This window comes from Dermochelys coriacea, chromosome 4 (genome assembly GCF_009764565.3).
Source record: "Dermochelys coriacea isolate rDerCor1 chromosome 4, rDerCor1.pri.v4, whole genome shotgun sequence".
NCBI classification, from domain to species: Eukaryota; Metazoa; Chordata; order Testudines; family Dermochelyidae; genus Dermochelys; species Dermochelys coriacea.
In genome coordinates, this window is record NC_050071.1 from 21537466 (window position 1) to 21667746 (window position 130281).

General features: G+C 44.0%; 1 protein-coding gene across 1 annotated transcript; it reads right to left on the minus strand.

Moving 5' to 3' along the window:
- Positions 1 to 2600: 2600 nt before the first annotated feature.
- GPRIN3 (GPRIN family member 3) lies at positions 2601 to 79243 on the minus strand. Its single transcript, XM_038398072.2, has 2 exons — positions 78994 to 79243; positions 2601 to 5571 (listed from the first exon to the last, which is right to left on the minus strand). Exon 2 carries the CDS (start codon positions 5458 to 5460, stop codon positions 3019 to 3021), a length of 2442 nt encoding a protein of 813 aa, XP_038254000.1. The 5' UTR covers positions 5461 to 5571; positions 78994 to 79243; the 3' UTR covers positions 2601 to 3018.
- Positions 79244 to 130281: the final 51038 nt, after the last annotated feature.

A 130281-nucleotide genomic window follows, 5' to 3' on the forward strand; every position in this document is an offset into this window, starting at 1 on the left:
CTCATTTGGAATGATCCTGCAACTCCGCCTCACCAAACTTCTCAAAAGTTATGTGGTCATCCTGAACGTCTGTAATACACAAGACTATTACCCTGTGATCATTTATACATAGAGGGTCAGATCGTTAAGCTAGTGCAAATCGGCAAAGTTCCATTGACTTCAATAGAGCCACTCCAATTTACACCAGTGGAGTATTTGGGCCCTGAAGTTTGTTATCCTGCACGATTTCAGTATATGCATTTACATGACGTTAAATAGGTTGTTGTACACGTACATATAGATCATTGTGTTGCATTAGTTACTCTGCACATCACAGTGTAAGTACATGTATGACATGAATTACACTGCACTATCATAAGAGCAGAGTTGTTACCTTGAGTCACCATTGTATTTCGGATAGTAGCCCCGTATTTTGTGAAAAGTACTTGCTACCTTTGAGTTTTGGTATTCAATTCACTAAGGTCTTGGTTCTGCACTGGTTTGCCACTGCTTACGATGGGTGCGGGATCAGGCCACAACAGTGGTATAAATCATACATTCATAAACAGAATGGGAGTTTTGCTTGAACAGGACTGCAGCACTGGGCCCAGTTCCAGATTTTAGTTACAGTCTGTTCTACCTTGAACCATAGCAGAGGATGACTAGAAACATTCCTATCTAGTTCCAATAATGCTGCATGCACAGTATATTGTGTCTGTATATATTAAACTAGACACACCTGTTTGAAAGAAACATGGGGCCAAAGCCTTAGAGGGTGTAAGACTGGCGTACATCCATTAACTTGGATGAAGTTATGCCAGTTTCCACCTGCTGTGAATCTGGCTCATGAAGATTGGAGCTGAAATAATTCCAAATGAATACTTTACTCAATTAATTTAGCCTCCAATGGTATATCTACACTGCAGTTAAAAACCTGCAGCTGACCTGTGCCTGCTGATTCAGTCCCACGGGGCTCGGGCTAAGGCACTCTTTAATAGCAGTGTAGATGTTTGGGCTTGGGCTGGAGCCCGGGCTCCAGGACTTGGTGAGTTGGGAGAGTCCCAGAGCTTGAGCTGCAGCCTGAGCCCAAACATCGACACTGTCATTAAACAGCCCCTTAGCCCAAGCCAGTTGGTATGGGCCAACCGCAGTTGTCTAAGTGCACTGTAGACATGCAGCAAGTAGATCAGAATTTTCTCAGGTTTATTCAAATTGTGTGAATTTGTTCTATAGTTATCTCTTTACTTTATTAACTGGTTGCTAACAGTTTGCTGTGAATATTTATTTGGGGCTGTGATGGCTAATTGGGGTTCTTCTCTCTGACCAGTTGAGCAGCACTTTTAGGATCAAGAGGAAGTGTCTGAAAACGCTACTGAGGCTTTGACTCTCTCAAGGACAGGTAACAGTTTAGGGAGAGGTAAGAGGTAAGCGGGAATACTTGGGGAATTTTAGATTAATTTTTTAAACTTTTTTTGTCCTGGATCTCTCAGAGGCCTTGCTGGAGGCATTGTTCTTATACAAGTTAGACCTCGGTAAAATGTACTACCTGGGTGAAGATTTTAAATATATTTTTTTCTCATCGCTACTATAAAAAGTAATGCATGACTGTGCTTGGTCCTACTTGCCAAGGTGCAGTCAGACCTGCATGGCTGGCTGATTTAACTCCTTCCATACCTCGCTTAGTTGCGTCTGTTGGAACCCTTTCCCCTGCAGTGACAAGCCATGTCCAACTGCATATAAAATTTACTACTTCCGAGTACTCATGAATATAATTTTAAGGTTTGTTACTTACGAGCACTTAGGTGTTCAATCTTGGAATTCATTTTCCATGAGCATCTGTGTAAAACTCAACTGCATTAATGTTTAGTGCAACACAATTAAATTACTTGGAATCTGCAAGTTCATGGCTAAGGACCCAATGCTGCAAGCCCTCCACAGGAGGAGCTCCCATAGATTTGCAGGACTGGGCAATAATTTATCTGTACGTTTGTGGCTAATTCTTCAAGCTCTCCCAGTTTGGAATTCCTACCAATTTGCAGGCTTGAGAGACAATATGGGCTCAAGTCAGTTTTTACATGTTCTGAATCTGAGCTAGATCTCTCCCCCTGGAGTTTGGAACAAAGATTTACCATCACACAAAAAGGTGACTTGCCGTCAGATGCAAGTAATTGTAAGTAGAGAATCTCACATGTTTCAGTGGATGCTAGAATGATTTGAGAGCTCATATTTGATTTGCTCAGCACTCTTCTCTTTGGAAAGAGTATGCCTGAAAGCTCTTTTCTTTTAAAACAAACAAAATTCTAAAAGGACTACAGAGCATTTCTCATAATTACTTCTCTACTTCTGAATTTTAATGACTAGCTCTAGTGATTCCCCTCATCAACAGTTATATTTTTTATTAGTTAATGCTGGGATTTCCTAAGAAGCCTAATGGTGCTAGGAAACCAAATGTTGTTATATTTCAAGGGGAGATGAGCACTTACCTACTTTGGTGTCCTTTGAAAATTCCCCTTTTCTATGTTACTACTGAAAGCTTTTAACCCCTTATTCCTTTTATGCACTTAACTCAATGCAGATTTTTTTAAAAGGAATTTGTATTTGTTAGTATTGGAGAGTATGTGTGTGTTTACAGCTATTTAAGGTTAGTTTAATTAAAAAGAACAATCACCACCACACCTTATGCTAGTCCTTGTGAAACAACAAAAAAAAAATCACTTTTTAGAAACACTTATACGATTCTTCTCTCTGCCTCATGTCTAGTCAGGAGATCCCATTCTCACTCCAGTCAGTTGGCAATTTAAAATTGTGCTTTTGCAAAGTGCCTCGTTTTTCATTTGACGGTAGACTGGGTGAGGGTCTACTATGGAAATAACAAAGGGGCGATACCTCATCAAGGGACAATGTAGTGACTATTCTTAAAATTTCCGGTAAGAATTTCCACGGTCACCGCATTATAATCCCAGATAATACAACTGAGCAGTGGGGTTTATTTCCACCTTTGGGGAGAGGGGGTTGTACGTGTGGACACACAAACCCCTATCAGTCTAACACAGAAGAAGGAGCAGGTCGGACACAGCAGTTAGGTCGCCTAAAGTTCTGCAGCATGGACTGGAACACATTATGCTGCCTCCCTTTAAGTTTCTTATTTGAAGATGTATCCGAGGAAATCGATTTCCGGTTCTGGGCGCTTTGTGCCTTGATCAGTTTCTCATGTTCTCGTATTTGTCTTTGTAAGTGATTTTGGATAGCGATCCCCAGTGACTCTGGGTCTAGTGAAGCACCATATACCTCCCATGTCATGCCTTGTTCATCCCACACAACATCTCTGACGTGCTTGGATTGCTGCACCTGTACTTTGGCCTCCGTGGCCACAGTGGGCTTTTTCTTCTTTTCCCCAAGGTGTGGCAGTAGTGGAGCAGAGGCAGGAACAGCTGTTGGTTCCTTCCTGGTTTCACTGGCCTTGCTAATTTGACATGGTGGAGCTGTTGGGGTCTCCAGCCTATGGGTGTCGTGGGTAGAATACATATTCAACTCAGGTGTCAATCCAGCTTGCAGACTCAGGCTGCTGGACTTCTTTGCCTGATTAGTTTCTTCCAACATCTTATCCTGCTCCATTTTAACCGTGCGTGGTGCATATACCTTCACAGAGCTAGCAGCAGCTCCAGTGCTGGTGTTAACTCCTCCTTTAGCTTCACGCAACAATAACTTTTCTTCCTTCTTTGGTTTTCTCTCGGTTTTGACATTAAGCGGACTGATTCGCACTTCATCAACACGTGGGAACTGCAGAGGCTTGCTATCAGTGCTGCTACCAGCTGCGCTGCACAGGGTCTCTGTCTGCTCAGTTCCATGGGGTACACTACCGTGTCCGTGTCCAGGTGACTGGTTACTTTCTGAATCACTGACTTGGTGCAGAAAGTTGTTGCTTGTTTCAGGGACAGCTGTAAATGGAGACGGGCGGGGTTCACCATCTCCAGACTGCTTAGGTGCTGCAGGTTGATTACTGGTGTTAACCGTAATCTGGCACACAGATTTTGCCTTCAGTAAGACTGCAGCATCTGATGGCAGTGAAGGAATGTCTGTGCTGTCTCTGGCCAAGCAGGCTACTTGGGTTTCTGCCCTATCAGCCGGTGTTCCTTGGGTGTTCCCGGCTCCTTGTTGGCATGGACAGACAGGTGTTATGCTACCTGCCAGCACTGGACAGATGGTGTCAGGAGCGTCTCCTTGATGCTTTTGCAGTTGGGCAGGCTGAGCTTCCAGTGCATCTATCGCAGCTGTCAGAGAGTACCCTTCTGGCATGATACCAGGACACCAGGCTGGCTTTTGGAGTGATGCAAAGTTGTCAACAAGTTCTGATGGGTTCTGTCCACCACCACTCTGATAAATGACGTGCAACTGCTCCTTTGCCTCTGAAGGAGGATTCCCCTTGAGGAATGCAGCAAGGATACTTGGGCTGGTGGAAGCAGATTTGCTCTCCATACTGGCCACTGCCTGAACCTCAGCATCATGCCATGTCTTGATTACTGCCTCCCGAGTTAAAGATGTGCTCTCAGGCTGGACTGTCATTGTACCTACTTCTCTGAACTTGGAGAGCTGGGGCAGCACTGGTCCTATTTTCTCCATCTCTGCCTCGCACAAGGGCTGTGTCCCCTCAAGGCCGGATTGTGGCAAAGCCTTATTGGTCTGCGCAAGAGCAGTCCTAAAAGTGGGACAGGATTTCACATCATTTGCATCCTTTATCTCTGCTTCTGAATAAACCTGCGGCCTGATTCCCAGATCAGGAATAGCTTCAAAGTCCCTCACTGCAGTGGCTGCCAGAGAGAAGCCAGGGTCAGTTATTTCCACTGCTTTTTCTTTCTCCATGTCTATTCTTTGCAGGGTATTTGCCTGAGAAGAATGGTGACAGGACTCACTACCCTTGATAGTGTTGTCTAGGGATGGATAATTTAACTCCTGAAGTTCCACTGGATTATTCATCCCACAGACCTTCACTGCACAGTCATCAACTTGTGCCAGTGACCTTATCCTTGATAGGTTGCTTTGTATAAGCTGGTTGGAATTGTGGGTAGCTGGCATCATATCTGTTGCATGTCCAGCTGCAGAGGTTTTTGCTACAACCTGTGCTTGCACTGTGGCGTCACGGCTGCCCGTTTGCTCCGAGTTACTGGACGACTTGGTACATGCAGGAGGCACTTCTTCAGCTTGGCTGAAGAACTCAGGCAAAAACATGTCTGGCCTGCTAGTATCATCCCCATAGAGGTGCTCATCCCTTTGGATATCGGAAACTACAGTACAGTTCAGATCAAACAAGCAAACTCCAGCAGATTCAGCCTTGGTGTAAGAAATGCCATTACTGCTCCTCTCTATGCTTGCTTGTTTGTTCTGGTGCTTAGTGGATTGCGGATCTCCCAGGCAATCTCTCTCTTCAGAAGCAGCAACCAACAAAAGTTTGGCAGACCTCAGAGGATCTGGTACTGTCCCCATGGAACTTCTTTGAGCTGTAGCTTGCAGTCAGTTTCTTCCAGCAATACTCTTGCAGAGCAATGTTTGTATCAAGGGGAATGTGGTCAGGAACAACTTTCCCTTAGAGCCAATCTGTTAAAGAAGGAAACACAGCGTTAAGAGCAATTGGATTTAAGCAGGGAAAATACTTTTTAATATTTAAGGGAGATGTTCAAAGGCACAAAGGGCTGTCAGGCGCTTGACTCACACTGAGTCAATGGGAGTTGGGCTCCTAATTCCCCTTTGGGCCTTGGCATATCTCCAAGTAATTTTTCACTTGCAGAATAAAAAATATTTGAATTTCAAATATTTTTCATACGATTATTTCCAAAGGTAGGATCGAGAAGCAGAGGTAGCCATTAGCCACAAATGCATCAAAATCTGCCCTGGTTGTTGACTATTTTACGGAAAAGATGATCAATATATCAGAAAAGAATAAGAATGTTGTGCACTCATTTAGTCATGTGATTGACCTGGCACTTAAAGCTATTAAAAAAAAAAAACAAAGGGAAGTGGGATCTGGGTGGATGCTTTGTGGAAAATATTCTGCAGTCAGAATTCAATAAATAACGTTAAGTAATGCAAAGCTAGAGATACAATAACCTGCAGAAAGGAAGTTTGATCCCATGGTGAGGGGGCTAGCCTGGGACACAGGAAATCCAGGTTCAAATTCCTGTTATGCACCACGCTTCCCATGTAACCCTGAGCAAGTCACTAAGTCTCTCTGTGTGCCTTGGTTCCTCATCTGTAAAATGGGGTTAATACTTATCTAACTTCACCAACATGTGGAGGACCAATACACTAAAGATTGTGAGGTGCTTTATATTGCAATAGAAAGGTCTCTGTGTCAAGTTTCTAGTAACTTCAGACATAGGCGCTGGAGCACCCACGGGGAAAAATTGGTGGGTGCTCTGCACCCACCGGCAGCTCCCCACCCCACCCCAGCTCACCTGTGCCTCCACCTCCTCCGCGAGCGCATCCGCTTTTCCCCCCTCCCTCCCAGTGCTTGCCGCCACAAAACAGGCAAGCACTAGGAGGGAGCGGGGCAGAGGGGGAATGCAGCATGCTCAGGGGAGACGGCAGGGCAGGAGCAGGGAGGGGGCGGAGTTTGGGTGGGGACTTTGGGGGAAAGGGTTGGAATGGGGATGGAGCTTGGGGCACGAGCACCCACAGACGCCATAAGAAATTGGCGCCTATGCCTCTTGAAGAGTGGCCATTTGTCAGGTGAAACACAGCTAAACTCAGTACGACCACAGAACAGGAGATCAAGAAGAATACCCTTTCCAGATGAAACAGCAGGGGGGAATTTTAAACAGAGGGAGCAGAATTATCTGAACCTCAGGGTAACTCATTTTGAACTCGGAATACATTTTAAAATGTGCTTTTAGAGTGGGATTCTCAAAAGAGCTCAGCGTTGGTCAAACTTTGCTCTCACTGAATTCATTGGTAACATTCCTATTGACGACAATGGAAACAGAGCTAGAGTAGCACTTGGGAAAATCCCTGCCTTGTTCCTTTACGTTGTAGGTTGTCTGCGTCTCCCAGAAGGCTTTCATTTCAAAGCCTCTCCCACATCTCCAGTGACAGTGGAGTGCTAGGCTGGGACTCAGGAGACTGGATTCTATATTTCCATCTCTGCCACTGGCCTGCTAGGTGACCTTGGGCAAGTCATATCACCACTCTGGGACTCAATTTTGCCATCTGTAAAGTGGGGAAACTGATACTGATGCCAGCAATGCCCTTTCAACAAAAAGTCTCATTCTCCCCTCATTGTATACCAGACTTGCGTTAGTGAAACTCTGCCACTGACTTCAGTAAAACTCCCCCTGAGATGCAGTGCATTGAGAGTGAGAGGAGAAGCAGGCCCCAGGGGTTTAATGAAAACAAAATCAAAATGAATACAATAAACCTAGTTTTGCACACAGGAAAACATGGTGACGCATTACAAATTCATTAACTTGATGTTCTCCAGATACTCATAATTTATAGTTTTAACTCTGTATCTCTAATCTGGCATGCCTTTGGGCTCTACCCAACCAAAAATGTCCAGGGCTAAGCCAGCCCTAAAATACCATGGATATTGGTCCCACCAGCTATTGAACTTCTTAACAGGAATCTTGCTGCGGAAGCCCATACAAATTCACAAACCAAATTGTTCCAAGTACAACTTCTGATGAGCTGAGCAGGAAGTGGGGAGTTTATATAAAATAAGCCACAAAAACCTTGCGTGAGGCCACAAGTCTAATTTCTCAGTTGATGTAAAGCCAGTAGCCATCACTGTGCACACAATGAAAGTTCTCAGCTTTAGACAGCAGTAATCATCCTTCGTGGCTGTGCACTTGGGAATGGGCAGGTTTGGCGGCTCCTGTTCCAATTTTCTGTTTCCCTCCTCCTTCCCCTTCCAAATATGATCAATATCAAGGGAGTCAGTGGCAGATAAAACCGACATCCACACAGTCCCTGATCTCATGATGGTTGCAGGGGATCTCCAAAACTTTTGTAAAAATTTACATCTCATGACAATAAGTTTCAGCATAAATGTCAGATGCAGGTCCGTGTGGGCAACATGGAAATTCCAGGTTTATCTGCATGCAATATTCCCTGGCTGACCTCAGGAATAGATTTGTATGAGACAGAAAGAGCACAGCAAAACTACAACCCAGGACTTTTTACAGCTCTTCTCCAGCTGAGCAGGTGAAGAACCCGCCCTCATATTACACTGATGAGGGCTGGGAGAACTCCCTAGTATTGCTAAAGGGGAGTCCCCCTGGTGGTGTTCAATGCCTTGATTGCTACAGAGAGTATGAGAATCTGGCTAGGAGAGTTAGAGACTCTGGAGAGCAGGATAGTGCTCCCCAGGTCTATCAACTGGTCTATTAAGCAAGCAAATGTACTTGCCAGCTCCTCTCGCAGACCCAGTGAAAATTAACGAAGAAAAGGCTGGATTTAAGCAGTCCTCCCTCATGATTTGATCATTAGCACCTCAGACAGGCTTCACCCATTGGGCTTGATTCTCCTTTGACACTAGAGTAAATGGAGTCTCAACAGAATAAAGCTGGTGCAGTCAGATCAGAATCAGGACCACTCCTTTCTGCTCGTTAGAGATTTTGTTAGGTGACTTGCTGGTGGAAGGAAGGAAAGAGAGAGAAAACTCATTCAGTGACAGGTAATGCTCAGATGCATAATTTTTGGGGCATGGCATGTTATTGAAAACTAACCTGCTGAGATTCAGATCCCTACTTTTTAAGCCTGCCTACTGGAGGCGCTGGGGCCGAGAGGGCCATTCTTTTAGGAACAGCTTTATCCCACACCTTCTTGGGAAAAATTGAGCAAGTCTTTCTCTTTAGGGATAATATGGCATAGACTCATAGCCTTGAAAGCCAGAAGGGACCATCACGATCATCTAGTCTGACCTCATGTACATTTTGTCTATTCCAAAGGAGTTACACTTGGATGTAATATCTCATTTTTTTTGACAAAGGGCTTCAAAAATGTCCCCATCACCTACCAGCTGAAGCAATAAAACTTCTCACTAGTGAGACACGATCCCACAGCCATGGCTTTCAAAAGTTAGGATAAATTATTTTTTAAAATTCATATAGTATCTAAAAATGGCAACCAGATATATTACATATACTCCGTTGTTCTTTCACATCAGGACACGTGCTAGGTCACTTGAGTGGAGCACAAGCCCTGAAATAGGAATCCAGAGAAGAGAAGTGGATGATCAGGGATTGATAAGGAGTTTCCTGTCCCCTGTGTTGTGGAGAGAATAATCTGGTCCCTGGTGTGTTCATATGACTGAATTATTCACTTATTTTTCCCAAATAATTTTGTGAGGGTTTAGTCCATCCTGCCAAATGCTACTAGCAATTCACACTTCTGCTGGCACTGATCGTAAAATGGCCATAGAGACTGCCCGTGAGCGAATGAGGGATGAACCACACATATGCAGATGCGTATTTCTGGACACTAAAAAGTAAACTCTGTAGAATATTACATAAAATAAAATGTTGGCAGCTTGTATAAATATTTTTGCTTGTTGGGTATAACTCACTTGTAGCTCTTCTGCAGACTTCCACGTGAATTTGAGCTCTTTCCTAACTTGTATAAATATTTCTCATCTCCTAACCCTTATGCATTTGCCTACTGGATGTTCACATACACACACTAGAGGAAACTTGGCAGTAGGATCAGTTTGGTCCACCCCTGTTTTGATGGGTATGTTTGTCTCATCCCTATATTCAAATCTTTGAAAAAGAGTGAACTTCGCAAAATCAATCACTTGTAGAGAAGCAAAATCTGCATGTTGCCAAGAAAGCAGCTTCAAATAAGCTTCTTCATGCCAAGGCAGGTCTATAAGGTTATTTATAATTGGCTTTGTCTGGCCCTCCCATAAGTGTCTTCAGCTACAACCTCCCTTCAAAAAGGTGAGATTCCTTCCTTTCTTTGAAAACATCAAAGAAATTGCTTCTGAATGAAGCATATAAGCAAATTCCCAGGGATCTGCAAAAGTGAAGGGCAAATGCATTAGCACCTATAGAAAATGGCATTGGAAAGTTGTTTTTATTCTATTCATTCAAATGACCTGTCAAGTCGTGATCACTAAAACTATACTCCACTGCCTATCCAAGGGATAGCCACACTGCAGAGGGACAAGATCCTGTCCTCAGTTACCCCCAGCACGCCTTGACGACTTCAGTGGGGTAAGAGGACTTAACACAGATGTTTCACTTAACCTCAGAACATTAAATTACATTTAAATTAGGCTCAGGTTGTGGAGACTCTATTCATGTTTGTGAGCACCTGTTCATGGGAAGTCCATGAGAATACTCCTGCGAGGAAGTGCCCCCGAAATGAGTGATGGCTCCACAATCTGGCCCTTTTCTAATAGGCAAGGTTGTTGAACAGTACCTTACCCCTAAAGTAGCTCTGCTGACATCTGTGGAACTAGTGGAGGAGTAAGTGAGGTACAGAAGCAGAATCTGGCCCTCTGCAATCTGTCCAACAGGCTGCTCTCCACCTATCGTGATAAAGGCTGTACAGAAACACTGACATTCGTCACAGCGTACCCGGAGTGATGATCACTTTGCTGCTTCAGCTGTATATGGCAGGCAAGGGTATTATTTCCATCTACAGTACAACACTATCTTTTCTGTTTCTGGGCACTCAAGAGCAGAATGGAAGATCTTGAAGGGGAGCCACAATCGTCTGTTAGAATGACAACAGATATCAATGAACTAATTTATAAGGAACGGCTAATTAAAACAATGGGGAAAAACTGACTCTGCTATCACCAAATGGGAACTATTCTGCTATCTAATTTAGGCAAGGGTCAAATTCTCCACTCAGGGTATGTCTATACTGTGATAAATGACACAGCTGCGGCTGGTCCAGGTCAGCGGACTCAGGCTCATGACTTTATACTGCGGGGCTATAAAATTGCACTGCAGACATTCGGACTGGGGCTGGAGCCCAGGCTCCGAGACCCTGACCCTTGTGGGGTCTCAGAGCCCAGGCTCCAACCTGAACCTGTCTACATTGCAATTTTTAGCCCCATAGCCCAAGTCCTGCAAGCCCATGTCATCTGACCTGGGCTCTGAGACTCAGCACTGCGGGTTTTTTATTGCAGAGTCGACATACTCTCAGTGACTCTGGTGAAACCCCACTGAAGCCAATGGGCATGCACAAGTGTAAACGAAAGCAGAATTTGAACCAAGCTATTTATATTGTCAGAGAACAACAAACCAATGGGAACTATAGTATGACAGTTCAAAATCAGAAGCCTATAGAAACTTTATGTAAAGGAGACCAAATGAACTGACTACAGCATTTGGAAGTTATCTTTGTTACTGCTTGCAAGCACATGTTGATCCTGGGCTCCTTGAATAAACTATGCATAGACTGTCCAACGGGCACTGCAGTAAAAAATTCACACGAACAAATAAAATCTATGGCAGGCAAAAAGCCACTGGAGAAAATATGAAAATAAAACCCAATATTAGGAAGGAAAACATGCCAAGACAAACCAAAATCTCTGTGGAATTGCTCAGGTGAAATGTGTTCAGTGTTTGACCTGGAGAAATCATCTGAAACTTAATTTTATGAGGAAGAGGTGTTAGTGTCACCATAAAGATGAGGAGTACTTGCGGCACCTTAGAGACTAACAAATTTATTTGAGCACAAGCTTTCGTGAGCTACAGCTCACTTCATCGGATGCATTCAGTGAACTAAAGATGGAAAGCAGTTCCCAGTAATAATCATGGATTTTCAACACCAATTTTTGAAAGCCTGCCAGAGTCCATACATGGCTTGTATAGGCAGACAGAATCCCTGTGTGGTTTGCACGTCTAAGGCATTTCCCAGGCAAACAACTTTGTTAACTTGAAGTCAAGGTGGAAAGAATCTACCACTTATTTCAGCATATCCCCCTTTTAAAACAATGTTATAGTTTCCTCTATTGTCAAAAAAAAATCCTGCAAATGTTAAAAAAGCCTGAGAGTTGCAAGCTAAAGCTCTACTTTACAAATAATCCGAAAACATGTGGAAGTATGCCAATAATTAGTTAACACTGTCAGTAGTGCCAAATCCCAAGGTTCAAAAGTCATGAGTCAGGCCTCCAAAAAATAATGAAATTGACTTAAAAGTCACAAGATTTTTTATTTGCTGTCTGTTTTTTGAGTCTTTAGGGTTCACATTTTCAAGCCTTGCTCTGTAAACATGAGGGTTAGAAACTTTTCAAATGAAAGCTGAGAGTCTGATCTCATCACAGGGCTCCAGGAGCTGGGGCTTTAAGATAAAGCACAAAATATAACAAGAATCACAATGAAATTGCAAGAGCTGACAACACTGTGACAACATGTACTCTGCCCCAGTAGCAACATCAGCCTGAGAATTGCAAGCTAAAGCTCTACCTCTGGGCTTTTAATTTTGGAGAAGACATGGATGTTCTACAGTTTGCTGTGGAGTACTGAAAATGTGAATCACAGAGCACCAGTTTTGAAATTTAGCTTCATACATACATGTCTCTGATACCAAGACTGTTATTTCCCCTTCAGTCTTCCAAGGGAGTGCTGTAATTTCTTGGTCTTGGCATAAGAGGGTTTGTTTGTTTTTTTTTCTCCAGGGACATCTATTAATAGGTTGTAGTTTATTTTCTCATGGTATCTGAGGGACCTAGATCTGTCATTATGAATGAGAGACTGAGAGAAGTAGAGACAAATGACAGATGAGAAAGTGAAATAGTTTGAAAGGAATTATCTTAACTCGAGACACTCACATATCATCCTGCCTGGTTTGGGATACATAGTTGAAAGAAAGGAATTAAGATGCTCAAAGTAAGATACCATCCTATGCTACCATCATGTGAAGGTGATGGATGATATTATGGGGTGCACCTGGATTCCCTATGTTTCATGTGCTTTGTAGGGAAAGTGGGTATAGCTTTCCAAAAAGCCACATCTCTCACTTAGCAGGCTCCAGTCCAAAAGCAAAGCCAAACTGTAAGCAAGAATTATTTAAAACTCCATTCCCTTATGCACATGGGAACACAACTGTTACTAGTGCTGATATGTAGACATTACTCCTTGAAGGGACAATGTGCACTGGCAGGATGGGCTGGTGACACATCACTGGGACTTATTTGTAATATGTCATACTGATTTTGTAGCTACAGTACAGGTCTGTTGGAACCCTTATGCATCGAGATGTGTGCCATTTGTTGTTCAGGTTTGCTTTCGTGAGTGCAGGGGAATTGTGTCTGAGACAAATTGGTCTCTGAAAGAGTTACGAGTCCATTACAGACATGATCTCTGTTTCTTTTGCTGTGCTGCTGACATTTCTGATGATAATCAGAGTCTGCATTTCCAAAACCAGGGAGAACACCGTTTCAAAGCTGACAGAGGCATGCACAGATTTGATATGTTAGAACACGGCACCAACAATTTCTGTAAGAATTTACATGAAACCCATGTGACTGTCTGTTGGTTGCTTCTGATTAACAATGGAGATCAAAGGTTATCCATTAGGCTGCAGTTCAGAAAATTTTACATGTAAACTTAACCAATCCTTGCACAGAATTTATTGGCTCACCCTTGATCATGAGGACTAATACTGAAAAAATTGTTTTACTCAGCCCAGGTGAGAGGATGGGTAGAATATTGCAAGGTTGCTCTCCTGGGAGTGAAGTACAATGCATCCGATGAAGTGAGCTGTAGCTCACGAAAGCTTATGCTCTAATAAATTTGTTAGTCTCTAAGGTGCCACAAGTATTCCAATCCCATTCTCCACTCAGCTATGCTCATTCTGTCTGTCTGATTGTTTACTGTATTATCTCCTGCCTTACCCTAGTCATAATGGTACAATAAAGCTGGGAGGGACCACTGGAGCACCTACTCTGACTGCCTGTATATCAAAGGCCACCAGCCCCACCCAGTGCCCGCACACTAAATCCAACAACCAAAATTAGATCAAAAAATTACAGCCCACAAGACACTAGGCCATTCTTTGCCACGGACAGAGAACAGGATGGACCAAGGTGAACCACTGCCTAAAGTTCTCCACAATGGCAGGGAAGTGATTCAGTAAGATATACCCCGAGAATCCAAGTCTTCCAGGGACCATGAGTATGTACTCGGGTTACTAGCCCATGGTGAAGCCTGTGCCACCATGTCTACACTGCTATGGTCATCCATGCGACCTCGATTAAAACGAACACAGGTGTGCCTACCCATGCTACAATCACCCTTTCACTTTGCAATGTAGACATACCCTTAGGCTTAGTCCTAAGCAGGAAGCAATAAGGAGCCATACTGCCACAGGAGTAGTTTGGGTGACTGTTCTTCAGGGAGCTCTCCCATGTGCAGGGAAAGAGCAGAGGCTGTACCATCTTTCCCCTGTTCGTATGGATCAGATGATACAGAGCAATACTGAAGCATTTTTTCTCATGAGTGCTTTCCCCGCCCCGGAATTTCGATACTACAGATCGTGGATAATTAGCCGATTCTTTTCTAGCCTTTATTATAGACCACGTTATTTTTTGCAAACAGGGAAAAATATTTCAGCATCATTTGTTAAATGTATTAAAAGGGCTTGTATGTAGCACAGGACAAAGACAGGCTACATCCCGAACCCTTCTGAGTTTGGAAAAATAATGCTGTTCAGAGTTTAGAGCATGCTTTCTGTGTACCGTAAAAACTTGCTTTTAGCTAGAAGAGGGTTAAATCTGAGATCTATACAATTCTAATGGTCAGGCGATACAGTAACCGTTACAAAAGGAGATTATGATGATCAGAGGTGAGCACTGCGATCAGAGGAAATGTGTATGTCCTGCCTATTGTTGCTCTCTAGAGACCAGATCCTCATCCGGTGTAAATTGGGATAGCTCCATGGAGGTTAATGGAGGTCTGCCAAGTTACTCCGAGGATCTGGCCCAATAATTTGTAATGTACGAAAGAACCATCCTCACCAAATAAAACCCAACCTCCCGCCCACAAACATCCAGACAGCTGCAGCGGCACAGGAGCTAGCAAATAGAGCTCTAAACAGGGGAGTTTGAGTGGGAGTTCTGTTGGAGGAGAAGGTAGTTGTACTTGGTTTTGTATTTTTAGTATTTGTGTGTGTAGGGGCTTTGTGCTGGGAGAGCAGCTGAGCCCTGATCAGGGGGTGGGGCTTCTGACTAGAGGTCCTATAAAGGTAGCCAGCCAGTCAGGCAGCGGCACAGACAGCTGCAGCGGCACTGGAGCTAGCAAACAGAGCTGTAAACAGGCGAGTTTGTATTGTGGTGCTTGTTTGGGGTTTGCTTTTGCTGGGGGGGGTAGTCTTTTTGGTGTGGCTTGTGTTTCCCAGATTAACAGGACTTAGGTGGGAAGGCGATGACAGATACGGAGGCAGCTGTGGGAGTGACTCCTGTAGTGGAAGACACATTGAGGATGACTGGATGTGGAAGCTGTGGTATGTACATGATCCTGGAGAGGGGACCTGGTAAGAGTTTTTTCTGCATGAAATGTCGTCTGATAGAGCTGATGGAGGAAAAGATCCGAGGTTTGGAGATGCAGGTGGAAAGTCTCGTTGAGTTTAGGAAGGGGTTTGAGCAGATGATGGAGCAAAGATATGAGGTATCTGAAGGGAAAAGCTCAGACTCACGGATGGAAGCAGGGCTGGGGAATTTTGAGGGGAGACTGGGTGAGGAAAGTGGTCAGTGGAAGCATGTGACTAAAAGAACCAGGCAGAGGAAAAGACGGGCTAGTGAAGGAGAAATAGAGCTTAGGAATAGGCTTGCAGAGTTGGAAAATGAAGAAGGGGCTCAGCAAGTACTTGTTGAAGGTGGAAAGGTAAGGAAGAAGAGAAGAGAGGCTAGTCCTATAGGAAAAGGGGGAGAGTCAAGGGAGACTACACCAAATATGAGCCCCAGGAGGATACAGGATGGGTTGAAGAAGATTATAAGGGAAAATAGGAATGGAAAGAACTTGCAGCCAGAGGGAACAGGGGAGAGACTGGAGAATAGCACCATCACCAGGAAAAGGCAGGTCTATGTAATCGGGGACTCTTTATTGAGAAGAATAGACAGGCCTGTAACTAGAGCTGATCCAGAGAATAGAAGGGTTTGCTGTCTTCCGGGTGCTAAGATACGGGATGTAGACCTGAGGTTAAAAAGGATCCTAAAGGGAGCGGGAAAGAATCCCCTAATTATCCTTCATGAGGGAACAAATGATACAGCTAGATTCTCGCTGGAAAGTATTAAGGGAGACTGTTAGGCTGGGGAAGACGCTTAAGGAAATTGAGGCTCAGATGATCTTTAGCGGGATCCTTCCTGTTCCTAGAGAAGGGCAACAAAGGTGTGACAAGATCATGACTGTCAACAGATGGCTTAGGCAGTGGTGCTATAAGGAGGGCTTTGGGATCTATGGCCACTAGGAGGCATTCACAGACAGAGGACAGTTCTCTCGGGATGGACTTCATCTGAGTAGGGAAGGAAATAGACTTCTAGGATGGAGGTTGGCACAACTGATAAAGAGAGGTTTAAACTAGGAATTAAGGGGAGATGTTCAGGAAATCTCCACGCCAGATTTTAGCATTGAGAGGGAAGAAGACGAAGTAAGAAAGGATACAGCTGTGGGTAGGAGTATGTATATAAGGAGCGAGGGCAGTGTGGATACTAGTCTAATAGGTTATACTAGCTGTAGAATGACTGTGCCTAATAGGGTACAAAATGTGAGCGAGGCCAAAAAGCAAAAATTAAGATGTTTGTACACCAATGCGAGGAGTCTAGGCAACAAAATGGAGGAACTAGAGCTACTGGTACAGGAAGTGAAAACAGATATTACAGGGATAACAGAAAAATGGGGGAATAGTAGTCATGACTGGACTACAGGTATTGAAGGGTATGTGCTGTTTAGGAAAGACAGAAACAAAGGTAAAGGTGGTGGAGTAGCATTGTATATCAATGATGAGGTAGAATGTAAAGAAATAAGAAGCGACACAATGGATAAGAGAGAGTCCGTCTGGGCAAAAATTACGTTGGGGAAGAAAACTAGTAAAGCCTCTCTTACGATAGTGCTTGGGGTGTGCTATATTCCTCCGGGATCTAATTTGGATATGGATAGAGCCCTTTTTAATGTCTTTAATAAAGTAAATACTAATGGAAACTGCGTGATCATGGGAGACTTTAACTTCCCAGATATAGACTGGAGGACCAGTGCTAGTAATAATAATAGGGCTCAGATTTTCCTAGATGCGATAGCTGATGGATTCCTTCATCAAGTAGTTGCTGAACCGACTAGAGGGGATGCTATTTTAGATTTAATATTGGTGGGTAGCGAGGACCCCATAGAAGAAATGGTTGTAGGGGACAATCTTGGTTCAAGTGATCATGAGCTAATTCAGTTCAAACTAAATGGAAGGATTAACAAAAATAAATCTGCAACTAGGGTTTTTGATTTCAAAAGGGCTGACTTTCAAAAAGGAAATTAGTTAGGGAAGTGGATTGGACTGAAGAACTTATGGATCTAAAGGTAGAGGAGGCCTGGGATTACTTTAAATCAAAGCTGCAGAAGCTATCGGAAACCTGTATCCCAAGAAAGGGGAAAAAATTCATAGGCAGGAGTTGTAGACCAAGCTGGATGAGCAAGCATCTTAGAGAGGTGATTAAGAAGAAGCAGAAAGCATACAGGGAGTGGAAGATGGGAGAGATCAGCAAGGAAAGCTACCTAATTGAGGTCAGAACATGTAGGGATAAAGTGAGACAGGCTAAAAGTCGAGTCGAGTTGGACCTTGCAAAGGGAATTAAAACCAATAGTAAAAGGTTCTATAGCCATATAAATAAGAAGAAAACTAAGAAAGAAGAAGTAGGGCCACTTAACACTGAGGATGGAGTGGAGGTTAAAGATAATCTAGGCATGGCCCAATATCTAAACAAATACTTTGTCTCAGTCTTTAATAAGGCTAAAGAGGATCTTAGGGATAATGGTAGCATGACAAATGGGAATGAGGGATATGGAGGTAGATATTACCATATCGGAGGTAGAAGCGAAACTGAAACAGCTTAATGGGACTAAATCGGGGGCCCCAGATAATCTTCATCCAAGAATATTAAAGGAATTGGCACCTGAAATTGCAAGCCTATTAGCAAGAATTTTTAATGAATCTGTAAACTCAGGAATAGTACCGAATGATTGGAGAATTGCTAATATAGTTCCTATTTTTAAGAAAGGAAAAAAGAGTGATCCGGGTAACTACAGGCCAGTTAGTTTGACATCTGTAGTATGCAAGGTCCTGGAAAAAATTTTGAAGGAGAAATTAGTTAAGGACATTGAAGTCAATGGTAAATGGGACAAAATACAACATGGTTTTACAAAAGGTAGATCGTGCCAAACCAACCTAATCTCCTTTTTTGACAAAGGAGCAGTTTTTTAGATAAAGGAAATGCAGTGGATCTAATTTACCTAGATTTCAGTAAGGCATTTGATACCGTGCCACATGGGGAATTATTAGTTAAATTGGAGAAGATGGGGATCAATATGAACATCAAAAGGTGGATAAGGAATTGGTTAAAGGGGAGACTGCAACGGGTCCTACTGAAAGGCGAACTGTCAGGTTGGAGGGAGGTTACCAGTGGAGTTCCTCAGGGATCGGTTTTGCGACCAATCTTATTTAATCTTTTTATTACGGACCTTGGCACAAAAAGTGGGAGTGTGCTAATAAAGTTTGCAGATGATACAAAGCTGGGAGGTATTCCCAATTCAGAGAAGGATTGGGATATTATACAGGAGGATCTGTATGACCTTGTAAACTGGAGTAATAGTAATAGGATGAAATTTAATAGTGAGAAGTATAAGGTTATGCATTTAGAGGTTAATAATAAGAATTTTAGTTATAAGTTGGGAACGCATCAATTAGAAGTAACGGAAGAGGAGAAGGACCTTGGAGTATTGGTTGATCATAGGATGACTATGAGTTGCCAATGTGATATGGCTGTGAAAAAAGCTAATGCGGTTTTGGGATGCATCAGGAGAGGCATTTCCAGTCGGGATAAGGAGGTTTTAGTACCGTTATACAAGGCACTGGTGAGACCTCACCTAGGATACTGTGTGCAGTTCTGGTCTCCCATGTTTAAAAAGGATGAATTCAAACTGGAGCAGGTACAGAGAAGGCCTACTAGGATGATCCGAGGAATGGAAAACTTGTCTTATGAAAGGAGACTTAAGGAGTTTGGCTTGTTTAGCCTAACTAAAAGAAGGTTGAGGGGAGATACGATTGCTCTCTATAAATATATCAGAGGGATAAATACAGGAGAGGGAGAGGAATTATTTCAGCTCAGCACCATGTGGACACAAGAACAAATGGGTATAAACTGGCCACCAGGAAGTTTAGACTTGAAATCAGATGAAGGTTTTTAACCATCAGAGGAGTGAAGTTTTGGAATAGCCTTCCAAGGGAAGCAGTGGGGGCAAAAGATCTATCTGGTTTTAAGATTCTACTTGATAAGTTTATGGAGGAGATGGTATGATGGGATAATGGGATTTTGGTAAGTAATTGATCTTTAAATATTCAGGGTAAATATTACTAATCCCCTGAGATGAGATATTAGATGGATGGGATCTGAGTTACCCAGGAAAGAATTTTCTGTAGTGTCTGGCTGGTGAATCTTGCCCATATGCTCAGGTTTTAGCTGATCGCCATATTTGGGGTCGGGAAGGAATTTTCCTCCAGGGCAGATTGGAGAGGCTCTGGAGGTTTTTCGCCTTCCTCTGTAGCATGGGGCATGGTTGACTTGAGGGAGGCTTCTCTGCTCCTTGAAGTTTTGAACCATGATTTAAGGACTTCAATAGCTCAGACATGGGTGAGGTTTTCCTAGGAGTGGGTGGGTGAGATTCTGTGGCCTGCACTGTGCAGGAGGTCGGACTAGATGATCAGAATGGTCCCTTCTGACCTTAGTATCTATCAATCTATAAAAAAAAAATCCAACTAAAAACAACAACAAAAACGAAACACGGAACACCGGTCTAGCACTGCAAGTGCCTTTGACATAAATTACAAAAAGCCCCATCAACAGCCTACCTCACAAAACCTCTCTCATGCTCCTCCTTCCCCAAAGTCTGAAAAAAGAGATGCACTTTGTAGCATCTCACAATTTGCTGATGCCACTGTCATGACAGGATACTCATACGTGATAAAGGAGAGGAAAGGAACAGGTTATGAACCTCAGAGGAACAACTGGGGACAATTGCTACAGAAAAATGTCAGCTTGTACTCATGCTTTTTTTGTAATGGTAGTTAGCAGGTGAAAAAATAGAAACCAGGGCAAAATGCTGGGAACAAAGCATGTGATAACACAGTACTCCGATTTTGACTGAAAGGGAGCAGCTACCAATCACTCTGAAGGAATTTTTTTCTAGAGTAGCTTTAGCTTTAGTGGAAGAAACATGTTTTTGTGACAGCTGAGTCCTCTCCCTGATTCCCACTGCCCAGCGAGACCTTAATTCTGTAACATGCTGAGCACTCTAGCCCCAAACCATGCTTAACTTTAATGCATGGGTTAGTCCCTTTGAAGTCTATTCCCCTATTTCCTCAGGCTCTATCCTGTACCCCACTACACCCTCTTGTAGCTATACCCCATTTCCACATGCCTGCTTTTTACATTCCTCTGTACCCACATCCCATTCCTCCCCCCCCAGCCATAGTGCTCGCCACCTTCCTCTGGACCCCTCAACTATGTATATTAATAATAAGACAGCCAAAACTTGACAGATTTTAGCCAGAAGCCAATTTAAAATAATTTTCTATTAAAAAATCTATTACACAAAACCAAAACAAAAACACACCATAAAAGATTCAAACATACAAAAACTAACATGAAATTTCACATAAAAAAAACACATGAATTTATGCCCCTCCAGCCCATTTCAGAACACAACCTGAATTACACAGCTGCGACCAGCAGCTCTCTAATACACACACATTATGAAATTGTGTCTATGTGTATAAATATAATGGGAGAAAACTCACTTTATTCTGCCATCCTCAGTGCTAATGAAAGAAAGGTTTAAGTGATCCCTGGAATATGCTATGGGCCTGATCGAAAGAACAGTGAAATGAACAGAAAGACATTCTGTAACTGATTAACCCTCGTAGGCCAGATGCAATACAACTTCGTTTATTTCAAATTCCAACTTTTCCACAGTTGTAGCAGTTCCTACAGACCATATGCTGAGTGCTCAGAGTTTGTTTAGGTGTTAGCTACCCTAGCTGCTGTACTATGGCCTCCTGCTGCAAAATGCGTAGTGTTTCCTGTGTGTCATTAAGTGGCCTTGATCCCATTGAATTCCATGGGCATTTAAGGTGCTCAGCACCCCACAGGAGTGCTCAACAGTTTAGGGATTGAGCCCTTGAATGTAGAGCTATTAAATACATGACATTGAGCAAAAGGACTAGTTTACACAGGTTTGTACTGCTATGGCTATATCGGTTTAGAAATCGATACCGACAAAACAGTACAACCCCTAGTCGGGAGGCAGTAATACCTGTACAATCAGTATGGATATAAGCACCTTTATATCTGTATAACTGCATTCACATTAGAGGGTTGTACCTCTTTAACTAGATCAGTTCCTAAATTGATATAGTCATAGAAGTTCAAAAACTATGTGCAAGACAGTGGCCAGTACCAGATGCTTCAGAAGGAATGAACAGAACAGGGCAATTGATTGAGTGATCCATCCACGGTCATCCAACCTCACCTTCTGGCAGTCAGAGATTGATGGACATCCAGAGCATGACACTACATGCCTGACCATCTTGGCTAATAGCCATTGATGGACCTAACCTCCATGAATGTATCTAACTTTTCTGAACCCAGTTATACTTTGGCCTTCACAACATCCCCTGGCAAAGAGTTCCACTGGTTTGACTGTACATTGTGTGTAGAAGTACTTCCTTATGTTTGTCTTAAATCTGTGTATTAATTTCATTGGGTGACCCCTGGTTCTTGTGTTATGAGAAGGGGTAAATACCACTTCCATATTCACTTTCTCCACATGATTCACGATTTTATATATCTTGATCATATCCCCTATTAGTGATCTCTTTTCTAACCTGAACGGTCCCAGTTTTTCAAATCTCTCCTCATATGAAAGCTGTTGCATACCCCTAATCATTTGTTGCCCTTTTCTGTACCTTTTCCAATTCTAATATATCATTTTTGATTTGGGGTGACCAAAACTGGATACAGTATTCAGAGTGTGGGTGTTCCAAGGCTTTACATAATGGCATTATGATATTTTCTGTCTTATTATCTCTCTTTCCTAACGGTTCCTAACATTGTTAGCTTTTTTGACTGCCATTGCACATTGAGAGGATATTTTCAGAGAACTATCCACAATGACTCTAAGATCCTTTTCTTGAGTGGCAACAGCTAATTTAGACCCCGTCATTTTGTATGTATAGTTGGGATTATATCTTCCAATGTGCATTACTTTGCATTTATCAACACTGAATTTCATCTTCCATTTTGTTGCCCAGTCACTCCGTTTTGCAAGATCCCTTGGTAACTCTTCACAGTCAGCTTTGGACTCAACTATCTTGAGTAATTTTGTTTAATCTGAAAACTTTCCCACCTATTTACCCCCTTTCCAGAAGGGGTAAATGAAATCTTCTTAATTGATTGTAATTTAAAAGGAAGTGTAACTTCTGCCTTAAGACTGTATCTTCCAGCAAATTCCAGTCTGTTCACTGTGTGCTATACCAATTTTCCTTATGCCAGGGGAATACAAACAGCTTTTGCAGCTCTAGCTCATATTCTCACAGTCCTCCTGAGAACTTGCTTGTTATTCACCAATTCTCTGATATATACCCTTTGGGTGCAGGTAATTTGGGCCAAAGTTTACGCTTCGTTTTTTTTTTTTTTAAATACTCTGGCAGCCAGTATTATACCATAACAAATAAAATTCTCCATGGGTTAAAATCAGCTTCTCTTCACTTTGCTGCATCTGCTCATTCCGTGTTTAGTGTTGTTCCTTTAATTTATTTCAGAAGTTTTTATTATATTTGTTTTTTAATTGCACATAGTTGCTATGCATTGATTTTGGTACACAATCAAAATCTATTTTGGGGAACATAATTTATCGTTATTATTTCACAACATATGATACAGAATACTTGCACTTGATTACAGATGACTGCACCAGTCTCACACTCAGGTTTCTATGTATCAGGCTACAAACTTGTGCTCCATCTTGCAAAACAACCCACCTTTGCAGATCCTTATACCCAGGAAGTCTCCCCCATTGAAATCAATGGGATTCCATGTGCTGGTGAAGGTCCATGTCAGCAGACCCCTTTGCAGGATCGGGGCCTAAGGCTGTGAAATATTTGCAATGAAATCTGAAACCTGAAATTAGAGAAGTTTTTGTATTTCATTTTAAGTTTACAAAAAATGTTCTGATTTTACAGAAGTTTAACGTTTTCCTTTGAAAATATGGTCCATTTTCCATTCAAAACCTCTGCATTCCCTCATCTCTGTTTCACCCCCATGTGCTCCCATGCTGGCAGGAAGGAATGTCAGAAAATGCAATGCCTTGCTAGTAAAGCTCTGCCTATAGTCCCCCAAGTGGGCAAAGCTGTGACTTCTGCCTTTCAGTCAACAGGTCTTGACTGGAAAGCCTCATTCCTGATGCTCTCTGTCCAAGGTTACAGTGCTTGTTAAAACAACAATTCCTTTTGCAAGGTACTTAAAATTCCTTGCCAGAAAACAAGCTCATTACAGAACACTGCAAAAAGCTCAACAGTCATTTTCTTCCAAGGTGAAAGGAAAGGATGAATGGTTTACAAGTATGTAAAAATAGCCAAATCAAACAATGACTAGACAAACTGCCAGTCAACTACAACAGTTATATCAGCTAAGGTTACACTTACATTCGTATCATTGCCAGCCTAGCAGGGACATGATTGGTTGGCAAAACCCTATTTGGATTTCTTTTTATTGCACATTGTTACATTCATCCTTCTACTTATCTGCATGTTCTATTCAATTTAATAATTTCACATATGAGGTTTCTCAAAGGCAGCATGGGATCATTCTGTTTATGGCTGATTTCTGGGGTAGATATGGTTTTGAAGGAGCAAACATGTGCGCGCACAACAAGTCACCTATTATACAAGCAGTGACTGCACGGCCTCGTTCCCCCCCCCTTTTCTTTTAAAGATGAAAATGGTGATGAAATCTAAAAGCACCACCCCCACTTTTTTTAAAAAAAAATGCATGAAATTTGGCGCAGTTGAAAGGTGAGGACACTGAAAACTGACGTCCTATAGCTCCACAGAGCAGCTACAATAATAGCAAGTAGTCATACAAGTTTCTCCAACTTGTGCAACGACAATGTGCCTTAATCTGAATGCAGAGTGATCACCTCAGAGGTGAAATGACCGTACAAGTCTTGTTCTCTCTGCTAATGCCTTGCCAATTAGGATGGTGGCTTTTACGATGTGGGCACATGTCTACTGGGTTCTGGACTGAGACCAACACCACATTCCATATTGACGTGAGAAAGTAATTACTCTTCATCACTACTGATCAGGGCCGGATTTGAACTGATGCCCTAAAAGTTAAAAGGTGCCATCCATCTCTAAAACACTTTTCAGTTCTTAAATGTAAATTGCCAACATTTACATTTTTCCAATGGCATTTATTTAAAAAAAATTAAAAAAAAATTAAAAAAAATCCAATAGTGAGGCACAAGTAAAACACCCAACAAACTGTGGAGAAAGAAAAACAGAAATGATGGGAGCATCCTATTCAATTTGGACTATTTGCTACTGCACCAAAGAAAAGTACCATAGCAGCACCTGCCTGCCACTGTGTAACTCTAACCTGTAAGGAGATTCTGCCATTGGAAGAACCTACAGTAGGAGAAAAGTAGCTCATTTTTTAATCCTAAACTGGACCTAAGACTTGCCTATAGTCTTTGTTTTGAGGCCTGGTCTACACTACAAAACTAGGTCAATGTAAGCTGCCTTTTGTCGACCTGTTTGTGCATGTGTCTACACTTAAATTTGTCTCCCTCCAATGTACAGTTATGACAATGCAACACCACCACCTCCCCAAGCAATGCCAAGCCATGGATGCGTACTGAGGTCAATGCAGTGCGAGTGTAAACACTTCAGGACTTGCGTTGATGCGAACAGTCCTCCAGCAGATGACCCACAACCCCTGACACTGACCACTCCCGTCACAGTTGTGAACTCCTCTGCCTAGGGGTCACGGAGACCAGAAGTCCCCGCCACTCCCCCTTAAAACCTGTGAATATTTGAAATGCCTTTTCCTGATTGCCCAGCTTGGCAAGCACACCTACCAGCTCTCCGTTCTTGTGCACAACTGCCCAACTGACTATGCGGGCTACATGCTCCAGCCTGGAGTAGATAAGAGGTATTGGATTTCCTGGGCCCGTGGGGAGAAGAAGCTGGGAAAGCATAGCTATGAAATATTGACATCTGCAAGCAGACTGCATGGGGGATGCAGGCAAAGGTGTACAACAGGGACCAGCAGCAGTGCTGCATGAAAGTGAACTAACTGCGGCACAGAGGCCAACAGTCAATCTGGTGCCGAGCCGCAGACTTGCTGCTTTACAACAAGCTGTATGCCTAGTGGAGACCTCACCAGCACCACACGGACCACCAATGATATATCCAAGGAGCCCGAGACAGACCCCTGCCATGAACAGGCAAGAGGATGAGGAGGGGGACTTGCGACCAGGGGGTCCAGTTATGCCACGAGCCAGGACGTGGTTGAGACTCCACCGCAGTGAATCCCAGTGGTTGACCACCAGTGAACCTGATTCAAGGGAAGGAACCTTGGGTAAGCATATGAATGCACCTCCCATTACAATGTGTAAACGTACTGATGGCGCCTAACCCCAATATGAAGCTTTCACGGAGATACTCTGCTATCCTCTTCTGAAAATTTCTAGAGATGGCGGCCTTATTTCTTCCTCCATGGTAGGATATTTTCCGATGCCACTTGGCAATAACTTCAGCAGGCACCACTGCAGTACACGGGCTAGTAGCATGTGGGCCCGAGTGGCTTCGGGATGTCAGCAGCTGCTGTGCGCTCAGTACCTCAGTTACCCTCAGAATTGAGGTATCAGCTACAATCACCATCGCCTGTAGAAAATGGGGACAGTATTCAGTGCCATTTCCTTATACTCGTATTGTTTCATGCAACAAAATAGATCTCTTATTTCCCTTCAACCCCTGACGGGCCATATTCACCATGGCTAGGCCTGGAGAGCACTGCCATGTGCAGATGCTCTGAAGTGTCAATTACCATGCTTTGTTTAAAACTTCAGGGGAGCAAGGGAAAGGTGCTCTGAATCTTAGCATCCACTGTCCATTGTGACTAGACTGACAACGGTACCTCTGGGTTTTATCTGTAGCTGCTGCCATTGCAGGTTTGCGGGATGTCTCCCCCAACACCTGCGGAATGCCTAAGCCAGACAAGGAGGAGAGAAAAATGCAACTCGGGATGACATGTTCAGTGAGATCCTGGGAAGCAGTGCTGTATCAGACTTGAACAGAGGCCCTGGAGGGTGAATATATCCGACTGTAAGGAGAAGGAAAGAGCAGCTATGAGTCCCTAGCCCAAGAGCCCCTCTCCTTTTCCTGCTGGGAGATACACCAGGACATAATGGACCTTCTCCGGCGGCAAATACAGATCTTGCAAATTCTTATGGATCTAGAGGTTCAACAAGCATGGACTCGCCTCCCTTTGCAGTCAGTGGAGAACTCTGTTTTAGCATTCCCCCCTCCCCTTCCATGTGGCATCAGGGGCCGCACCCCTATCCCCCCATGCCGGGGGACAGTATGGACACAGCTTCACATACACTGACCTGAGAGCGCCACGGTTGCTGTATGTGTAGCCAAATAGACATGAATGCTCATTCCGTGTTTAGTATTGTTCCTTTCATTTATTTCAGAAGTTTTTAGTATATTTGTTTTTTAATTGCACATAGTTGCTATGCATTGATTTTGGTACACAATCAAAATCTATTTTGGGGAACGTAATTTATCGTTATTATTTCACAACATATGATACAGAATACTTGGCACCTACTGAAAGCACCCACTACGTATTACTGTGCAGGGCAACAGAACTAACTCACTGAAGGTTCTAAACCAAATGAGACAGTGTAAAGTTCTTCCTGCCTGCGAGGCCCCCTACTGTGCCGGTGGAAATGATACATGTCTGTTGCAATGATAAATGAATGCATAGTAGTTACCAAGCTATACATTCACCAGAGCATCTTTCACCCCAGAATGGCAACAAAGCTCTTGGTCCTGAACCAAAGCCAATGGGAGTCTTCTCATTCATTTCAGTGGGCTTTGGGTCGGGGCCTAACAATACGCAATGTGGCAGAGCCCTGTCTGATCCTGAAGGCAATAGCGAATCTACCACTGACTCCCAAAGAGGGAGCACTGTAGACAAGGGCACCCATGAAAATCCCTACCCTTACAAAACGTGCCATTGCATCTTCAGTATCCACACACAGCTGACAGGGTACTGGTTTCAAAGGTCTCCTCTGAAAGACCTTACACTGACTTTGCCCCCATGTCAGCCCTGAGAAAATGTAGGGGACTGAGGAAGACTTTGTTACGTCCTAGCTAGGGAATTTCCGCTTTCTCGAGCCAAGAGGTTACTGTAGGACACAGATAGTTACTGAAGGACACAGAAACACAGATAGTTACTGAAGGACACAGGAAAGCAGCTGGGACCGGTCCCCTCCTTTGAGAAGTACCTCATTCTATATTCATGAGCTGTTTTTGGGTAGAGCTTATTAACGCTGATTGTCTGCCCCTCTGTTGGACTCCGTCCCAGGCAGAGGTCCTGTGTGCTGTGTTCCCCGCCTCCGTGACTGCAACGCTTGGAGTCCCCATTGCGGGTGAGTCACTAATCTTCAGTAAAGCCAATAACTCACAGCTGTGTGTAAACCTAGTTTTTCCTCAGAGTACTCCTGCCAGGCATGTGGTGCTTTGAGCACCTTGGCCCACAACATTTGGCGCAGCGAGCAGGGTCCTCTGAGAAACGATGCCGCTTTGGCCAAAGGTAGGGGAAGTGGGGAAGCTGTTGCTGTCCCTATAGCGCATACCAGGATGGGCCCTGATGGAGCGCTGGAGGCCGGTAGCACGGATTATGGCCAGGTGGGCTGCTCCGGCGGATTGGCCGGAGTTTCAACAGGCTGCGGGGGTTACACCCGTACAGCTGGTAGAGGGGTTACGAGCGAACCAGCACTCTGGGGTGGAGAGGCGGGTGATGGAGGAGCTATGGTGGCTCCTGCTGACCGCCGTCCGGGCCCAGGACGAGGAGGTGCTCCGCTTACAGCGAGCACTGGAATGAAAGACTCAGGAATGCATGGCACAGGCGGAGGCCTGTGCCGTGGCTCAAGAAGTTGTCACCTCCCACGTGGAGCAAGCCCAGGAGCTGACATGAAGCTGCGAAGTGTTGGTTACCCGGGTAGCGAATTAAAGGCACCTCTGGCATGGGTGGCAGCCGGTAACCACTGCCCAGGTGCGTGCAGTGACCTCTGCCCCCTCCTGGGACCCCGAAACTCAGGATGGGAACATTTGGGGCTCCTCATCCTCGGACAAGGGGGAGGAGTCGTCCCCTGCCATAGCTCTGGCGCGCCTAGTCTGGGACAGACAGCTGCAGCGGCACAGGAGCTAGCAAACAGAGCTGTAAACAGGGGAATTTGAGTGGGAGTTTGTAAGGGGAGTTTGTATTGTGGTGCTTGTTTGGGGTTTGTTTTTGCTGTGGGGGGTGGTGTTTTGGTGTGGCTTGTGTTTCCCAGATTAACAGGACTTAGGTGGGAAGGCGACGAAAGATACGGAGGCAGCTGTGGGAGTGACTCCTGTAGTGAAAGACACATTGAGGATGACTGGATGTGGAAGCTGTGGTATGTACATGAACCTGGAGGGGGGACCTGGTAAGAGATTTTTCTGCATGAAATGTCGTCTGATAGAGCTGATGGAGGAAAAGATCCGAGGTTTGGAGATGCAGGTGGAAAGTCTCGTTGAGTTTAGGAAGGGGTTTGAGCAGATGATGGAGCAAAGATATGAGGTATCTGAAGGGAAAAGCTCAGACTCACGGATGGAAGCAGGGCTGGGGAATTTTGAGGGGAGACTGGGTGAGGAAAGTGGTCAGTGGAAGCATGTGACTAAAAGAACCAGGCAGAGGAAAAGACGGGCTAGTGAAGGAGAAATAGAGCTTAGGAATAGGTTTGCAGAGTTGGAAAATGAAGAAGGGGCTCAGCAGGTACTTGTTGAAGGTGGAAGGGTAAGGAAGAAGAGAAGAGAGGCTAGTCCTATAGGAAAAGGGGGAGAGTCAAGGGAGACTACACCAAATATGAGCCCCAGGAGGATACAGGATGGGTTGAAGAGGATTATAAGGGAAAATAAGAATGGAAAGAACTTGCAGCCAGAGGGAACAGGGGAGAGACTGGAGAATAGCACTGTCACCAGGAAAAGGCAGGTCTATGTGATCGGGGACTCTTTATTGAGAAGAACAGACAGGCTTGTAACTAGAGCTGATCCAGAGAATAGAAGGGTGTGCTGTCTTCTGGGTGCTAAGATACGGGATGTAGACCTGAGGTTGAAAAGGATCCTAAAGGGAGCGGGAAAGAATCCCCTAATTATCCTTCATGTGGGAACAAATGATTCGGCTAGATTCTCGCTGGAAAGTATTAAGGGAGACTATGCTAGGCTGGGGAAGACGCTTAAGGAAATTGAGGCTCAGGTGATCTTTAGCGGGATCCTTCCTGTTCCTAGAGAAGGGCAACAAAGGTGTGACAAGATCATGACTGTCAACAGATGGCTTAGGCAGTGGTGCTATAAGGAGGGCTTTGGGATGTATGGCCACTGGGAGACGTTCGCGGACAGAGGACAGTTCTCTCGGGATGGACTTCATCTAAGTAGGGAAGGAAATAGACTTCTAGGATGGAGGCTGGCACAACTGATAAAGAGAGCTTTAAACTAGGAATTAGGGGGAGATGGTTGAGAGATGTCCAGGTAATCTCCACACCAGATTTTAGCATTGAGAGGGAAGACGACGAAGTAAGAAAGGATACAGCCGTGGTTAGGAGAATGTATATAAGGAGCGAGGGCAGTGTGGATACTAGTCTAATAGGTTATACTGGCTGTGGAATGACTGTGCCTAATAGGGTACAAAATGTGAGCGAGGCCAAAAAGCAAAAATTAAGATGTTTGTACACCAATGCGAGGAGCCTAGGTAACAAAATGGAGGAACTAGAGCTACTGGTGCAGGAAGTGAAACCAGATATTATAGGGATAACAGAAACATGGTGGAATAGTAGTCATGACTGGACTACAGGTATTGAAGGGTATGTGCTGTTTAGGAAAGACAGAAACAAAGGTAAAGGTGGTGGAGTTGCATTGTATATCAATGATGAGGTAGAATGTAAAGAAATAAGAAGCGATGCAATGGATAAGACAGAGTCCGTCTGGGCAAAACTTACATTGGGGAAGAAAACTAGTAAAGCCTCTCCTACGATAGTGCTTGGGGTGTGCTATAGACCTCCGGGATCTAATTTGGATATGGATAGAGCCCTTTTTAATGTTTTTAATCAAGTAAATACTAATGGAAACTGCGTGATCATGGGAAACTTTAACTTCCCAGATATAGACTGGAGGACCTGTGCTAGTAATAATAATAGGGCTCAGATTTTCCTAGATGCGATAGCTGATGGATTCCTTCATCAAGTAGTTGCTGAACCGACTAGAGGGGATGCCATTTTAGATTTAATTTTGGTGAGTAGCGAGGACCTCATAGAAGAAATGGTTGTAGGGGACAATCTTGGCTCAAGTGATCATGAGCTAATTCAGTTCAAACTAAATGGAAGGATTAACAAAAATAAATCTGCAACTAGAGTTTTTGATTTCAAAAGGGCTGACTTTCAAAAATTAAGGAAATTAGTTAGGGAAGTGGATTGGACTGAAGAACTTATGGATCTAAAGGTAGAGGAGCACTGGGATTACTTTAAATCAAAGCTGCAGAAGCTATCGGAAACCTGTATCCCAAGAAAGGGGAAAAAATTCATAGGCAGGAGTTGTAGACCAAGCTGGATGAGCAAGCATCTTAGAGAGGCGATTAAGAAGAAGCAGAAAGCATACAGGGAGTGGAAGATGGGAGAGATCAGCAAGGAAAGCTACCTAATTGAGGTCAGAACATGTAGGGATAAAGTGAGACAGGCTAAAAGTCGAGTCGAGTTGGACCTTGCAAAGGGAATTAAAACCAATAGTAAAAGGTTCTATAGCCATATAAATAAGAAGAAAACTAAGAAAGAAGAAGTAGGGCCACTTAACACTGAGGATGGAGTGGAGGTTAAAGATAATCTAGGCATGGCCCAATATCTAAACAAATACTTTGCCTCAGTCTTTAATAAGGCTAAAGAGGATCTTAGGGATAATGGTGGCATGACAAATGGGAATGAGGGATATGGAGGTAGATATTACCATATCGGAGGTAGAAGCGAAACTGAAACAGCTTAATGGGACTAAATTGGGGCCCCAGATAATCTTCATCCAAGAATATTAAAGGAATTGGCACCTGAAATTGCAAGCCCATTAGCAAGAATTTTTAATGAATCTGTAAACTCAGGAGTAGTACCGAATGATTGGAGAATTGCTAATATAGTTCCTATTTTTAAGAAAGGAAAAAAAAGTGATCCGGGTAACTACAGGCCAGTTAGTTTGACATCTGTAGTATGCAAGGTCCTGGAAAAAATTTTGAAGGAGAAATTAGTTAAGGACATTGAAGTCAATGGTAAATGGGACAAAATACAACATGGTTTTACAAAAGGTAGATCGTGCCAAACCAACCTAACCTCCTTTTTTGAAAAAGGAGCAGATTTTTTAGATAAAGGAAATGCAGTGGATCTAAATTACCTAGATTTCAGTAAGGCATTTGATACCGTGCCACATGGGGAATTATTAGTTAAATTGGAGAAGATGGGGATCAATATGAACATCAAAAGGTGGATAAGGAATTGGTTAAAGGGGAGACTGCAACGGGTCCTACTGAAAGGCGAACTGTCAGGCTGGAGGGAGGTTACCAGTGGAATTCCTCAGGGATCAGTTTTGGGACCAATCTTATTTAATCTTTTTATTACTGACCCCGGCACAAAAAGTGGAAGTGTGCTAATAAAGTTTGCAGATGATACAAAGCTGGGAGGTATTGCCAATTCAGAGAAGGATCGGGATATTATACAGGAGGATCTGGATGACCTTGTAAACTGGAGTAATAGTAATAGGATGAACTTTAATAGTGAGAAGTGTAAGGTTATGCATTTAGGGATCAATAACAAGAATTTTAGTTATAAGTTGGGGACGCATCAATTAGAAGTAACGGAAGAGGAGAAGGACCTTGGAGTATTGGTTGATCATAGGATGACTATGAGCTGCCAATGTGATATGGCTGTGAAAAAAGCTAATGCGGTTTTGGGATGCATCAGGAGAGGCCTTTCCAGTCATACAAGGCACTGGTGAGACCTCACCTAGAATACTGTGTGCAGTTCTGGTCTCCCATGTTTAAAAAGGATGAATTCAAACTGGAGCAGGTACAGAGAAGGGCTACTAGGATGATCCGAAGAATGGAAAACTTATGAAAGGAGACTTAAGGAGCTTGGCTTGTTTAGCCTAACTAAAAGAAGGTTGAGGGGAGATATGATTGCTCTCTATAAATATATCAGAGGGAGAGGAATTATTTCAGCTCAGCACCAATGTGGACACAAGAACAAATGGGCATAAACTGGCCACCAGGAAGTTTAGACTTGAAATCAGACGAAGGTTTCTAACCATCAGAGGAGTGAAGTTTTGGAATAGCCTTCTAAAGGGAAGCAGTTGGGGCAAAAGATCTATCTGGTTTTAAGATTCTACTCGATAAGTTTATGGAGGAGATGGTATGATGGGATAATGGGATTTTGGTAAGTAATTGATCTTTAAATATTCAGGGTAAATAGGACTAATCCCCCGAGATGGGATATTAGATGGATGGGATCTGAGTTACTACAGAAAATTCTTTCCTGGGTATCTGGCTGGTGAATCTTGCCCATATACTCAGGGTTTAGCTGATTGCCATATTTGGGGTCGGGAAGGAATTTTCCTCCAGGGCAGATTGGAGAGGCCCTGGAGGTTTTTCGTCTTCCTCTGTAGCATGGAGCATGGGTGAGTTGAGGGAGGCTTCTCTGCTCCTTGAAGTCTTTAAACCATGATTTAAGGACTTCATTAGCTCAGACATAGGTGAGGTTTTTTGTAGGAGTGGGTGGGTGAGATTCTGTGGCCTGCGCTGTGCAGGAGGTCGGACTAGATGATCAGAGTGGTCCCTTCTGACCTCAGTACCTATGAATCTAAGGAGGTGCCCTACAACCAGAAGTCGTCCACATGTTTAAAACAAGGGAGTTGCAGGAAATTGTAAAGACGTTCCGACAGGAGCCAGGGGAGAGCATCCTGCAGCAGCTCATGAGGGACTGGGACAATGCAGGTAACACAGTTTTGTTGCTCTCTTATGAATTTCAACAGTTAGGGGTCCTATCACAAGACTCTCAGGTATGTGCACAATTGACAAACCTGCCAAACCTGCAGGCTGGGGGGCAAGACATCGAAAACCCCTTTGTACCGCTGGCTGGCGGTTGCAGTGGAGGCAGCCTACCCCTCGGTGCGGGAGTTGGAGGTACAGGCGCGCCCCTGGAAGACTGTTCCAGAAGGGGTGCAAGTCCTCCATCAATTGGGAATGGCCTGGGCTGTCTTCACGGGCGGGGAGAAGGGGCCAGACTATGTACCAGTGACAATCGATTAAAGCCACAGTGTTACACCTGGCCCCTGATGAGTTAAAACCTTCCCTCCTCGCGGTTGTCATGGCAGAGAATGGGTGCGTGGGAGACTTGGCAGCCACCCTTATGCAATTGGAAGCCACCATGGCGGGTGCTAGGCCAAGAGCCATACGGGCTGCGAAGGAGCAGCAAGGTAGGGGACAGGAGAAAGGGGAGTTGCGGGTGCCCCAGAAGATCTTGTGGCTAGATCTCTTGCAGGCTGGTGTCCCTCACGAGGAAATCAATGGAAAGCCGACGACGGACTTATACAAGTGGTGGATGCAGCTGCCCCCTACCAAACGTAGTGCCGGAGGAAAAGGGGAGAAGAGTGTGGAGCGAACCAAGCCTGCGGAGCCCTCTTCTCCGCCAGCCGAGTGGAAACTGCCATGCCCATACTGAGGACGTGGCAGGTCCTCCGTTCCGTGCGTTGCAGCGGCCACACACAGGAGGGAGGCGGGGGACCAACGCCCCTATGTACCCCTAGCGATTCACTGGCCGAGGGGAGGAGTCCAACACATGTTGGCGTTGATAGATACGGGCGCTGAGGTCACCATCTTGCACTCCATGCAGACCCAGGGCCGAGGCACTGTCGTTAAAGGCCTCGGAGGAGCGGAGACCCCGGCGTATGAGGTTACTGTCACTCTGACCCTGGGGAAGGCTCCCCCGTTCCGGGCCACTGTTTTGGTGGCCGCTATTGGAGAATACATACTGGGCATCAACATCCTGCGGGGTCGCTCTGTGGATACCCAGTACGGCCTCTTCGCATTCGGACATCTTCGGTACTTAAGTGCGCCTCGGGTACAGGAGGTACAGGCATTCACAATCCTATGGGGCTCCCCGTGGTGGGAGCCCGTGGTGTTGCCTCTCCCAACTGCTGTTGTATCTAAGTGACAATACTGCCTCCTTGGTGGAGAGGAGATTACCCAGACGATCAGCGCACTGTTAGAGGCCAAGATTATTCGGCCCACCTTAAGCCCGTACAATAGCCCCCTTTGGCCAGTGCGGAAAGTGGATGGGACTTGGTGTATGACGGTAGACTATTGCGAGTTGAACAGGGTCACCCCTCCGCTGACGGCGGTCGTGCCGGATATAGTGACCCTGATGGAGCACATCGCGGCAGCTGCCTTGCCCTGGCACGCCGTAATTGATCTCGTGAATGCCATCTTTTCTATTGCCATCGCCCCTGAGAGTCAGGAGCAGTTTGCCTTTTTGTGGCAGGCCCGCCAATATACTTTTCGTGTTCTGCCGCAGGACTGGAAGCACTCCCCAACTATTTGCCACTAGTTGGTGAGTGCCGACCTTGCCCAAATACGGCTGCCAGACGTGGCCCGTTGTTACCATTACATTGACAACGTGATGGTATCCGGCCCCTCCCGTGAACTGGTGGCGGATGCATTACACGCAGTCATTACTGGCTTGGAGGCGCGCGGATGGACTCTGAACCAGCAGAAAATACAGGGCCCCGCTCAGACAGTAGTCTATCTAGGTATTATGTGGGCGGGACCAGATCGGCAAATTCCTCGGAAGGTGCAACAAACAGTGCAGGGTTATCCCCCACCCCAAAACGAAGAAAGAGTTGCATGCTTTCCTTTTTCCACCAAATGCATCCGATGAAGTGAGCTGTAGCTCACGAAAGCTTATGCTCTAATAAATTTGTTAGTCTCTAAGGTGCCACAAGTACTCCTTTTCTTTATGCTTTCCTTGGTTTACTTGGCTTCTGGCGTGCCTTCATTCCTCATTTAGCCTTCCTCATGCGGCCTTTGCGGGCCTTGGTACGCAAGGCAGCACCCTGGCAATGGCAGCGGGGCCATCAAACTGCCTTTGACTTGTGTAAGGAGGCCCTGCTCACTCACGGTCAGCTCCACGCTCCCCAGCCTGGGGTCCCCTTCAAGCTCGAGGTCCCCATGGGGGCTATGGAAGCAGGTAGGGGCCCAGCAAAAGGAACTGATCGGGTTCTGGTCCCGTACACTGAAGGGGGCTGAACCCGGATACACTAGCCTGGAAAAGCGGATCCTGGCAGTGGTCTGGGCGTTGCAGGATACCAAACGCATAACACCCAGTCATCGTGCGCACGCCCATTCCCCTGGGGCACTGGATACGGGCGGAATCAGCCCAAACATAGACAGGGGTTGCACAGAGCGCAACCCACTTTAAGTAGAAGCATTACTTGCAATAGCACATGCTGCTGGGCCGGCCCTCCATTTCTACCCCACATGCCGTTACTGGGGGCCATCACGTTCGAGCATTGCCCTCTCACGGAAGAGCTGCCCCCAGTGGAGGATCCCGTGCCCGCCTCTCCAGTAGAGGTGGCCCCCTTGGTGGACCAACTGTCCACCGAGGAACAGGAATATGCATGGTTCACGGACGGGTCAGCCTCCTATATGGCGCAGGGAGCCAAGCAATGGCAGGCCATAGCCTATGCCCTCTATACAAATGTCATGGCAATGGCTTGGGGAACGGCCGGCTCCAGTCAGTGGGCTGAATTGCGGGCCGCCACCCTAGCAATCGAGGGCGCCCCACCACGGGTTTACCTTTATACAGACAGCTGGGTATTATACAAGGGCCTCCGGACCTGGATAACTGCGTGGGAGGCAAAGGTTTGGGAACTCGCAGGCTGGCCCCTGTGGGGAGCGGCGCTCTGGCAGCAACTCCTGCGCTATGCCCGACGGGCCCGTGGCCGTGCGACATGTAGACGCCCACACAAAGGCTAAAATGTCCAAGGCCCACTGGAATGCGGCAGCTGATGCCATGGCGCTGGGGGAGGTCTTGCAGCTGGCGGAACGGTACCATGTGAAGGGCGGCCACCGAGGAGCCCTAGCAACGCAAATCTTGGCCCTCAGCCAAGGCGCCTCCCTGTCCTTAGCAGCCTGTCAGACGGTTCGTGTCAGTTGTCTGGTTTGCTCCCGCTTGGCGCCCATTGCCCTCCCGGGACCAACCGGCAGAATTTCTCAGGCTACAGGTCCCTGTCAGGATTGGCAAGTGGACTATATTGGCCCCTTGCCTCAAGAGCGGCCCTGGCAGTATGCCTTTATGGCTGTGGATACATATACTGGCCTGCTCTTTGTATACCCCAGCGCCACCGCAGCCACAGCCACTACGTTGGCTGCGCTACAGCAACTGTGCTCCCGCTATGGAACTCCCCGCACTTTACAAAGCGGCCAGGGAACCCACTTTACGGCCCAGGCCATACATACCTGGGCCGCAGATGTAACAGTAGATTGGCATTACCACCTTCCATATACGCCTACAGGCGCTCAATAAGGCCGCTCGCTGAACGGACTCTCGAAGGATCAGATCCGTTGCCTCACTCCCACCCATATGACCCCGCGCAAGGCATAGTTACCTTTTACGCACCACGCCCTTATGCCCTGCAGCCCGGACAGGAGGTGAACCCCTGGTCAGCCCAGTCGCAGCTCCATTGTGAGTCACCATGCTTATTTTTCATCACACCATTGGTTTCAGGCTTACGATTTTATCCCCCATATTGGTTAAGTTCAGACTGCTTGTTGGGCGCCCTCTCTTGCACCAATGCTGCAACAGAGCCATTGCAATGGGAGTGAGAGGAGGCCCTGTGTAACCTGTTCCCCTTACCTCCCGTAGGTCTAGAAACCAGCGCCCCGAGCGAGACCGAGTGGCACGTATTGGCTAATGTGTGCTGGACGGTACTGCAGCAGGAATCGCAGGCTGCCATAGTCCTCACCACCGGGGAAGGATGGGCATACATACTCCCAGAAGGGGAAGACTACCCCCGCATGGTCTCGCTCTCCCATTTGTCGCGGCGCTCCTTATGAGAATCACCGCTGCAGGAGCTACCACCTCCTCCATGAATGCCTGGTTGGTGTTAGCCCAAAGTGCTGTTAATGTGACGTCGTTTTGCTTACCGCGTACGTATGCCGTGGGTGCTGTGATGGAGACCTTTTCATCAGCATCTGCACAGACCTGACCCTCGTCCAGCACTATTCCTTACTGAAGACAATTGATAAGACTATTACATATATGGATATGTATGCTTTGGGTCCCGACCAATATAATTTAGACGCATCTATGTATTCGTTTGCCAATGTAACTGTTGCCTTTTCTTGTATGTTTTGTAAATGCCAGGCCCGCTGTGGCAAATCACACCAATGTGGAGTTAATCTGTAATGAAAGCACTGAGGTTCCATTTGCATACGGGCATATGAAATTGCCCACAGGATGGTTTCTCTTATGTGGCAGGACCGCTTATTCTTTCATTCCAGCCAATAGTTCGGGGGCCCCTGCGCCCTTGGCCGTGTGGTCCCACTCATCTTTCCACATCCTTCACAAGTCTCTATCCACCACTGGAGAGACACCATTCCTCTTGACTCCACCTGTAAAACCGACGTGACCTTATTTTCCGAGGCCGAAGCTGCAAACCTTGCTTTTTCGTTGATAGGCATTCCTGGGTTGGTGGTGCATAATTATCATGTGGTGGAATACCTTGCGTGTGCTGTCGCGAAAGCTATCAACCTGACCTCTACAGTCCTCGCACTCCTTTCACACGAATTGGGCGAGGTACGCCAGGGAATGCTGCAAAATAGGCTAACTATTGATTATTTGCTGCTTAGACACAGCCACCCGTGCCAGGAGTTTGCTGGTATGTGTTGCTTCAGTGTAACGGATGCCAGGCCCTCCGTTGAAGCCGATTTACAACGACTCTGCCAACAACAAGGGGACGCCTGGCTTTGGTCCTGGCTCTCCACCTTACAGAATTGGGCTGCCCATCTTGTTCAAGGCCTGCTTATTGGCCTTATTTGCCTTCTTGGCTTATATTTTTGCTGCCTTTGTGGCCATGGCCTAGTCTCCCAGTGCTGTACGTGGTTTCCCCTTTGCACTGTATCCTCATGGTCCTTGACATCACTTGAGAAAGCGAGGGGAGGAGTGTAGAGGACTGCGGAAGACTTTGTTACGGCCTAACTAGGGAATTTCCTCTTTCTCGAGCCGAGAGATTACTGTAGGACATAGATAATTACTGAAGGACACAGAAACATAAATAGTTACTGAAGGACACAGGAAAGCAGCTGGGACCGGTCCCCCCCTTTGGGAAGTACCTAATTCTATATTCATGAGCTGTTTTTGGGTACTGCTTATTTATGCTGATTCTCTGTCCCAGGCAGAGCTCTGGTGTGCTGGGTTTCCCGCCTCCGTGACTGCAACGCTTGGAGTCCCCGTTGCGGGTGGGTCACTAACCTTCAGTAAAGCCAATAACTCACAGCTGTGTGTAAGCCTCGTTTTTCTCAGAGTACTCCTGCCAGGCCTATGGTGCTTCGAGCACCTTGGCCCAGAACAGAAAATAAGATGGGTGAAACTAACTGGTCAGATCCTTCTCTTTAACCAAAAAAAAAAAAACCAAAAAAGGGAATTGAATACTGTACCGGTAAAAGATGCTGGATTGGCAGCCCTGGGGACTGAAATCCTTTAGTTATCCAGAGAACAATTACACTATAGGCAGTGGCAGTGAAAATTCTCCCAACCTGCCCCATCCTTATGCCTCAATGCGTGGCTGGTGGGGCCATCCAGAGGGACTAGAAGATAGTTTTTTCTCTGTGCACATTCAATCCTTGGCCTCTCTGCTGATGAACACAGGTACTAATGATTGTGCCAGTCTGTTCTGTGAGCGTATGTACACTAGCAACTGGGCCTACAATTCATGACATATACTCCACCCAAAAGACATCAGATGGTAACGAACTTCAATCACCACCTGTAATGGATTTGGACCAGTGACCTAGGGCTAGAAGACTATATATCCCATTAACAACCTTCTGAACCATCCCCTCTCCTTCTGATTACTTTCTTCTTCTAATTATCTGTTTATTTAACAGTAATGTGTTTATTTTTTATACTAAATTTGCCCCTATTTTTTCCATCCTCAGTGAAGCGAGTATGATGATGGCTGACCGGGTCATGCTACAGTTTATTCAGGTCAATTCACTTGTGTATTAAATCAAAGCGATTGTAAATGTGCAAGTGTTTTGGATGCTTGCACTTCATAAAATTAATGGAAGGTTACTTGTTTTGTTTTAGCTTGTTTATTCCTGTCACAATGTAATAGCAAACATTTACATGGTAAATACCCTTGCTATTAAAATTACCCATTAAAGAAATCTGGTGAAATGCTAACGAAGGACTTAAGGACTTTAATGGAAAATGCTCATTTCACACCAAGTGGCCATTATGTATAAGGTCACAGTTCAAAAATCTAAGTGCCTTCCTCATGGATCATCATCAAAGGGAAAACCTAAGTGGGTAGAGAGATTGTCATCTTGTCTTCTGTGAGAAGAAGATATAAATATGGATTCAAAGAAGGATCCTTTATCTCTGAACTGTCTCGATTGTAACAGGACAGAATAACTGAATGAGAAGACAGAGATCCCCAGAGTTATTCTGGGTAGCCCTGAGAGACTTTTGGGAATCTGGTAGATTACTACACCTCTGCTACCATTTGATATTATAGACTGTAACTCACCTGTACATATATTTTACCTGCTTTAACCTCTCAATAACACTCATTCTTTTTTAGCTAATAAATCTTTAGTTACTTTACTATAGAACTGGCTGCCAGCACTGTCTTTTGTGCAAGGTCTGGAGTATCAGCTGATCCAGGGTAAGTGACTGGTCTCCTGGGACTGGGAGAAACCTGATGTGGTGTGATTTTGGGTTTTATCATCATAAAGTTCAGTTTGTCTGGGTGACTAGATAGACTGGAAAGTCTAAGGGAAATGGCTGTGACTCCATGCTAAGACTGGTATAGTGATCCAGGAGTTCACATTTGTTATTGGCTTCATGAAATCTAATAACAGAATATACCACCAGATTGTGATGCCTGCCCTGAGGTAAGCACTCGCAGTTGTGAGCCACTCCAGATCACGTGACAGTGAGTGAAGGCAGTGAATTGCCTCTTGCTTTGTGCAACATGTGTCTTAAATCTACTTATCATCTAAGCTTGGATGATCATGACATTCTTTTTATCACCTATCTGCTGATAAATTCTCAAAATAGCTACAGTTAATATAAATTTTTGAGCGCTGGCTACGACTTGGGAATTCACCTCTGTACAGACACAAAGTGAAACCAGGAGTACCTCAGTCACAGAGAAAACATTAAAAAATAGGCATGCCAAAAGAAGTTACTTCACTAAAATCACCCTCCCTCCTTCCCTGGACTATTGCATCACATCAAATTCTACTGCAATGGAAAAGGAGGCCCAAGTCTGACACTGCAATTGAAAGATATCTTGCTGTTTTCACGCCAACAAATAATGATACATTGATTATTGTACCAGCTCTGGGCCGATCCTCATCTGGAGTAAAATGGCATAGCACCATTGACTTCCATCAAGTGACACTGATCCTCCCCTCTCCCCCGCTGTGGCTTTGGCCCCATTTCTCTGTGTATAAAACAATGTCAAATACTGGGACCTTCCAGAAACAGTATACAGTTTTTACAGTGTAAAACGGTAGGTATAAATTCTCTCTCTCTCTCTCTCTCAGTTCTGGAATTCATGCCAGATATATTGCTTTTTTTAAAAATAGTGAATTAAGGCTCATAAGAGGTGAACTACTGGACTCCAGTAATTATCCACCAACAGGCACCAGCAATGTAATATTCCCCAGCACTGGCTAAACAGTGGGCCTCAATTCTAAACTGGCGGGACCACCCTTTAGGCATCACCTAAAAGTATTTCTCCTGGTAAAATATTTTTAGGAATACAAGTAGCATCAGTTGGGATGATAGCTTATGTGATGAGCACCCCAATCACCAATTTATTTTAGATGTTGAGTTACATTATTTGGCCAACATTACCCTGGATTGCATTTCAAACTGGTGACCTACAGATGAAAAGCTAAAAGAAAAGGAGTACTTGTGGCACCTTAGAGACTAACAAATTTATTAGAGCATAAGCTTTCGTGAGCTACAGCTCACTTCATCGGAATGCATTCCGATGAAGTGAGCTGTAGCTCACGAAAGCTTATGCTCTAATAAATTGTTAGTCTCTAAGGTGCCACAAGTACTCCTTTTCTTTTTGCGAATACAGACTAACACGGCTGCTACTCTGAAACAGATGAAAAGCTGTATACTATCATCAGTTCACTGAGCCAGCCACACAACTAGCCCATCTCCAGATGGATTCTCAAACTACCATGCAATTCTTTCAACCTCTGAGGGCCAAATGAGCCCCAAAATGTCCAAAAAGCGAGACTAATATGGCCTTAAAGTTGTATTTAGTTTGTCAGCTAACATCCAACAACTGCTTGTCAATCTAGACGACCCTGCCCCCCACTTTCAAGTAGTTTTAGCTATCTCCACTCAAACAGCTCTTCCACTTAGTCTGGAGTAAAATCTGGAGTAAAATGGCATAGCACCATTGACTTCCATCAAGTGACACTGATCCTCCCCTCTCCCCTGCTGTGGCTTTGGCCCCATTTCTCTGTGTATAAAACAATGTCAAATACTGGGACCTTCCAGAAACAGTATAGTTTTTACAGTGTAAAACAGTAGGTATAAATTCTCTCTCTCTCTCAGTTCTGGAATTCATGCCATCATGTGCCAGCAATGCCCCTCTGCCATGTACATTGGTCAAACTGGACAGACTCTACATAAAAGAATAAATGGACACAAATCAGACGTCAAGAATTATAACATTCAAAAACCAGTTGGAGAACACTTCAATCTCTCCGGTCACTCGATTACAGACCTGAGGGTGGCTATCCTTCAACAAAACAACTTCAAAAACAGACTCCAACGAGAGACTGCTGAATTGGAATTAATTTGCAAACTGGATACAATTAACTTAGGATTGAATAGAGACTGGGAATGGATGAGTCATTATACAAAGTAAAACTATTTCCCCATGTTATTTCTCCCCCCCACCCCACCCCCCACTGTTCCTCAGATGTTCTTGTTAACTGCTGGAAATAGCCTACCTTGCTTGTCACCATGAAAGGTTTTCCTCCTTCCCCCCTGCCCCCCTCGCTGCTGGTGATGGCTCATCTTAAGTGATCACTCTCCTTACAGTGTGTATGATAAAACCCATTGTTTTATGTTCTCTGTGTGTGTGTGTGTATATATATAAATCTCCCCACTGTATTTTCCACCAAATGCATCCGATGATGAAGTGAGCTGTAGCTCACGAAAGCTTATGCTCAAATAAATTTGTTAGTCTCTAAGGTGCCACAAGTACTCCTTTTCTTTCCACTTAGTCTGTAAATCTTAAGAGTGACCTGAGGTCATGCTGCATCTTGCCAGAAAACAGCTGAGAATAAGCAAGGTTGTGTGAAATTTCTTTTCCTTGTTTCCAAGTCTGCTGGAACAGAACCTAGCAGAGACTGAAAACAGACTATTCACAGCTTAGAGCTCAATTACTGGCCTCAAATGAAAAGCAGATGACATACAGACAAAATGTTTACCTGAGGCAGTGAGAAAAATATATTGCAACTATACAGCCATTATGAACAGCTAGATACTGTGATTTATTTTCATAGAGTAACCTCCTTGCAGACTATCACCAAATGCTTCACACGTCCCTTGCCAGTTACAGAGAAAAGGAAGAGTTTAAAATGAGGTTTAGAGAGGAGAAAACTCAGGGGCCCAAAGAGAGAACGGCAGCACCAAGTGACCGAATGATCCCTCACTCGGTCAGGATCAGGAAGGGGTTGGTAACACCGTTTCTTTTTACTGACGTGCTTTTTAAAATGGGCAACTTATTACCACAAAAGTCTGCCTGTTCCTAGAGAAGGGCAACAAAGGTGTGACAAGATTATGGACTATCAACAGATGGCTTAGGCAGTGGTGCTATAAGGAGGGCTTTGGGATGCATGGCCACTGGGAGGCATTCATGAACAGAGGACAGTTCTCTTGGGATGGACTTCATCTGAGTAAGGAAGGAAATAGACTTCTAGGATGGAGGCTGGCACAACTGATAAAGAGAGCTTTAAACTAGGAATTAGGGGGAGATGGTTGAGAGATGTCCAGGTAATCTCCAAGATGGTTTTTAGCATTGAGAGGGAAGAAAATGAAGTAAGAAAGGATACAGCCGTGGGTAGGAGAATGGACATAAAAAGGAAGGGCAGTGTGGATACCAGTCTAATAGGTTACACTGGCTGTAGAATGACCATGCCTAATCGTGTACAGAATGTGAGCGAGGCCAAACAGCAAAAATTAAGATGTTTGTACACCAATGCGAGGAGCCTAGGTAACAAAATGGAGGAACTAGAGCTACTAGTGCAGGAAGTGAAACCAGATAGTATATGGATAACAGAAACATGGTGGAATAATAGTCATGACTGGACTACAGGTATTGAAGGGTATGTGCTGTTTAGGAAAGATCGAAATAAAGGTAAAGGTGGTGGAGTAGCATTGTATATCAATGAGGAGGTAGAATGTAAAGAATAAGAAGCGATGGAATGCATAAGACAGAGTCCATTTGGGCAAAAGTTACATTGGGCAAGAAAATTACTAGAACCTCCCCTGTCATAGTGCTTGGGGTTGTATAGACCCTCGGGATCTAATTTGGATATGGATAGAGCCCTCTTTAATGTTTCTAATGAAGTAAATACTAATGGAAACTGTGTGATCATGGGAGACTTTAACTTTGAGTGCTAGTAATAATAATAGGGCTCAGATTTTCCTAGAATCGATAGCTGATGGATTCGTTATCAAGTAGTTGCTGAACCGACTAGAGGGGATGCCATTTTAGATTTGGTTTTGGTGACTAGTGAGGACCTCACAGAAGAAATGGTTGTAGGGGACAATCTTGGTTCAAGTGATCATGAGCCAATTCAGTTCAAACTGAATGGAAGGATTAACAAAAATAAATCTGCAACTAGGGTTTTTGATTTCAAAAGGGCTGACTTTCAAAAATTAAGGAAATCAGTTAGGGAAATGGATTGGACTGAAGAATTTATGGATCTAAAAGCAGAGGAGGCCTGGGATTACTTTAAATCAAAGCTGCAGAAGCTATCGGAAACCTGCATCCCAAGAAAGGGGAAAAAATTCATAGGCAGGAGTTGTAGACCAAGCATCTCAGAGAGGTGATTAAGAAAAAGCAGAAAGCATACAGGGAGTGTAAGATGGGAGGGATCAGCAAGGAAAGCTACCTTATTGAGGTCAGAACATGTAGGGATGAAGTGAGACAGGCTAAAAGTCGAGTAGAGTTGGACCTTGCAAAGGGAATTAAAACCAATAGTAAAAGGTTCTATAGCTGTATAAATAAGAACAAAACAAAGAAAGAAGAAGTGGGACTGCTAAACACTGAGGATGTAGTGGAGGTCAAGGATAATCTAGGCATGGCCCAATATCTAAACAAATACTTTGTCTCAGTCTTTAATGAAGCTAATGAGGATCTTGGGAATAATGGTAGCATGACAAATGGGAATGAGGATATGGAGGTAGATTTTACCACATCTGAGGTAGAAGCGAAACTGAAACAGCTTAATGGGACTAAATTGGGGCCCCAGATAATCTTCATCCAAGAATATTAAAGGAATTGGCACCTGAAATTGCAAGCCCATTAGCAAGAATTTTTAATGAATCTGTAAACTCAGGGGTTGTACCGTATGACTGGAGAATTGCTAACACAGTTCTTATTTTTAAGAAAGGGAAAAAAGTGATCCGGGTAACTACAGGCCTGTTAGTTTGACATCTGTAGTATGCAAGGTCTTGGAAAAAATTTTGAAGGAGAAAGTAGTTAAGGACATTGAGGTCAATGGTAAATGGGACAAAATACAACATGGTTTTACAAAAGATAGATTATGCCAAACCAACCTGATCTCTTTTTTTGAGAAAGTAACAGATTTTTTAGAGAAAGGAAACGCAGTGGATCTAATTTACCTAGATTTCAGTGAGGCGTTTGATATAGTGCCACATGGGGAATCATTAGTTAAATTGGAAAAGATGGGGATCAATATGAAAACTGAAAGGTGGATAAGGAAATGGTTAACAGGGAGACTACAGCGGGTCATACTGAAAGGTGAACGGTCAGGCTGGAAGAAGGTTACCAGTGGAGTTCCTCAGGGATCAGCTTTGGGACCAATCTTATTTAATCTTTTTATTACTGACCCCGGCACAAAAAGTGGGAGTGTGCTAATAAAGTTTGCGGATGATACAAAGCTGGGAGGTATTGCCAATTTAGAGAGAGACCGGGATATCATACAGGAAGATTTGGATGACCTTGTAAAGTGGAATAATAGTAATAAGATGAAATTTAATAGAGAGAAGTGTAAGGTCATGCATTTAGGGATTAACAACAAGAATTTTAGTTATAACCTGGGGACACATCAATTAGAAGTAACGGAGGAGGAGAAGAACCTCGAAGTATTGGTTGATCATAGGAGACTATGAGCCGCAATGTGATATGGCCGTGAAAAAAGCTAATGCGGTCTTGGGATGCCTCAGGTGAGGTATTTCCAGTAGAGATCAGGAGGTCTTAGTACTATTATACAAGGCACAGGTGAGACTTCCCCTGGAATAGTGCGTGCAGTTCTGGTCTCCCATGTTTAAGAAGGATGAATTCAAACTGGAGCAGGTACAGAGAAGGGCTACTAGGATGATCCAAGGAATGGAAGATCTGTCTTATGAAAGGAGACTCAAGGAGTTTGGCTTGTTTAGCATAACTAAAAGAAGGTTGAAGGGAGATATGATTGCTCTCTATAAATATATCAGAGGGATAAATACCAGAGAGGGAGAGGAATTATTTAAGCTCAGTACCAATGTGGACACAAGAACAAATGGATAGAAACTGGTCATCGGGAAGTTTAGACTTGAAATTAGACAAAGGTTTCTAACCATCAGAGGAGAAAAGTTTTGGAATAGCCTTACAAGGGAAGCAGTGGGGGCAGATGACCTATCGGACTTTAAGATTCTACTTGATAAGTTTATGGAGGAGATGGTATGATGGGATAACATGATTTTGGCAATTAATTGATCTTTGACTATTCATGGTAAATAGGCCCAATGGCCTGTGATGGGATAGGATCTGACTTACTACAGAGAATTCTTTCCTGGGTATCTGGCTGGTGAATCTTGCCCATATGCTCAGCGTTTAGCTGATCGCCATATTTGGGGTCGGGAAGGAATTTTCCTCCAGGGCAGATTAGAAGAGGCCCTGGAGGTTTTTCACCTTCCTCTGTAGTATGGGGCACAGGTCACTTGCTGGAGGCTTCTCTGCTCCTTGAAGTCTTTAAACCACGATTTGAGGACTTCAATACCTGAGACATGGGTGAGAGGTTTTTCGCAGGAGTGGATGGGTGAAATTGTGTGGCCTGCGTTGTGTAGGAGGTCAGATTAGATGATCAGAATGGTTCCTTCTGACCTTAATATCTATGAATCTAAGTCCAGTATACATACCGCCAAAATTTTCCCACCCAAGCCGCTAAAAGAAGGCTCGTGCATGTACATTCAGGCTCCTAAATCAAAGTGGTATTATTTTCAGAAGTGTCAAACTCACAAATCCCACTGAAACCAATGGAGTTTCTGGGTGCTCAGCACTTTTGAAAAATCAGGCCCTGTTATTACTATTTGTATTAGAATAGTGCCTATGGGCCCCAACCAAGATCTGGGCCCTGTTGTGCTGACACACACACACACACACACACACACACACACACACACACACACACACACACACACAGTTGCTGCTCACAGTCTAAGCATGCAAAGAGTGGGCAGTATTATGAAGCCTACTCTACAGAAAGGGAACCGAGACCCAGAGAGACCCAGTGACTTGCGCAATGTCACATAGGAAGCCTGTAAAGCAACCTGGAATTGAACTCAGATCTTCTGAATCCCAGTCCAGTACCTTAATAAGACCAACCTTCCTCTCATTTATGCCACTTTCTTAGGCGCCTAAATGTGGACATAGGAATCTGCATTTACGTATTCATTTTTTAAAACGTTTCCCATTTATGAAGATCTAGAGGGGTTTCCTGCAGCTGGATTGCTGCCATAAGGAGTGACTTGGATCAGTGCTGGGCCAGTCAACCAGCTGCCTTTGCAATGCTACAGGGTGGGTTGAAACTGAAGCTGAGAAAACAAATGGGTAGCTTACAGAGAAAGCTGCCACAGAGGGACTTACTGACCTGCTATTGACTCTCTTAAGAATGACAGTGCATGAAAGAAGCTACCCTCGTAACTGCACAAGCACTAGATGCCATTGACCAGGAACGATAGTTGGCCTGGGGGAAGTGCTTGCTGCTATTGCGGCTCTATAACAAGTCCCAACGGGGAGCAAGTAGTAAGCCGGCAGCCTGGAGAATGGCCCTATTTATGCTGCTGCACAACACTATCACCTCTTGGCTGCTGGATATAGGGAGGCAGGGGATCAAGAATGACAGTGTAACTGGAGAGATGATATCCAATGTTAACTAAACATCGGGTGTCATGACACTGAGATAGTGACCAGCCACGTGTATTTTTGGTACAGACAATGTTTAGTTTTTACAAGGTATGGACAGCCCAATGAATGTGTTTGGTTTCTAAATGGACTGTTTGTACATTCACAGACAGCTGGCAGGAGTGGAGGGAACAGAAAGGAGACCAAGAATGGATGAAGAATGTGAGCAGACACAGGGATAAGTGGCTCAGAAAGTTATGGCCCATTAATCCCAGGCTGGAGACCTGGAAAAAACTAGGAGGAACTTATTTATTATTATTTGTATTACTGTAACACCCAGGATCCCCAGCCATGGATCAGCATCCCATTGCACTAGGTGCTGAACAGAACAAAACAAAAAGATGGTCCTGTCCCAAAGCAGTTAGTTGTCACTAAGCTCAAGAGCCTGATTTGCGCTATCCCCAGGGTTCTTATCTACCCATTAATCAATAAAGATAATTTCTCTAACCCGAATCAAACTGGTCCCACGGAATCACTCTGCTCCCTGGTTTTCTAAAAATTGCAGATGTCAGGCTTGGGCGGCTGTGGGAAAACTCCTCGATTTACTGTACATTGAGTTACTGGGAAAACAAACATCTCTGTGAATACCAACAGGCTACGGAGGTGGCTAGAAAGAGTCAGCATTTAGCTAGCGTTGCAGATGGACAGGAATATCCCATGGCCCCATTTCAACCCTCTCACCCATTTCTCTTTCCCAGCAGAACATGTATCTGATTCTTTCCCCTGATAATTGTGGGGAATTTGCCCTCTAGTTTAAGGATCAGGTTGAGGCTGATAGAAATTCATTAGTTCTAATGTCTGCTCCATGGGGACTCACAGCCAAGCAAGGCATCTAGCTAAGTTCCATGGTTATCAGATATTCATTCTATTTCACAAAGTCAGAGCAGGAAACTTGTCCTGAAATGTTTGTTCCCTTGATCCCTGGAACACTATAATTCTCCAGTACTGGGCCAATGAACTCCGCCCCATTTATACTGTATATTTTGTACAAATTGCAAATGAATTTGTGGTTCGTAAGCAGGCAGGAGGGCAGCATGAAAACAAAGACAGCTGAAAGAGAAAGAGGGAGCAAAGAGGAAGAATGTAAACTATCCCCTTTGACACAAAAATGTGTTGGCCTTCTGGCCCTGGGCTTGAGTGCTCTTCCAGCATTTATTCCTCATCTGTCATTTACTCCATTTCCCTTGCCAGACTATTCTACAGCTTAATATATCTCAAGGTTAAGAGGCTTTTCATGATGTTCAGTATAAATGGACAATTTTTTTGTAATTTCAGCTCATTATTTTTTAATTATCCCATCTTGTACCCTCCAATCTTAGTCTTAACACCTTTCAAATATTTGTCACTGTTACCACCTCTGCAGTTGGGTGTCACACAGACAAGCGCTACATATTTTGCTCTTCAAACCTTTCTAGCATTACTCAGTCCTTCTGAGACCCAGATCATTGTTGTTTTTTTCCTTCTCTGAACTCCCTCTAATCTATCAGTATCTGTCTGGTAATGTGGTACCAGAACTGAACGCAATAATCCAGACGCAGCTGTACTCCTGCCATAGGGAAAGTGATTCTCTGTTCTGGGACATGGAAGACAAAAAGAAAAAGGAAGGAGATGTAACAGATAGAAGAGAAAAACAGGAAGAAAAAACTGAAGGAAGAGGGATCCCATCTCTGCAAAGCCTGCTCTCTTGTCAATCACAGACAGGAAATACTTTCTCAATAAGGACAGATTCAGTCATTGGCAACTGACAGGAGAAACCGATTAATTTGGCCTAAGGTAGGGAAGTCAAATTGAAAAAGGGAAGAATAAGTAAACAAATAAATAAATAAAATCAGTGCTGATAACGTATGTGGAGGACATGAAGATTGGCCAAAAGTTAAATAATAATGAGGACAGGGCAGTCATACAGAACTGTCTGGATTGCTTAAATAGGCTGGGCTCATTCAAACAAAATGCATTTTAATTACAGCCAAATACAAATGTATACACTTAGAACCAAAGAATGCAGGCCATACCTTCATAATGGGGGACTGTATCCTGGAAAGCAGTGACTCTGAAAAAAAGATTTAGGGCTCATAGTAAACAACTCAACACAAGCTCCCAGTATGATGTTGCTGCAAAAAGAGCTAATATGACATATAAACAGGGGAGCAATGAGGAGATTTCACCTGTGTACATGCCAGTGGTGAGACTTGTGTTGGAATACAATTATGGTGTCCAAATTTTTAAAAGAACATGGATAAAACTGAACAGAAAAAAGTCTTAACAATTATTTGAGGGTTGGGATGGGGGGAAGACTTGTAGTGGGACACTTAGAGCTCAACCTGTTTAGTTTATCAAAGAGAAGGTGACTTGACAACAACATACACATACCTTCCCAGGGAGAAAATATCAGGTACTAAAGGGTTCTTTAATTTAGAGGAGAAAGGTGTAATAAGAACCAGTGGCTGGAATCTGAAGCCACACAAATTCAAATTAGAAATATGCAAACATTAATAGTGAGGGTGACTAACCACTGGAACAAACTATCAAGAGCAGTGATGGATTCAAATCAAGACTACATGTTTTTCTGAAAGATGTACTTCAGTCAAACACAAATCATGGGGCTCAGTATGGGGTAACTGGTGAAATTCTATGGCTTGCATATACGGGAGGCCAGACCAGATGATCTAATGCTCCCCTCTGGCCTTAGAATCTGTGAAAAGGGGGAACAAGAGAGGGAACAGTAGCAAATTAATAGGACACTAAAATGTTCTCCCATTTTTCCCAAACTTTTCCAAAAGGAAACCAAAAGATCCCCACAAACCGGATATAGCCTCCATCAAATTGAGCTTCCCCCCCGATCTCCCCCTCCCAAGTCCTCTTTGGTAGCCTTGCCAGAGCAGAGTCAGCCAGGGGAAAAAAAAAGGACTTTTCACTGATTGGTTTTAATTCAAGATGTGGGCAGGAGAAGCTCGTTCAATAACTGGCCAGAAAAAAAATCCAGTGAGGCGACAGGAAAACTGCTCCCTGCAGCCAAATCAAGAGTGAGAAGAGGGCTAAAAGCCCATTCAACTTTCCTTCTCCAAGCCTTTTTCTTCTGTGGTGCTGTTTACACTTCATGAGATGATGTTGAGACAAACCATTGTTTGGAATACTTTGAGCTTGGAATGTCCATGCAACATCCTGAATCCATACACAACTACCATGCTTTACAAACACTGGCCATACCATTTTGTTGCAAAACATGGGATGAAGTCCTTAGTGCAGGTTCCACTAAACCAGTGCAGTCTACAATGTTTTCTCTGCAGTGTGGACAGAAAACAAAAGCAGCATAGCTACACTTATTCAGCTAGTCTTTTTAACGCCATCCCATAATATAGTGCTTTGCATTTGGAAGGTCTCAAAAATTTCTCTCAATGGTAATGGGATGGGTTCTTCAGGACACCCAGAATACATTGGTACAACCAAAGCTCTAGGATGTGCTAGATGCGAGCACCCCAAAAAGGTTCTATCAAAATCAGCATTTGTGCATGAACTCACTAAGGCACTGATCCTGGAAGCTGTGCTGGGTGGGCAGTTCCTTATGTACTTGGGGAGCCCCACTGAAGTCAATGAAGTCTGCCCCTGTGGAGTGAGTTGCAGGATCAGGGCATAAATTGTTGCAAAGTGTGATGGGATGTGTCAAGGCTGAATCCCCACTCTGTCACTCTAAGTGCAGAAGTAGGGGCCCACAAGGATTTTAAAAATTAATACTTGCCACTCAGAGCTTGCATTACACTCCCAAGGTTACAGCTTTTCTCGGACTTTGGCATGGTAAATGCTGCCACCACCCAAATGCAAAAAAAACCCCTTTGAACCCAGGAAGGAGCACTTGGGAGTTCATTCATGTGGGGGACCCTCAAGCCCTTTCACCCACTCCCAGAGAAGAGCTGGGGGGGGGGGGGGGGAGGAAATTAGGTGTGGTTACCAGCTAATCAAACAACATGCACAAACCTCTTAGGACACCAAAAATTCAATCCCGTTCTTAAAAAAAGGTAAATTTTATTAAAAACAAAAAGGAAAAAAATTACATCTGGAACTTTGGCTTTTTACTAGATCTTAAAAGGAACAATTACAGAAATTAAGCACCCAAAATAGCTTTCTGGGGAGTTCAGCTTAAAGGTTACAAGCAAACAAAAGCATCAGGAGTTAGCACAGAGAAGATTCACAAACCAAAATTAAAAACAAACCTGATTGTGTCTAACTAAACATTTCCTATCCAAAAAATTTCTTTACGTATGGAAGATGAATTTTCATACCTGGTTCAAGCCTTACACAGCATTGCTGCTCCGTCCCTGCAGCCCAGAGAACAACAGACAAAGGGAAAATTTCTTTTTCCATTTTAAAAAGTTCTACCTTCCCATTGGCTCTTTTGGTCAGGTGCCCACTCTTTTTCTTTTACCTGTGGGCTTGTTAACCCTTTACAGGTAAAGCAAGCAGAGAACAGGCCAAGAGGGATTTTACAGCTAACTGGCTGGCTGTCCATCAGAGGGAGCTACTTCCCCCTGCTTCATGTATCACAGGGTGTCTACCCAACACAGGTCGCAGAGGGTGGGCCAGGACTAGTTAGAAACAAAGCCCAGCTGGGGGAGAGCAGGTTTGTCTCCAAGAAGAGTTGGGCAAGTCTGGCTGGGGAGGAGACTCGGAGAAGAGAAAGTTGGAAGTGCCCATATATGCGCAGTCTCCCTCTCTCTCCACCGCCTGAAAAGAAGGCTGAGAGGAAGACAGACTTCTCCAGAGGCAAGGTGCAAGCCTGACTAAGATGGGGACACAGATGAGCTGAAGCCCACCAAAAACTCTGAGTAAGGGAAGGGGTGTGCTAGCCACTAGACTGCGGGACGGAGGTATGCCTCTGCTGAGGACTGCCCGCTGAGCCCAGGCTGAAGGTTTGTTTTGTATACATTTTTTGGTGGACTTTGCCAAAGGACTTTGGGGCCCAGGGAGAGGCTGGACTCTGTGAAGTGGTCAGTCAAGGGCCAGGAAACCCCTGCACCATAATAGGCCAAAAGAAGGTGGGGAAGGTGAGTCAAAAAGTGTTGCAATACCACATCCAGCCGGGGGGGTCCAGCAACTTGTCCACACAAGGCCAAATGATACAACAAGCTATATATCCAGTCAATGTCCCTACTACTGTTTAGACCATTATAGGGCCTAATCACATCAGCCACACTATCAGAGGCTCATTCACCTGCACATCTACAAATGTGATATATGCCATCATGTGCCAGCAATGCCCCTCTGCTATGTATGTTGGCCAAATTGGACAGTCTCTAGGTAAAAGAATAAATGGACACAAATCAGATGTCAAGAATTATAACATTCAAAAACCAGTCGGAGAACATTTCAGTCTCTCTGGTCACAAGATTACAGACCTAAAAGTGGCAATTCTTCAACAACAAAAAAACTTCAAAAACAGACTCCAATGAGAGACTGCTGAATTGGAATTAATTTGCAAACTGGACACCATTAAATTAGGCTTGAAATAAAGACTGGGAGTGGATGTGTCATTACACAAAGTAAAACTATTTCCCCATGTTTATCCCCCCCCACCCGCCGTTCCTCACACGTTCTTGTCAACTTTTAGAAATGGGCCACCTTGATTATCACTACAAAAAGGTTTTTCTTCTCTCCTGCTGGTAATAGCTCACCTTACCTCTCGTTACAGTGTGTATGGTAACACCCATTGTTTCATGTTCTCTGTGTATATAAAATCTTCCCACTGTATTTTCCACGGCATGCATCTGATGAAGTGAGCTGTAGCTCATGAAAGCTTATGCTCAAATAAATTTGTTAGTCTCTAAGGTGCCACAAGTACTCCTTTTCTTTTTACACTCTTCAGTGTTCATCTAGAACTTAGGCCTTGCTACTGCGCTATCCGTAGCTATATGGAGACATCTATGTCTCCCTGTAAATTCCAGGAACCTCTTTAGGATCATTTGGCTGTAGAAGAAGAGGATAGGGATTTAAAATGACATCCTACACACTAGATACAGTGTAGAGTCCAGCCAACCCATCAAATCATCTCTACCGCATCTGTCCTCCCTTCATTCTGAATCACTTACCTATATACAGCTGATTTTTGCCAGGACATTGCTGGTCGACTTCCTGTGTCAGGATTGTAGGAACCTACAGTGCTTTGAGAGTAGCAACCGTGTTAGTCTGTATTCGCAAAAAGAAAAGGAGTACTTGTGGCACCTTAGAGACTAACAAATTTATTTGAGCATAAGCACAGTGCTTTGGATACATATGTTAATATTTCTGTCTCTATACCTACGTTAACAGGCCAAATTTAACTATGAGCTAGTGCAACTCCATTGATTTCAGGAGGATTGCACCCTTTTATAACAGGCCAAATTTCACTCACTGAATTTATGCTAGGCAGTGTCTCGCTTGCTAGTTACTTTACTCAGCATAACCTGCTTTAAAATAATTGGGGTTGCCTGCTAATTGAACTCCTGTGGTCAAATAACTGGTGGCTAGAGAAATTGTTAAACAAAGCTTAGACCACTCACAATGACCACAACTAAGTTTAAAGACAATTACAGGAAATGTAAGGTAAAATGCTAAGTAGGTGAGATTCACTACTCATTGGAAGGTGGCAGATTGTCTTAGTGGGGAGCACATGATAACAGGGTTATCTTGGCATGTGAGTCCAGGATGCAGTTAATTACAGAAGGTAACTGATTCTTGTTATATGCTTGATTGTTAAAAATATGAAGAGAAATGCAATAGAAGATAATTGAATTGCCATTGCCTTGCTTGTTAGCTACTTAAAAATATTATTACCTCTGTCCCCCTTTCAGCTTTTTTTCCCTCCTGGGCAATTCTGATGTGTGGCTACAGTAGTCATGGTTTGGATTCTTTCCTTTCGTCTGCCTATTTGGGTTGGCTCTCAACAGTAACTTCTGCTCTCATTCTCACAAGCCTGATGTTACGGATCATGCAAATACCCACAAATATACGGTGTACAGGAACCCTGCTGAGGAAACCTTGGGTGCTACATCAAGACATCCAGTACATTTGTCTTGTTTTGGAGGACAAAGTGTGGGTGTACTTAATGGCCATTGCTTTGGCAAAGCAGCCTTCCTGCCTAGCTGGGAAGAGTACAGTTCTAAAATGAACCAATTTATAATAAAAAGACATTTTCCAGAGGATATTCCTCAGAGCCCACTTGAGTCGAATGCATATGACTCAGCAATTTCCCAGTATCATGCCAATGTGTATTTCTGATATTACCAGGCATTTTCTGTTTGGAATTTACTTCCAAAATGAACCATTTTACACAGGAATTTTTCAAGGGAAGGCTTCGCAGGCCTCTTCTTTTATGGCCTGAATGTACAATTTGACATCCTGATGACTACAGATGGTACAAAGCTGTACCACCACAATGGCTAGGATTGTGCCTCACATCCTTCTTATCCCCTTCAGAGTGATTTGCATCCATGGAGGCGATAGGGAAGGGAGGGGAAGGCGGGAACAGTTTTGATCCTCACCAGAGCAGAGATGATCACTGTCAGGCCTTCGTGTCTGGGATGCTCAAGGAGGAGGGGTAGAAGACTGCTTGTGCCCTCCCCTTCTTGTACATCTGCTAGGCCAGATGCAATCTGGCCCTTACCGTTTAATTCCTATGTGGAAAAGGGCAAGGATGGCTAAACCAATCAGATCAATCCCACTGAACCCCTATTTATGAAACCTTTCCATGGTCATCACCGATCCAACTTGTCCAACCCTCCTGCAGACTAAGGACCAGGTTTTGTTCTCAGTCCCAGTGGAGTCATCTCACTGCCTAGAGATGAATGAACCAGCATGGGTGAAACTAAAGGCTGAATTTAGTCCTAAAAACCATCTGTGCACGGAACAGGTGCCACAGGAGCAGTGCAGAGAAAAACTATCTCGCTGACGGGCCTCAATTCTGACCTGAAGCATTCAGCTCCAGAGGGTGGGACTCTTTCTGCCCATTCAATTCTTGGCTGAAACTGCTGATAACAAGAGTGCCAATTAGTGCCAGTTGTGCAAATGTGAGAGGCAGCATGATCCAACAGACTGGTAGCCAGAAGACCTGGATTATGCTATTCCCTGCTCTGCCACCGACTTCTTTGGTGACCTCAGGAAAGTCACAATCTCTCTGTGCCTTGATTTCACGATCTGTAAGAATGCTTTGAGATCTGTAGATTAGAAGTGCTAATTCTTCAGAGTCCAAGGCCAGAAGGGACCACTATGATTATCTAGTCTGACCTGTACAACCCAGAGCATAGAACTTACCCATAATAATTCCTAGAGCACATCCTTTAGAAAAATATCCAATCTTGATTTAAAAACTGTCAGACATGGACAATCCACCACAACTGACAGTAAATTGTTCCAATGGTTAATCACTCTCACCATTAAAAATTTACGCCATATTTCCAGTCTGAGTTTGTCTAGCTGCAGCTTCCAGCCATTTGATCATGTGTTATCTTTTTCTGCTAGACTGAAGAGACCATTATTAAATATTTGTTCCCCATGCAGATACTTACAGAATATAATCAAGTCACCCTTAACCTGCTCTTTGTGAAGCCAAATAGATTGAGCTCCTGAAGTCTATCACTATAAGGCAGGTTTTCTAATCCTTCAATCACTGTCATGGCTCTTCTTTGAAGCTTCTCCAATTTATAAACATCTTTCTTGAATTGTGGGCATCAGAACTGGAAACGGTATTCCAGCAGCAGATGCACCACTCCCAAATATAAAGGTAAAATAATCTCTCTGCTCATACTAGAGATTACCCTGTTTATGCATTCCAGGATCATATTAGCCTTTTTTAGTCAGTTTCACATTGGGAGCTCATGTGCAGCTGATTTTCTATCCCTTACCCCTCAGTATCTTTTTCACAGTCACTGCTTCCCAGGTTAGAGTGCCTCATCCTGCAAGTATTCTTTGTTCTTGTATGTATACATTTATCTATATTTAACCCCCCCTCCCCACACACACACACAGTGTTTACTTGTGCCCAGTTTACCAAGCAATTCAGATCACTCTGTATCAGTGATCTGGCATCTTCGCTATTTACTACTATCCCAATTTGTGTGTCATCTGCAAACTTTATCAGTGGTAATTTTATGTCTACTTCTAAATCACTGATAAAAATCTGAACTAGCGTAGGGCCAAGAACTGATCCCTGCAGGAACCCACGGAAAACAGACCTGCTCAATGACGATTCCCCAATTACATTTACTTTTTGAGACCTATTAGTTAGCCAGTTTTTAATCCATTTAATGAGCACCATATTAATTTTATAATATTCTAGGTTTTTAATCAAAATGACGCAGGATATCAAATCAAATGCTTTACAGAAGTATAGGAATATTACGTCAACTATTACCTTTATCAAGCAAATTTATAATCTCAACAACATAAAAAGATATCAAGTTATTTTGACAGGATCTGTTTTCCATAATCCCATGTTGATTTGCATTAAATTACATTACCCTCCTATAATTCTTTATTACTTGAGTCCCATACCAGCAGCTCCATTATCTTGCCCAGGATCAATGTCAGGGTGACAGGCCTATAATTACCTGGGTCATCCTGTTTAAAAGCTGGAGTAATTTTAGCTTTCTTCCAGTTTTCTGGAACAAGATTTATTGAAAAATCAGCATTAACAGTCCAGGGAGCTCCTCAACCAGCTCTTTTAAAAAAAACTCTTGGGTGCAACTTATCTGGACCTGCTGATTTGAAAATGTGTAACTTTCGTAGCTTCTGTTTCGAATCCTCCAGAGCTACTAATGGAATGGAAAAAGTGTTATCGCCATGTGATACTATTTCATCTTCCCACCACATCAAAACAGTAATAGTCATTGAACACTTCTGCATTTTTTTCTTGTAATCCTCAGGAACTAGATGCAGATCAGCAACTCAGTGAAGTGTAGTGAAACTGACCGACCATGATTACTCAGGGGAGCTTTAAAAATGGCGGTATTAGGGGGTAAAGCTTGGATGAAAATGTGGGTTTCTTCTAATCCTGTGCTGAATTTAAGCCCGTTCACTAATTATCAACCCTGTGGAATGAATTAGCATTTTGTTTTAACAATACTCAGATGCCTCAGCATGACACAGTGTTACAAAACTTAACTACTGTTGTAAGATACTAGATTTCCAGGGTGGTATAATTCTGTCGTCATGTTTCCACACAATTTTGCCGAGTATCCTCTTCCAGATGAATGTTTTATCACACTTGTTCTGCCTCCTCCAGTGCCACCCTGCATATACTTATGTTTTATCATTTTCCTAATGACTCATCTTTGAGGCTGAACCTAGTATCAACCAGGACATTTCTTGTGAAACTGGTGCTTAAAAGTGACAAAAATTAACAGTAACGAGAGTGGCATTTGAACAGACTAAGGTTAAGTTGTTAAATACTAAAGGCCAATTCCCCCCCCCAAACTGTCTAGATTCAGGGCCAGATCCTCAGTTGCGCCAGTATGGTTTCTAGCACTGCTGGGATGGGAGAACTCATTTACCCAATCTTTAAGCCCTTGACATTCTGACAGCGGGATTGGCTGTGGTCCAATTTGTCCCCCCAGTACAATTTAGAATAGCTCTGACGGCAGCTCTAAACTGTGGTCAGATACAATGCTCCCCCGCACAAGGAGCTGTTCTGACAGCCAGGGATTACCAGAATGCAGCAGCACCTCGACTAGACCATCTTTCTCTTTGTCACATGCCCTTACACTAAAGGAATCCCCACACAGTCAGGTACATTGGATTTGCAGAGAATGTAGCCCTCTGGTTCTTATATTCACCCTCAAAGGAGAGAGAGAGAAATAAGTCTGAATACACAAGACAGAAGACACAGAGTGGACAATTTCGTCCATCTAGCTCCAGCCCTCTATCGTCTAACTTGAGTAACTAACTTTAAATATAGGTCTCTGGAGTAGGATCAGCCAGATATCTGATACTGTACACTTTTCCCTTGCAAGGGAATGGACTCAGTGATTTTAAACAGGTCTTTCTCTATCTGCAACTTCTAGGATCATACCAAACAATATTCTAGTATCCATTCCAAGAGCTCTTATAATGGTGGTTTCTCCTTCATACCAGAACATTCCTTAATTCATGCCAAATTGCTGCTGGGTTGGATTATAATATAACTTGGCAAAACCTGCCAATAAATGCAGGAGTTCCCAACAACATGTAAAGACTGAACAATTACTGTGAGAGGACTGTTTTCCTCTCCTATTGACCTGAGTGAGGTTTCCTATGGCCTAATGATAATTCTATTAAAGCAGTCACAAAAGTTTTAGGGGTGCATGGATTTGGAAGCTGGGGTTATTCTTATGAACAAACAGAAAACAGAAGTTTTTGCCTCCTTAGGAAAATATTCACATGCCAGATCCTCAGCTGGTATAAACCAGTGTAGCAGGATAAACCTGGTTTTTGGAAACATACCATGGACCATATCTTACAGCCCTAAAGCAGAAAGGTTCTATTATTGGCTTATTTGGACTCAGATCATCCTGGTTTGAATCTGGAAGAGTCAGTGTAGAGTGGGTGTAACACACAAACCTTCTGAGTTGGGAGTGGTTTATAATCACTTTATGAAGGTGTAAATGACCACACAAGATGAAAAAGCACTGGGAAATCAGGCTCAGTGACTTTAGTCATGGGTTTAATTCATTAATTCTTGCTCCTTGTTCAAATGCCAGACCCAAAGTTTCCCTAACCCCACAATAGTTTGGCTCTATCCCTCTCTGATGTAAGCTAGACCCTTTGGCTGAAACACCTCTCACCCCTTCCTCCAGGAATTCGTGTATTGGATTGTGAAGTCAGATCAGTGTCCTAGGCAGTCTGGGTCGAAACAATACTTTCACACAGCCTTTTTTTCCCCTCTCCTCTGCTCACCCCCAAGTGAAATTTGGTCTTAATTCCCCTCTCACACGTTGTCTTCAATGTAGCTACTCCTGAATTACACAAGTATCGGAGAATAGTCAGACCCTTTGAGTATCCCCTTTACAGGAAATTCCAGTAGATTCTATTATAATCCTTCACTTGGTCTCTATGTCTCTGTTGGCTTCTGATGGACAACCAGTAGTCTCAGGGAGCGACTGATCACTTGGCTTTGTTGCTGTGTTCCAAAACCTACTAGATTAGATGAAATTTAGTGCAACTAGCTGAAAATTTCCAACTAGAATCTTTACTAGGGACCTGACTTCTCACTTCTTACACCTCCTTGTCACTCAGGGAGAAGACCCACTGGATTGATCTCTTACACCACAGAACTCCAGAATGGAGCCGGACTTTCAGCCAACACATCACACATCTGCATTTTAAGAGGGATTATTAACGCCACACTAGCCCTGGAGGAGTTAACATAGGCAAGAGAGGCCGAATTAGCCATAGGCTGTACCTGGAGGAGAGCCAAGATGCAATGAGGCTTAATAGGGGATGAAACTCACCAGGGCTTCTTTAAAGCCAAGGAGCTGGCAACAGGGAGGGAGGATTTCTGTGAGGAAGCCTGCAGTCACAGTCCCTCATACAAGGGGGGAAAGTAGGGAGCAGTCCAGGAAAGGAGCAGCAAGGGCCTGGAGAATTAAGACCTAAACTTCTGTTTTGAATCTGGTGTAGAGAGCGGACCCAGGTTCCCCTACAAGCCACTGCGGGAGCGGCATTCCAGAGGCAACCTATTTGAGGACTGCTGAAGATAATACCCTGGAACGGGGGGGAGGGAAGGAGAGGAGGAGACACATCAATGTGACTTGGCCGTAAGGCTAAGCCACGAAGAGGAAAGTGCTGGAGCTCCAGGGGCACAAGAGAGGCCATAGAGCAGTGGTCTCCAACCTTTTAAAGCACAGGATCACTTTTTGAATCTAAGGGCAACCCAGGATCTACCCTACCCCTTCCCCAAGGCCCCACCCCACTCACCCTCACTTTCACCGGACTGGGGCACGGGGTTGGGGTGCGGGCTCTGGGACTGGGGCCGAGAGGTTCGGAGTGTGGGAGGGGGCTCTGGGCTGAGCCTGGGAATGGTGGTTGGAGTACAGGAGGGGGTAAGGGCTTCAGGAGGGAGTACGGGGTGCTGGCTCCAGAAGGGGGCTCAGGGTTGGGAGAGGGGGGCAGGTCTGGGTATAAGGTGCTGGCTCCGGGAGGAGGTTCAGGGCTGGGGTGCGGGCTCCCGCTGGGCGGTGCTTGCCTCGGGCAGTGGCACAGCAGGGCTAAATCAGGCTCCCTGCCTGCCCCAGCCCCGTGCCACTCCTGCAAGCTGCCGGAATGTCCCTGCGCCGTGGCCCCAAGGGGTGGGGGTCATATGGCTCCGTGCGCTACCTATCCCTGCAGGCACTGCCCCTGCAGCTCCTCGTTCCCAGCCAATGGGAGTGCGGGAGCGGTGCTTGCAGGCAGGAGCGGCACACAGAGATCAGCTGGCCACCCTCCCCACACAGGGACATGCCCAGGGCCATCCCTAGCCATTTTGGTGCCCTACGCAGCCCCCCATGCGGCAGGGAGGATTTGCTGGTTTGGGGGGCAGGGGGAACCGCCCCTCAGCACAAGCTGAGTTAGGGTTGAGTCGCTCCACTTCCTGCCGCTCGGTGAGTGCAGGGTGGGCCCAACCCCACACTCATGGGGTGGCTGGAAGTGGAGTGACCTGGCCCCAGCCCGCTCCGCCCAGCACTCACCAGTGGTGCAGCTGGGAGCCAGGTCGCTCCACTTACTGCTGCCGGTGACTGCAGGCCCGACCCCTGCTGCAGTCCTCAGGCAAGTGGGGGCAGGGCTGGGGCGGAGCAGGAGCAGGAAGAGGCAGGGCTGGGGCGGAGCAGGGGCTGGAGAAGCACGCACCAGGAAATTCGGTGCCCTACGCAGCTGCGTACTTTGCATATGGGTAGGGATGGACCTGGGCGTGCCTTACCCCTTGAGTAGCTATTTACAACAGTGCAAGTTCGGAATCAAATGCTACCAAATCATAGTGTTTTATACCCAATTTGCACAAGTGTAAATGACCACAGAAGATTCAAGGAGTTGGGCCCCATAGCCTGTAAGCAACTCCTACTAAAATTAATGATATGTAATCTATTCCTGTTGCATCTCCTTTTTTAAATGCTTCACTGCTCTCTCTGTTTCATCTTCTGATGGTAATTCAGTGATGATATCCATTTTACCGTGCAAGGTGCCTTGTTCATCTCACGTGCCTAGAGTACTTGCATCTGAAAGAAAAGCAGGGTTCAGCAATTTGCCAAGATGATCCTTCCATACTTCCAGCACTTCTTGTCATTTGTTGTCAGTTCATTTGTTGCCTCTCTGGCCTGATTGTGTTTCCATACAACTTAATCTTTTCATATATCATTTTCATATGGTTTGACTTTAACTGAATCGTAATGTTTCCCATTAGTTCATGATCACTGCCACACTCAGCATTTCTGTAGACTCTAAAAGCTGGTGGTACAAGTGCTCTCAAAGCATTGAAAGAATAGGAGCAAGAAGAGGTAGCAGATGACTGGCTAATGACTATAGTTGTACCAAACCTGAAGAAAGGAGAGTGACCTGATCCGAAAAATTATCATCAGTACTGGGAAAAATCATGATGGAAGTACTGCAATTTGTCAACAGATTAAGGCCAGTTTTAGAGGAGTACTAGGCAAGAAACTGTGGCATCAGACGAGGCTGAAGTTGGCGTAGGGTGATCTAGAGTTAAGCTCTCTAGCTTGTGCTGATGACCTCATACAATTTACAGACACATCTGAATTAACGATGATACTTTTAGTTACCTCAGATAATTGGTTAGTCCACTTCGGTTTAAAATAAATGCCAAGAAGATTAAGTGTTTGCTTTTTGGAAAAGGGACTATAGATCAACTGTTGAAATGCAGCAGTTAAGTGGTACAACAAGGAAAATCTTAGCTATACCAAGAAAGCTTCATCAGTGCTGACGGTTACATTGACGAGGAGTTACAAGAAGATACACTTTAGCTACAAGTGCTGCACACAAGTTGATGAAATTATGGACGGATACAAATATTAAATTTGGTACCGATGTGGAATCTTATCAAACCAGTGCACTAACAGTATTACTCTACGGTTTGGAACCAACTGAGTTAAATGAAATGGACATCAGAAGGCTGGAGGCAGTAGGAATGAATTCTTTGGAAGATGGCATGTGTAAAGTGGAATGATTTTTAAGGCAAAAGAAGAAGTTGGGAAGGTAGGATATAAAATCAGGGTATGGGACTAGCTGCAACTGAAAAGATGATGATGATGGGGACACAGCAGAAGACAAACAGATGATAGGATCCAAAAAAGGAAATCTAACCAGTCTGCCAGAACTAGAAACTGACTACCAACTATATGGTGGGGTGTCATTTGCAGGTATATAACCAGGCTGGGCTTAATGGAGGAACAAGCCAGGGACAGGAATAAAGGGTGATGCTGTACTACTCTCTGTGTGTCTAAAGATCCTTTTGGGATGAGAAGAAGGTGATGTAAGTAACATGGATCAGAAGCAAGATAATTCACCGGGCCAGATCCCCAGCCCTGATAAGTCTCCTTTGTGTTGTTCTAATAGAGCTGTCCTACTTGTGCAACAGAGGATACCGCCCCCCCCCCGATCCTTATCTCAGTCCACCCCAGTGTTCTTTTTTGTATCCTCTGGCTGTTTACGGTTAGTTATTTTTATGGGCCTCGAAGAGCATATCAGATTCTAGCAAGAAAACAAGGTCTCTACCCCCTGGCATTTGAAGGGCCCACTCCTTCAAACACACTCATGTAAGCAGCCTTTACTTGGGCAAGTTCTCCCAGTAAGTCTTACCCTGGTGAGCATGAATTCATAGGGCCAGGACTCAATCCTGATAAATAGGATACAAATCAAAAAACTGGGGTGAATAATGGGTGGAGGTAGAACTAGCGATCAGGTTCATGTGTGAATATTAAGTGCAAGTAGTGGGTTTTAAGGGGGAATTGCAGGAAAACTTGTAAGCCAAGGCAAGAGGCCAAGTCATAGTTCCAAATGCTTGCATCTTCCATTGACCATGTGTGCTCAGCACCTCTGAACCTCAGGCCACTTACTTAGGTGTCTAAATATAAATTTAGTTGCCTAATTTTAGGCACAAAGTTGAAGATTATGACTTTACTTTCCCCGCCTTGTTTTCCTTACGGGGGGGTAGTTGTGAGAGTTCAGGTTTGTAAAATGCTCTGAACTGTATTACATGGGGCTACTGAAAACCCCATTGACTTCAATGGATGCTAGATCAAGCCCTACAAATGTTTGCTAACATAAATTTGAGGGGAAGCTATTTTCTTTTACAACCCCTTTTAAGGTTAGTCATCTTCTCTAGCTGTACCAGTTTACTGCATGCAGTCCCCAGCAGCAGTTAGTATTAGTGTTCCCTACCCGAACCAGCAGTTCTTCTGCACAAAGGAAAGCTTAGCAGCAAAACTGACTGCGTAACACCTTGTTCAGGTTGTTTGTTTTATTTTTTGGCTTCTCTTTGTTTGCTGTCACATTCACGTCACTGGAAATGATGAACCAAAAGATCTTCGTCACTAGAAGGCAATCTGGGATCCTGATCACGCTAACTAGTACTTGTCTGTCGTGTTCTCTTAAGAAACCCCCCGCACACATACATACAAAAATAGCCTATTTGTTTTCTGGATCACAACAGCAGCTTATGTTATAGCATGACCTTGATGCCTTGCCAAGAGATGGCCGTGACATTTATTAACTTGGGTCAGTTATAGCAGGATATAATTTAATTCATATCAATATCTATATATTCAAATGAAGGTTTATCACTTTCACAGATAATTAAATTCCAGGAAATGCCTGCTCTCTTTAGCAGAGAGAAAACCTGCTCCCTTTTCGGTGCTTTTTGCCTGTCATATGCTCAGGGTTTTGGGTTTTTTTCTGACCACAGGGATGCAGTAATGCTTATCTCAGTCTTCATTTCAAGCAGGTCACTATAAACTATTTGCTTCTCTCTCTCTGCCTACATTTGAAAGAACAGGTACCCAACTGTAGTTAACAATAATCCTGAAATATGGCTCTTCCAGTCTTTCAACTAGGCAGACTGCTACTCCTTTAAAGAAATGCAAGCCTTCCCACTGTAGATTACATACACAGAAACTTCATCCTTCACTACGTATTTGGAGAACTCTAATAATAAACCCGCTCTGATTTACGGGAGGACATAAAAAAAAAAGATCAATATGGTGTGTAATGGTGTTAATAGCCAATGATCTATGGGCATAGTTCATTAGAAATTTGTTCTCTGTAGCTACGGACTGCTCTACAGGCTTCTGCTTCTTGGACATGCTGGCTGTCAAATCATGATGCATGAGCTCTACTTCACTGACCTCGCAGATGATTTACACAAAGAAATGAAATATATTAGGGCAGATTGACCTGAATTAATTTACTTTGAAAGATCAATGCTAGCAGGCAATTAGGCATTCAGAAAACAAAACCCAAACTCTAAAACCAAGGCACTTAAAATATGTCATCTGTTAACTAGCAGGTAAGAAGGGGGCTCTGCACCAGAACTGGACGGTGTGTTGTAGTGCAAGAGCTGGACTGACACTTGAGATCTGGATCTATATTCCTGGCTTTCCAGTATCCTTATTATATGAACATGATTTTCTCTCTCTCTCTCTCTCTCTCTCTCTCTCTCTCTCTCTCTCTCTCTCCTGCCTCAGTTCTAATACTTCTTTACCTCCACCTTCTGTCTTGTTTACAGAAGCCCCAATCCTGCCCATAGTTGTGTGCATGGGCACCCCTGTGTCTAAGTGCAGTCAGTTACATGACTGAGACCATAGATTTGGGGCAATCTCACATTAAAAAACCAACCAACCAATCAACCTTGTTGAACTCTGAGACAGGAACTGAACATACAGATAGCAACAAACAACTATCTATGTACAATTCCTACCACAATGGGGCCCTATCTTGATTGAAACCTTTAGGTGCTATCATAGATCATAATGTGTAGTATCTTCTTAGCTAGGAAGTTAGATCATAATATTACAAAGCTTTTGGGTTGAAGCAGATCTAAGGAGGAAGAGGAGACGGAATCCTCCTTCCAGGATAGAACAATTGGCAGAGGGTATTGTGGGCTGGGTTTTGTCTTGCTCTTAAGTATCCCTCACCGGCACCACTAGGAGCAGGATATTAGTTCAAATGGACCCAGTTGTCTCATCCACCATGAGTAACTCTATGCAAATGGTCTTATTTACCTGGGGCTGAAGAAGCTGTTAAATTAGATGTCCATAAACTACCATCCTGTCAGGCTTTCCGCAACTCAGATCTGAGCAATAGTTAAAAATATCCCATGTTTCTCTCCGCTCAGCACTTCAGCCAGGTCGAGAGGCAAAATACAGTGGAAAAGCTGCCAATCTTCTCTGATTAATTCCAACTGTTAAAACACTGCAAGAAACTGCTCTATTACCTACATAAACTCTCTGAATAAAGCAGTGATAAAATAGATACAAATCACATTACTGTATGTGGCACTTTATTGCAGTAAATTTCTGTTGGTGAACACTAGTACTAGTAAGTAATGGTGTTACTCTGCATAAGATCAGTCAACAATCTATCAATCTATAATGGGTTCTATCTTGTCCAATGCACCAAGTCTCCAACGCCACCCTTAAAGCCTGTGTTGATTAGCTCTGCTATACAAGATAATTAATCCCTTATAGGATAGGATGAGTGGAAGTGGAAAAAGAGAGCCAAGTTTCAAGAGGGACACAGACTGGTTAGGAACCAGATTCTTAAGAATTCAAGGGTGGGGCTGGCTGTTCTGAGAAATAAATAGCAGAGCATGTAAAATGACCTATTTTATAAAGCTCTGTTTCTGACAGCTCTGCCTGCTTGCTGTGCCACTCAGCGCTAATTAAACAATTAGCCCTTTCAAAAATTGTGATGACATGAGGTGGTTAAAAGAAGATAGAGCAGGGGCCAGGGCTTTCTGCAGATAAGTGTATGCTCAGCATGGATGCTGGCAAACCTTTTACCAAACATGCTGAACAGACCAGTGCTTGGGGATGTGGAGAGAATGAGAAAAAAATAATATCAGGAAAGAGTCAGTAAAATAAAACAGAATAAAACTAAGCCAGGGCAAGATTCCAGTCACCTTAATTTTTTTTAAGGTCACTGAAGGGAAACCCTATTTGTTTGTTTGTTTTGTGTCTGACACTCGAGAATCTAGGCCTGAACCAAAGGGAAAAAGTAAAACTGGGAAAATCTGTTTCCCTCTGAAAGTAGTGTGCTATAGAGCATGACCGCAGGAAAGGAGGGTTGGGGTCTCTCACTAAGAGGGAACCTCCAAGCTGTCACTTTTGACTGAAAGAAGATTTGAAACCTGGTCTCTGGGATAGAAGGCTAGTCCATTAACCAATCTGTACCACCTCCTCTTTAGACTCCCACCTCAACTCCAGTCTAAAATTAGCCTCCTTTTACCAGAGCATCCTCTCTCCTCCTCACCTCCTTTTTTTAGCGTCTGTCCTCCACCTTCAAGACAGTGCTGCCACTGCCCAAGTTTTCCTCCTACATTCTTCCTCATGCACCCCTCAATCCTCTCCTCTTAGTACTCCCTAGTTCTCCTCCTATCGAAAAACTATTATTTTCTGAATATACATTCTTAAGACAAGATGGTTGAGTGTATTATAATCTTGATATCCACATGCCTTTCTCCAATAGGTAGCCCTCTGAATGTAGCCACCTCTACTTATAGCAGCACAGCCAAACAGAATTTATGAAAATAAAACCACCACTCATGTGTGTTCTTTGCCAGCTCTTCCAACCAGCAACTTGGTAGGTTGCAAACTACTATGTGCTCCTCAGAGCTTCAACTCAGGCTATATCTACACTACCGCAGTAAGTATTCACTACCGTGAATAACGTAGCTGGAATCAATGTACCTTAGGTCAAGTAACTGCACAATCTACATCGCAGGAGAAAAATCTCCCGTCGATTTACCTTACTCTTCTCATAGGGGGTAGAGTAAAGGGGTCAACTGGAGAGTGATCTGCAGTCGATTTGGCAGGTCTTTACGAGACCCGCTAAGTTGACCACTGGTGGATCGATCTCAGAGTGTCCATCCCTGCTATAGTGTAGACCTGCCCTGAGTCCTTCAACATGGAAGCGAGGAAAGAGCTAGAGCAGAACCTCAGGGTTATGAACATCTCGGGAATGGAAGTTGTTCATAACTCAAATGTTTATAACTCTGAACAAAACGTTATGGTTGTTCTTTCAAAAGTTTACCACTGAACATTGACTTAATACAGCTTTAAAACTTCACTAAGCAGAAGGAAAATGCTTTTAACCATCTTTAATTTAAATGAAACGAGCACAAAAACAGTTTCATTATTTTGTCAAATCTTTTCCTTTATTTTTACCACAGTACTGTACTATATTTGCTTTTTTGGGGGGGGCGGGCAAGCGCGGGGCAGGGAGGTGTCTCTGCTGCTGCCTAACTGTGTACTTCTGGTTCCAAATGAGTTGTATGGTTGACTGGTCAGTTCATAACTCAGTGTTTGTAACTGTGAGGTTCTATTATATCTCTATAAATTCTCCACTACACTAATTTACCAAAAGCAAGGGCTAACAAATGCTGTCTCTTAGGTAAGCATTCAGTGTTGTATTTCATACTTTGAAGAATTGCCATGTACATTGGCCAAATCGGACAATCTCTACACAAAAGAATAAATGGACACCTGACATCAAGAATTATAACATTCAAAAACTAGTAGGAGAACACTTCAGTCTCCCTGGTCACTCAATAACAGACTTAAAAGTGGCAATTTTTCCAACAAAAAACCCCATCAAAAGCAGACTCCAATGAGAAACTGCAGAACTGGAATTAATTTGAAAACTGGACACCATCAAATTAGGCCTGAATAAAGACCGGGTGTGGATGGGTCACTCCAAAAACTAAATCAATTTGTTATGCTCTAAGGTGCCACAAGTTCTCCTCGTCGTTTTTACAAAAATTAATTTCCCCTTGCTAAATACTCACACCTTCTTGTCAACTATTTGAAATGGGCCACCTTATTTACATTGGCCGCATTAACACTACAAAAGTGATTTCCACTCCTTCTTGTCAACTGTTGAGAATAGCCTACTTCCAACTTAATTGAATTGGCTCGTTAGCACTGACCCCCGACTTGGTAAGTCTACTCCCATCTTTTCATATGCTGTGTACTTATACCTCCCTACTGTATGTTCCACTCCATGAATCTGATGAAGTGGATTTTAGCCTATGAAAGCTTATGCCCAAATAAATTTGTTAGTCTCTAAAGTGCCACAAGGACTCCTCGTTGTTTCTGAAGAGTTGAACTCTCACGATCTTGTCATCAGAATGACATGAAATCTTTCAGCCCCCTTAAGAAGCTTCTTTATGTCGTGGTAAGAGAGACCACCTTGGGAAAGCAAAATCAAATAAATGGAATTAAACATCCCATGATGCTACTATTAGTGTATAGTAAAGTGAATAGAGAAAGCAACTGGAACTACTACTATCTACAGTCCAGACAGACATCATGTTGGAAAAAAACGTGACCTGCAGCTGGATCCTTCTTAAAATAGTACAATCTTTGTCTTTTTGAATGTGAACTACTCCTTGTACTTGGGAAACTTGGTAATAGCAACATATCAGATTTCTTTTTTCCACCATTTACTTTTTATATCATATTAGTCCGGGGTGGAAGAGACTTATGAAAGCACAAAGTTGGTCTCTCCAAGAGGATAGGCTATAGCACACAGGCAGGGGGACTATAACTGGTGAAATAATTCATTGTGAGCAATATTTGTTGTGCATTTTTGGCATTTCCCTCTCCTCCATCTCAGTTAAATAGTTGTATCCAAGTAAATGTGTCCATTCTTCAGCAGCAGACAGATCAGAGTGTGAAGCAGTACTAAACTACCTCTTAGCCACAAAGCTTTCTCTCTCTCAAACTAATAGATTGAAGGGGGTCGTGAGTGTAGTCGATTACACTTTTTCCATGTTTACACAGCAGGGTACCGACATCTCTGTCCTTTCATATTTGCCACAAATGTGCAAACTCAAACATTTGGCCACTGACTCTAAACAAGAAGTGAGTTGCTCACCTTTAATAAGTAACTGAATCGCTACGATTCAAATATCAATCAGTGCATGTCTTTGTTGCTATAGGACAGTTTCCGAGTTCAAAGTCCACATGTACAACAGAATGAAAAACACACACATACACCTGGTTTTATTTTGTTAGAAATGAACGTAAAACATTTATTCAGAGACACTATCTAAAGCATTCTCCTTATGGGGGTGGGAGAAATTAATTTTCTTTGACCCAGAAAGTACCAGGAATTATTGTATTTCAGTAAAACATCCTTTACTGCCATTGTTTTGCACCTCGTCCTGTCATAAAGTCTCTTGTAAGAAGGTGAGGTGTAATCCAGGAAGCAACAGAGGAGCCTCGGCTTTGCTGTCCTGGGGTGTGGCACCACTGTAATCCACAAAACTCCCACTCAGCTGCCATTTCATCCTGCAGGTGCCTAAACTCACTCGGTGCCTAATTTTCTGCTGTAATAGTTCCCTACGTGCCTAGGTTTTATACCCTGGGATATGCACACTGCTGCTCATGATAGGCATCAGGACTCCTATCTCCTGCCTAAGCCTCAGAGCAATTCATGAATTGAGGGAAGATGTGTATGCCACGCTCTAAGTCACGGGTGGCCTCTGAGCATGCCTATAGGAATGTATCCCATTCAAAATCTGGCTGGAGGAGGGGATAGTAATGGTGCCCACCTTATAGCTTTTAGCTCAGTGGTTACAGCATTTGCCTGGGATATGGGAGACCAAAGTTCAGTTCTCTCTGCCAGAATGGGAAATAGGATTTGAACAGATGTCTCCCACCTCTCAGAACAGTGCTCAAATTAATAGGCTATACTGATGTGGGGCTCCCTCTCTTTCCTGATGAAGCTGCTTTATTGTGGATCAGTAATGAGAGAGAGATTGGAATCGGGGACTGGATCAAGGGTCTCCCACCTCCCAGGTAGGGACCCTAACCGCTGGGCTACAGAGTTATTGCCATTCTCTCTTCCTCTTTCAATGATTATTTACGTATTTATCCACGGTGGAACAGTCAGTGGGCCAGAGAGAGCACCTGGTCATAAAACAAAGAAATAAAATGAAACCAAGAACTCAATGCAATGTGTTAAAAGACTGTTTTCAATGATTTGCAAGTCACCAGTAAAAATTCACTCTAGGTTCCTATCTGTTTTATCCTATTGAGTTTCACTCTCAGTCTATATCTGTAATTCTGAAAGTAGCAGGTTGCTTTTGCCTTCTGCGCCAGTGAGGAAACCAACAAGTCTCATTTGGCCCTTAATATTAATGATCTGTTGCGCACCTCAGCTTCGATTTTTGTGATGTGGGGTATTTTGTTGGTTAAATAGTAAAATAAAAACAGTAAAAATAGCAAGGTTTTTACGCCTCAAATTTGACCTACTTTACCATTCTCAGAACGTACTAATATAATCCACCTGCTTCTAAGCCATCCCCAAAGGGAAGACTTGCAGGAGTAAGTTCATGTCTGGGCCTTTCATGTTTGCAAATGAAACAATCTTTTGTAGTTGAAAAAGAAAGAAGATGGTTAGCCCAGTAATGTTTTTTTACTCTTACAACTTAAAAATAGTAACTGATAGTAATATTTTTTTTTCTCAACTTGAAGACTCCCAGATTGAACCTAGATACTATTGTGATGAGTATTATGTAAGAATCTAGACAGGAACCTAGAGTGATTTATTACTGTTCACTTACAAATAGCTGAAAGCACAGGTTTATAATGGAAATGCTTGCCGACCCTACCTACCTTGTGAAAACAGTAAATATATTGGGATAGCATTGTAATACAGGCTCAGATAGAAGGAATTTCTATAACTCTATGCCTGTGTTCTGAAGAAGGCAGAGAAAGCCTGGTTTTCCACTGCCAAAGCAGCAGGATAGCCCTGCCCTGCATAACTTTTCCAGATCAAAAATCACTGTGTAAGTATGACTTTTTCCTTTCAGATTCAGGCAACTGTTTCTCCACTCCCAAGCTTTCACCCCTGGAGTCCCACAAGGCTCAGTGCTCTCCCACACATTATTCAACACCAGTATGAAACAACTGAAACAGCAACAGATGGAATACAGCACTACATCTCTTCTACATCACAATCTCCCAGCTTTCTCTTGGGCTAGGTGGGAGGAGAAGCAGCTGGCTAAAGCTGAGCACAAGCAAAGCTGAGGTGAGGGAAATAAAGCCAAAAGTATTTCGAAGGACTTGTCTGTTCTGTAATGTCCCTCATGCTTGAAGGTATCTGCCCACAGATTGTTAATAAAGTCCAAAGCATTTCAGTCCTGTTACACTGCTAAATGTCACTGGTTGCTCAAAGAGCCAGTGTCAAAAATACCCCCTTCCCTCTCCCAGAAAGTTGAACCCCATCACATCAGACTCAGTGTTGTTCACGTTGATCCATATATGTGTGACCTCCCAGCGTGCAACTCATAATTCATAAGAATGAGGCCACACTTCCAGAATAAAGCTCCAATGGGTACAAAACAGGAGCCCAACCACTTAGCAACACAGGTCATTGTGAATGCATCAGCTGGGCTCCATCCTTGGCCCTGGCTTTCCATTGAACAGACCTCTTAAAAGTCTCTGCCCTGGTATGGAAACCACACATGGGATTGCACTTAAATGCCTGAGAGAGCATTTCTCCGACCATGATCATGGCAGACGTGATCCATTGGAACGATGAAAGTGTCAGCCAGTGATGCTGGAACAATTTTTATAGTAGGGGTGCTGAAGGTGGAAACCATGCATTTGGGTTTTTAGTACTTCAAGCCAACGACAGCACTCCCTGCACCTCTAGTTTCAGCATCTATGCCTTCAGCCAATACGGGGAGGCTCAAGAGTGAAAGAGAAAGAACTTTGCCAGTAGCTGGACATGGATCACAGAACTCACTCCTGCAAGAGAGAAGATTAACGGAACCAACTAAAAGGAAAAATTCATTGCCCCCTCACCAGCTTTGCTTCCCCGCAGAAACAAATTCTTCATGGGTGCAGGTGCACACACAAAACTAAACATCAATCAAGCCATTGCTCTTACAGGATATAAAAAGGAGGTTGTTATTTCCTTTAAAAAATTCACACATTTAATAAATTGTCAAAGAAATATTGTTGTAGTACTAACTTTATAATTCCACCAAGAATTGATCTGACATATATCATTTCCTATTTTTAAATACTTGGGAGGCATTCAGTCACTGTGGTGATGAGGGACTAATAGATAGATATAGAGAATATCTGTGCTCACACACTTGCTGTTTAGGAGGTAAGCCAAAGCAGGTGCCACAGTGATCTCAGACATCACTACATACACATTGGACTTGTAAATTTATGAGAGAGAACAAGCAAATTCCTTTTTCTAAAGACCAGCAAAATAAGAAGTATCTTTTTAACAGAGCTACATGTCCTTATGTTTGAATTAGTTCATTATAACCTTCTACATTTATAGGTACACACACATAATTTAGTAACCATGCCCATGATCTACCTTTAACTAACTAACTAACTAAATAAAAAAATAATGAAAAACCCTACTCCTTGGTGTGATCTTTATTTGAGAAGCAAGAAAATGTTGACCTTTATTAATTTCTAGTTAGCTTTAAAAAGCATGAAATAGTGGACTTTTATCTATTTCTTCTATGGACTGCTTTATGCACCACCATTAAAAGAACCTGCCATCCTAAAGTAACATATCTGGTAGGGACAAGTATTTATTATAATGAATTGCCCAATTAATGACAATCTGAAAGGCTAAACTCTTTACATAATAATACAACACTTCATTGAGAGGTAAATTGTTCATTCTTAGCTTGGCCAACAATATGGACTACCATTCACACTGGTTCAAGAGGCAAAGCTTTGACATGTCAGACAGAGCAGCATAAAAAGAGATACAAAAGCAAAATGTATTATACTACACTGGCAGGGGATACGACTAAATTGCTTGTTAAGTCTTTTCCCCTCTCTGACTTCTATGATCCCACAATCCACAACAACATATGACAGGCCATAGGAACGCTTGCATCTTCCACACGGAAAGGACAAGAATCTCAACCATTCAACAAAAGTGTCTGAAGAAAGAAAAGGAGAAAAAAGAAAAAGTAGTGGTAGCAGATCAAAGTTCTTAACCTCTTCTGCTCACCTCTAGTTCTTTACCCCCCAAAAATAGAAAGCATGGAGAAGCACCATTCATGTTTCACTGAACTAGCAACAAAACACAATGCTGCTTATAATCCATCTTTCCCCAGGTTCACAGAACCACTGTAGAGACAGTCCACCCCAGAGGGGACAGGTATCAGTGTAATCTTCATTGTCCACAGTGTCTCCTTTCAGGTGAGTGCTCCTGGCTACAGCAGCTGGGAAGTCAGTGACATAAATTGGAAAACTATCCATATCCCCGCACCTGGAACTTGAGACACCTCATCTCCCTGCCATCCCTCCTAAAATCCCTCTGAGGGGGGAAGTTCCCCAAAGTCATTTTGGAGTGCTGAGAAGACACCTGGAAATGCTTTATCTCCAACCCTGTGCCATATGTTGGGGAAGAGAAACAGCTTCCTCCCATCTTCATGGAGAAGCAGAGTGCTCTGGGATTTAGAGTTTAATATAATGTACACAAGTGAATAGAGGGAAGGCAGAAGCAATAGCAGTTACATAGCAGCAGAACCCAACACTGACTGCTGGAGTAATGCTTCTTCAGTGACTCCTATAGTCTTAAGACTCACCTGAGCTTCCCTGCTACCCACTAGAGCTCCTAAGCTCTGTAGGCTTCCCCAGGCCTTGACAGATCCTGCAGTACGCCTAGTTTCAGCCAACCTACTCTGAAACATCTACCCCTACACCTCAGCTACCTCTCCTCACACAGGATCCATACCTTGATTTCTTCTCCTGCGCCAAGATTGGCTTCCCTTCTAATGTTTTAAAGTCTGCTAGAGCGAATGTGGACCTGAGTAGAACTGGCCACGAACACCATAGTTCTAATCCAATCATCCATAACAAAACACTGTCTTCAGTTACTCCAAACACTAGAGGGGCTTCATTTAGTGGTTGGTATGACTGTGCTTCTCTTTACAGCCATACAGAGTTCACCAATGCTCCCCCCCATACATTACACATCCCTGTTTAGACACTAACTTACTGAAGGCAGTAATTCTCCACTCTTCATTAAGATTCAATGTGCCACTACTCATTCACTTGTCATTAAACATAAGTTATAGATACAAACTTCCTCAGAGCAGAATATGAAATTATAGCACTTGCAAGAAAAGAGCGAAGCTCGGCGTAATGGGGAAGCACCATACCAACAACTGTAGACATGTATGAATGAAATCAATTATAAAACCAATGCTTTGAGGTGCACATCATCAATACTCAACCCCTAGCTTCTTCTCCAGATGTAAAATGTCTGCAGCCATACAACCTTAAAGTATGTATGAAACAAATATTACAAGGAGAAGATGGGAGGATGGTGTTGACAGTGAAATCACTGGTTAACTCTATCTGACTTCTGGAGAAGAAAACAGCAGTGCTCTGTTATTACTCAATTGCAGACACCCCAGTGAATGAAGAAATGCGGGGAGAACAGATCACTTTACTATTGCCAAATGCAAAGCGTTCATTGTAGCTAGATGTATAGCAAGTCACACTTACAGACTAGGAAACTATTCTGGAAAGCAGCGACTCTGAAAAGGACATAGGGGTCATTGTAGATAACCAACTAAACATGAACTCCCACTGTGTTGCTGTGGAAAAAAAAGAAAGAGTTACCGCAATCCTTGGATGAATGAACAGGTGAATACTGAGCAGGACCAAGAAAGTGTTTTTATCTGTGAGACCATTAATGGAATACTGAGTACAGTGCTGGTACTCAGACTTTATAAAGGAGATTGGAAAAAGTGGAGGGGTTCCAAGAACAGCTACAAAACATGTGTGTTCTGGAAAACTTACCTTCCAGGGAAGACTAAAGGAGTTTGATCTGTTTAGTTTAAAGAGATGGTTAAGAGTAATTGAATTGCCTATCTATAAGCACATGCCAAGAGAAAATATCTGATACCAGATGGCTATTTAAGATGACAGACAAAGGCATTATAAGATCCAATGGCTGGACACTGAAGTCAGAACATTTCAAACTGGAAAGAATACGTAAATTTTTAAGAGTGAGGGTAATTAACTATTGGTGCAAATTCTCAAGGAATGTTTTAAGTTCTCTATCACTTTGAGTCTTTAAATCAAGATACATACCTATCTAAGAGATATACTTTAGCAGAACCATAAATTGACGGGCTAGATGCAGGACTCCCGGGAAATATTCTATAGCCTGTGTTATGCAGGAGGTCAGAGTAGATGATCATAATCATCCCTTCAGGCTTCACAAATCTGTGAAATCCATTGGCAGAGTTAGTTATCCCTTCCTGAGATGAGAAGAAACATGCAGGAAAGGCAAAGAAGATGGGATTTAAAAAACGCAGATTCACTTGTGAAGAACTGTGATTCCCCCATTCTAATACATCAATCTGTGATTTTGAGGTCAACCGGAGTTTTGCCATTGGACTTCAGTGGGAGCAGGAGCAGGATTTTGGAAGATTTATGAACCCTGAGGTACGGAATGGCAGTAATGCTCAAAGCCAGGGATCTCAATGTTTTTTACAGCGTGGCCCACATCTCAGAGTGATTGTCCTTTGCACATCCCCACTCCTATTCCTGCATGGACAAATGTCATCACCCTCCGACAATCACTTTACTACAGCGTGGCAACTACAGCACTGGTTTACAGGAAAAAGTAACATTAGGAAAGTATTTAATGTAATGTTAATTTCTTTTCATTCACTTTAGCAACTGAAAACAAAGAGAGCTAACGTCACGTGACCAGCCAGCTCTCAGCAGACTTCCACTGAGTGCACAGGTTGGGAACCTCTGGTTTAAGAAATATAAGGGGAAGGGTAGGGTAACATGTATTTTCATTCCTGGAAAAAGTACATCCCAAGGTCAGAGATTGGGAAGGGAATACAAAGTACTGCTCACAGGCTTTTTTCTAGTCTCTTTTAGGATGAGTGCTGTGAAGCCTCATTCTGTCAGCCACCTCACTCTTATTCCACCCAACCCTTCCTTTAAAAACAAAAATCTGTGCAAAAATCAAGGGTTTTGAAACAAATGACACCGCAAAAAGATATGGAGTGTTTTGTTTCTCGTCACTTGTGTCTGGGCAAGTATTTGTACTGTGCAACGGTGCTGTTGCTAGGGTAATTACTCTCCACTATTGAATAGCAAAGCAACACTGCAGCAAAACTATAAACTCATTTTTACCACTCAAACCCATCTTTTACAGATGGAAACAAAGCACCTTGTTTCTCTCCTCTCTTCTTTAAACATCTGACTAGTCTGTTTATTTCATTTTGAGAACCAAAAACCATAACATCTTCCCAGAGACAAACCACAGAAATAAAAGCAAACAAAATAATTCTGAAGTCAACAAACTGAGCAATTATCTTTTCAAGACTCATATGGGTCTCTATGCCCAGATCTACTATGGAGAGGTAACCATTACAAACATGAGAAGTTAAAAAAAAACAACATGCAGCACTTGTGACTGGAAAAAAATAAATAGGTTGGACCCATTGCTGCAGTCCTTACTGAGGCAAAACTCCCACTGAAGCCACTGAGAAGACAATTCTGCCTTCTTACACTGTCTGTGTAATTAAAAGGCCTTCTTTGACTTCAGTGCAGGGTTTGCCTAATTTTGTTATTTTTTTAAGGCAGTATTGCTTAGCAGTCCTATGCTAGACAGTGTACAGACATATATAGTAAGACACACTCCCTGTAAAGACTTCAGGGTTTGACCCTGAGCTGGTATCTGGTAAAATGCCTGCAATGTATTTTCCGAGTCAAATATTCAACAGCAATTCCCTCCACCTGCTATAAATGGGGTGTAAATATGCTATGAATCTGGGCCTGCATCCCATCCCTTCTGTTTGTTTATCTTCCTGCTGTAGTAAACATTTCTTCCAGCCCCAGCCACGACCCAGATTCCTTGGAGGGGGGAATAATCCCAAAGGCATACCAGCTTTTAGCAAACGATGCTCAAGTGTTTTGGATGGGAATGGGCTCTTCCCCAGTGCTGCACGCGGACAGAGAAAAGGACGCAGACTGCGGTCCCCCATCCAACTGCCCGGGTCACCCGCCTCCTGTCCACGCTTCAGCCTCTTAAGACTTCACAGCGACAACCTTGGGCTGCAGCCATCCGGGGAACAGACGCATCCCCCACGCCGGCCCCGCCACGCGACCCTTCCCCAGACCGGTTTTGCTGCTTATTTCTCGCGCACGGGGCAAAGCATTTGGGCGGGCGGGCGTTTTGTATCCACCCCATTTGCCAGCCCCGATTTCCACTGTCAGGCAAGGCATCCCCTGCTGCGCCTCGCTGGGATTATGCCCGTCCCCGGCCCTCTGCAAATGGCAATGCCTTGGGGTTGCTTTGCCCTGATCAAACTTGCAGGCAGAGTGCGCCTCCAGGTGCAAGGCGGCTTCCTTCCCTCCGTGGCAAAGAAAGCCAGGCTGCACTGAAGCGACGGGGGGAGCAGGACCGACCCGAGGACCGAGCGACACACACACCACTCCAAGCACCGGCCACGTACAATCAACACACACCAGCAAGCCCCCGGCCCTGGGCTCCCTCCCTTACCTTCAAGGCCGCCGGGAAGGCGCTGCAGCGCAGCCGAAGGCACAGCTGACCTTGCAGAGAAATCCATCCTCCGCGCAGCAAAGGAAGCGCTTCCTCCCGGGGGGGGCGGCCGCAGAGATCCCGGGGGCGAGCCCCCTCCCCCCTTCCCGCCGCGAGGCAAATCGATACCGGCAGCGGCGAAGACGCGCGGGGAAGCGCGAGCCCAAGGGTGACCGCCCAGCCCGCGGGGGAGGGGCGGGAGCTCCGCGGCCGGCCGCGCGGATCGGCGCCGCTGGCGCGAGCGGGCGGCCCGGGTCTGGGCAGCGGCGCGCGACGGAGCCTCCCGCGACCCCGGGTGGGATCCGCCGTTGCCCGGCCGGGGATGGTCAGGCTCGCCCCCCCCCCCCCCCCAGCAGAGAGCTGGCCCTTTACATTCAAGGGGGGGGGAGCTCTTCCCCCAGCTGCACGTGCAGCCCCGCCCACCCCTGTCTGGGGAAGCAAACTGAGCCCCTGTGCCCCCCACCTCTGCCATCTGCCCCATGGGGCGGGGGGACCGAGCCCCTCTGCCCCCCACCTCTGCCACCAGGGAACCGAGCCCCTCTGCTGTCTGTCCCTGGGGGAGGGGCAAGCTCCTCTGCCCCCCCACCCCTGCCACCTGGCCCCAGGGAACCGAGCCCCTCTGCTGTCTGTCCCTGGGGGAGGGGCAAGCTCCTCTGCCCCCCCACCCCTGCCACCTGGCCCCAGGGAACCGAGCCCCTCTGCTGTCTGTCCCTGGGGGAGGGGCAAGCTCCTCTGCCCCCCCACCCCTGCCACCTGGCCCCAGGGAACCGAGCCCCTCTGCTGTCTGTCCCTGGGGGAGGGGCAAGCTCCTCTGCCCCCCCCACACCCCTGCCATCTACCCCCAAGGGCGCGGGGACCGAGCCCCTCTGCCCACTAGCTGGGACAGTGGGTGAGCCTTTTTGCTCTGTCTTGCGATCTCCTATCGCTTCCCCCGTCCTTTGGGCAGGCGGGTAATGCCAGGGATGTGTTTGGAGGTGCTGCCTCCCCAAGTCCGCCCGCTTTCTCCCACTCCGCGAGCTTGCCCCCAGCACGTACCAGCCCCACTTCTGCTCCCCAGGCCTCTCCCTGCTGCCACCGGCCACTGTTGCTTCTCCCAGCCCTGGGAAAGGAGGCTTCGGAGCACCCCAGTGGTGGTGGGGAAGGGATTAGTGACTTTCCCTCACTGGCAAGAAATGTCACAGAGAGAGAGAGAGCTGCATGGAGCAGCAGCTAGGCTGGGGCTGGGGCTGCTGAGGGTGCTCACAGAGGGTTGCTGTGCACTATCTATTATGTCTGAGCAGTATCTGTTCTCTCTAGCTCTCTTTTCTGTATTCCAGACACAGGTGGACATAGCAGGCCACCATTTTTATATGGGAAGAGGGAGACCTGTGCATATAAAATCCATTACATCTGTAAATATTTATCAGGGCTACTTGTGCAAATTAGGAAAGTGTGTCTGCAAACAGCTGTTTATTTAGGTATCTAAGTAGAAACTTGGTTGCACAGCTATACCCTTTACTTCTAGAATTGTGGCAAATGTGTATGGGAAGAAAGGTACAACTTTTGCTGCGACTTTTTCCCACAAATCTGGTCTCTGCTTTGAAAATTCTGCCCAACTTGCTTGTCGTGAACCAGAAAAAACAGGTATGCTCTCTGTAGTAGTGGCAAGCATACCTGCAGATTTTCTGCATTTAAAAGTTGGTCTTAAGATGGTCTAAAAATTGTAGATAGAATTTCATACTACTAGGAAGAAGGAAATACTATCTATATCTATTTACTGCAAACCGGAGACAATGATTCTACACTGCCAGGGAACAAAATAAATCATGGGTTCTCAATGAAGGGGTTCTTAACCATCCTCCCTTTCTTTATGACTAAATGAGGGTAGGGTCCCAAATGCTTTATGGTTAAAAGCAGGAAGGATTCTGTTATAAGATGGGGTTACAGTATGGAAGTTTACATAACACTAGAGTAGGTGATCTGGCCAGTCTGTTCCATCTCTGATGTGAACAATAAATCACATTTCCCTGATCCATATTAATTCAAGTATTTGCATTCAACACACACAACAAAAGCTTCCACCCACAGTTCTGCAGAAAACCCCTTAGGGCTTGGTACTGATTCTCTCCCTCTCATGAGTTAAGTAGGCATCTGGGAGTCAGAAAAAATAGAACACTTATTACACCCCCTCCAATTGCATGTTCTATTTATATCCCATCAGTGGCCATAAACATCACCACATATTTATGTAGCAGGATTTATTCCAGACTATGGCTTTCTGGGTTTATATAACAGTGTGAAATCCAAGATATATTTTTGATGATTACTATCAATTCTTTACACATGTATCAAAAGCCAACAGCCATTATTTTAACCCTCCAATCTTCCAACTACTAAAACTCATTCCCTGGAGGCAGGGGAAAGTGTACAACAATAACCGAGGGGGAAACTTTTAAAGAGCAAGGAGTAAAATTTTCTAATGTAATTTAGGAGCCTGTTTCTCATGGAAAGTCAATGAAACACAGGCTACTAAGTCATATAGGCCCAGATTTTAAAGGTGTTTGGGGGTCACTGTGCTGAGCACAGCAATACCCAATATATTTAGGAGCCTAAATCTCATTTTCAAAAAGAATTTAGGCATTTAGGAGCCAATGGGTATTTAGACTCCAGTGCCTAAATCACTTTTGAAAATGTGATTTAGGTGTTGCAATCCTGAGTGCAGCAATGCCTAAATACCTTTAACCATCTGGGCCGTAGGCACATTTGAAAATTTCAACCCAGGTTTTCATACCTGGTTATCTAAAGTCAGGCTCCTAAATCCAGTTAGAGACACAGATAAATGTGGCCGGATTTGCAGGTGCTGACCACTCAGCCGCTCTTATTTGCTCAATGATTTTGAAAAAAAAAAATCAGGCCACTTACTTATGTGCCTAAATATTAAGTCAAAGCATGACTCCTCCCTAGTTTTCTGCTAAATGACCAGCCTTATTTATACAGAACAAATGGCTTAAAATTTATCCGGCTGCTACTAACTGTACTTCAGTGAAGCTTCCCCTACTTGTCAAAGAAGAAAGGTTGGAGGATGCAATTTCCCTTTGTCAGCGATTGCATTTGTTTAAAAATATTAAAAAAAAAAAAAACCAGCCTTCAGCACCTGTAGACCTTGCAGCTACAAGCAGTCTCCCAGTTCTCAGATGTACCTCAGTAGTGGCAGACCTTGAAGTTGGTGCAGCTTTCCTAATTTTTTTTGAAGTTGCAAGTTGTTTGGATTTTTAATAGAGGCCCATATACCGTTGGACCAACATTTTTGTTACCACCACATGGGATGCCCTTGGCATTATATTCACTTTTACCCAACTTAGCTACTCTCTATAGCAGTGGTTCTCAACCTGGGGTACGTGTACTGCTGGGGGTATGCAGAACTCTTCCTGGGGGTACATCAACTCATCTAGATATTTGCCTAGTTTTACAACATGCTACATAAAAAGCTCTAGCGAAGTCAGTACAAACAAATTTTATACCAACAATGACTTTTTATTCTACTTTATATACACTGAAATACAAGTACAATATTTATATTCCAATTGATTTATTTTATAATTACATGGTAAAAATGAGAAAGTAAGTAATTTCTCAGTAATAGTTTGCTGCGACACGTTTGTATTTTTGTCTGAATTTGTAAGCAGGTAGTTTAAGTGAGCTTAAAATTGGGGGTACACAAGACAAATCAGGCTCCTGAAAGGGGTACAGTACTCTGGAAAGGTTGAGAACAACTGCTGTACTGGGCTTTCAGCTGCTAAAGTGTGATTGTGATCCCCAGTCTTCCACTGCAGACTCTCCATCACCCCTTTGACATCATTTAAAACTAGTTGGAAAACCATTCCCAAAGAGTAATTATCAATGGTTCACAGTCATGCTGGAAGGGCATAATGAGTGGGGTCCCACAGGGATCAGTTCTAGGTCCGGTTCTATTCAATATCTTCATCAATGATTTAGATAATGGCATAGAGTACACTTATAAAGTTTGTGGCGATAACAAGCTGGGAGGGGTTGCAAGTGCTTTGGAGGGCAGGATTACAATTTGAAATGATCTGGACAAACCAGAGAAATGGTCTGAAGTAAATAGGATGAAATTCAACATAGACAAATGCAAAGTACTCCACTTAGGAAAGAACAATCAGTTGCACACATACAAAATGGGAAATGACTGCCTTGGAAGGAGTACTGCGGAAGGGATCTGGGGGTCATAGTGGATCACAAGCTAAATATGAGTCAGTGTAAAAGTGTTGGAAAAAAATCGAACATTATTCTGGGACGTATTAGCAGAAGTGTTGTAAGCAAGACACGAGAAGTAATACTTCTGCTCCACTCTGCCCTAATTAGGCCTCAGTTCGAGTAATGTGTCCAGTCCTGGACACCACATTTCAGGAAAGATGTGGACAAATTGAAAACAGTCCAGAAAAGAGCAACAAAAATGATTAAAGGTCTAAAAAACATGACTTATGAGGGAAGATTGAAAGAATTGGGTTTGTTTAGTCTAGAAAAGAGATGACAGAGGGGGCAGAACAGTTTTCAAGTACATAAAAGGTGGTTACAAGGAGGAGGGAGAACAGAAGAATTGTTTTTCTTAACCTCTGGGGGTAGGACAAGAAGCAATGGGCTTGAATTGCAGCAAGGGAGGTTTAGGTTGGACATTAGGAAAAATTTCCTAACTGTCAGAGTGGTTAAGTACTGGAATAAATCGCCTAGGGAGGTTGTGGAATCTCTGTCATTGGAGATTTTTAAGAGCAGGTTAGACAAATGCCTGTCAGGAATGGTCTAGATAATACTTAGTCCTGCCATGAGTGCAAGGCACTAGACTAGAAGATCTCTTGAGGTCCTTTCCAGTTCTACAATTCCTTTTTCCTGACTGGGCTTTTCTCTCCCACCCATCTTGAACTCAAAATTTAAAATCTTAGTTAATTCCCTCCTACAGCTATGTTCAGTGCACAGCAGGAAATCACATGCCCTGTAAAGATATAAGGGCTGTTCTTACCCCAACTCTGGCATTTTTTGGAAACTGAAATTTTTCATCTTTGTATTTATAGCTGACGCTTACATCGTTTTTGGAATCCAACCTTAAGTCTGATTGAAAAAGACATGTATACAAAATTATGTGGAAGGAACCTTAATCCAAAGCTAAATATACAAGGACATGTACACACTTCTTAAATGTACTCTGTGCCTTCCAAATTATGGGTTTGATCCAAAGCCTACTAAAGACAATGGAAAGGCTCACACAGACTTCACTGGGCTTGGATCAGGCCCTATCGGATTTCAATCTGCCCTTCTTTGAAATGGGCTAAGTATAATTTTGAAAAGAAAAAATTAATATACAGGGATAGCCTACAAGTAGCATACATAAAATGCAGGAAGACTCCTTTAGGAAGTCTTGAGCTACCTATCCTTGGTATCATTGAAGTCCCAATATTCTTGAAGAGCTTTTTCTCACTACATCCACCCTAATACATCAGAGAGAAGAGACTGAGGGATACTATATAATCCAAATTATCATGGGGAACTCAAAAGTGGAGGGGGGGGAAAGAGCATTCCTTGTCCTTGGCAAACACACACATGCTCAAGTGCTTCTCACAGTCTAGCCCATGTGGTTTCTTGAGTTCTAATACCCCTTAACTTTAAGCACATGCTTAAGAGCTGTCCAGTATGGGAATGGACTTAAGGACATGTTTACAAGCTTGCTCTGCATTGGGATCTTAAGACAGAAAGTTTTTGTGGTCAAGGACTGTCTTCTAATATGTATTTTCACAGTGCAATAGGGACCTAATAGTAGAGTCATAAAAGTTTAAGGCCAGAAGGAACCACGAAATCATATAGGCGGACCTCCTCATAGCACAAGCCAACACCACCCAGCACCCACCCACTAAACCCAATAATCGAAACAAGATCACAGAAGACTAGGCAATTACATGCCACAGGCAGAGAATAGGAGGAACCGAGGTGCACCAGTGCTCCAGGCCTCTGCAATGGCAGGGGAATGATTAAGTGAGATATACACAGTTAATCCTGGCACATGACCTGCACCCACATGCTGCAGAAGAAAGCTAAACCCCCCTAAGATCAGTGTCAATCTGACCCGGGGGAAAATTCCTTCCTGATCCCACATATGGCAACCAGTTAGACTCTGAGCATCTGAGTAAGAAATCCTGATTGGTCTTCTGCAAACTACTATAATACATATAATAATGCATTGTTACAACAGAGCGTCTATAGTGTTTTAAAGGCTAATATAGGATATTGAACAAGGAAGGTATCACAGTTCAGGGCTCCTGCACCTGCGATTCCCCCGGTCCACCCAGGGCACCCACTTTTAGGCTTCTGGTTCCTGAATCATCACCTGTCTTGGCTGTAGACTCACCTCTCTCTCCCTCCTTACTGGGGTTTTTCCTGACTGCACGGTTCCCTGCCTACAATTGGAGTTCCCCAGCAAGTCAGACTGCCTAAACAGACGTGCTTTGCTTCCTGCTCCGAGACTATAAACAGTGTAATTGCCATATTGCTGATGAGAGGGGAGGAAAGGGTGGATAACAGTACCTGTAATGTCAGTGTAAATTAAGTGAAATGGGGGTGGTGGTTGTGGCCTCAGTGAACATGATGTATTAGGGCTCAAAATTTCTCTCAACAGGCCTGTGCACAGCCAATTCTAAGCCAGTACATTTATTCTTAAGGTGAAAGCATTACAGAGAAAAATTATTAAAAACAATAAAATATTACATGCCTGCTAATAAACTTACCAGAGATCAACCCAACTCCAACAGGGGCTCTGGCAGGTGGTCCAACATTAAACCTCAATAAGAGGTTTTTCTGTGGTTACTAGTTCATAACACCTTTGGCTCAGAACACAAACCCCCATGAATGGGAGAGTCACTACTTTATAGTTTGGGCCTTTGATCCTGGGAGCCTAGGAACAGGTAATCAGCTGACAATGGGTTTCTTTCCTCCTTCCAAGTATTTCCTAGGAAACCCACTCAAGTAAAAGTTCATTCTTGTTTGGCACATTTAAGAGAGTCCTTTGTAGCTCATAACAGTTCTAGGGTTTACATTAGTCATGTCTCCCCACTAGAGATGTTACATACTGTCCCACAATAACACGAGTATTTGCATTTTTAATACAATGAACTCCTAAGATATTTATACTTATTCAAGGTTTGTCTAGGATATTGCAGGAAATTGCCATATCTGTCATAGAAGGGTACCAGAAATATGAGGTAAAAAGTGTATCACCAAGCTGCTGAAAGAAATGAAAGGAATTTATTGTCATTGAAAAATAGGATATGGTATAATTGAGAATTTTTCTAATTTAAAAGTATAACATTGTTGGTAATGAAACTATACCAGTTTATACCGGCTGAAGATCTGGTCCATTGTTTGTAATAGTGTTTATATAATAGTTCTTTGTACAGCTTTTCCTGAGGTACCTAACAATAAGTACTGTCTTATAATTATATCCAAGTATGTTAGACAGCACATGGTGTGTTCAAGAAAATGAACACAAATATTTTGAAAAGTAAACGAAAGGAGCCCAAAGGCACACACTGCGTGCCTGATCCTTCACTCCTTAATCAGGTAAAACTCCCACTGAGGATTGTGCTGAAAAGCACCATAAACACAATGTTAGCCATAGTAAAGTTTAATGATCTTATGTAGGTTCTCATCCCCTTCCTAAAAACAATGCATACGTGAAGAAATGTATTCTCTTTACAGTGGGAAGATGGTAGCATTCTCTGATATGAAACAGCTGTATTGTGCTATGCGATAGCAGTACCATTAGAGCCAAGTGCATCAAGAAAGAAAATACGTGAAGTGGTGTGGTATGTGTACCTTCTCTGATCATGTACTCTCCACACAACCCAGAGAGTGCAGTAAATATTCATTCCACATGTTGCACAGCATCTCACGCTCCTTTCCTCTCTCACATACTTAATGGTCTGTGCCAGACATCTCACAAATGGATGCACAGTTCAGCCACAATAACAGCACTCTTATATCATTAGACAGGGAGAGATAATGCAGCTTATAGCAGGGGAGTATGGGTACTGCCGACAACATCTTCCTCGCAATTTTCTGATTTTCTCCTCTTAAACCTTCTGGGTTAAAAAAATATATATATATATCACATGAAATGAGGAGCTAACACGAGCACAGTCTACAATTATTCAACTCCACTGTATTATATTAACTCTGCAAATCCTTACACCAATGTCACATTTCACTTTGAAATACTTGAAGAAACAAAGGGTTACAGTGGACCCTCAGCACAAGTCTCCTGACAACTTCAGATTCTGGTTGGGCTGCAGTTTCTCTGGTCTGATAGTCACTCTGTCATGATACTTATGGGGTCACTGTAGTTGGTTGTGTAGTATATTTACATATGATTAATTCTATATTCTGCTATTTCCTTTTCACACATATTTTGCATATTCAATATTGTTAAATGTGAAACATGCCATACAAAACAATCCCGCATCTCATGAATGGCTTAAAACAATCATGTGATGAGTCAGCAATTTATACTGTTTACTTTTGATTGTGTCAACAAAATTGAGTTCCATTATGCAGTGATTTCTTATGCACCCATCACATGGTATGTTGGTACATATGCAGCAGTACCAAGGTCAAACAATAGGGCCACAATTCCTACCTGCTTATGCAACCACCTTGCTGCATGAACCCAGAAAGAACTGGGTTAGACAACAAGTGTATTTCCACAGATCACAACTGTAAATCTCTTTCCTAATGTTCTCATTAAAGCGGAACAACAATTTTTTCTATAGAGCTATAAGTTCACCTTCCCTTTAAAATGTTAGTTTTAAAATGAAAACCTGTCATACTTTAAAAATTCGTGGCCATAATGGGGAGATGTCCAGATATTTCTGATGAAGTCATTCAGCGTATATGTAACAATGCATACATTGACTTCCTGCTTTGTCAAAGACTGAGATTTTGTTTTCATCCCGCAAGTCAACCGAGTGCAACATTTATTTGAACAGAAGTCACTATTGGCATATTATCACTGAAAACCTTTTAGACCGATTGCCCAGCTAGACAGTAACAACCACGTCTATCTTTAGAATTCCTTGCGACTGAATTATTGCCATTACTGCATAGGAATCAACTGGTATTGATTGGAATCTGATGACATATTGCTGCCATCAATATAAAAATCTGACTGATTGATTGATGCATGCCTCTTGTACACTTCCATTCTGCTTCTTTCCTGAATGGAAATGAAAAAGGACATAACTTGGTTTTTAATTTTACTTTTAAAGTTTTTAGAGAAAAAAAATCAGAGGATGATAAAGAACCATAATTATAGTGAACATTTCACTTTTAGGCCAACACTGTATACACCTTCCTGATGTGTCATCTTGTGCTACACCCCTGCAGTATAAAAACCATGGTGGCCGGGTTTAATTTTACTCTCAGTAGTTACACTGGTTTTACAGCAGTGTAACTCAGGGTATGTCTACACTGCAAGAACTGGAGGTGTGGTTGCGGCTCATATAGGCCTAGTGGCTCCAGCTTTAATTTAGCTAGCGTGGCTAAAAATAGCCATGAAGACACAGCAGCAAGGGCTTCAGCACAGGTTGTATAGGCCTGCTTGGAACCCTGGGTATGTACTAACCTGGCTAGCCTGTGCTGCCATGTCTTGACTGCTAAATTTAGCCACGTTAGATTATAGTTAGTGTTGGTAGGCCTACCTACCCACTCTGCAATCGCACCTTCAATGGTTGCATAGACACACCCTATCTTGGCCTCAAAGGCATCAGCCTGTGCAAGGCCAGGGCCTTTATTGCTATATACTGTTGGGAACAATCTTGCATTGGCAGGAAGATACCTAGATTGCCTAACAGATCTCTCTCGTTACACAATGTAGGTTGTACATGACTGAAAACCTCTTGATATTTTGATGGGTTTAGACAACAGGAAGATTAGCTAGGGATTCTTTTAAGGGGCAATTGGGAGCGATGTAGGGAGCTGTAAACTAAAAATACATACGCTTCTAAATATAAATTTGGGTAGTTAAAAAAAATCCATGATATGGTGGCACTATAAATCTCACATCTATCGTGTGCATTTAAGTTCAGGTCATGAATCCATTAATTAGAAGCATTAGTATAGCTCTGCATATGAATACACCTCCCCAGAGCTGGTCCATGCACTGTGCGGGTACAGCTTCCGACACAAGTTGTTACCAAAGGGTGAGGCCTATGTTTGCTGCTACTGCCGGCAATGTGTCTTCCAGACCGTAGCAGCAGCTACCTCCTGTTCTTCCAACTCAGCTACCACTGAGCTGTACAGAGAGAGGAGGATAGGGATTCCCCTCGCACTGCGCCCAACAGCATCACTGGCTGGACCACGAGGAAAGGTGATCTTGAATTATCATTGCCTGCCCTGTCCAGGCCTCACTGCATGGTTCACAGGCCAGTTACACCCTGCGAGGAAAGGAGCCAGAGCAGATGCTGAAGGGTGAACATATAGGTGAAAATACCTTAGGGGAAGCATAGAGGACAAAAATCCATGAGTAGTAGGGAGAGGGGACCTGAAAGGGGGAATAGGAATGAAAGATCTGAACAGGTGCAGAGGCACTTGGTGAGGCCAGGGAGAAGACTGCATGTGCAGGTTACTAGAAGCCAATCCCTCCCCCAAGGCAATGCTCACACATTAACCTTGATTTGTAAATACCAGTGATAATTGTTGCAGCAAAACCCCCTTGAGTTTGCACTAAAATATATCCTACAATCAAAAAACCTATCTGGCATGAGGAAGGAGGAGCTAAGCACAGAAATATAGCAATTGGCGTAACAGATCAAAGCAATGACCCATTCAGTCTAGTATCTTGTCTCAGATACCAGAACCATCTGCTTCAAAGGAAAATGAAAGACAGATGAATGAAATAAATTGTCCAGATGGGATGCTTCTTCCTAACCCCATCAATTAGGGCCCTGAAGTATAAAGCTTTACATTCTTCAGAACACTTTATCTTATCTGTTGTAATTATGGGTGTTCTTATTCACCATATAAATGTCTAATCCTCATTTGAATCCTACTAAGATATGGGCTCAGTGGTGTCTGTGGCAAGGTTTCACAGGATAATTCTGCACTGTGTTTCTTTTTAATTTAAATTTAAATTTAATTTAAAACAGTATTTCTTTTTAATTTTTAAGATTGCCAATTCTCAGGGTATTCCCTTGTTATTGTATTATGAGATTGTGCCTCATTTACCTTCTTTAAATCATTCTTTATTCTGTATAACTCATCTGTCCCCTCTTATTCATCTTCTCTCCAAACAAGCAAACCCAATCTTTTCAATTTCTTCTGGTAGGTAAGTCTTTCCATGCCTCTAATTATGTCCAGTCCCATAATTTTATTAAATTGTCATCAGACAATGCTATTGGTGTTTGTCATGTTAGCTCTATTTATCTGAGTGAATAGGAGTTAGATCTTGGATAAATGCTTGTTGTCAGCTGTGATGCAGTTATTTTTACAAACTGTGCATATAAGTAGTAAAGTCTGTTCTGCCTGAGTCTCTCATGAAGAACAATTTAGATGTAGCTGCTTACAAGTTATCCACAACAAACAATCAAACAAATGTGCCACAATATTAAAAACCCTTTCTGTTTCTGCTATACCTTTATTTATAGGTGAGGTAACCAAAATATAAGAACATAAGAATGGGCATACTGGGTCAGACCAATGATCCACCTAGACCAGTATCCAGTCTTCTGACAGTGGCCAATTCCAGGTGCCCCAGAGGGAATGGACAGAACAGGTAATCATCAAGTGATCCATCCCCTGTTACCCATTGCCCGCTTCTGGCACACAGAGGCTAGGGACACCATCATGGCCAAAGTAAAATTATAATACATATTTTCTGTCTTTATACATCCTAAAAATTTAAGAGCTGTTATGGTGAATCAAGCAGATGCTTTCATTGCTTGGTACACAGTGATGCCTAGGACATTTTGCAGGGTAGTTATTTAATTTAGAACCCAGCAATCTTTAGGAGTACTTCAAATTATGCCTTCCAACGTGCATTACTTTGCATTAGTCAGCAATTTTATCTACCATGCATCTAGCTTTGTTAGGCCACTTCCAAAGTAGAATGAACTGCAAAGAACACCGAACAAAACTTTATCATTTCATGTCATCTGCAAACACTGTTCTGTATATTCCCTTTTCTAGAATGTTAACACATATGAAAACACTGATGAAACAGACACTGATTACATTAAATCTGTTGCAGTAGTCAACATATCTGCTATTTTATCTGTATTTTGGTTCAACTGAATAAAAATACATATTTTCTAATTGTCTAGTTTTTAAACTTTACAGTGGGCCAAGTACTATTTTTGGGGCAGCTATCAAAATTCTACTTTCTTTAGAGTTTTATACCACAACAATCACTGCAGTTTGAGTATCTGACATATAGGGTGACCTATAGGTATGCTAAATCCTATAAGGAAGCATGGCAAGTTAATATAACATAGGACAAGAAAAATGGTCATGTCTTAGGTTAGATTCTGGCTGTGCATTGAGTGGGGAGGGAATAAGGAGCCTGAACACCTTTCCGTGGTTTACTCAGGGCAGACCTGGATTGCACCTTTCCTTTCCGGGGACTGCAGAGCTGTTTCCAAAGGGTGGTGGGGTTTGTGCAATCTCTAACACACTAGGGAGCTGAGGGAAGTATTTTGCCCTACTGAGATGGCACATCTGTGATGCATCTCTGCACCATCCCCAATGTAGGGCTGTGCCAAACAAGATCAATTTAGCCCTGCATTCAAAAAATGACACAATCATCATCTATACTGCCAGCTTTTCTTTAGAGTGCTGTTTTTGTGAGATGCAGGACATCCCTGCAGAGTAGGCTCACTGAGCTGGTTATAATTCTTGATGTCTGATTTGTGTCCATTTATTTTTTTACGTAGAGACTGTCCAGTTTGACCAATGTACATGGCAGAGGGGTGTTGCTGGCACATGATGGCATATATCACATTGGTAGATGTGCCGGTGAACGAGCCTCTGACAGTGTGGCTGATGTGATTAGGCCCTATGATGGTGTCCCCTGAATAGATATGTGGACACAGTTGGCAACGGGCTTTGTTGCAAGGATAGGTTCCTGGGTTAGTGAAGAATTAGAACGTTCAAAAACCAGTCGGAGAACACTTCAATCTCTCTGGTCACTCGATTACAGACCTAAAAGTTGCAATTCTTCAACAAAAAAAACTTCAAAAACAGACTCCAATGAGAGACTGCTGAATTGGAATTAATTTGCAAACTGGATACAATTAATTTAGGCTTGAATAGAGACGGGGAGTGGATGGGTCATTACACAAAGTAAAACTATTTCCCCATGTTTATTTCCGCCCCGCCCCCACTGTTCCTCAGACGTTCTTGTCAACTGCTGAAAATGGCCCACTTTGATTATCACTACAAAAGGTCCACACACACCCCAGCTCCCCTGCTGGAAATAGCTCATCTTAAGTGATCACTCTTGTTACCATGTGTATGGTAACACTCATTGTTTCATGTTCTCTATGTATATAAATCTCCCCACTGTATTTTCCACAGAATGCATCCGATGAAGTGAGCTGTAGCTCACAAAAGCTTATGCTCAAATAAATTTGTTAGTCTCTAAGGTGCCACAAGTACTCCTTTTCTTTTTGCGAATACAGACTAACACAGCTGCGACTCTGAAACCTGTCATAGAATCAAGAGGAGACTCACTGGAATAAACTACATGAGCCACACTCTGCAGGTCACCTACATCTACTAAATTTTAGGATGCTACAGTGAGTGAAGGTGGATTTGAAGCTGAAATAATCACTATTAACTTAAATTTCTACCAGCTTTGGGACCTGCAGTTGGAAGGAGTAAAGGAACCTAGACAAATGGTAAAATAAAGAGCAAACACACATTAGATTAAGTCAGCTTCCCTCCCCGCAAGCTAAGTCACACTCCCGTAGTATGTCTTCACACATACAGAATGTCTTCACAGGAGATAAGATGCTGGAAGATAACACATTGCTGTTCTGGTGCAAAGGTATTTGCATGCTGAGTTCTTTTGAAAATTTTGGCCTTTCTGCCCAAATGCTGTGGTGATGGTCATTCTTGAAATAAAGAAAATCTCCTTAATGATCCCTGAAAAGCATGGTATAAAGTCAGCCAGCACAGAAGCTGACAGTCTCCTGAGCCAGATCTTCAGCTGGTGTAAATGAGTAGTTCCAGTGGCCTCAAGAGACTTCTCAGAAACTTAATGGCATTGTCTCTCTCTCTAGTTCAATCATATTTTTCCTCAATTAGGGGGAAATCAATGGCAGCTGTGCTGCCTCTAACTCTCTAGAGAACCTGCAAATTCAATATGAATAAAGGAAACCATTTGAGACCTGTTTCATGTGCAAAATGGCATCTTCCTTCTCTTAAATGGGATGACACCACTGGAAGTTCCAATTGATCAGATTCACCCAGCCTCTAACACCGCTGTGCGTTGGAGACATTTTGAAGCATATCACCCAAGAACTTGGGCACTGGTCAATAATTTTTTCCTTTTCTCTTAATGTTGGTGTTAGAGAAAGAATTGGGAAAACTACTCTGGTTAGTTAACTCTCCTTAGGTTACAAGGAGTTTTTGGCTCACTGAGAAGCCAGGGATCATTCTTCAGGGCTGATGTGTCTAAACTCAGGAGCAAGGCAGTGAGGAGTAAAATGTTCCAACTTAAAACCTTTGGTGAATATTTTGTTATAGTGAATGTTGAAGAAAAACAAAACACACACCACTTTCCAGTGTAGGGAAAAGCACAGAGACAGAATCACTGTCTACATGACCAGTTGTGTGCATGAAATGACTTGCACCTCCATCATTAATTCTTACCCACCAAGGCACGTGCCAAGTTTGTGGCTGCACGGGGTCAGAAAAGCAGCTGACCCCAGTACACTTGCAGAGGGAGGAGGCTGGCCAGCCCATAGACATCAGGCTGTGATCACCCCTCTTCACCATGAACATCCTGACTAGGGGGATATTTCAGGTTAAGTGTGATCAACTTAATGAAAAGCTGGCTAATAACCACCCATATGGCACTCCCCTTTCTTCTCCTGCTCCCTCCGAGTAAAGCCCCGGTGCTCCGATTTCCACTCTCCCCCTTAGAAACTACATTTCTGGGACTGTTTGTTTTGTTTTTGTGCAACATCTCCGATCTTCTTGCAAGCTGTCATGCCCACGGACAGGCTGCACCCCGGGCTCTACAAAGGGGATATGATGCAGCAGGGTGTATTGACCTGGGAATGTTGCAGGGGAGTTTTATTGGAACTGTCTGCATTGGGGCTGGGAGACTTTTATTGAGGGAAGATACCTGAGCATGTAATGTGAGAGCCCAGTGACACTGTCTGCCCGGGAAACTGGACAAATGCTGGAGGAAGAACTAGAGGGAGAGTAAGTGAGACAGCTGGAGGGGGTTTCAGTTTGGAGCTGGCTGGGGAAATGGAGGGAGGCCCAGGGCTGGAGTCTAAGCTCCCTGCCCCCGAGTCCTGGTTGTACCTACAGGCTCTGTTTGGGACTGTATTCCTGTTGTCCAATAAACCTTCCATTTTACTGGCTGGCTGAGAGTCACAGTGAATCGCAGGAAGTAAGGGTGTAGGACCCTGACTCCCCCCCACTCTGTGACAGGGAAGATTTCAAATTCATGCATAAAGGAGATGGGAGCTCTTCCCCTTTGATGCAGAGGAAGAAGAGACTAGATTGCTAGGGGGTACAAACTGGCACCTTCTACCCAAGTGGCCCAAACTAGTGACCCCAGCTTACAGAGCCCTCTGGGGAAACTACAGGGACACTCTCCCAGCCCACCTCCCCTTGGTGCCAAATTCTTGGGGCCTCCCACCCCATCTCCTGGAGCTACAAAACCTGCCCTGTGCTCTGATCCCTCCAGTTACCAAAACCTTCCGCACCCCAGAAGTATACTGACCCTCTAGCTGACTCCATTTCCCCCAAGCTTCTAGTGAGAATTCTCTCAACTCCACCCTCATCTGATGAAATCCTCCCTTCCCTCACCTTTGCCCCAGCAGTAAAAAGTTCCCCAAACTCTCTTGCTGTCAGATCTTCCCTCCCATCCTGGTGAGAGCAAGCTGAAAAATCTAGGGGTGGCCTTGCTTCCCTTTTCATCACACACGATGCAAGGTCTTGCACCTTGTCACAAGATAGGATTCACAGCATCCACTTAACGAAACTAGAGGTAACCAGGCAAAATAAAACCTTCTGTGCTTTACAACTTCCTTATGGTGCAAGAAGAAACAACACCAGCATCCATCAACTTGTGTAAGGATTTGCATGAGGGGTGACAGCAATATTAAATTCTTACTGGCCTTGTGGCCATCGGCGGGCTGGCCTGGCCCCCACTCTGGATTCCTAAGATAGAGTTGGCTGAAAGTTACAGATGTCTGTAATAGCGAGCTCTGTTCTACGCTGGTGTTCCTCTTGACGAATAGACCTTCTCTTTTACTGGCTGGCTAAGAGTCACCTCTGATTGCGGAGTTGGGGTGCAGGGCCCTCTGGCTTCCCCAGCAGCCCTGCCTGTGTGGACTCGCTGTGGGAATCGCATGGTGTGAAAAGGGGATGCTGAATGCTCCAAGGTCAGACCCAGGAAGGTCGAAGCTGTGTAAGCTTTTTGCCCTGGAGACAGTCTGCTCAAAGCACAGAGGCTGCTACAGAACTTTTCCTGGCCCGGGATCTTTGATGCCCTCCAGCAATACTGCAGGTCCTGTGACCCCTTCCAGAGGGTGGGGAAGGCCCGGGACGAGGGGAAAATAGCTTTGAGGCCCTTGCCCATCGTAGAGGAACCTTTCCAGAAGGTGGCTGTGGACCCAGTGGGATCCGTCAGCAAGGCAAATCTGACAGGGAAAAAAAAATACATTCTGATGGTGGTAGATTTCGCTACTCCCTATCCTGAGGAGATGGCCATGCCCTCTGTCAAGGCAGATGCCCTGCTGACCATTTTCAGCAGAGTGGGGCTCCCCAAGGGGGTCCTTACAGACCAGGGCTCCAATTTCATGCCAGCTCTGCTCTGGTCCTTGTGGGAGAAGTGTGGGATCCGACATACCTGGGCCTCAGCGTATAACCTTCAGTCCAACGGGCTGGTGAAGAGGTTCAATGGGACCCTAAAGATGATGCTGAAAACCTTTATGAACTGGCACCTACAGGACTGGTTCATGTACTGGGAAGTGCCCCAGGAATCAAGTGTGTTCTGTCCTTTTGAGTTGCTGTATGGGAGGAGAGCAAGGGGACCTCTGGACTTGTTGAGGGATGAATGGGAGGGGAAGGCCTCCCCCAATGGAAAATTAGAGGCGGAGTCCGTACTGACTTTCCGGGAAAAGCTCGCGGAGCTCTGGACTTGGTCAGGGAGAATTGAGCCAGGGCCCAAGGGAAGCAAAAGGACTGGTACAACCGCTCAGCGTGTGCCTGCTCCTATGTTACCATGGACCAGGTGACGGTTCTCATTCCTTCAGAAAGAACAAACTACAGGCTGCCCGGGATGGGCCCTTTAAGGTCATCAAGCAGCTGAATGAGGTAAACTATGTAGTGAAACCCTTGTGGCCAGAGTGAGGCGCCGGCAAAATGAGAGTCCATGAAAATGTTACATTGCTTCTGGGACGATTAGATCCTCAATAGCTGAATACATCTTTATGAAACTTATTCAACACAAGAATGGCCCTACTGGGTCAGACCAAAGGTCCATCTAGCTCAGTATCCTGTCTTCTAACAGTGGCCAATGCCAGGTGCTTCAGAGGGAATGAAGAGAACAGAGAATCATTATGTGGCCTACCCTCATCAACCAGTAATGAGCTGCCAGAAGCTGAAGAACCGGTTCAGTCAGTCACTCCGGGTCTTCAGTGGCACTTCGGCAGCATGTCCTTCAGTTGCTCCGGGTCTTCGGCAGGACTGAAGAACCTGCCGCTGAAGTGCCGCCAAAGGCCTGGAGCGAGCGAAGGACCCGCCGCCGAAGTGCCACCGAAGGCCCTGAGTGCTGCTGGGTGAGTAAAAATTCTCAGGGGAGCTTCCCCAGCTGACAGCTCAGGCGGGACAGAAAGGACGGTCCCACGGGGTGCACGTGGCCCGCAGGCCACAGTTCGCCCACCCCTTTAACAACCGGTTCTAAACCGGCTTCAAAATTTAACAACCGGTTCACGCAACCTGGTGCGAACGGCCTCCAGCTCACCACTGCCATTCCCAGCTTGAGGCAAACAGAGGCTAGGGATACCATCCCTCTTTCCAGCAGATTTTGCAATTTAAAGCAGATTCACCCAGTCCCTTAACTGTCATCATAAAAGGCACACATACATATGCTGGACATGGACATTAGAGAAGCAATCTACTACAAAAAAGTGGAACAACTTTTACATTTCTACCTTTCTTGTATGACTGTCTGGGCCAAATGTTTAATAAACCTCCTTAAAGGCTTCAACAACATCATCTGGGAATGGCAGATTTATTTAGATTTATCAGATTTATTTGCATGGCAATTTGGTCAGTTACATGTAGTTTCTGGATGTGCATAAGACTTTGTGGAAATGCCAAGGTTTGGCCCTAAAAGATCTGTTAATTAGCACTCAAACAGGAAACCAAAGAACCTCCTTCTAAAGCAGATAGGTAATTTATTTATTGACTTTGATATATTGGCTCCACCTCTTCAGTATCTCCTGCTTGTCCATTCATCCTTCCCAGAAGGGTCAGTAACAATACATCCACTTTTATAAATAAAATATTTGCACGCCAAGAAGGGACGCCATCAGGGTAAGTTGTCCTAACTCCCTACAAGAAGTTATCGTGTGTATGTTAAATTGAGGGGAAAACAATTGGGAAAGAAACAGATTTTTGTTTTATCCTTCCAGGTATGCACAACAGAAGCAGGAAACAACCCCCCTGCCCATCCCAGATGAAGCCCTGGCTGCAGCAATACATGCTTTTACCTTCCATTCTATTTCCTCAAATCAGCCCAATCTAGATGAAGCTTCAGCTGGTCCAGGGTGCTGGAACAACTCCTGACAGCATCACCTTGGCAACAATGTATTAGGCCAGGTTCAATGCACTGCAGTGTCTCTCCAGTGCAGGATTTGCTTTGAGGTCCGAGCCCTCATCGATAAAGCCCCAGTAATGTGAGTTAGATCAGGGGCTCTATGCAACCCTTCAAGAATACACCAATCCACACAAGAAATATGTCTGACAGAGCTTAGAGGGGAAAAACAACACTCACTGCTCAAGTTACACTTCCCTCTGGAGCCGAGAGCCCTCGCCTATGGAGCATCCCTCTGCTGGAGATCAGGAAGAGCCCATATATTTTACAAAATAAAATGCTGGAATATCCTTGAAGGCCTGCCCTCAGCTGAGGACAATGGGGCAAATTTCAAAATGTGTCCCATTCCATAAATACATAACACATCCCAGAGGACTCCTTTTCTACACAGCAATGAACAATTTTTTTCCCCCAATAATGGTGTTATCCACCTATATAAAGTACTACGGTGATGGTTGTTTTACTCATGGCTAAGGTAGATGGAGCAATTGGACATGGCACCAGCTGCATAATTACCTAGTGCGTCTATTTTGTGAATTAGACCAGGGGGATGTGATCCTTTATTTGGGTTTATTTTCTCCTTTGGAGAATCACAGCTTGCTATGCCAGTGAGCAAATGAGTCAGGTAATGTCAGGCTACTGTGCACAGGGAATAGGCATATGAATGTATACAAATGAACTGATGTCTGCATGAATATGTTCTGCTTGACCCCGCCCCCCTGCTTCTTTTTGCTGTCCAGCATCTCCAGAGTGACAAACACACAAGCAATCCTGAACAGTGCAGGTCATGACATCAGCACAGGTAGTGAGCTGGTGAAAAAGGAGGATTTAAGAAAGCATATAATTACAAGAAAATTTAAATTACTCAGTTTTTGGTGGGAGAAGCTATATCGGGGCTAATGAAACTGAGTCATTTAAACATACTTGCGTACCTGGTTGGATGGTCTCTACACTATGCTGTTTAAGACACTCTATCAAGACGTTCCAGGGCTTAGCATTTATACCTAGGAAGAGGAAGACTTCTGATCCAAGGTTGAAATAATCCTGGCAAATGTAGTTCAGCAAGCGACTACAATCATTTTAATTAGCTGAATTGCAGCATCACATCTGTTATACAATCATGAGCTACAATGTCTCAGAACTACTCTCCCATAAAAGATCCCACATTCCTTCTACCTTTGAAGAACATAATTAGGGCACTGACAAACATTTAGCATCAGATTTTCAAAAGGCTAGAATGGTGGGAACTAGCAGGCATGGAGCACTTTTGAAAGTCTGGCCTCTTCACTAAGGCACCCAAATGAGCTCCTAAAAATGTGGCAACAAGGGGATCAGTTCTGCTACAGCACACACTTTTAGTGTTATAGTAGTAAAGTTTCCCACTGAAATCAGGGGGACAACTCATGGAATGAAAGTACTGCTCAGTGAAAGTAAAGGAGAGAGGAAGCCGGCCCTTAATGCATGGAATGTGCCTTTTCTAGTTTGGAGTTTAATTATTGTTCCAAGGCAGCACAATCTATGTTGAATAAAAAAAAAATGAAACAACCCAACCAAACCTCCTCCCCCACAAACCACAATCAAATTTGGGCTAGGCCAGGAGCTAAGTAAATTCAAATCTTAGCAGCACAATTATTTATATGACTTACCAGCAATACTTATCCCATCCAAAAAAGTAGTAACAAGTTGGCTATCTTTGATTTCATTTAGTATGAAATTTCTTCCAAAGGACTTATGGAATATGGAAGTAAAGATTTCAAAAGCAAGTGCAACCTGGAGTGATCCGCCCCACCCCCTTAATCTTGTATCCAATATGGACAAAGTAAATCACTTCATTAATTTGCTGTTGAAAGAATCCCTTCTGCAGATAGGGGTCTGGCAGCAAACGTACTCACACAATATAAAAGTGGCCAAGGACAGTCATTTACTGTTTGCCAAAAGGTGCTATCATCAGCTGGATGTAGACTAGGGCTGAGATACAGTGCTTGCTACAAGGTGTAGGAGAAGAGAGAGTGGACAAGGAAAAACTACAAAAATGGAGTTGTTTCAGACATGCTACAGTTAAAGTAAGGAAAGAAAAAGCATTGTAACAGGGTTTACTCACCACTCTGCACTTCCTCATGGCCAGGCATGGAATCACAGCGTCCTTGTGGGGTAGCAGCCCTTGTCAACAGTGGCACAGGAGCTAGCAAACAGAGCTGTAAACAGGGGAGTTTGTAAAGGGAGTTTGTATTGTGGTGCTTGTTTGGGGTTTGCTTTTGCTGGGGGGGTGGTCTTTTTGGTGCAACTTGTGTTTCCCAGATTAACAGGACTTAGGTGGGAAGGCGATGACAGATACGGAGGCAGCTGTGGGAGTGACTCCTGTAGTGAAAGACACATTGAGGATGACTGGATGTGGAAGCTGTGGTATGTACATGATCCTGGAGAGGGGACCTGGTAAGAGTTTTTTCTGCATGAAATGCCGTCTGATAGAGCTGATGGAGGAAAAGATCCGAGGTTTGGAGATGCAGGTGGAAAGTCTCGTTGAGTTTAGGAAGGGGTTTGAGCAGATGATGGAGCAAAGATATGAGATATCTGAAGGGAAAAGCTCAGACTCACAGATGGAAGCAGGGCTGGGGAATTTTGAGGGGAGACTGGGTGAGGAAAGTGGTCAGTGGAAACATGTGACTAAAAGAACCAGGCAGAGGAAAAGACGGGCTAGTGAAGGAGAAATAGAGCTTAGGAACAGGTATGCAGAGTTGGAAAATGAAGAAGGGGCTCAGCAGGTACTTTTTGAAGGTGGAAGGGTAAGGAAGAAGAGAAGAGAGGCTAGTCCTATAGGAAAAGCAGAAGAGTCAAGGGAGACTACACCAAATATGAGCCCCAGGAGGATACAGGATGGGTCGAAGAGGATTATAAGGGAAAATAGGAATGGAAAGAACTTGCAGCCAGAGGGAACAGGGGAGAGAGAGACTGGAGAATAGCACTGTCACCAGGAAAAGGCAGGTCTATGTGATAGGGGACTCTTTATTGAGAAGAATAGACAGGCCTGTAACTAGAGCTGATCCAGAGAATAGAAGGGTGTGCTGTCTTCTGGGTGCTAAGATATGGGATGTAGACCTGAGGTTGAAAAGGATCCTAAAGGGAGTGGGAAAGAATCCTCTAATTATCCTTCATGTGGGAACAAATAATACAGCTAGATTCTCGCTGGAAAGTATTAAGGGAGACTATGCTAGGCTGGGGAAGACGCTTAAGGAAATTGAGGCTCAGGTGATCTTTAGTGGGATCCTTCCTGTTCCTAGAGAAGGGCAACAAAGGTGTGACAAGATTATGACTGTCAACAGATGGCTTAGGCAGTGGTGCTATAAGGAGGGCTTTGGGATGTATGGTCACTGGCAGGCATTCACGGACAGAGGACAGTTCTCTCGGGATGGACTTCATCTGAGTAGGGAAGGAAATAGACTTCGAGGATGGAGGCTGGCACAACTGATAAAGAGAGCTTTAAACTAGGAATTTGGGGGAGATGGCTGGGAGATGTCCAGGTAATCTCCACGCCAGATATTAGCATTGAGAGGGAAGACGACGAAGTAAGAAAGGATACAGCCGTGTAGGAGTATGTATATAAGGAGCGAGGGCGGTGTGGATACTAGTCTAATAGGTTATACTGGCTGTAGAATGACTGTGCCTAATAGGGTACAAAATGTGAGCGAGGCCAAACAGCAAAAATTAAGATGTTTGTACACCAATGCGAGGAGCCTAGGTAACAAAATGGAGGAACTAGAGCTACTGGTGCAGGAAGTGAAACCAGATATTATAGGGATAACAGAAACATGGTGGAATAGTAGTTATGACTGGACTACAGGTATTGAAGGGTATGTGCTGTTTAGGAAAGACAGAAACAAAGGTAAAGGTGGTGGGGTAGCATTGTATATCAATGATGAGGTAGAATGTAAAGAAATAAGAAGCGATGCAAAGGATAAGACAGAGTCCATCTGGGCAAAACTTACATTGAGGAAGATAACTAGTAAAGCCTCTCCTACGATAGTGCTTGGGGTGTGCTATAGACCTCCGGGATCTAATCTGGATATGGATAGAGCCCTTCTTAATGTTTTTAATCAAGTAAATACTAATGGAAACTGCGTGATCATGGGAGACTTTAACTTCCCAGATATAGACTGGAAGACCAGTGCTAGTAATAATAATAGGGCTCAGATTTTCCTATATGCGATAGCTGATAGATTCCTTCATCAAGTAGTTGCTGAACCGACTAGAGGGGATGCCATTTTAGATTTAATTTTGGTGAGTAGCGAGGACCTCATAGAAGAAATGGTTGTAGGGGACAATCTTGGCTCAAGTGATCATGAGCTAATTCAGTTCAAACTAAATGGAAGGATTAACAAAAATAAATCTGCAACTAGGGTTTTTGATTTCAAAAGGGCTGACTTTCAAAAATTAAGGAAATTAGTTAGGGAAGTGGATTGGACTGAAGAACTTATGGATCTAAAGGTAGGAGGTGGCCTAGGATTACTTTAAATCAAAGGTGCAGAAGCTATCAGAAACCTGTATCCCAAGAAAGGGGAAAAAATTCATAGGCAGGAGTTGTAGACCAAGCTGGATGAGCAAGCATCTTAGAGAGGTGATTAAGAAGAAGCAGAAAGCATACAGGGAGTGGAAGATGGGAGAGATCAGCAAGGAAAGCTACCTAATTGAGGTCAGAACATGTAGGGATAAAGTGAGACAGGCTAAAAGTCGAGTCGAGTTGGACCTTGCAAAGGGAATTAAAACCAATAGTAAAAGGTTCTATAGCTGTATAAATAAGAAAAAAACAAAGAAAGAAGAAGTGGGACTGCTAAACACTGAGGATGTAGTGGAGGTCAAGGATAATCTAGGCATGGCCCAATATCTAAACAAATACTTTGTCTCAGTCTTTAATGAAGCTAATGAGGATCTTGGGAATAATGGTAGCATGACAAATGGGAATGAGGATATGGAGGTAGATTTTACCACATCTGAGGTAGAAGCGAAACTGAAACAGCTTAATGGGACTAAATTGGGGCCCCAGATAATCTTCATCCAAGAATATTAAAGGAATTGGCACCTGAAATTGCAAGCCCATTAGCAAGAATTTTTAATGAATCTGTAAACTCAGGAATAGTACCGAATGATTGGAGAATTGCTAATATAGTTCCTATTTTTAAGAAAGGAAAAAAAAGTGATCCGGGTAACTACAGGCCAGTTAGTTTGACATCTGTAGTATGCAAGGTCCTGGAAAAAATTTTGAAGGAGAAATTAGTTAAGGACATTGAAGTCAATGGTAAATGGGACAAAATACAACATGGTATTACAAAAGGTAGATCGTGCCAAACCAACCTAATCTCCTTTTTTGACAAAGGAGCAGTTTTTTTAGATAAAGGAAATGCAGTGGATCTAATTTACCTAGATTTCAGTAAGGCATTTGATACCATGCCACATGGGGAATTATTAGTTAAATTGGAGAAGATGGGGATCAATATGAACATCAAAAGGTGGATAAGGAATTGGTTAAAGGGAAGACTGCAACGGGTCCTACTGAAAGGAGAAATGTCAGGCTGGAGGGAGGTTACCAGTGGAATTCCTCAGCGATCGGTTTTGGGACCAATCTTATTTAATCTTTTTATTACTGACCTTGGCACAAAAAGTGGAAGTGTGCTAATAAAGTTTGCAGATGATACAAAGCTGGGAGGTATTGCCAATTCAGGGAAGGATCGGGATATTATACAGGAGGATCTGGATGACCTTGTAAACTAGAGTAATAGTAATAGGATGAAATTTAATAGTGAGAAGTGTAAGGTTATGCATTTAGGGATTAATAACAAGAATTTTAGTTATAAGTTGGGGACGCATCAATTAGAAGTAATGGAAGAGGATTAGGACCTTGGAGTATTGGTTGATCATAGGATGACTATGAGCTGCCAATGTGATATGGCTGTGAAAAAAGCTAATGCAGTTTTGGGATGCATCAGGAGAGGCCTTTCCAGTCGGGATAAGGAGGTTTTAGTACCGTTATACAAGGCACTGGTGAGACCTCACCTAGAATACTGTGTGCAGTTTTGGTCTCCCATGTTTAAAAAGGACGAATTCAAACTGGAGCAGGTACAGAGAAGGGCTACTAGGATGATCCGAGGAATGGAAAACTTGTCTTATGAAAGGAGACTTAAGGAGCTTGGCTTGTTTAGCCTAACTAAAAGAAGGTTGAGGGGAGATATGATTGCTCTCTATAAATATATCAGAGGGATAAATACAGGAGAGGGAGAGGATTTATTTCAGCTCAGCACCAATGTGGACACAAGAACAAATGGGTATAAACTGGCCACCAGGAAGTTTAGACTTGAAATTAGACGAAGGTTTCTAACCATCAGAGGAGTGAAGTTTTGGAATAGCCTTCCAAGGGAAGCAGTGGGGGCAAAAGATCTATCTGGTTTTAAGATTCGACTTGATAAGTTTATGGAGGAGATGGTATGATGGGATAATGGGATTTTGGTAAGTAATTGATCTTTAAATATTCAGGGTAAATAGGACTAATCACCCGAGATGGGATATTAGATGGATGGGATCTGAGTTACTACAGAAAATTCTTTCCTGGATATCTGGCTGGTGAATCTTGCCCATATGCTCAGGGTTTAGCTGATCGCCATATTTGGGGTCGGGAAGGAATTTTCCTCCAGGGCAGATTGGAGAGGCCCTGGAGGTTTTTCGCCTTCCTCTGTAGCATGGGGCATGGGTGACTTGAGGGAGGCTTCTCTGCTCTTTGAAGTCTTTAAACCATGATTTAAGGACTTCAATAGCTCAGACATAGGTGAGGTTTTTTGTAGGAGTGGGTGGGTGAGATTCTGTGGCCTGCGCTGTGCAGGAGGTCGGACTAGATGATCAGGATGGTCCCTTCTGACCTTAGTATCTATGAATCAACAGTCACTCTGGGGCTTTGGTGGTTTCTTTCAGAGAACTCATCCCTCCAGCCAGGGCACAGTCTTTAGCCTGTTCCTTCCAGGGTCAGCTATCTAAACTAAAGTTCAAAACTATCTTAACAGAAATAAAAATCTTCCACACTCTCCACAGCTCTTCTTCAGCATGGTCACATTCAGCCTGCAGCCCCCTTGCTGTGCTCAGCTACCCTTGTACGCCACTTCCTTGGGGCCGATAGAGGAATCCAGTCCCAACCTCAATTTTGGGTTACAGCCCAGGGCCCTATACTGCACAGCTAAGTCAAATCCTCTACCCATAGTGTAGTTTTCCCTGTGCCATTTCCTTCCTCACCTCTTTACTTCCTTTCTAGGTCTCCCAATCTGTCCCCTCAGTGTTCACTGAAGACCCTGCAGGCACCTTTTGACTCCCTGCATTCTCTTTCCTCCAGCCCTTCTTCAGCTGGGCCCACTCAGTAGTAAAACCTGGAATCACCTAATTTCTCTCATGTGGGGCCCATTCTGTAATCAGGGCTGACTTAGTCAGGGGCTTTGTATTATCATCTCAGAGCTCTGGATGGTCTCTGAGTGTTCATCTCACTCTCTCTCCATATATATATATATATATATATATATATATATATATATATATATATATGAATTTTATTGTCAGGCTTTGGCTCTGACCTTCTTACACCAATCACTGTAACTGACTTCTACTCTGGGTTATCTTTTTTCTTCTAATGATATTGGCCCGCCAATGGTGCCATGCTGCAGTTCTCTCCTTCCTCTATCTGTTAGGTAATTTGCATTAAAACAGATGCTTTCTGGCTTGCTTTTGGATCCAAAGCCATCAGCAGCTCAGAGACTCTGTCTTAAAAGGGATACAATCAACTTCCACCCAAGTTTTGATTTCTTTTCACTTTCAACTCCTGCTTCCAAAACACACAGCGATCTGAAAAAGAAAACACAACCTGTTGTAGCTTCCTTTAGAGCCCTACCCGGATTTTAAATTAAGTAGCATGTTTTGTTTGCATTTCTTTTACCCCTTCTAAAATATACACTGCACATGTCCTGGGAAAAATGCACATTCCTTTCATAGTTTAACTTCTATAACATTATATTAGCCATATCAATTTTTACATATGGAAAACTATTTCTTTTGTGCTCAGAGTTTTCATGTCCCTTTATCAAAGTAACAGTCTGATTACTCAGAGCCACCTTAAGGCTCAGTGTCTCTAATGTTGCTCCTTTTTTTTGTGCACTTCACCCCTGGTGTTGCTCCAGAGGGCCTCCCCTGGCCAGCCCATCCGCACTGCCTGGCCCCGGCCCTGTGGGCTCCGGCGGTGATTTAAAAGGGTCCGGGGCTCTGGCTGCTGTTGTGGTAGCAGAGGCAGCAGCCAGGAGCCCTTTTGCCTTCCCCATTGGTGGCCCTGCCGGGAGGGTCCCTACCAGCAGGGTCGCTGACAGGGAAGGGGCAGCGCTTTTACATGGGCTGCATATGGGCCGGTACCGGCTTCTTAGCGGTACACTGTACTGGCCCACTTTCACCCCTGATTTGCATGCAGAACTCCTAATGTTGCATTAATGTCTGGCTAATAAAAATCTACACCTGATTTTCCCCTCTCTCAAATTTTAAACCAATACAACTCCAGCGACTTCAGTACCACAGCTCCTGATTTACACAGTTCTAAATTAGAGGAAAATCAGGTCTTGGAGTGCATGCTGTTTTTTAGAAAAGGCCTACATTATGAGCCGTTCTGGTGCTCCAAACAAGGTTGGTTTTTGCTTCTCGAGGGACAGATCCAGAGCTATGACCATTTACATCAGCTGAGGTTCTGTCCCAAGCAGTGCACAGAAGCTTTAAAGTTGTCCTAAGTGGTTCACTGGGAAAGCCCTTGGGGTAAGGAAATCCTCAACTGCTCTCGACCTCTCCCAGCTGGCTCTAGGTCACTCACCCAAAGGAGGCATGCTGGGGGCTTGTTTGAGGGGAGGGGCATTGACCAAGAGCAGTGCTCTCTGGCAATACTTGGTTGCTGCAGTGTCCCCTTGAGGATCAAAGCAGGTGCTATAAGTTAGAGTAGCCCTGAAACTGCTTTACTTTATGTTGGGCAATGAACTGGCCCCTGGGAGCCATAGGGATCAGAGGAATGCAAAAGGTGGCATATATCTACCTTTGCTCCCAACAAAACACATTGCAGCTCAGCCAGAACCAAGAATCAGGTCCCTAAGAGTTTCAAACATGCTATTGAAAATTGTAAATCCCTCGTGCTCTTCACTTTTTGGAATACACAGAGTGTGTTCTTGTTTCTAGCCAAATAGTACACTTATCTCTGGAACAACAAATGTACAAGGATCTTTTTATATCAATTTTTTGTCCAAGACATAAATCATTTTTTATCAGTTAAAAAAAAAAAAGCATAAAAACGGCTTGACATTCTTATCACTTCCTCAGTTTTAAACCCAAAGATTTACTATGTCACTTTCAGGGAAACATGCTGAAGTTAAGGAACTCACTTAGAAAACCTCAGAAACCAAGTAACCTTTTGCATGAGAGAGGTGTAAGTTAAATTACAGTTATTTCAGTAAAGCCATAGTCTACTAACCGCAATTTTGCAAATATTGTATACAACTTTACTGTTGGATTTATTTTGCCACAACCATATTATAGAGCCCACGGTGTCATTATGTTTGACAGTCTGACTGTCATTTTAGTTCAGCAGAGAGCAGTTTAGTATTACAGATGGGCATATGATTTTTTTATTATTTTTTTTTAAACAGTGTGAATTATTTGTCCAAATAATATTGTGGAATCAATTGAAAAAATTTGATGAATATTGTTTGGTCAGTTCTAGTCCCTAGTAGCTAGATTGTACTGAGAACACTTAGCCTGAAGCAAAGAAGGTATGCAGTGCCGCCTGCTTTCCAGTGAGACACACCATCTCAGACATGTCCATCTCAGACACAGCACCACTGGGGACTCTACTTGTACTAGGGCTTTGCAATCTACTACACACTCTCTCTGGGGCAAGTTGATCTGGGAGAAGCAGCCCATGAGTTCCCCTGAGAACAGTGGCTGCAATTCTGGCTAGCATTTATGTGGCTCATTCTCGGGGCTGGGAAGTCAGCCTCCTGCAACTCTCTGCATGCAGCTATTTAAGCAACATATTGAATAATGAAGCCATCACCATCTGTAGAGTGAGAGTTCCTTGGAGCACGATCCTTGCCCTTTCTACCTTCTCTACAAAAGGTAAACACAGTGTCAACACTTAATGCATAAATAAGCAAACAACAATATTAATGACCAAGTTCCGGACTACTCAGCATCAGAAGTTTTCGGTTTAGATGAATAGCAGTGGTAACTGAGGTCAGGACTGCTCTTACTCCAGTCGAGATGAATGGGAGTTTGCCATTCATGTGAATGGGGGTAGGTCCAGGCCCCCAGAAACATTATGGATTGCCCATGTATAGATAGATATAAACACACACTCAGATCATTCCATCACAAAAAACCCCCAACCCTGTTAAAATCTACTGGTCTTCTTTGGGGAGGAGGAGTGTGAACCACTCACAATTGCCCCCCTGCACATATGATCCAGTCTATATTTGTTGGGACATTCGCAAAGCTTTTGAGCAAAAGTCGAAGTTTGAATTGAGTTGAATTTCTAGTAGCTGTCTAAGTGACACAGCACGAAGAAAATAACATTTGTTGAGCCTGATTCTTGTTTACACTAAGGCCCCTTTGCACTCTGGCATGTAATGTACACTGTAGCTGTGTAAAGGGACATTAGGCCTGGTCTGCACACAGTTTTTGTACTAGGATAACTATTTTGGTGAAGGGTGTAACTTTTACCATAGTTGTTATACTGGTACAATCCTTAGTGTGGACACAGTCATAGTGATATAAAGGTGTCTTATACTGGTATAGCTTATTCCCCTTCCTATATGGGAAGAGCCTTTACGGTAGTGTAACTGCATCCACTCTAGGTGGGTTGTACCACTTTAACCACATTGGCATAGTTAAAGTGGTAGAAAGGATGTAAATGAGAGTCAGCCCCTTTGTTTAAACTTTGAAATATATTTCTGCCTGGTCAGTCATGTTTTCCCTACCCCACCTTATTCCCTTTCTCCCTCCCCCCCACCCCCCCAAATGTTTGATTCCCTCTATTTGCTTTTTGTTGTGTCATTGTAAGTGAATGCAGGGTTTTTTAAAAAAATTCTTCTCACTGTAGTACTGAGTGTGATTTAGTTGTTGTACAGCACTCAATGCGTCTTGGCTGGACCACTCCAAAAATAATGGACCAGATCTAAAGCTGTGTAAATTGGCATTGTTCCATTTATCAACTCAAGTTGCTTTGCTGATTTATGCCAACTGAGGTTCAGGCTCAGTTTGACAACAGTATTTTCCACGTCCTGCTGTGCATGCATAACAGGAAGCAAACTAAGAAATTCAAGTCTTAAGAGCTAGCATGGTCCAAGTAAGATGAAGCAAACAGACATCTTCCTCTCAGCCTGGCTTTTCTTGAGGATGGCTTTCTGAAGCATCTGTTCTAGCACATGAAAGGAGCATACAGTGTACACTCTTCTAGCCACTGGTGCCTCTTCAACTTCTTCTGCCCACCGAATTGCACACATCAAGCACTAACTAAACAATTCAATGAGATATTGGTAAGATTCGATTAGTTTTCTGCAAAGTGGATATTACTGTAGTATGTATATGTACATAGTTACTTTAATAGGTAGCAGGAGACTTGTTCATACCTCTGCCAAAGGCCATGGGTATCTCACAGAGGATATGATTTACAACTGGAAGAATACATTGGGTATTAATGGTGAACTGGCTTACTTTCCTAAAATAGGAAACAAGACAGCAAAACAAAACCTCCATTGCATTAAAAAAAGGCGTTTTCTTAAAATCTGTAAACAAAACTGGGCTCAGTTGTGATCTGACCCTGGTTTTACACTGGTGCAACTCCACAGATCTCAGTGGAGCTACTCCTGATTTTCACAGTCAGGGTCAAATTCTGCTCTTGATTTCCTCTGTTTAAATCAGCAGTAACTCCATGGATGATCACCAGTCTAATGGAGAGAGAACCAAGCCCTCTTTGCTCCTTTACCAGTATTGACTCTCAGAGGCCAGGTTGATGAAAGTGTTATTCTGTCTCCCAGTCACCTGTATTCCATTATTGCACAGATTAACCTTGCTGCCCATGGGGTGATGCCTCCAGTGTAGGGCTGAGAGACTGTGTATGCTTTACCTCATCTGCAGATAGTGGTGTAAGATATCCATGCATGAGCTCTAAACACAATATAGTGCTGAGAAACAGAGGATTCCTTCTCCAGGTTTTTCCATTAGGCATCTTTCACCTGCACTAAATTCACATTATATCTATTTTTTTTTTAAAGACACTTGTCAAAGCCAGATGCTCATTTATGTAATTTGGAATCTAGCTTTTTACTTCAGTAGGGGCAGGCCCAGGGCCAGTGGCAGGTCTCAGTACCAAACATATAGCCACTGATTTCCAGGGACTTAAGATTCTTTGGACCTGGTTATTCAAAGCACTAACAACTCCAAATGAAATCATTGACTACAGCAGATGTTCAGCATCTCTGAAAATCAGACCTTAGAGGTGTCTCAGGTTGGGACTACCCCGTAGGCATAATTAACCCTTACAGGATTGGGGTCTATATTTGGCCTTCTTTGAAATAGCCTAAACGTTTACATTTAGATAAAAAGATTTATACCCTGAATGTACCTTCCAGGCAGCGCTAATCGACAGAGGACTAAGAGCAGAACTAGAGCCCCAATGAGAAAATCTCTCACTCCCTCATTCTATTTCTCTCTCTCATGTTCTGGTCACTTGAAAGTGAATGGAAATCTGTCCCGCTCATTTCCGTGAGTTTTGTGAACTTTGGTAGTGAACACCCCAGCTGATCTGGGGCTTTCCCAGTATTTGTAGGATCATGTTACCTGTGACGCATGTGTGTTCTTGCTAGCACCCCTTTTAATTTTCCATGCCGGTGAGTTTCCAAAGAGTGCATGTAGTGATGCCAGAGGATAAACAATGCAGCGCTGGGGCTCAAGTTGCAAGCTTCACTCAGAGGAGTAGACCCAGTGACCTCAGTGAACTTGCTTGTGGGCCTCACTGTGGTATTCAGCTAATGGGCTGAGCAGAAGGGAATTCTGAATCACACCACCTCATGGGGATCTGCACAGGCCATATCACCATTAAGGAAGGTGCTACCTAATTCCCTCATGTGGCCAGGCTGCTCTGTGGGTCAGCATTGAAGGAGGTGTAGGACCATGAATTTGACTCCTCCTTGCCCCTCTGGCGAGATGCACGGCCCTTGGGGAACTCTGAGGGAACTGTCCCTGTGATCCATTGAGCGTAGTGGCTGCAACTCTGAAGAGCCCGTGCATGGGCTGTACAGTCTGGCTGAAAAGCTCCTTAGATGGTTCCCTCCCCATGCACTGGTGTAAGAGCTTGCCACAGTCTAGCCTTCTGGGAGTAAAGATTATCAAAGAGACTGCCAGATTTTCCAACTTGGGATTCAGAGACAATATAGGCCCTGCTCCTGTTCCCATTGAGTCCAATGGGAGCTCGATTGAACCCAGGATAAAAAACCAACCCCGAGGAAAGTCTCACAGTAGTGCTAGAGCACAAGTTATTTCCCCATAACAATTCTGTAGCTTCCTCATAACAGCTACAATTAACCCTAAAGCAATCTCTTTACAACACCCACATACTGATAAATATTTCCCTGACCAAAAAAAGACAGTAGCAGCAGTTTTTCCCAGAAAACACTGAATTTCCAAACATATTCCTACTGAATTTCCATATCTGTAACTGACTCAGCTTGGATAAGAAAAACAACATCTTTCTGTAGACGGGGAGGACGGGTAATGGTTATGTGGACAATTCTAGAAAAGCTCCTGTTCGTTGGATATGCTGAAACTTGCTAGAATAGCTTTAACTGATTCTACCCAGACATTAATTCATGTTAAGATTGTGAAGTGAGTTGGGATAAACGAGTTAATTTGAAGTTTCCCATATGGAAAAGTGATACAGTGTGTTTGTACTGTAATCAGCACACTGCTTTTCCATACCGGTCAGCAGTAGGAATCTTTCTAGTACAGTGTGTGGTGTTTGCCAGATTGTTTTAATCTTGTTTCTCAAGGAGGCAGAAGTATGATTGCTTTCCATAGAGAGTGACCTTGAACTTGCTCCAACCATTACCCTCCAGGACCTAGTTCCTGAAAGATTCAGACAGGGGAGGGGGTGGGAAGGGAAAGGAAGAAGAACACAGAGTATGTGCTCACTTAGACTGTGTAGTGCTGAGATGAATACAACCACCTTAACCACAAACAGAAAGGTGCAGAGAGGACTGTGCTGAGAGGAAAGGCAGCTTCTTGAGAGGCTTCCCCTTTTTGTGTCTCGTCTGGGCTGCATATGCAGCCCATAGGCCTTTTGCAAAAAAGGGGAAGTGGCTAGGACCTAGCATCCTTCCCTGTCTATGTCAACTAACTTCTCTATGACAAAAGATTAGTTAATACTGCACTCAGAGCAGATTCACTCACCTTGTGCACTAATGTATATGAGGCCAGAATCTGGCTCTGAAAGCCCCGAAAGCCAAATTCCGCCTATGAAGTAGTACCTTATATGAGGAATGGATGTCCTTGAAGTCTTTGGCATATCTTGTGAGGGTAAGGTGTTACCAACTGTGGAAGGGTATCACAGTCTGGCCCTAAGAAAAGGTTTGAACTGCTTCCATTCATCTCATGAGGATATGACCTAAACCGCCTAATGATGAAAATTAAAATATCAGCTTTATTAACAATCCCTTGCAGGGCTGGATTATTCCTCTCCATGTAGTAATTTCCAATACTTTGGCCACTTGGAAGTAGCTGAAGTTTTGGAGCATCCATTACTTCCCTTGGGAGACTATTCTGCTGATGCCACCGATATGGAAGTTCCCTGGTATTGCCAGCCTACATGTTCCCTTTCCAAGTTTCTTCCTGTTCCATCACTCCTAGTTATACCCCAGAGTTTGAAGTGAAACAGAACTGGGGCCAAGATGGCAGAAACTTAGGCCCCAAATAACTTTTTGAGCAAAAAATTTAGGCCTGGAGTGAATTTAGGGACCCATGGGGTTGGGTGGCAATGGAGTGGGAGTTCTGTGGATTGGAGTGGCCACTAAATCTGGGCTTTATGTACCAAGGGCCTTTTGTGGATGTGCCCGTTATCACTTCCGCGTATATGAGAGCAGGAAAGAACTCTGCAGAGCCTGGGATGTCTCTCAGAGCTTTCTCCTGGTCTGCGGGTCCATGTCTCTCTCATGACCCTTTGCTAGAGCTCCGTGCTTGGGAGGGGGTCCAAACTCCTACTCTCCCCAACCACCTTCCTTCTACTGTCTGAAGTCCCTTCTGTACGAGTTGCCTGACCTGGCACCAGCTCCTACTAATGCCCCTGCACTCTAGCTGCACTAGTTGCTTTCTGGCTACAATTAACCCTTTCACTGCCAGTGTGAGGGTACATAGGCAATCACAGCCTGATTCACCACTGTCAAGTCAATAGCATCATACTGGCATAAAACTGGAGTAATGAAGTGGTTTATTAAGCCCAATAAATATAATGGTGCAAATTCTTCTCTTGTAGAACACCATTGTAGTCCGTGGAATGACTCAAGGGTCAGGGATAAATGGGGTCCAATATGTGCAACACCTGCTTAATGTACAAAAATATGAATTGGCTTTAGCAAATATGTAATAATGTATCTGCTCTCATCATCTGTGTAATAAAAATCTGCTGCAGTGTTCAGAAACTGTAAGTGAAGCCTGGAGCCACATGAATGGGGTTGAAAGAGCACGGTTTGCTTTTCAACTGGAAGGCTGTAACACTGCCAGGAAATTTGATTGATGAAGCCTACCTTCCATGTCTGCTCTGGTCTCTGTTCTGTTGCTTAATTTAGCAACATGGAATAGGCTCCTGATTGGCTGCCTCTGATGCTCCCAGTGATTGGTCTCTATAGTGTAGGTCCCTTTCTTCAAGGGTGTGAATGCATGTTGTGTTGCATAGAGATAGAATGGGATAAGGAAAAGCCTGTTTTAACAGCTGCCTGGCTTTGTGTTGATCAGTGATAACACTGTCTGCCGGCATCCCTCAAATCTCTCCTTAAAATATGGTCATCGCAGTTAGCCTTCCAGCTTCTACCTCCTATACCTCCGTCTACGCTCTCCCTAGTACCTTATTTTTCAAAGAAGATTGCAAGCTCTGAGTCAGGGACCACGGGTCTGAGCTTGTTACCATTTAAATCGGCAGGCCAAACGGAGAGGCAATATAGAAAATGGAGTGAGATGTATATCAGTAAGTGGATGCAAGTAGAAGTAACTGAATCTTCGCTGCTGTAACGGATCGACAACCTATCCTGAAGGACGATCCCTCACTCTCACAAACTTTGGGAGATAGGCCAGTCCTTGCTTACAGAGAGCCCCCCAACCTGAAGCAAATACTCACCAGCAACTACACACCACAAACACCACCACCAAGCCAGGAACCAAACCCTGCAACAAACCCCGGTGTCAATTCCGTCCACATATCTATTCAAGGGACACCATCATTGGACCTAACCACATTAGCCACACCATCAGGGGCACGTTCACCTGCACGTCTACCAGTGTGATATATGCCATCATGCGCCAGCAATGCCTCTCTGCCATGTACATTGGCCAAACTGGACAGTCTCTCTGCAAAAAATAAATGGACACAAATCTGACACCAGGAATCATAATATTCAAAAACCAGTAGGAGAACACTTCAATCTCTTTCGTCACTCGATTACAGACCTAAAAGTAGCAATTCTTCAACAAAAAAACCTTCAAAAACAGATTGCAGAACTGGAATTAATTTGCAAACTGGACATCATCAGATTAGTCCTGAATAAAGACTAGAAGTCGTTGGGTCATTATAAAACCTAAACCTTATTTCCCCAATACTAATTTACCCCTACTGTTACTCACACCTTTTTGTCAACTGTTTGAAATGGGCCACACATTACCACTTCAGAAGTTATTTTTCCTCCCTTGGTATCCTGCTGTCAATTCAATTGTCTCGTTAGACTGACCTTACACTTAGTAAGGCAATTCACATCTTTTCATGTATTTATACCTGCTTCTGTATTTTCCACTCCATGCATCTGATGAAGTAGGTTCTAGCCCATGAAAGCTTATGCACACATACATTTGTTAAAAGAAAAGGAGTACTTGTGGCACCTTAGAGACTAACAAATTTATTAGAGCATAAGCTTTCATGAGCTACAGCTCACTTCATCCGATGAAGTGAGCTGTAGCTCATGAAAGCTTATGCTCTAATAAATTTGTTAGTCTCTAAGGTGCCACAAGTACTCCTTTTCTTTTTGCGAATACAGACTAACACGGTGGCTACTCTGAAACCTGTCATAAATTTGTTAGTCTCTAAGGTGCCGCAAGGATGCCTCATTGTTTTTGCTGATACAGACTAACACGGCTGGCCACTCTGAAACATTTCATACACAGTAACTGGAAGAGAGACATGTAGTGGGAAAGTCACCTAACAGGAAGATAGTAAGACTCACCCCTTAAGTTTGCAAAGAGTCCTGTGGCACCTTATAGACTAAGGCCTGGTCTACACTATGAGTTTATGTTGAATTTAGCAGCGTTAACTAGAATTAACCCTGCACCCGTCCACACAACGAAGCCATTTTTTCGACATAAAGGGCTCTTAAAATCGATTTCTGTATTCCTCCCTGATGAGGGATTAGCGCTGAAATCGACATCGCCGTTTCAAATTAGGGTTAGTGTGGACGCAATTCGACGGTATTGGCTTCTGGGAGCTATCCCACAGTGCACCATTGTGACTACTCTGGACAGCACTCTGAACTCGGAAGCACTGGCCAGGTGTACAGCAAAAGCCTTAGGAACTTTTGAATCGCATTTCCTGTTTGGCCAGGCAAGCTTATCAGCACAGGTGACCATGCAGTCCCAGAATCGAAAAAGAGCTCCAGCATGGACCGAACAGGAGGTACTGGATCTGATCACTGTACAGGGAGACAAATCCGTGCTATCAGAACTATGTTCCAAAAGATGAAATGCCAAAACATTTCAAAAAAAATCTCCAAGGCCATGAGGGACAGAGGCTACAGCACGGACGCAACACAGTGCCGCGTGAAACTTAAGGAGCTCAGACACGTGTACCAGAAAACCAAAGAATCAAATGGATGCTCCAGGACAGAGCCCCAGACATGCCGCTTCTACGCTGAGCTGCATGAAATTCTAGGGGGGGCCGCCACCACTACCCCACCCCTGTCCGTGGACTCAGATGATGGGGTACTCTCCGCCATGCCTGAGGATTTTGCGGACGGGGAAGATGAGTAGGAGGAGCAGCAGCTTGAGGAGTGTACACAGCACACCGTTCTCCCCAACAGCCAGGATCTTTTTATCACCCTGACTGAAATACCCTCCAAACCTAACCAAGCCGGAGAAGAGACCTCTGGTGAGTGTGCCTTTTAAAATATAATATAAAAAGCAAGCATTTTTAAAATGATTAATTTGCCCTGAGGACTTGGGATGCATTCACGGTCACTATAGCTACTGGAAAAGTCTGTTAACGTGTCTGGGGATGGAGTGGAAATCGTCCAGGGACATCTCCATGGAGCTCTCCTGGAGGTACTCTAAAAGCCTTTGCAGAAGGTTTCTGGTGAGAGCAGCCTTATTCCATCCTCCATGGTAGGACACTTTACCATGCCATGCTAGTAGCAAGTAATCTGGTATTGCATGACAAAGCCTGGCAGCGTATGGTCCCAGTGTTTTCTGGCATTTGAGCAACATCCGTTCTTTATCTCTCTGTTATCCTCAGGAGAATGATATTGTTCATGGTAACCTGGCTGAAATACTGGAATTTAATTAAGGGGACATTCAGAGGTGGCCGTTCCTACCGGGCCTGGCACTGCATACATGATCTCTAACACCAAAGTCGCAGGCACTCAATATAAGATGCAAAATGCGACCTTGTACCAAAAATCACGTCTCATGTAATGTGAAGTGTTGTTCACCGTGAAAGTGTATAGCCATTGTTCTGTAAAATGTATCTTAAAATACTTCACTCCTTTTTTTTCCTCCTGCAGCTGCAAATGTTTCAAGCCTCCCTTCTCCGTCCCAAAGGCTCTCTCAGATAAGGTAGCAAAAAACCAAAACCAAAACAAAAAAACCCAAAACGCACGCGCGATGAAACGTTCTCTGAGCTCATGCAGTCATCCGGCATTGACAGAGCTCAGCGGAACGTGTGGAGGGACGCAGTAGCAGAGTACAGGAAAGTGGCCAATAAATGGGAGGACAGGAGGGACGATCAAGATGAGAGGTGGTGGCAGGAAAATCAGGAGGTGGCAGGATGCAACGCTGGGGCTACTGCCGGATCAAACGGACATGCTCCGGCATCTGGTGGAGGTTCAGGAATGGCAGCAGGATCACAGAATGCCGCTGCAGCCGCTGTTTAACCGCCCTCCCTCCTCCTCACGTTCCACAGCCTCCTCACCCAGATGCCCACGAACGTGGGGCTAGGGGGGCTCTGGGCACCCAACCACTCCCCGCCAGTGGACAGCCCAAGCAACAGAAGGCTGTCATTCAACATGTTTTGAAGTGGCCTGTTCCTTCCCTCCTACATTCCTCCCACATCTGACCTGGGCTACCTTGTGAGTTCTCCCTATTTTTATAATCAATTAATAAAGAATACATGGTTTTTAGATGATAGTGACTATTTCCTTTGCAAGCAAGCTGTGATCAAAGGGAGGAGCGCAGGTGGCTTACAGGGAATTAGAGTCAACCAAGGGGGCAGATTTTCAGCAAGGAGAAACAAACAGAAGTGTCACACGGTACCCTGGCCAGTCATGAAACTGGTTTTCAAAGCTTTTCTGATGCGCAGCGCTTCCTGCTGTGCTCTTCTAATCACCCGGGTGTCTGGCTGTGCGTATTCAGCGGCCAGGTGATTTGCCTCAACCTCTCACCCCGCCATAAATGTCTCCTCCTTACTTTCAGAGAGATTGTGGCACACAGCAAGCAGCAATAACAATGGGAATATTGGTTTTGCTGAGGTCTGAGCGAGTCAGTAAACTGCACCAGCGACCCTTTAAACATCCAAATGCACACACTACCACCATTCTGCACTTGCTCAGCCTATAGTTGAACAGCTCCTTACTACTGTCCAGGGTGCCTGTGTACGGCTTCATGACCCAGGGCATTAAGGGGTAGGCTGGGTCCCCAAGGACAACTATAGGCATTTCAACATCCCCAACAGTTATTTTCTGGTCTGGGAAGTAAAGCCCTTCCTGTAGCCATTTAAACAGACCACAGTTCCTGAAGACGCGAGTGTCATGAACCTTTCCCGGCCATCTCACGTTGATGTTGGTGAAATGTCCCTTGTGATCCACCAGTGCTTGCAGCACCACTGAAAAGTACCCCTTGCAGTTTATATACTGGCTGTCCTGGTGGTCCGGTCCCAAGATAGGGTTATGCGTTCTGTCTATAGCCCCACCACAGTTAGGGAATCCCATTGCAGCAAAGCCATCTAGTATGACCTGCACATTTCCCAGAGTCACTACCTTTGATAGCAGCAGCAGCTCAATGATTGCGTTGGCTACTTGCATCACAGCAACCCCCCACAGTAGATTTGCCCACTCCAAATTGATTACTGACTGACCAGTAGTTGTCTGGCATTGCAAGCTTCCACAGGGCTATTGCCACTCACTTCTCAACTGTGAGGGCTGCTCTCATCTTGGTATTCTTGCACTTCAGGGCAGGGAAAAGCCAGTCAAAGTTCCATGAAAGTGCCCTTATGCATGCAAAAGTTTCAGAGCCACTGGGAATCATCCCAAACCTGCAACACTATATGGTCCCACCAGTCTGTGCTTGTTTCTCCGAGCCCAGAATCGGTGTTCCACGGCATGAGCCTGCCCCATTAACACCATTATCTCCAAATTTTGCCGGAGACTGCAGTTTTAGAGAAATCTGCATCCATGTCCTCATCACTCTCGTCACCGTACTGCCATCGCCTCCTTGCCTAGTTTTTCAGGTTCTGGTTCTACATAAACTGTATGATAATGCGCAAGGTGTTTACAATGATCATAACTGCTGCAGTGAACTGAACGGGCTCCATGCTTGCCATGCTGTGGTGTCTGCTCGGGCAATCCAGGGGAAAGGGTGCGAAATGATTGTCTGCCATTGCTTTCATGGAGGGAGGGTTGACTGACGACATTTACCCATAACCACCTGAGACAAATTTTGGCCGTATCAGGCATTGGGAGCTCAGCCAGAATTCCAATGGGCAGTGGGGACTGCGGGAACTGTGGGATAGGTACCCACAGTGCACCGCTCGGAATGTCGATGCTTGCCACGGTACTGTGGATGCACACTGCGGAATTAATGTGCTTAGTGTGGACACATGCACTCAACTTTATGCAGTCTGTTCCCCAAAATCAACTTCTGTAAAATCGGAGTAATTTTGTATTGTAGACATACCCTAACAGATGTATTGGAGCATAAGCTTTCATGGGTCAATCCCCACTTTGTAGGATGCATGTAATGGAAATTTCCAGAGGCAGGTATAAATATGCAAGCAAGAATCAGGCTGGGGATAACGAGGTTAGTTCAATCAGGGAGGATGAAGCCCTCTTCTAGCAGTTGTGGTGTGAACACCAAGGGAGGAGAAACTGCTTTTGCAGTTGGCTAGCCATTCACAGTCTGTTTAATCCTGAGCTGATGGTGTCAAATTTGCAAATGACCTGAAGCTCAGCCGTTTCTCTTTGAAGTCTGGTCCTGAAGTTTTTTTGCTGCAGGATGGCTACCTTTCATTCTGCTATTGTGTGTCCAGGGAGATTGAAGTGTTCTCCTACAGGTTTTTGTATATTGCCATTCCTAATATCTGATTTGTGTCCATTTATCCTTTTACGTAGGGACTGGCCAACGTACATAGAAGAGGGGCATTGCTGGCACATGATGGCGTATATTACATTGGTGGACGTGCAGGTGAATGAACGGTGATGGTGTGGCTGATCTGGTTAGGTCCTGTGATGGTGTCGCTGGTGTAGATATGTGGTCAGAATTGGCATCGAGGTTTGTTGTATGGATTGGTTCCTGAGTTAGAGTTACTATGGTGCGGTGTGTAGTTGCTGGTGAGAATATGCTTCAGGTTGCAGGGTTGTCTGTGGGCGAGGACTGGCCTGCCTCTCAAGGGCTGTGAAAGTGAGGGATCATTGTCCAGGATGAGTTGTAGATCACTGATGATGTGTTGGAGAGGTTTTAGCTGAGGACTGTATGTGATGGCCAGTGGAGTTCTGTTGGTTTTTTTCCTTGAGCTTATCTTGCAGCAGGAGGCTTCTGGGTACACGTCTGGCTCTGTTTCCTTATTTCCTTGTGTGGGTATCGTAGTTTTGAGAATGCTTGGTGAAGACCTTGTAAGTGTTGGTCTCTGTCTGAGGGGTTGAAGTAAATGTGGTTGTACCTCAGTTCTTGGCTGTAGACAGTGGATCATGTGGTGTGTCTGGGATGGAAGCTCGAGGCATGAAGGTAGGTATATAGCAGTCGGTGGGTTTCGGTATAGGGTGGTATTAACTTGACCGTCAGTTATTTGCCCCATGGTGTCTAGGAAGTGGATCTCCCATGTAGATTGGTCCAGGCTGAGGTTGATGGTGGGGTGGAAGCTATTGAAATCGTAGTGAAATTCTTCCAGTTTCCTTCCCATGGGTCCAGATGATGAAGATGTCATCAATGTAGCATAGGTAGAGAAGGGGTGTGAGTGGACGAGAGCTGAGGAAGCGTTGTTCCAGGTCAGCCATAAAAAGGTTGGCATCTTGTGGAGCCATGTGGGTGCCCATAGCGGTGCCACTGGTATATATTGTCACCAAACTTGAAATAATTGTGTGGGAGGATAAAGTCACAGAGCTCAGCAACCAGTTGTTCTGTGGCATCATCAGGGATACGGTTCCTGACAGCTTGTATTCCCTTAAGTTTGGCTCTCTTTTCAAGGATTCCCCCTGAGTTTATAGAAGCAGCTGCACTACTTTAATTTACAGCTTCTGCGAACCACTTGGGGGCATATTCTGTTCTCAGTCACACCAATGTAAAGGAGGAGTAACTGCAATCACTCCAATGGAGAATTTGACCCACATGGGGGGGCGGGGGAAGAGAACCACACGCCAGCCGAGTGCCCTCCATTTCTGGTGCAGTGTGGGAAAACTTGCCTGTCCAGAGGTCAGAGAAAGTCAGTGCATAGGATTGGGGAATACTTTTGGCAGACTCCTAAAGCACGAGTTGAGTAGGGCTGTGTCTACACTGCAGAGCTATAGGGCCTGAACCCTCCACACCCGTGGGTCCAGGGACCCTGGGTCAAACATTATTTTTATGTGGATGGAAGGGGTTAGTGTTAGGTCTGAGAAAGAGTGTGAACCCTAGGCTTACACTGCAGTATAGACATAGCTTCAGAGGCCAGTTTAACTTTGTGATTGCAAAGCACCACACACATTTATGATGGCATATAACTAATTTATGTCTCAGCAACAGCTGAATGGAATTTCATGGAAAATTTAGAAGGTACATCTGTAGCCTGAGTGTGTTTCCCCTGCAAGATATTCACGACCTGCTGCAAACAATGGAGCTGTGAGAGCTTCTTGAAGAAGGTCACCAGAGTCATTTATAATGATCAAAAGGAGATTGCCAGTTTCAGTGTTATGACAGTGGTTCTCAACGAGGGGTACATATACCCTTGGGGATACACAGAGGTCTTCCAAGGGGTACAGGAGCTCATCTAGATATTTGCCTAATTTTACAACAAGCTACATAAAAAGCACTGGTGAAGTCAGTAAAACTAAAATTTCATATAGACAATGACTTCTTTAAACTGCTGTGCATACCATACACTGAACTGTAAGTACAATATTTATATTCCAATTGATTTTATAATGATTAGTAAAAATGAGATCATAAGCAATTTTTCAGTAATAGTGTGCTGTGACACTTGTGTATTTTTAATGTATGATTTTGTAAGAAATAGTTTAAGTGAGGTGAAACTTGGGGGTATGCAAGACAAATCAGACTCTGAAAGGGGTACAGTGGTCTGGAAAGGTTGAGAGCCACTGTTATATGGGACTCCCTGGCTGCAATAAGTTGCTGAGCTGTTATTTAGCATTAGGTTCCCCCATGACCTTTTCTACTCCAAAAGACCAAATCGGTCACTTGAGAGTTTTAAAAAGAATGGGGGTGGGATGGGAAGAGGTTCTCACTGAAGTGAGCTAGTTAAGACATGATGTCATGGAGGGGTATGAAAAAGAAAAAAGTGTGTCTTTTCTGCTGCACCTTGCAAAGAAAGGTCTGAGCAAGTTCGGTCAGAGTTGCCTTGGGCAACAGAGGAAAATTTCTGATGCTCAGCCACTCCCATGGTGCTTCCTGTCTGACATAAGCACGGCAATCAGGATACCTGCTTAGAGAGGGTGACAGGATACAGAGATTGTGACAGCTGCTTCTTGTGTGTCACTGTTTTATCAGCCTGTTGCAAGCCAACAATTTGCCTTGCCCAGCTCTCAGAATGGAAAGCGGGGAGGGGTCTGATGAAGGAAAATAGAAAGAATCAAAGCAACAGTGTTAATTATTATTTGTATTACAGTAGCATCCAGGGGCTCTAATCAACATCATGGCCCCACTGTGCCAGGTGCTGCACATACACATAGTAAGAGACAGACAACCCCTGCCCTCAAAAGCTTCAAACTAAATATACAAGAGGGACAAAGGGTGGGGAGGGAATTGATTTGTGGTCAAACGAACCAGTAAATGCGAATTCATAATCTAATCAGAGCCCTGTTAGTGAGGAACAGCTACTGTAGAAAGATCATGTACTTCAGACTGGTTTAGATCTTGACAGCCACATCAAAACACCACACACTAAGTGGAAATGGCGGCCCAGGGATTTTTATTTACAACTAGGGATCAGACTTCCGAACCATTCCTTTTCAAAGTTCTTTGGAAGGGATGTTAAATGCTTTTTCCTTCCATGTACACACTGTCGATGCTCCATTCCCCTTACAATCTGCTGTATCGGAGCAGGAGATTGTCAGGCACGCGTGCTTGTGGCAATATGGTAGAGGACTTCACAGTGCCTGGGAGAGCCCCTAGAGGTATGTTTTCATGGCAGCTGGAGCAGTCTTTGTGCTTGAGTGAGCATGCTAAAAATGGGGTGGATGTTGTGGCAAGGGCAGCAGTTCAGGCTAACTGCCCAACTCCAATCCTGTTGGACCCTTCGAGTCTGAGCTCCGGTGACTAGCCTGAACTGCTGCCCCTGCTGCAATGACCACACTGCTAATTTTTAATATACACCTATAACCTCCAACTAGACAGTGATTGTGGTTTCAGAATGTGATGGCTTCCCCAATACACCACATTTGACAGAAACAGGGGGGTCTCTTGGCTGCTATAGTACAAGACAACTGCCTATGTAGGAAGCTAGTCCCATTCCCACTCACACGGCGGCTGGACTTGGGACTAGGGGTGGTAAAATTGCACCCTGCTGTTCTTGCTTTCCGGTCTTTGGGATGAGACATGAAATCGAGGTCCTGACCTCCACAGGTCCCCCCCCCACCCGTTTTACAAGAGCAGAGAGTCAAAGTAAGACTTCAGTTGTTTTTTTTTTTAAAACCAGGAAGCTATACAACTTGGGTGAAATCCTGGCCCTACATGGCTCTCCCCCACCACTCTGATGTTGGGGACATTGCTCTCTTGCATGACTGCTATTGTTAGAAGTCCATTGTCTCTTTCAGAGTCCCACCAGCTGTATTTTGGCTATTCACTCTGTTAGGCCTGCCAAGACATGCAATGCCTTGGCTCACATTTGTTTCTGACCAGAGTGCCTGATGTTGGCACCACTTGCCTGTCATTTACTTCGTCTTCCTGTGCAGCGAAAGGCACAAATAGTATCTGATTGGAGAGCTGCAGGTAAAGTTAATGCTGAGACGGTCAACGCTACCCAAGGGATTTGGATTCCCAGGATCCATTAAAATTAATGGGAACTGAATGTCAAGATCTCCTAGGAGTTTTGAAAATCCCTACTCTACTGCCCGCACCTAGCTAGTCAGTCAAACTTTTCACTCTGACACTTTCCCACAAGCAGCTTTAAGAGCAATTTGAAGTGGCATTGTGACCTGAGAATATTACACTGTTCAAACTGTGACATTCAGAATTTGTTGCAAGGAAAGTAGTACAATTTTTTTTTTTTTTTTAAAAGTGTTTTTACTCCCTAAAGTCTTAGCACAATTTTTGCTAAGGGCAATTTTTGCATTTAAAAAACTCCTCCCCCCTCATCTGACTTTGAGCAAAACCATCTTGACTCATAACATGGACATCTTTTGGGTCCAAAAATGTATTACTTGTTAAAATTGGTACAAGTTCAGTCAAATTTTAAGTTCTGGTGGAAAGAGGAACAGGAAACTGCAAAAAATTTTTGCTAGAAATATTTGCTATTTTTGACTGTTCGCAGAGTTGGTTAAAATTTCTGTTAAATATTTATGAATTTTTTGAATGCTATTTTGACCATCTAATTTTTACTGCAGCAAAATATTTGCTATGACTTTAATCTTGTGAAGGCTAAGGGCCTGTGAAGGCTTACATAGGTGTTTATTTTTAAACCATGTGATTAGTTCTATGTGAGCTTAAACCAATTCCTAATTGATCTGAAATGAAGTAGATTCAAAACAGCAGTGTGCACACAGTTGTTTGCACTTTTAGCTAAATCAGTTTAAAAAATCACACTATATTACACAAGTGTCAACAAACCCTTAGTTAAGCCCATGCAACTCTGTACTCTTTTCCTAAGAGTAAGTAGGAAAACTACTAGCATAAGAGCATTCTAATCAGCCATGTTCTTCCTTGGCTAGGATCAAAGGAGTTGGATTTACCTCTTCCTAACAGTGTAAAGGTGGTGAAAATGAGTGGGGAAGTAGGCCCAGTGTGTTCAGACTGAGTTCAGATGCAAACACACACATGGAAGGTGTCTGCCATTTTGTGCAGGGGGAGTAAAGAAGGGGATTGAATTATTCCAGATGAACAGTTTCACTTTTGTTTCCAGCTTTTGGTTTTTGTGCACTAGGAAAATGATGCTGTTTTGCTACAGGGGAATGTGGTAATGAGATGTTTCTTTGCAATTAAATAAGAAAATCAAAATCTTTCTGGTCATCTTACAGGTTTTGTAAGACTTTTAATAAAACAAATCTAGTTGGCAGTATCCCTTGAGCAGACTTAAGTGCAGGGAAATAGATTGCTGCTGACATTCACCTGCTCTAAGCCTAGTACACTGACAAGCAATAAATCAAATTGTAAAGCCTTGATTCCAAAGATCAGTCCAAAGCAGTAAGTGCTGAAGATTTAAAAGTTGCACAGTTTCTGCAGGGAAGGTGATCCAGCCTTAATATGAATCAACTGTCAAAAATTAAAGCAGAACTGCCAGCTTCCATCCTGCCTGTAGACAGTATGAAGGATGCAAAGACACAGGCATTTTAGTTTTGTAACAGCCTCATCAGATATTAAGGCTTGAAGTTTGACTCCACACTCGCTCCCACCTACTCTTTTGGCTTTACATCAACTTCGGTTAAAAACAGAAGGAGGAAAAGCCTTTCAGTTTATAAGATTCACAAACAAGAGGGGCTTAGTTTGGTCCCAGTTTTCTTAAGATTAAGTGTATGTTTAGTTATAGTAGGCAAAGTGCCAGGAAGAAAAATAACAGCTTCTACAGTGATCTTGGCTTGGATCCAGCAGCTGTATCGAAAGCCACGTTGTTCTTATTGCTCCTGGGAGTATGAGTCCCTCACAGTTTAGCTCTAACTGAGTCTCTGATCAGCCATAAGAGACTGGGGTTTATAGAGGATCTGTCATACCCAGTGCATCCCAAAGTGCATGACAAAAGCAATGCATTAGAAAGGGTTAATGCAGTGGCTGCACAGAAATGTGGCAGGTATCATGGGTGTGAAAGTAACTCACATCACAAACAGCCTTGAGCATTAGTGCCTGTTTAGAGAGAGGAGTACTTGTGGCACCTTAGAGACTAACAAATTTATTAGAGCATAAGCTTTCGTGAGCTACAGCTCACTTCATCGGATGCATCCGATGAAGTGAGCTGTAGCTCACGAAAGCTTATGCTCTAATAAATTTGTTAGTCTCTAAGGTGCCACAAGTACTCCTTTTCTTTTTGCAAATACAGACTAACACGGCTGCTACTCTGAAACCTGTCTTTAGACAGAGGGGCAGTGTTAGGCAGGAAAGTGGGATTATCCCTTGAGCTTTTGGGGAAGTGCCATAGCACTGTAAACTTCTAGCTGGACACATAAGAGAGACGGTGGTTTAGTCTCTCGTCATAAGTACGGAATTTCTGACTTGCAGCCTTCCCTCCCCGCACCAAAAGGTGCCTTAGAACTGCAATGCTGTGTCAGCCTCTTGTAGGAACCCCAAGTCTAAAGTCTTGACTTCTCAGCACAAGAGTTATTTTTAAAATGTGGCTGCTCATCCTTCCTCTCCAGTACGTATCATAGTTCCGTTCAGAAAGATGGTCGGGTTAATAACCGTTTACATATGGGAGTAGCTCCCCATAAAAAACTCGCCGCCTGCTACATTATTCTCCTTTAAAAATCCCCTTTGCCATGATACCTATTCCATACAACAATGGTAAGGCAGCTAGTTTGCCAGGGCTGTCAGTTATTCAGCTGATCTTGGCTATATCATGGTTTCCTTTTTGTTCCCTCATCCATTTGTTGTAACCACCTATTGTCTGATCTTATACGTAGATTTAAGCTTTTTGACCAGGACCATCTTTTTGTTATGGTCATACAGTGCCTAGTACTATAGGGCCCTGATATCTGCCGAGGGCCCCGTAGGTGCTACCCCCGTACAAATAACCAGTTCTCCACTGTCATAAAAAGCTTAATAGCATAAACGAGCCCCTCACTTGGGTTCATCTTGAGAGAGGAGCTGGGAGAAGGGCACCGTCATAAGCCATTCCAAGTGAAGAGCTTGTGAAGTGTGGAACTGTACGTGTTTGAAAAACAGACTCAGGTAGCTATAGTTCCCCCCCAGGATAAGGTGTGGAATATGCTAGTATTCTAAGGAGCTGTGGAGGACAGAGTCATTGCTTACAGAGAAAGATGGGTAGTAGAGAGGATTTTCTCTGCAGTTGGGTTAGTCACTGCATACAGTATCCTTGTATTACCAGCCTGATATAACCTACATATTTTAGTTCCAGTCTTAGGAGCTCACAGATGTTGAGTTTTAGGTCTCATAGGTGGACTGGTAACAGTGAAGTCAATTGAACAATTTAAGAGGAAAAAAACATGGAGGCTGGATAGCAGAGGGGATTGTAATGGACCGCAGGAGCTTTCATCACTATGTCACTTGTTAAAAATACACCCAAGATCAATAAGTCATTGATGGCTGTTTAGTTGCCTTTATTAAATGCATCAGTGGTTTCAGTCTCCTTAGAAGCCAAGGCACATCTACATCACAAAAATCATTGAAATGGGTTGTTGGGGCCCTAAATCCTACAAGCCCTTCATATGCAGGGCTCACTGATCTCAGGAGTCAGGCCTTTGTCAGCAGTCTCAGCCTAGAGGCCCAGGGTAAACCAGGCAAGGAGACTGAATGACCTTATCTGTACAGATGGTCCCTTCTGATGAGGTGTGGGCAACTTAGGGTTTGTTTACACTGGTACTTCTGTCATTCAGGGTTGTTAAAAAAGAGCCCCAAAACCACACCCCCTGAATGACAAAAGTTTTACTGACAAAAAGCACCGGTGTGAACAGCGCTTTGTCAGGAGGAGCACTCTCCTGCCTACAAAGCTGCTGCTGCTCCTGGGGTGGGGTGGGAAGTTACTTGTTGTCAGGAGAGCTCTCTCCTGTTGACAAAACAGCAGCTACACTGCATGCCTTTTAGAGGCACAGCTGCAGTGGCACAACCATGTCGCTAAAAGCCTTGTAGTGTAGCCATAGCCTTAGACAGAGCAATGTCAGGGAAGCTTATGCTGCTCCCCGCCACCCCAGGCCAATATAACTATGGACAAATAGTTAGTTTCAAGGCACTTTTCACAATCACTGAACACTCAGAGGCTGGAAGGGAAACAGAGTCCAAAGGGAACAGTGTGGTAGTGCTTCCTCCTTTTCAGATTGATTTGGTGCTTCACAACTGGTGTCAACAATGCTACCCTAAACTGCACTGTTCTTTGCTCTCTGTGAAGAGATAACTACGAAAGAGGACGACCCATCAGTGCTGCTCATTTGAGGTTTACCTGTTGAAAAACCACCACCGGAAGTGCTCTGTCACTAGCTAGCAGATTATTCCACCAGGATAAAATTCACCCCCTGTGACGAGGGTCAGCATGAGGCTTACACAGAACCTAAGCCTGGAAAAGAGGGCTTAAGTGGGAGGTATGTTACGCACTGGCCTTGTGGGGGCTCTTCTCACACCGAAGGTGATTTTCACCTCAAATGTGGACAGGCCACAACCTTCTGCTTCTTCCTTCCTAGTCATGTGCCTGAGTGCTTTGTTGGATTGAGGTCAGATCGCTCTGCAAGTGGCAGGATCCTGCCATACAGAACTGGCCTGGGTCCTTCCTTAATATTTGACAGGGCACTAGCCATTCAAAGAATTGGAGTAGTTTTTCCACTCACTTGCTGTTCAGTTGTTCTCCAAACACTCTGTATCAAGGGCATGCCCTCCTACTTCCCCCCCACCCCGACTGTAAGAGTGAGCGGGCGGGGAGGGGTGGAGAGGCATGAGGGGTGGGGCCACGCTTCAGGCACCGGTGGCTCCCGTATAATTAGGAAACTTCTGCTGCCTGTTTGGGACCTGGAAGGTCTGGGTTTACTTCCCTGCTCTGCCACAAATCGCCCTGTTACCTTCAGCCGGTCACAGGCTCTATGCTGCTGTGCAATGGGGACAACACCTACCACACTGGGGTGTTGCGAGGATAACTGCATTAAAGATTGCAAGGTGTCCACATACGATAGTAGCGGAGGGAATATAAATACCCAAGTTAGATACATGTTGCATGGTTATGGTCTCAGAAGTCAAGATGGAGTTGTGGAAGGCTGCTTTTGGAATGTTAATATTGAGCCTATATAAAATGTATTAAGTCTTAAATCACATGCTAGTTCTCACATAAATATTAGACTTTTTTGCAACATTAGATACCAAGATGCTAAGTGTTTTTTTCATTCTGATCTACTTAAATTATTTCCTGGTCAGAACGGTCCAGCAGAATTATTTACCTTTAATAAAAAGTCCTTGTCTTAATATCTGCATTTAAATAATTTAATCAGCCACTATGTATTGTAAAATTTCTTCACATCCAGCAATACAACCTTCTTTAGGTTTAGGGGAACACAGTCCATGAAGCAACTACCTCCAGAGCTAAGGTAAGGTATGCCTACACCACAATTAAAAACCACAGTTGGCTTGTGTCAGCTGACTCAGGTTCAGGGCTATAAAACTGCAGTGTAGATATTTGGGCTCAGGCTGGAGCCTGGGTTCTGGGACCCTCTGTCCCACAGCCCAAACCCCATAGCCCAAGTCAGCGGAAGTGGGCCAGCCACATCTATTGCAGTGTAGACATACCCTTAGCAGCCAACTGGAGAGCTGAGATGTTAGTTCCCCTTTCTTACTACTTCAACATTACGCAGTGGTGACTAGGTTTATTTTTGCAAAGTGACTGAGTTTAGAAGAAAATAGCTTAAAAGGGATTGTTTAGAACTCAGAGGAAGAAACACTACTAAGACAAGACAAACATTCACTTATTCCCCTTTTCTTTTAGCAAGTCTTAAGGGGCTTCCTTTCCCCCCCCCCTTGCTTTTTTTTTTTTTTTAAATATAAAGGGAAACTATAGCTGGACAAGTTATTGCTAAGAAATAGTGTGTTTGATAGAATTTGCCCTTTTTTTTCTGTTCACAAAGTTGCCCAAGGATGGCCTTGGATTTTTACAAAGCTGTTATTCTGAACTGCTCAACACCCACTTCATTCAAATACATTTTGGCTTCCAGTTCTCTGGGTTTTGGCTCATGTGCCTCTCTAAATATTTTGTCTTGTCATGATCTCTATCAATTGTTAATGTTATTGTTGTAGTATTGCACACATTACACTGAATACCTGTCTGTCTCTTTATAGTATATCTGTTTGAATTATAGAGGCCACAT

Bases quoted from the DNA above. Each gene is read 5' to 3' on its own strand.
- GPRIN3 (XM_038398072.2), bottom strand. From the start codon at position 5,460: ATGGGGACAGTACCAGATCCTCTGAGGTCTGCCAAACTTTTGTTGGTT.